General features: G+C 36.8%; 15 protein-coding genes across 15 annotated transcripts in view; 6 read left to right on the top strand and 9 right to left on the bottom strand.

Annotated features, from left to right (window-relative positions):
- LOC145781339 (hepatic lectin-like) overlaps positions 1-82 on the top strand; it is a 4088-nt gene extending 4006 nt beyond the window's left edge. The window contains exon 3 of the mRNA XM_082593117.1: positions 1-82. This exon is cut by the window's left edge and continues 1046 nt beyond it. The gene's annotated coding sequence lies outside the window, so the exon portion shown is untranslated.
- Positions 83-10338: 10256 nt separating this feature from the next.
- LOC145781029 (C-type lectin domain family 4 member E-like) lies at positions 10339-14746 on the top strand. The gene is made up of 3 exons (XM_082592737.1): positions 10339-10455; positions 10761-10914; positions 11559-14746. The coding sequence occupies exons 1-3, from the start codon at positions 10389-10391 to the stop codon at positions 11821-11823; spliced, it is 486 nt and encodes a 161-aa protein (XP_082448863.1). The 5' UTR covers positions 10339-10388; the 3' UTR covers positions 11824-14746.
- A 1259-nt stretch (positions 14747-16005) lies between these two features.
- Positions 16006-19829, top strand: LOC145781191 (C-type lectin lectoxin-Thr1-like). Its single transcript, XM_082592969.1, has 3 exons — positions 16006-16124; positions 18292-18445; positions 19319-19829. The coding sequence occupies exons 1-3, from the start codon at positions 16058-16060 to the stop codon at positions 19578-19580; spliced, it is 483 nt and encodes a 160-aa protein (XP_082449095.1). The 5' UTR covers positions 16006-16057; the 3' UTR covers positions 19581-19829.
- Positions 19830-22308: 2479 nt separating this feature from the next.
- LOC145781297 (hepatic lectin-like) lies at positions 22309-23292 on the bottom strand. The gene is made up of 3 exons (XM_082593073.1): positions 23226-23292; positions 22881-23034; positions 22309-22561 (listed from the first exon to the last, which is right to left on the bottom strand). The coding sequence occupies exons 1-3, from the start codon at positions 23290-23292 to the stop codon at positions 22309-22311; spliced, it is 474 nt and encodes a 157-aa protein (XP_082449199.1).
- Positions 23293-41744: 18452 nt separating this feature from the next.
- Positions 41745-43063, top strand: LOC145781295 (C-type lectin lectoxin-Lio3-like). The gene is made up of 3 exons (XM_082593071.1): positions 41745-41777; positions 42252-42405; positions 42808-43063. The coding sequence occupies exons 1-3, from the start codon at positions 41765-41767 to the stop codon at positions 43061-43063; spliced, it is 423 nt and encodes a 140-aa protein (XP_082449197.1). The 5' UTR covers positions 41745-41764.
- A 6390-nt stretch (positions 43064-49453) lies between these two features.
- LOC145780764 (hepatic lectin-like) lies at positions 49454-50306 on the bottom strand. The gene is made up of 2 exons (XM_082592393.1): positions 50187-50306; positions 49454-49863 (listed from the first exon to the last, which is right to left on the bottom strand). Exons 1-2 carry the CDS (start codon positions 50285-50287, stop codon positions 49611-49613), a joined length of 354 nt encoding a protein of 117 aa, XP_082448519.1. The 5' UTR covers positions 50288-50306; the 3' UTR covers positions 49454-49610.
- A 5706-nt stretch (positions 50307-56012) lies between these two features.
- On the top strand, positions 56013-56918 carry LOC145781294 (uncharacterized). The gene has a single exon (XM_082593070.1). The coding sequence runs from the start codon at positions 56013-56015 to the stop codon at positions 56916-56918; it is 906 nt and encodes a 301-aa protein (XP_082449196.1).
- Positions 56919-59439: 2521 nt separating this feature from the next.
- On the bottom strand, positions 59440-67991 carry LOC145781292 (C-type mannose receptor 2-like). The gene is made up of 5 exons (XM_082593067.1): positions 67925-67991; positions 66839-66992; positions 65406-65632; positions 60727-60880; positions 59440-60408 (listed from the first exon to the last, which is right to left on the bottom strand). The coding sequence occupies exons 1-5, from the start codon at positions 67989-67991 to the stop codon at positions 60156-60158; spliced, it is 855 nt and encodes a 284-aa protein (XP_082449193.1). The 3' UTR covers positions 59440-60155.
- A 3093-nt stretch (positions 67992-71084) lies between these two features.
- Positions 71085-73826, bottom strand: LOC145781291 (C-type lectin domain family 17, member A-like). Its single transcript, XM_082593066.1, has 3 exons — positions 73689-73826; positions 72601-72754; positions 71085-71334 (listed from the first exon to the last, which is right to left on the bottom strand). Exons 1-3 carry the CDS (start codon positions 73753-73755, stop codon positions 71085-71087), a joined length of 471 nt encoding a protein of 156 aa, XP_082449192.1. The 5' UTR covers positions 73756-73826.
- A 5287-nt stretch (positions 73827-79113) lies between these two features.
- Positions 79114-81540, bottom strand: LOC145781444 (C-type lectin domain family 4 member M-like). Its single transcript, XM_082593224.1, has 3 exons — positions 81420-81540; positions 80922-81075; positions 79114-79854 (listed from the first exon to the last, which is right to left on the bottom strand). Exons 1-3 carry the CDS (start codon positions 81484-81486, stop codon positions 79605-79607), a joined length of 471 nt encoding a protein of 156 aa, XP_082449350.1. The 5' UTR covers positions 81487-81540; the 3' UTR covers positions 79114-79604.
- Positions 81541-93546: 12006 nt separating this feature from the next.
- Positions 93547-96706, bottom strand: LOC145781113 (C-type lectin domain family 4 member M-like). Its single transcript, XM_082592867.1, has 3 exons — positions 96576-96706; positions 94603-94756; positions 93547-94193 (listed from the first exon to the last, which is right to left on the bottom strand). Exons 1-3 carry the CDS (start codon positions 96640-96642, stop codon positions 93944-93946), a joined length of 471 nt encoding a protein of 156 aa, XP_082448993.1. The 5' UTR covers positions 96643-96706; the 3' UTR covers positions 93547-93943.
- Positions 96707-103864: 7158 nt separating this feature from the next.
- On the top strand, positions 103865-108545 carry LOC145781416 (perlucin-like protein). Its single transcript, XM_082593202.1, has 3 exons — positions 103865-103983; positions 106519-106663; positions 107912-108545. Exons 1-3 carry the CDS (start codon positions 103917-103919, stop codon positions 108156-108158), a joined length of 459 nt encoding a protein of 152 aa, XP_082449328.1. The 5' UTR covers positions 103865-103916; the 3' UTR covers positions 108159-108545.
- A 2660-nt stretch (positions 108546-111205) lies between these two features.
- Positions 111206-111966, bottom strand: LOC145781290 (CD209 antigen-like protein C). The gene is made up of 2 exons (XM_082593064.1): positions 111869-111966; positions 111206-111452 (listed from the first exon to the last, which is right to left on the bottom strand). Exons 1-2 carry the CDS (start codon positions 111964-111966, stop codon positions 111206-111208), a joined length of 345 nt encoding a protein of 114 aa, XP_082449190.1.
- Positions 111967-114928: 2962 nt separating this feature from the next.
- On the bottom strand, positions 114929-117380 carry LOC145781149 (C-type lectin PAL-like). Its single transcript, XM_082592914.1, has 3 exons — positions 117283-117380; positions 116690-116846; positions 114929-116266 (listed from the first exon to the last, which is right to left on the bottom strand). The coding sequence occupies exons 1-3, from the start codon at positions 117347-117349 to the stop codon at positions 116017-116019; spliced, it is 474 nt and encodes a 157-aa protein (XP_082449040.1). The 5' UTR covers positions 117350-117380; the 3' UTR covers positions 114929-116016.
- Positions 117381-137264: 19884 nt separating this feature from the next.
- On the bottom strand, positions 137265-140321 carry LOC145781025 (hepatic lectin-like). Its single transcript, XM_082592732.1, has 3 exons — positions 140222-140321; positions 139639-139795; positions 137265-139216 (listed from the first exon to the last, which is right to left on the bottom strand). Exons 1-3 carry the CDS (start codon positions 140286-140288, stop codon positions 138970-138972), a joined length of 471 nt encoding a protein of 156 aa, XP_082448858.1. The 5' UTR covers positions 140289-140321; the 3' UTR covers positions 137265-138969.
- Positions 140322-142349: the final 2028 nt, after the last annotated feature.

The following is a 142349-nucleotide window of genomic DNA, read 5'->3' as shown; positions in this document are numbered from 1 at the left end:
GTTGCTGCAAGGAAAAGGTTGCCCATTCTCACTGTAGTGGGGGAAAGCATGGCTGGGACAAAACCACAGTTAGATGATGATAATTAAAGGTGCTGTCAATCTAAAGTGTTTATTTGTGTACTGATGAATGGATAGATCGTTAGACTACTCGGCATGTGACAGCTCAGCCAGTATTATTTCAGCTACTGCCAAGTCAGCAAATGAGATTTACTTGCTCAATTCGTACTTGCATGGTCATCGCTTCTTAAACTGCTTTTGCTGACTTGTGACATGCCAAGCTATGGCTTGCTCAGATGTAACTTGCCCAACTGCCATGTGCTCAGCTTCTTCAGAGCATGTGGATGTGCTTGTGTTTTTGAGCATGTGAGCATGTAAATGTGCCTTTGGCAAGACACTTAAAGGCACACCATCGATTGCAGGATGGCCGTGCCTTCGACTGCCTTTGATTTCTCTCAGGATAATGAACAGTACGTTGCTCTAGAGAGGAATGCCTACGGTCTTTACTTTTAGGCTTATGGCCTGCTAAACTGGACATGTCATGTGCATACAGTGTATATAGGCCACTTGCCATTTTGCTGCAACAAATTTTTATAACACTGAAGATGAAGACAGTAAAAGAAGAAAAGAAGATCATCTAAAAGCATCTAATAATCTAAAAGAAGATCATCTAAAAACAGAATCCAGTTACGGTAGTGCCATTAAAAATGCTCAACATATTTACTAGGTGAACATGTTTCATTTCAGAGTGTTAGGGGTGAAGACCAGAAGCCAAAGCTTACAGCAGGCGCGATTTTTGCTTTGTGTCGCTTACCGCAGTTTGCCACGTGCCGCAGGTTGCATACCCTTGTTTTGAATCGTACTCTTTAAGCATTGACAGTTTTTAAAGAAACGTTTACCCCTACGTTTTTTTGCAACATAACAAATAGAAAGTTTGACGCGCCATTGCAGACGCTACTTAAATGATGATTTAGATAACTTGAGGAAATTATCTATCAAGCGAATTTTGGAGAGGTGTTTCCATATCACAACACAACTTTCCTTTAGACTAGAAATGAAAACATGCTTCCGTTCTTAGTCATGAAATTCTGCATCCGCTTTTTTCAAAATCATTTTTAGAAACTAACTCCTATTGAAATCGCAGAGGTGTTTTTATATTGTACCAGGCACATGTTTTATGGTAAATATCAGCAATATTAACGTATCTATTCATGGTGTAGAAATCTTGATACTGGGTTTTTATATCTACAATCTACATTTGGAAATCACCCATGTTTATAATGTTGCGAATGGAAATAAACTCATAAATAGTTATGGCAACAAAGTCGCAGGTTGAGGTGGTGGTTGAAAAACAAGGCCCACTTCTACCCAGGGTGTAATAAATTGGGGGGCAGAATTGCTGAAAGAAACGCAGCCGACAGAAAAAAACTGGCCACCCAAATGTTCGTCTCGTTAATGTCGAAGGTTAGTATGATGAGAACCTTATCTTCTCATCTCCTTATGCTTGGAATCAAGTATGAGACTCACCTTCACATTTTACATGCCACTTTTATGCGTTAAACAGGGGTCGGGAACCTATGGCTTGCGAGCCATATATGGCTCTTTTGACGACGGTATCTGGCTCGAAAAAAAAGCAATCTTCTAAAGTGCAAACCACAATAGTTTTATCTTAATTTACATTACAATTTAGAGCTGAAAATGCGCTCAGAATGCACCAAATTAATTGTAATTTTTCATTTTTTTTATGAGGGAGACTCCCCAAACCCCACGCTATTTTTCTCCTCTTGCTAAGACACGTTCCCACTTTCAAAGCTTCACCAGTGCCACCACGTGTTAATTGCAGAGTAACCTATGGCTCTCATGGAAATGTATTTTCAAAAATGTAGCTTTAATGGCTCTCTTACTCCAAAAGGTTCCGACCACTGCATTAAAAACTACCAAAATTATTTTTGTTTTAGAAAAATCTTCCAACACAGTGAGCTGCAAAAGAAATGGCAGACTCCAGTTTTTAGACTGTCGTCAATATTTCCATGGCTTAACTTTATCCTGTTTCAGCACTCTACTGTCGTTACTTGGAATTTATTCCACCAATAACTTATAATATTGCAGAGGTGTTTCCATATCACAACACATCCATACGTTTTGAACGGAAAGGAAAATAGATTCCTAAATATTCGTGGTATGAGACTTGCTTCCATTTCCTTTCGGCAAACTTTTTAAAAATTTCGAATTTTAAGTTTCAAAGACGCTTACGTATAATGTCACGTGCTATTTTTTCAAAGAAAGAGAAGAGTGTTCTACAATTAGTGACAAACATGAATGTAGCAAAAGTGTTGTATTTTTAAGAATTAAGCAACTGAAGCAATTGCTGTATATTTCTTGCATAGATAATTTGAAAACATCTACCTCAACCTATTTTTCAAAAAGTTGATTTCTTGTTTATGCATGCCACCTCAAAGCAGCTAAAACTATCGAAATCAATCTGTTTTTAAGAAAATCCTCCAATAAAGTTCGAACGTGTAGCAGGCTATTAGCCATATAAACAACCGCGAGCATTTCTGTTTAGAGCAGCGTACTGTTCATACATGAGAGAAATCAAGAGCTGCAGTCGAAGGCGCACCACACCCCAATCGGTATCAGTCTGCCTGCAAGTGTTTTCCCAAAGACACAGCCACATGCTCTTGAACAGTGTCGAACAAATAACCTATTGAACTACTGTAATGACCTATTAGGGCTCTCACTACTTGGCTTCTATTGAAATGAGCTGCAAAAGAAATGTTGACGCTAGTCATCAAACGTTTGAGACGTCGTCAATACTTCCATGCTAATGTTTACCTGCAGGAAGTTTTTTTCACAGGAAAATGATCTAAAATACGAGTATTTGCTAACAACTTTTGCAGCAGGGACTCTTTTGAGGAGAAAGTAGAGGGGCAATTGCCCCCCACTGGAAGATGTTGTTCCCCAGCAAACGTTTTGTTCCCCTTCCACTTTTTGTAACTTTTTTTCACCTCAAGTTAAGTAATATCAATAACAATCTCTATAAATTTTACAAGAAGTTTAGTATCCTATCTTTTAAACTTTTTAGAATCGTCTTTCAGAGTTAAGTATGGCCTATTCCTTTGAGGTTAAAACATTTTTTAATATGATGGATTTGATTTTCCAAGCAATAAAAACTATCTTATAAAATCACAATCATATCAGTTAATCTTGTTCACATTTATTTGCTGCTACTTATTAAGTATTCGTTTGTTTATCAGAGACTCAAGCAGTTTATTTATCAACAAATCAAAACAAAGTCAGGACAAATAATTTTGCTTCAAAGCGAAAGGACATAAAATATTTCTAAATTATGCAACAAATCTTAAAAAATGAAACAAAAAAGTAGCAAAATCAGCAAGAAAATTTTTTTTTGCATATTCTGCAAAAAAAAGATGTGATGATTCAAAAGTTCTTTTCGAGAAGATCCATGTCGAAAAAGTACAGAATTGTCTCGTTTAGCAATGCCGCATCAAATAATTGTAGAACAAGATGAAAGTTTAGGGACATCACCAAAAAATTTAATCAAGAAACCTGGTCATGTATTGTAAGAAATAACTCTTTCAGCATCACTAGAGAAACTGATGGTGTAGACACTAGCTAGGGAGGTTGTCAAGGAGGCAATTGACTTCCCTACCGAAATATTTTAAATAAAAATTTTACTGTTTTAGAAAAGGTCTCCAGGCCCCCCTGTGAGCGTTGCACCTCGTCTACTCGTTGATGGGTTTACAGACATGTGCAAATAGTGTTTATGTGTTTGTTCTCTCCCTAAATTTTGTGCCGGCTACTCTCCTGACATCATCACAACAGAACACTGACGATGCAGGCCTATTTCATAGGCTTCAAGCAAAACTCAAATATTATTTTCATTGCGGATTTCAAATAAACATAGATGCCATCATAAATAAAAGTTGGAAAAAATAAAATAACACAGTTTTCCATATAAATTATGCACCAGATAAGTCAGTAACAACTAACAAGTTGTGGGGTCTGAAGGGCAAAGCCCCCAGTAGGTACGACAATCACTTATTATATTGCTCCTGCAGTGGAAATCTGTTAAAAAAGGCCCTGCTTTGCAATATTTCTTTACAGAACAATTTTTCAACAAAGAAGTCATCAGTAAGAAAAAATGGGTTGGTAACCCAATGCTATTGAATGTAAACCGTTTTGCGATGTTTAAATAATGTAAAGTGAATTGCTTCAGTTTCATTGTATGATTTAGATAACTTTAGAAAATTATCCTCCAAGCAAATCTTGGAGAGGTGTTTCCATATCACAACACAACTTTCCTTTTGACTAAAAATGACAGCATGCTTCTGTTCTTAGTCATAAAATTCTACATCCGCTTTTCTCAAGATACATCTTAGACATTAACTCCAATTGAAATCGCAGATGTGTTTTTATATTGTACCAGGTATATCTTGTATGATAAATATTGGTAATAACGTCAAATTATGAAGATATTCATTCATGGTATTGAAGTCTTCATTCCGTGCTCTTCTGTCTACAAGAAGAATTTACCTCATAATAACTTATAATGTTGCAAAGGTGATGCTATATCACCACACATTTATCCGTTTTGAACAGAAAGGAAAATAGACGTCTGAATAATCATGATAATAAAGTCTTGCTTTCATTTTCGTTCTGCACAACTTTTCTGAAATTTTCAATTTGAAATTCCAAAGGCGCTTCCATAAAATGTCACTTGATTTTTTATAGAAAAAAAAAAACCAAGAGCATTCTACTTAGTCATGAACATGAGCGTTTCTAAAGTGTTGTAATAATTGTGAGAGTTAGATTATTGAAAAAGTTGTTGTAGACTTCTTGTGTTGAAAATAATTTGAAAGGCGCTCAAACTTTTGTGTGAACTTACTGCCATAAAAACTGATTTCTTGTTCATACAATGAATCTCTAAGCCACAAAAATAACGAAATTATTGTGTTTTTATGAAAGTCTTCCAATTCAATAGAGCAATAGACCTTTCCCCCAGCTCTGTGCAATGAAGCGTGACGTTGAAAACAATCACGCTGGCTGCTTCATTGGCAAGCACCAAATTGCTTGTGAATACTTGATAACTTGTAGTTAGTAGAATCTTTGTAAAAACATGGAATCAACGTTAAAGAACTAGAATCTTACTGTTAAATGTTATTCAAATTACTTTTGTATGAAAAAAAAGCCAAGTGATACAATGATAAGCCACTTTTAATGGGTTCTAGTAACTGCGCATGAGCTATGTCGCTTGAAGGAACTGCTGGTAGTGTGTTAATGTCTGAGCAAAACGCTGTTGGTCTGCAATTCTGATGGACTTGAAATTTCTTTCTGCTTTAGCTACTATGTCTTATAATAATAAGTGAGAATTACTGTCTTATTTGCTACAATAAGTAGGCTAAGTGGGTTTCAGTTTGTAGCCTTTTTTTGCAAATTTACTTGTGAAAGCAACTGCCGTTCAATCAAGACCGTAGCCTAACTTCGTCAGTTGGGGCTCCGATGCAATTATGGGGCTTCCGTTTGTTTCTGTGCATATTATAGAACGTAGAAATGGCATATAATTATGTAAAGCTCACAGGAGATACAGACCACAAAACACCGGTGTCTATTGCTCTCAATTCTTGCTAATATCAGCTGCTGACAAATATTTATTGTTACTATGAGCCTATATCTTGTTTTGGCCACTTTTTGGCTCACTTGCCCAACATCAACCTATTGATGAAGACGTATGGGCACACACTTCGCATTTGCACACACTCATCATATAAAAACTGGATTTCCGCAGAAGTTTGGTGATTACTTTAAATATGAAATCGAATCTACGTTTTAATCTTCTTGTCCGATCACCGAAGGATTTCAATTATTTGTTTGTTTAGCCTACCCACTTTCATATAAGCCACCCAGTAAAGTTGACATGAAGTCCAGTAATAGGCTAGCCTAATCACGTTTTTTTGCTTCTATTGCAACAACATATAGAGTACGTAGCATTCACTGCGATCACAAATGCAACACAATAAGAAGCAACGAAGAGATAGTTGTCGAGTCAGCTGCTATCCTTATTTTAGCATGACATTAAGTGTCTTTGCCGAGACACAGCCGCAAACTCTGGCGCGGCGTCGAACCGACGTCCTTTGCGAACGTCGCGCAAGCGTTTCAACACTCAACCATGCAGTTGCTACGTTACTATAAATTGTTTGTACTTAATTAGAGTTTTATAATGTTAAAAAGTTTACTAAAATTTTAGACAACAGTTAGTAGGCTAATAATTTAATAAAATTGTACTAGCCTAACTAAAAAGTGTGATATTGGGGATACCACTTGCGCTGTAGTCCAATTTAAGATTAATGCGTGTGTGTTGTAAACTTGTGATGTGATGATTCCTATTTCGACAGAAAGTAATAATTGCCAAAAATACATAGGCCTATGCTGTCTCATTCTGTGTCAATATATTAATTCCATCAGAATAAAAAAAGCCGAACCAAACACCATGGCCACCTGGAGATGCGGCCTGATTTGTCACATTTTGCAGATTTTGATTACAGCTACTGCTAATGCTTGACTGACATTTTTTGAAATGTTTTTACTTTTTGCGGTTTCCTAATGACATAAAACTTTTTTGTTGCCTTGGGGAAGCAGTAGCAAATGAGAAAAAGTAAGTTGAAAAACACAAAATCAGACTGTTATTGAAAATTAACAGTCTGACTAAAATCTTCGAAATCAATTTTTTTTTTTTCAACATGTGATGATGTTAAAACCTACTGTGTCATCTGGGGAAAACAGTAAAGAAAGCGTAAAAACCTAATCTTTAGAAAAATTTATTTAAACGTTCGCCCAAAGTTAGAAAAACCTGGAAATTTCTGCAAATAGTGACAAATCAGGCCGTATCTTTAGGTGGCCATGCAAACACAAACATTAAGTGGCTAAAAACCTGGAGTGACCAAAAGCATAGGGTAATTAACTAGGACAAAAACATCAAATAATAAACGGAAAAGCTGCACGAAAAAAATATGAGTGTAACTTTTAAATGAAATGATAACACGTTTAGGCTACCTATTTTAGTTGTTACCTCAAATAGTTTTGAAATAAAATTTATCAATGCGAGGTACTTTCGTTCAGTGGTCCCGAGCAGTAGGCTATAGCGCTGTGCCGGCGGTAGTTAGGCCCATGGGCTAAGGCCCTGCAGTAAATTCAAATTTTTTCTGAAAGTAAATAACTTAATTGTAATACACAGTCAAAAAAGTAATTTTAGTACAAAATGTACAACTAAAATGCGCGATTGTTCCAAAACGTTCAAAAACTGTGCTTCTCTGCTACGATTTCAGTTCTTGAACTGGTTTGTTTTCAACGTCACGCTTCATTGGTTGGCTGCGGGAAAGGTGAATAAGCTACAAAGAAACGTTGGTGCCAGTACTCGCAAGTTTCATGAGTGGTCAATTCTTCCATGGCTGATTTTACCCGTAGGAAGGTTTTTCACAGGCGAAAGCTCCAAATCAATTGACTTGAGTTTGGATGCCAGTCTCTCTCGCCATAGTTGGGTCTTACTATTTGCTGCAATTTTTGCGGCATTTCTACACAGAACAATTTTGCAAAGAAAGAAGTCTTCAAGAAGCAAAAATGGATTAGAGATTCATTGCGATGAACTATAAAACATTTTTTCAACGTTGAATAATGTGAAGTAAATTGTTTTCGTTTAGGATAATTTAGATAACTTAAAGAAATTATCCAGGAAACAAATCTTAGAGAGGTGTTTCCATCTCACAACACACTTTCCTTTTGACTAGAAATGAAAACATATTCCTGTTCTTAGTCATAAAATTCTGCATCCGCTTTTTCTGGATGCATTTTAGAAATTATCTTCCAATTGAAATTGCAGAGGTGTTTTTATATCGCACCAGGTATATTTTTCACAGTAAATATCGGTATAAAATCGCATGATTAACGTACGGTACCAATTCATGGTATCGAAATCTTGATTCTGCGCTCTTCTGTCTGCGTTTGGAATTTATCTGGCAATTTATCTTTGAATGGCAAGGAAAATACATTCCTAAATTGTCATGATAATAGAATCTTGCTTCCACTTCCTTTCTGCACACTTTCCAATAATGTTCCAATACGAAATTTCAAAAATGTTATCATACAGTATAATGACATTTAATTAATGCAAAGAAATTTATTCTCACACGAGTCAGTTCAATCATATATAGCTAAATATCGATTTCGATCAGCTAATAGCTAGATCATCTTCAGTTAAGCTTATTCAAATAGAAAATTATTTCTTCAGTTAAGATCATCTTCAGTTAAGCTTATTCAAATTCTTATTCTATTTGAATAAGCTTACCTGAAGATGATCTAGCTTTTAGCTGATCGAAATCGATATTTAGCTATATATGATTGAACTGACTTGTGTGAGAGTAAATTTCTTTGCATTACAAGACATGTAACCGAGTCGTTCATATCAAGCATCGTTGTGGGTTTGACACCTGTCAGAAGATACTTCATTTTCTTGACATTTAATTATTTCGTAAGAAACTGGCCTATCGCTTCTTAGCAATAAATTATACCAAAGTTATTATGTGTTTAGAAAAATCTGTTATCTCTCAGACGTTTGAGGCGCCGGCCATGTTTCCATGACTGATCTTTATTAGGAAGAAAATTTTCCAATGGAGAAAGCTCCTAAATAGTTGATGTGATTTCGGCTACCAGTTTATGCTGCCACAGTCAGATCAGCAACTTCATTTTGATCACGTGGTTTAGTGGTGGCAAAGACTTTTTTGCTTGATTTTAATTGGGTACAAACTGGTATTAGGACGTGCAGTGGGTGTTGCCAATCCGTGCCTGGCAAGATATGTTTTACTGGTCAGTCTTTTTTTTCATTTTCAAAGAAGAAACTTCAAACAGATTGTGCAGTAAATTAAACATTAAGCGTTGCATTGAAATATCTTGTGATTAAACGGTATGTTTGACTTAGATCCACTTTACATTTTAATTTGTGATTATATTTTTTATTATTATAGCTGGTTGTTTTATAAATTTAAGTAGCCTAATCGCAGCTAAGCGTATTTAAGCAATGATAAAGTTTTTTTCTTAAAAACCTTGTATCCGCATTTAACACTACAAATCCGGCAGTCTCAACTTCGACATTGTTCAAGTTCAATTCATTTCCAAATTTAAATTTTAACCATTTCTGTTTGTTAACGATTTTTATATTTTTTGCTGTCAAACAAATTTTTGTAAAGTTTATTTTCGGTTCCTTCGTTAATAAGTTAAATGTTTGTACCAAATTTTATGCGAAGCTACCAGGAATAACCTATCAAGGCTTTGTCAGTCCGCGGATAAAGATTCAAAACGAACCAACCAAATTTTGATTTATACCGAATAGAACTCCTAAGGTGTCGATTTCAACATTAGCCATTCTATGCATGACCGATTCTCATTGGCTTGCTGTGATTCTAACACTTGTTCAGCCAAGAGTTGCTTCCAATGTGTTTTACATGCTACAAACTTTATCAATAATGACTCGTAATTTAAAACTCTGTTTTATGCATGCAAGAAGCTGGAAATTAAAGCAATGTCAAAATTGACATTGCCGTAGTTCTAGGTTTACTTTTTTCCCATGAGTTGTAGTGTTACACACCTCCAAAAAATCTTAACTTATTAGAATATCACTATCAGAGAAGCCTATAAAAGAAGGGCATTGTAGCCGCCGCCGATTCATTACGATTTTATTTTCAGGTAAGACGATAATTTGAACTTTGGGAAAAAGCTCGTCATGCTGATCTTCATGAAGTTTCAGTATAAAGGATTTGAAAAAAGGTTGATTTTCTATTTGGGATAGTACGTTTGACATGCTGCTCAAACGGTTTCAGTAGATTATGACAAGACAGTCTATGCCAAACTGACAATAAAAATTTCAACAAGTCGTTTTACGTTCGAGAATATACATTATTGTCAACTAACTGAGAATTAGTATGGCTGGTAAAAACGAAACTCGCTTCAAATGATTGAACATAGCAAGAAATTATGGCGATGTGTTGTCAGTTTCAATGAATCTTACTTCAAGATTGAATCTTTTGTACTTACAACATAAAACAGTTGACAGTTTCTAGTGTGACAACGCAGTAATTTTCAAATTATCACTTCTACGTTTATACGTTTAAGTTACATTGGTTTACCGCTATGTTACTGGACGTGACGTTAACACCTGTAGACTATGAAGAGTATTAAGCGAATAGCGAATTGAATGTTTTAATAAATGAAGACATTTTATCTATTGATTGGTTGTGATTTGAAAAACTCTTATACTGCTTTTGTAACAGCTTTCAATTTAAATATCACTAACTTAATTTTAGAACTAACATTGGTAAAACATGGCTTCTCTATCAAGTCTGCTTTGTCTCTTTGTAGTTGCCGGGACTGCTATTATGACGGCAGAAAGTAAGTATTTCGTCACAAATTCCTAAAGTTGCACATTCTTCAGAAATAGTTCATTCTTCAGAAATAATTATTATTCAAAGTAGCCATGTGGAAAAATCAAAGTAACAAAGAAATCCAGTTAGCTTCAGTGATCGAAGTTGGACGCTGCACTCGTATAGTAACTTTAAGTTTGACTGAACTAATTAAGCAACAGTTGATCTTTTTGTCGGTCGCTTTGAAAAAAGCACAGACTCTGGCATTGTTTTCCATGTTTATTACTTATGCCTGAATTTATTCGAATACTCCAAGAAAATTTAAATTTTCAGGTCATGCAGTACCAACAAAATGGTTCAGTGTTGGCAACCATCTCAAATACAAAGTGATTTTGGAAGCAACTGATTGGAACACGGCCAAGGCAAGCTGCGAAAGAATTGGTGGAACTTTGGCATATCGCGGCATGAAAGATTATGGATTTAGAGTGTAAGTAAATATTGAGCTAAGCTAATTAGAGATAAGTTGCATTAAAATACATGAACCATAACTCAACTCTGCTAGGAGACTGATTGTAACGGCAGAAAATCCATCATCTCACCGTCAAAATAAGGGCAAGAGCCGCCAGTTGTACTTTTGTAGTTCCTTTAATTGCAAACATAACTACAATGATTTGATTGGCAACACTGGCGGAAATCGTTGTCCTCTAAATGAGAAAGCCTCTTTGGGAGCTTTAATCCTTGTTGCATACTTAAAGAGTCTGGCTGGTCATTGATGAAAACTCGTCGCCGAGATTGACAGAGAGAAGTGTATCTTTGTTAAAGCGTTATTGTCGGTAAACTATTGAAACCACTAGATGCCTCTGAATGAAGAGATGTCTTAGAAGGTGTTGCTCAAGCACACACCAAAAGTTTTCTAGTTTTTCCGTTTCTTTGTTTGCAAAGTCAGACCTTAAACTGCTATCCGTCGGTCTCATTGTTCATGTCTCAATGTAATTGCAATTGCAAACTAAATAATTACTATGTAATTTTACTTTTAAATAAACGTAATTGCAACGTTATACATTAATCACTTTTTAAACACCATTCAATGTTCTTTATCTTTACAATTTCATTTGTGTAATATCCATCCAGAGCCATAGCAAACATCATGTTGCCTAGAGGTTCATTCTGGATTGGAATGAGCGATCAGCATGATGAAGGTCAATGGAAATGGGTGGACTATAATCCTGTGTTGGACACAGAGTCTCATTGGCGCAATGGGGAGCCCAACAATGTTCACGGCAACGAAGACTGCGGCGAAATTCGCTTCGATGACGATTTCAGGACCAACGACGTCGACTGTGGTGTCCCGCATCCTGCTCTATGCGAGGCCTTTGACTTTGTTCATCTTAAATAGAGGTTAAAAAATTGAATGAGGCTTTTAGTTAAATAACATTATATACGTTTTACTGGTGCAAACTAAGCTGAACTATTACAAGATGCATATTGTAACTTTCACAAGATGTACAACGTCGGAATAAAAGTAGATTATCACCTTCTATATCTTGTAATAGTTTAGCTTGGTTTGGACCAGTAGAACGTATCATGTTATTTACTTAAGTAGAGGTTATTAAAAAGTAACAGAAAAATGTTTGGTTAAGTTTCAAGCCGCTTGTATTGTATGTATTTTTGATTTTGTAAATTCGGTTATTTTCGGAGATTGATGTCATGCACGTTGTGCCTATGGAGTTTGTTCACACAAAGGCTAAACTGTTCAACAGTTCCGAAAGAATAAGAACTTCACGTCATAATGCTTACTAGTCATGTCATAGAAACCAGCGTACAATTTTGTTAAACAGCTTGGGCTCGAGAAAATTCCATGCTCCAACTTATATTACTGCACTGTAGATAAAGCCAAACTTAAAATACTTTCTGCATATGACTAATAATAACTAATAATGACTCCTTTGTTTGTGATGACAACAGTTTAAAAGTTACTTCCACCTATGTTTGATCATACCCGTCTTGATGTATGCCTGATAGTTTTAACGTGTAATAAAACATTTAAGCAGATTGAACAAGCTTCAACATGCTGTTGTCATCTATAGCAGGGCTTCCCAAACTTTTTTGCTCGCGACCCTTTTTAATCTCCTAAAAATTTTCGCGACTCCTTACAATTAAAATGATAAATAGTGCAAAATATAGCCTACATTTGTGATATTTATTGAAAAGCTTAGATCAAACGAAAGCCAAAAACAATTTACAGTTCAGTTTAGCACTCAGTTCAGTTTATTTCTGACCACCACAAACAAGCCTATGGGTAGCCTACTGGAAACAAAAGAAAATCAAACACATTGTTATCCTGTGTAATGGGTGTGACTGCTTTCTGCCGCAAAGCAAGTCCAGCCGTGGCTCAGTGTTTGTTAATGCAGGTCTCAAGGCGGTTTCAATGTTGCTTAGGCTGGAACGGTAGGCGAAGTAGGAACAATTCAGATAAATCATTTTGAAATTTTGGTTTCCAGATGTTCAAGTTTTTGATGAACGCATCAATTTTTGATTTCAATGCAAACAATGATGTTTTGTCTTAGGAGGGACAAATTAAATTTGTTCAGTTATTCAAGCAAATCTGACATTTGGCATAGCCTAATTTCAAAAGCTAGATGTCTTTGCGAAAATGGTGGACCAAGACTGAATTTTATTCTGTTGGAAAAATCACGATTTTGGTTTTCAATGTTAATTGGCTAGCCATTTAAAGCTTTGACTTTTGAAAGCCACCTCACTTCACGATACAGTAAAAGAGTTTTTAACTCCAATTCCATTACACCTCTTAAATTTTCGAAAATACGGGCAACCTATTGAGAACGCGACTCTTAATAAAGAGTGCGCGACTCTTGTCACAGCATCTCGCACAGAAGTGTTAATATGCAGTACCTTGTGCAAATTGGTATACTTTCTGCGACCTCTGAAGTTCGTTACGCGACCCCTTGGGGGATCGCGACCTCTAGTTTGGGAAGCCCTGATCTACAGTACAGTAGCATGCAATGCAAGACAAAATACATACGAATACGCAGATAGGCTGCCGGTGTGGTTAGAAGAGGTAAGACATCAATTGCGTCCATTCATAATAAATTTTTCTATGGTTGAGCTGGAAATTACACAGATATGCTTTACATAATACGTTATTTCAGTCATTTTTTACATTGGTTCAACGTCCGCAGACGTTGAATCGATGTAACAAACGACTGATTTACTATACGAAGATTAATAATCACATACTATTAGTGCTTTGGATCTTATTTTCAGTTTGGAGCCGTGTCAAGTGCTGAAATAAAAAAGATCATATTCGTTATTAAATTTAAAAAATGAATTTCTGTCCATTTCTCAAATGAATAAATAAAATTTCATGGAATGCAAATTAACGGTTAACGTTTCAGTATTATTATGCATTGAAATCGCATCCGCTTTCTTAAAGATACTTTTTAGAATATAACTTCCTTTTAACATTGCAGAGGGGTTTATATATCGTACCAGGCATATCTTGTATGCTACATATCTGTACTTTACGGTCACATTATGAACGTAATCATTAATAGTATTGAAGTCTTGATTTTGCAATCTTTTGGCTATAGGCTACAGAGAATTCATCTCCCAATAACTAATATTGTTGCAGAGGTATCATATCAGGACATATATATCTGTTTTGAATAGATTGAAAAATAGACATCTGAATAGTCATGATAATAAATTCTTGCTTTCATTTCATTTTTGCACAACTTTTTTAAATTTCCAATTTGAAATTGCAATGGCGCTTTCATATGATATCACGTGATTCTTTTTGAAAGAAAACAAAGAATATTTTACACTTCATGATGAACGAACATGAACGTTGCCAAAGTGTTGTAGGCTATTACAGCAATTTTGATAGTTAGACTAGTGACAAAATCATAGAATATTTCTTGTATTAATTAGATAGTGATTTAAAAGAACCTCAAACATTCGTGTAAACCAGGAGTCACCAAACTACTGCCCGCGGGCCGGAACCGGAGCAATCCGGCCCTCAGAGAAAAAGTTTGGTAACCTCTGATGTAAACTCATGTAATCATTATTCAGTATAGAGTTACGTTTAGTTTTCAGGGTAGCAACTTATAGGAATGTAAATGATTAAAACTGTGCTAGAAACTGCTTTACTGATAGTTGGAGTTATTAAATTGTTTTATTAGCCTACTACTCTGCGCTCGGTTATCAATTCTGAGTTTTGTTGTGATATTCGAGAATTTTTTAATTGTTTGAGTGATTGTAACTTCAAATTAAGCCTGTTAGAAATTGCTTCAGTAATCATTTCAAGAGTGGGCAAGTCATGGTGACACTGGAAAAGGAATGATATGAAGTTTTAAAAAACTATAGGCTATAATCGATTTAAGTGATTGCAATGTAACTATAATCGCAAAATAAAGTTTAACAAAAAGGTACCAATAATCTGAAAAGTAGCGGAAAGATCTTATCTACACACAGACAGTAGCTACGAGACATAAGATTATTGCTCATGAAGCTAAAAAAATAAAGCTAACTGGATTCTGGTTAGACTAAGCGGCTTTAAGCAATGATAAAGTTTTCCTTTCATAAAATCTTGTATCCGCTTTTCAACACCTCCTTAAAATCTAAATAGAATTTCATTGTATCCGAGAAGCCTATAAAAGGAAGGCATTTTTGCAGAAGCCGATTCATTACGAATTTATTTTGAGGTAAAAGATACTTCGAAATTTGGGAAAAAGTTTGTTATTTTGATAAGTATGAAGTTTCTGTGTAAAATATCAATACCATCAACAAAGCTAAATAATATATATTATTTATTTATATTATACTGTATATTACAAAGCCTTGTTAATTACTTAACAAACTTTGTTTACCAGCTTCATTTTTTAATCATAAATTGATTTCGCTATGACAGCATTTTTTTAATTTCTTCATGTCAAGAGCCTTGGATAGTTTGCTGGGTTGGTTCACTGAAACAGAAAACTTAATTGACAAAGCTAAATAATGTACAAGATATTACCTTTGACATGTTGCTCAAACTGTTTCAGTAGTTTACTCTTCACAAGACAGCCCATGTAAAACCGCTCAAACCAAAATTTCAATAAGGCGTTGTAAGTCTGAGAATGAATCTTATTTTTGGTGATCCATCAACTAAGAGTTTAGCATCGATGGGTAAAGAGGTAACTTACTAAAATTTGCTTTCAAATATGCAAAGCATATAGCAAGATATAATGACAAATGTCGCCAGTCTCAATAAACGTAAGATTTTTTGTATTTGCCGCATAAAAATGATGAAAATGTCTTTGGCAAGGTACCAGCTTTCTCCATTAAATAAAAAAAAATCACATTGAAAACGCAGTAGTTTTAAAATTTTTGCTTCTACTGTACACTTACAGTAATTTACCATTACACTTCCTGGTCGTGACGTTTACACTAGTTGGCTATGAAAAATATTTTAACTAATTGCAGCAAGCAAGGCTTTCGTACTGGGCAATGCTAATGTTTTAAGATGAAGACGTACACTTTTGATTGGTTGTTATTTGAAAAACTCTAAAACTGTTTTAACAGCTTTCAATTTCAAGATCACCAACTTGAATTTAAAACTAATATTGTAAAACATGTTTTCTTTGTCGAGATTGCTTTGCCTTTTCGTAGTTGCTGGGACTGCTATTATGACGGCAGAAGGTAAGTGTTGTTACGTTATCTTTGTTCACAACTCAATGTAGGTGAGAGGCCTATGGCACGACACTCGAAAGGGCTCCGGTTCAAGAGCGTGGAGTTATGTTTTTGAAAGGATACTTAATGGCACACGAAGTTTGTCTTCCTTGCCTTCTAGTTCACTTAATTTAATGTGCAACCACAGAACATTAGCCTGGATAGGACAAATAAAAAAAAGCAATTCAAAAGAAGAAAGTATCGAAATTACATTAATTAAATTAAAAGTGCAATGAATGAATAACTAATTACATTAAATCAATATAAGGTGATAATATTTTCTATACGTTATGATATCCCTGCTAGTGTAGGCTACAAAGCATACAGAATATCATACAGTATTACGGTGTCTAAGATGGAACAAAGACAAATGGATTTAAAGGAAGTTATTAGCTTTTTTTTAGTGCAGTTGGCTTTTATTTTTGTCCAAAATGTTTTGTATCGCATTTTTGTCTTGATGACTGTGACTTTATGTTTCTATAGAAGCTTGAACAAAAATTAAATTTGTTCACTAAAGTTAAGTACGTGAGAGTATTTTCTATACGTTATGATATCCCTGCTAGTGTAGGCTACAGAGCATACAGTAAATTACGGTGCCCAAGATGAAAGAAAGACAAATGAATTTCAAAGAAGTTATTAGCTCTTTTTTTAGTTTAGTTGGCTTTTATTTTTGTCCAAGATATTTTGTATCGCATTTTTGTCTTAATGACTGCGACTTTATTTCTCTATAGAAGCTTAAACAAAAACTAAATTTGTTGACTAAAGTTGTGGTAAACAACTGCTCTAAAGCTAATTTAATGCAATTTCATCATCTAATTATCAAACTATCATAATGTTTACAACTTTAACCTCTCCTGCGCATAAAACACGTTACCTGAAAAACAATTACCGGCTTCAACACCTAAAACATGAAGCTTTTTATTCTTGAGGTGTAGCCTATTTCAAGTTTCTTAACTTTGACTTTTTTGTTTTTAAATTCTTAGTAATTTTTTTTAAACCTGCAAGTTTTATTCAATATTAGTTTTGTACATAAATTCGTTTTCTTATTGCAACAAAACTATAAGCTACTTAAACTCAATCTTGTGTAACTTTAAACTTCGGATAAGTGTAAAACGGACAAGCTTGGGCGACAACTACTTTAGAAATGCCAAAAAAATATTTCTTCTAAAAAGTTAAAAAATATCTGGCAGTACTTTAGTCTCTACTTGTCAGATAGCCTATCGCAGCCGAGTTGGCCATCCCTGCTTGTAGTGGATGTTGTTGTTTCGTGTGACGTTACAAGTCCAAGCAGTTAATTCACGAGGACGCTGTTGCATTGGTGGGATGTGAGGTATCTTCCTGGCAACTGGATTACTAGGCATTTCAATACGTGTCTGTAGACTGATTTATGGCGTTGCATTCTGGGCAATTTGGTTGAGCTAGTGAACAGAGTGGGTGTGATTTGATAAATATCCCTTTCACAGAAAAGGGAAACTATTTAATTTGCGATATTTTTTCAGAGAGATATTTACTAGAGTAGATTTTTCCAAAGGAATTTTAACAAAATAACTTTTTTTTGCGGTAGATTTTTTCCAAGACTCATTTTTTAGGAAGTTTTGCTATTTTTAAAACTTTTTGATAGAAAACAATGCTAGGAATCAAAAAATAAACGCTTTAAACATTTCACACAGCGTTAACTTATGATAGGATTTTCACTCATTGCTATACCTTTATCACGTCATTGTTATACCTGTATCATATCAAATTCTTTCGTTAGTGCGCGGATAAACATTATAGCCGGATGTGGCTCGAGGCACAGATTGCCCGATTGGTACTCCTGTTCTAGTGGGCACTCTTTCCAAAGCATCCAACGAATTATGACGTAATAATATGTGTAACATCATAATAACTGACTCGGAAAAAAGCTGTTTTGACTGTCACACTGTGTGGTAATCTTAGGAGTAGTCTTGGCGTAGCCGAAAGAAGAACTCGAAACATTTGAATCGAAAACTGCATAGAGACAATTTTTGTAGGTCTCTGTAAACAACGTAACCTACAAATTTTGGCATTATTCTACGTGTTTGTAACCCATACCTGCATTTAGAGCCATTTTTACTTGCATTTTATTCGAATACTTTCGGGTCAATTAATTTTGCAGGTAACGTGACGCCGCAAGGATGGTTTAGTGTTGGTAACCATCTCAGATACAAGGTACTTTGGACACCAAGTGATTGGAACACGGCTAGAGAAAGCTGCAGAAGAATCGGTGGAGCTTTAGCACATCGTGGCATGAAAGATTTTGGATTTAGAGTGTAAGTAAATACTGAGCTAACAGCTAGGTTGAGTTAAGTAGCATTAAACTTCAATCAATATGACAGGGAGGTTTTTACAAGGAAACTAATTGCAACGTCAGAAAACCTGCCACTTGACAGTTAAAATTTCAAAAATTGCACAAGATCTGTTAGCGGCAGATTTTACTTTCATTGCAAATATATCTTTTACACTGATTTTGATGGGCAAAACTGATGAAAATCTTTGTTCTCAGATTGAGATTATCTTTGTGGGAGCTTAGTCCTGGCAGTTTTGCATACTTGTAGAGGCTTTGAACCACTGGCGAAGGCCCGGTCACCGATATTGACAAAGAAACGTTTCTTTTTGAGGAAATAGGGGTGTTTGTGAATTATTGCACCTTCTAGATGCTGCTGAATGAAGAGTTGTCTTAGAAGACGATGCTTAAGCGCATATTCCACAGCTTTCTCAGTTTTGCCTCTTTTTTTTTGCATGGTCAGGCACTTAACCAACTGTGCAACTTGATTGGATTTAGTGTTCGGTGGATAAACCAACGTAAGCCTACTTGTAACGATATAATTAGTCACCTTATGGAAGTTTATCATTTAAGCTGTGTGGGCAGTGGTGATAATGTCTGCATAACGTTCAAAAGGACGTTGGTTTGACACCGCTCCAAAGCACACCACTTTGTCTCGGCGAATACATTCTATATGGCATGTCAAATTAAGGAAAGCAGCTGACTCGAGGACTATTTGTCCTGCTGTGTTGCATCTGTGATTGAAGCGTACTGTGTTCTCGGTGTGTTTACGCTGTCACAATGGGTGCAAAATAAAACATGTTTTTATCAATAGATTTATGAATATTTAGTATTTATGTTTTAATTATTGTCTTTTCAGCGCCATAAGTAATATCATGCTGGCTAGAAGCTCATTTTGGATTGGAATGAACGACCAGAAACAGGAAGGTTTTTGGATGTGGGAGGACGGTTCTCTTGCGTTTAACTCAGAGGCTCATTGGCGCAATGGGGAACCCAGCAATTCTCACTCCAACGAAGACTGCGCCGAAATTCGCTACGATCAAGATTTCAAAAGCAACGACATTAATTGTGCCTCTAATCTTCCTGCTCTATGCGAGGCATATGACTCGCAACACAAATAGAGATCATTAAAGAGTGAAATAAATACATTTGGAATAAATACTACTCTACAATATATTTTGTGATTATATTTTTATGCCTTTCCATCAAATCGATACATTTTCAAACCCCAGTTTGAGAACCACTGATCTAATAATGATTCCTTTGTTTGGGATGACAAAAGTTTAAAAGTTGCTTCCATGTATGTTTTCGAGATTCGTCTTAATCTATGCCTGATATTTTTAACGTGTAATAAAACATTTAATCAGATTGAACAAGCTTCAACTTGCTGTTGTCATCTCCAGTACAGTAGCAATTTAATTGCTACTGTAGCATGCGTTGCAAGACGATATGCAGATATTCTCAGAAGGTTTATCAAAAGGATGTTAAGGATATCTTGGACTGAAAAGAAGAGTAATGACGAAGTTATGAAATTGGCAAATGCAGAAAGGAGATTAATAACAACAGTTAGAAGGCGCCAGATGCAATTTGTAGGTCATATTTACAGACATGGAGATTTGGAAAAATTAGCACTATTGGAGATGACGCAGGGAACAAGAAGCAGAGGTTGACAAAGATTAACTTATTTAAACAGCTTGAATCAATGGGCCACAAAATATACAACAATCAGAACGAACGATTTTTTCCCAAATTAGACACATTTTTTTCCCAGCGGGAGTCTGATTCCTCTCCTCTCCCTGCACCATCATCTCCTACGGCTATGCTGAGTGCAATTGATATAATAGCACGAAGATAAAAAAAAAAGTTAGCGGTTATCAAATGTTCTAAAGTAACACCATGATGAATACTTTTTGCACGTGTTTAGGATACAATACTCTGACCTTCTCATTTTCAACAGTTGCAATTTTAGTTACGGTAGGCAATATCTTTTGGTGCACAGTTACTACTCCCTAGTCACTACTTAGAGCAGAGATTCTCAACCTTGAGATTCAAGGACCACTTATAAAAATTGTGTCTGTCACGGACCACTACTCTCCTCCCTTAAAAGGTACCAGACTAAATATGGCTTGGAATGTTTAGGTCAGTCTACTTATATTTATCAATGTCTTATGCATCATGCACATTAAGCTACATTTCCCTGTTCCACTAAAACACAATTCGAGTCCACTCAGTTGATCGTGTGCGACTTAGGCCTACTGCTGTAAACAATCTCTTACTTAAACCAAATGATTACAGCTGGTGTCAACAACACATTGCCAGGTTCAACATTATGTAGTGAAACGGCGCCAGCTCAGTGGCCGAGTGGTTTCGCTTTCGGCTCTCATACTGGTAGATCTGAGATCGATTCCAGGTCGGGTTAAACCGAAGACTTATAAAACGCTACCGATCGTGTTCTTTCTTGCATAACGCAGTGAGAATAAGTTGAGTAATAATGTGACAACATCGCATGATATAAAATTAAAAATACCAACCTGATATAAAATTAAAAATAAGCCCTATCGCTAAAAGATCTTAGCTGTTGTAGAGCGGCAATAAATAAAACCATGACATTATTATTATTAGTGAAACGTCGTTCTAAAGTCGACTAGAGTTAGTTGACTTGTGTATTTAAGGTAACTGTCTAAACTGATTTCGACTAGCACTCGAAAAGATTTACTAACTGAAGATGTGTTTGTTTGTTTTGTTTCAAGTTTTTTAAAAGTTGTACGTAATCACTGTCCAGACAACCACTTTATCTGGTCCAAGTTAGGTAAAGATTATATGTCTTTAATTTACACTTTTATGCTTATACTGCTTATCTTAGAACACAGTACTGTATTTTTAATACCCTCAATTCTCATTTAGGAAACAAGCGTCTATACAAAGACAAAATTGCACGTTGCCATGCAATGATACAGGTCAAGCAAATTGTCTCAAAGAAAAGTTTCGCAGAATTGCAAATTGTTTTCAACATTTCATAAAACAAATTAGAAAACACAGCATACATTATTCCTGGAAAAACTGTTTCACCATTACGTCGTTATTGCCATTTTGTTTTTACCACCTGCTGAAGAAATAGCTAATAGGCTAGTGGTTGTTGTTGAATTAGGGAGCGCGTCCCGTTGGGGGGCGTGAAAGTGATAGGCTGTCGCACCAGCATGTTGCTATATAGTGCAAGTCGTGAACAGAAATGTTGGTAACACCTTACGTATCACGATTATTGACAGGTGATGTTCCCTGTTTGTGACTATTTCTTAGCACTTTTAGTTGCGCTTGCGCTTTTTATTATGGTTTTTTATCTTAGCGCTTACTATAACGGTTGTTGTTTACCCCATTGTTCGGTAACAATAGCTGTTTGTAACGTTTTTGTATGAAAGTAGCTTTACGGCACTTGGAAGTCAAAACACAAGCTCGGAACAAACTTGACTGTGGAGTGAGAGCCTAGCAAGGCCACAATAGGATTCGAAATTGCCTCCCACAGATGAAGTAGATGAACTCATAAAACGAAGCTAAATTCTTATGTGTATGTTTTACATGGCCAAACCCATTGCAAATGCATCAGAAATCAAGCAAAGCAACTGAACATGAAAAACAAACATTTTTATGGAAATAATTTCAGTGACCTGAGATTGTTTTCATACAAAAATAACATCATCAATCGAGCAGTATTGCCTCATAAGGTACAACTGTCACATCAAAAGTTATTGTTTGATAAAAACATGTCGACACACATGCAACGTTGATGGGAACCTAAACATTGTGAATAAGCTTCAGAATTGTTCAGTTATATTGTCTGCAGAGTCGTTTTTGTTAAATTTTGGCTTCACACAAGGCATGTTGCCAATTGCTGCACCGGCTATCGTTAGCTTTGAAGTCTGTCTGAAGCATTATTCCTGCACAATCTTCGTCTCCTCCTGTATTGTTGGGTTCACCTCGCCACCAGAAGGCGGTTCCAGGAAATGCTCGTGTCCCATCCACCCACATCCAATGGCCCTCCCGCTTGGCATCGGTCAGACCAATCCAGGTGAACTCATTTTTCAACAGCATGGTATTGGCAATAGCTCTACACGCAAATATATGACTAAGCTATAAAAATGTTTCTTATGTTTTTATAACGTCAAATAACGTAGTGAATATTCAGATTTTAAAACAAAGGTCTAGTACATGAGAATTTGACACTTCTCACCAAAAATAATTCAGAAATAATGAATGTAAGTATAAAATATCACATTGACCAAGTATTTTTATATTTTACATAATGGCAACTTAAGAAATATGTAAACTTGTTCAATGTTCAAATTATTTGCGTTAATCTTCTTTCATATGTATGTTATCTTAGTGGCAATTTATTTTAACGATAAGTTAATGGTTCGATCACTCACACTCTGTAACCGTAATCCTTCATCATATGAACTGCTAGATCTCCTCCAATAGATATGCAGTACTGTCTCGCACCGTTCCAACTCAACTTCCTCCAGTATATATGATACTTGTAGCCATTTCCAATATGAAACCATCTGTCATGGATTACACGGCCTTCAATAAATATTCAATCAAAAGTATTAGAATTCTTCTTGGCAATTAAAATAAAACTGTCATAATGGTGGTTGAGATAGCAAGTTGTGTTTTAATTATTTCAATTTCTACTTTTAGTCGAAACTACTGACAATCATCAAAACTATTGACAATCATCAAATTGTTCAAAAGTGTTCCATCACAATACTTACTTTCTGCCGTCATAATGGCAGTCCCAGCAATCACCAAGACACAAAGCAAGCTCGACAAAGAAGCCATGTTTTAAAAAATGTAGAATGTAAAAATGTAGAAAAATGTCAAATGTAGCAAGAACTCAGCGATAGATACTTGTTTTTGCCCATGAGGCTGGGCTCATCAGTACCGCACCACATATTTCTTTCTATCGTTGAGTTCTTGCTACACTCGACTAACGAGAAGCACATGCTTTTGGGAAAAGTCTTGATGGCTAGTGTGGAGGCTACACCGGTATGGTTAGCGAAACACAATGCTCGCTGTTCTATAGTGAGTACTCAGGTAGTGCTGACGCCAGGAAGATCGCTCCTTCTCAACTGTTACACTTTTAGATTGATGACGTTAACACTTTGCTCCTCAAAGGGAGGCCGGATTTGGCCCCCCCCTCATATTTCCTTTAATTATTTAAAGCACAGTAACGCCATGCACTTGGTTTTTCTTGACTTTTCCTAAAATTGCCAGGCGGATCTGATGATATTAAATTTGATGCTAAAAGTTGTGTAGTTTTCTTGTAAATTCAAGATTTTGGTGAATTTTTGCTATTTTTAGCTAACTTCCAGCAAAGCGTGAAATGGATTACATTGCGATGACAAGCCATAAGCTCATAATTGCTTCGTGCATCCATATGCGCGAGCAGAGAGAAGCATCCTCTTGCTTTCTTTTGTTTGGTTTGACCTCAATAATACAAAGCGCGTTATTTCTTATGCTACGAAGAAAAGCCAGTGATCGCAAAGCTGTTAATTAGAAACAATAATAGCAAACGTTTTTTGCGTTATCAGCTCTACAAAGAAGAATAGCAATCCACTATCAAAATAGTAGGCTATGGAGGCCACAAACTATTCAAAACAGTTGTTTCAAGCAGATAATATTCATTGACGAATAAAAAACGTTACAATAAGAAATCTTCTCTTGGATAAAGACACGAAAACCTGGTTTCGAAATAAACGTTCTATGGAAATGCTCTCATTGACAAAACTTGCAATTGAGGAAATGTATCACTGCAAATACTTTTGGGAGAAGCCGGAGAAATAGCGTTTTTGCAAACAGTAATTGTGAGATACTCAAAATTATGAGATAGGCTCCATTTACACGTAGCAGCTAACTCGATGGCGTCCCTTCACTGCTTTATGTCGCCTACTTGTTGTTATGTCCTGTATTTTTGTTTCACAGTGCACTGTGTTTTGTTCCAAAGAGCGCAAAATAAAGATGATAATGCCTCATCTACATTACAAAATATTTTGTACATTACAAAATATTTTGTAATGTAGGCCTACAAACAAAATGTACAATGTACACAATGTACATTACAAAATATTTTGTACTGTAAACGAGGCATAAAGTTAGGCGTCACATAAGACAAACAACAAATCAGCTTTCTTCATCATTGATTCAACATCTGAATACGTTGCGCCAATGTATAAGAGGCCGGCTATTGTGAAGACCCGCCATTTAGGCTATAAACGATCCGATTATACCAAAAGTGGGACAAACTAGTGGATCAAAGAATGAATAAACAATGCTGAGAAAACTAAATCTAAGTGACGAACAATACCGATGTCTTCATTTATCTTGGAAAAATGCTGCCCAAACTTATCAACAAAAAATACCGTAAATAACGGCAAGGATCCCGAAAGCAGAATTTGCTCGACTTTGGCATGAATTTAGTCAGACATCTACAGTAATAATTCCACACATACAATAACGGGCTCTCAACTGCTGTAAGATAACACGATGGTTCTGGTACTGGGCGATTTGTGTAACAGTTTAGGGGAAGACACTACTTGAAATGATGCACCACACAAAAGATTTTCAATGAAGACTGAGTCTAAAAACCGATGTGGATTGTGCTGCACAATGACTTCAAGTTCAGGACAGACAAGGCACAAAATATCACGATAAAAATAAAGACCTTGTGGGAAATTTTCGAGAATCATAACACGATGCAAATACCATAAACGCTTAGTTTGCATGCTGCTCTAAGCTGGCCGGCAACTACAAAGGTAGACAATACAGGCAGTTTATAATTCGATAACAGCGCAATAAACATTATAAATACATAAACCGACAATTTTCTTTTACAAACGTTTTACGTCTAATAGTAAATTTTCCCTCAACAATTTTTTGTGAAGCACTTGCAAACCACGGTTTTGTAAAATAATTCATCATTATTATTTTTTACTTCTCGGATATTGTAAAACGTCATCAGCAAAATCACAAAAAAAATTTCATTACTTCAATGTAGTAGGCCTAAGAATTTCTTATAGAATTGTAGCCACGTTGTTTCAACAAAGAAGCCATTTTTTAGCAATATAAAGTTATAGAAAATAATTTGCAATCATGCAAATGGTTGGAAAGAATCTAGGAAGTCTTCTCACAATCTGGCACAAAATGATTATGTTTATTGTATCTCTGTAAAATTTTTTACGACAAACTTTGAAGCTTCGTTATAATCATTTTTATCTTTGAAGTCAAAAGTTATTTTTTTTTTTGGCCAGAAACATAATCACTGCCTTGCTGATGTTGTCGATATTACGCGTATTTTTAGTGCTTCAAACAATAAGGACCCAGTCAGCAATCCAGTCCTTTTACATTGATTCAACATTTGTAAACGTTAAATTTATGTAGATTTGCTGACTGTGGGTTATTTCACATTTCCTTTGTTTACGCATGTTCCTCAATTCGCTGTTGCATTATTTCGACGCTGGCGGACTAAAAATGTATTTTCAAATTGATTGACACAATCTTCAATAAAAAGTGAGCTTCGAACTTAGCTTTGTTGATGTAAATGCTGTATTTTTTGTGGATGTAATTTATGAGTCATGTTTATAAACACCCGTAAGCGAAATGACTTATGATGTGGCCTGCATGATATTTGTGATGCAACTTGACATAAATCCACAATTTCAAAAGCACCTAATTTGAATTAGAAATTTCAAATAATTTCAACAACTTGTTCAATTGTCTTCTCTCTACTAAAAATATTCATACTACAAACTCAATTGTAGACCTAAAATACACAAACGAAGATGTAAACAGCTATTCAAGCAGGCTAAGGTGTTACTTATGAGAAATTTGGTTCCATAAAACTAGAAGCTAGCCATGAGTTTCGGAATGCATTAGTTTAGGATAAAAATGTAAGACAACAAACGCAGTTTTGTTTTTTTTTCAAATTCGTGTAACAATGTTACTCTGATTGTAACTATTTTAGAATCAATGAGTAGCTTACAATAAGATTTGCTCGCAAGTCGTAAATTCTAATCAATGCAATGATTCGGCACACCGCACACACACTTCGTGCGTTCGATCGAGCTCTTTGTTATTTAGAAGTTTGCATGAAATCGGATTAGCACGGTAATTAAATAGCGGCAAGTTAAATCAAAATTGTCGTTTTTGGGTACCTTTGCAAAAATTGAAATATCAAGTTTAACATATAAAATTTTAAAATAATGACTTTTCAAACTTATAGACAAATGATTTGCTTTCACACCAGTGCAACTTCTGTTCAAATAGCATCAGCGGATAACACGTAACAGCTCATTGAATTTGATCCAAAAACGGCCCCCCCTTGAGCAGTTAACTTCCAAAAAAACGTTGAAAAGCAAAGGGTTAAGTTTAGCTCTAAGTATTTGTGATTTATGTTTGTTGACAATTTTCTTGTTCAAGGCTATGCATCTATGATCGTTTTGACACATGAATAAAGTAAGCGAAATAGTTTGGCTTTTTGTTTTGAACTGCTAAGTTCAGCTTCGAAATATATCGTGTGGCAAGCTATATTGAGCTTGGCATTTTGACATATTTTTGACCTTTTTTTACATTTTTTAGCGCTCCAGATACTTTAAAAAACTCTGTTTTATCAATTTGCAGTAAGTTATTTACAAAACGTTAAGTACGAGAAGGCAACTTTTTTAAAATCCTGGTGATGCTTTTCATAATATTGTGTTTTGGGCTAATTGTTTTAAGAGCATGACTATTGCCATAATATAAGGTGTTGCAACCATGCCATATTTTACCTTGAAAATCCAATTAAAACGACAATTTTTTTCAAATTCAACGTTAAAACTGCCAACATGGCAATCCTTTTCAAGCCTTATCTTGAATTACAGCGTTTCGCTTCCAATCCAGATGCTATCATAGCGACATTCACGGCTACACTAGCGACCATATAAGCGTTTGCTTTTTATATGCACAAGTGAGCCACTCGCGTTAGTTTGGTTTTTAAATCTTTATCCTCGGACTGACAAAGCCTTGATGGGTTATTCCTGGTAGTTTCGCATAGGCTAGGCTGTAGAGTCTCTTGACGCAGGGCCGATCACTGAGATTGGCAGAGTGAAGTTTTCCGATTGTTGAAGTGTTGTTGCCGGGAAATGATTCCATTCACTAGGTGCCGCTGAATGGAGAGCAGTCCTGCAACGCGTTGCTCAAGCGCACACTCCGAGAGCCGAACCAGCACCGCGTGATCTTGAGTCGGGCGCGTAACCACTGAGCTAACGGGGCGGACGTTGCTGAGAGAAATCCTTTCACAAATTTTACCAACATGGTACTGCATTGGCTATCAACACAAACACAACATTAAACAATGAAATATACGCTGATGTCTCTTAACCTCTGTTCTGGTTCCTTGATGTTAGGGAGGAAGAAAAGTTGTACAATGATCCTTCCGTTTAGATGCAATCGAACGATTAAACATAACAAGCAAGTAAAATGTCTGGTTTTAAAAAATGACTAAAAAGAAAATCTAAAAAATTGCTCAATCAAAAGGAATCATGATAAAAAAATCAAAATGTAATGTTGAAAATTTTAATCAACTTGAATTCTCTGAAGGAAGTGGGAGGTGGACAAGTTTTTCTCTTTCTCAGCTTGAAGACAAATTCAAATACTTATTGTTGTAAATAAAATAAAATCAGTTACGTTCGGAAACTTGTAAAGTTATGACTTATTGATAAAGCTTTCGCCACCGTAAAGGCGGCTTCTTCAGTATCGTATTCAAATAGACTATGAATAGTATCTAAATTGGCTAAATAGAAGATAAGAAGCTGCCTTTATGGTGACAAAAGCTTTATCAATAAATTATAGAAGTTTTCGAACCAGACATTTTACTTGCTTGTTATGTTTAATCGTTCGATTGCATCCAAACGGAAGGATCATTGTACAACTTTTCCTCCTCCCTAACATCAAGGAACCAGAACAGAGGTTAAGAGACATCAGCGTATATTTCATTGTTTAATGTTGTGTTTGTGTTGATAGCCAATGCAGTACCATGTTGGTAAAATTTGTGAAAGGATTTCTCTCAGCAACGTCCGCCCCGTTAGCTCAGTGGTTACGCGCCCGACTCAAGATCACGCGGTGCTGGTTCGGCTCTCGGAGTGTGCGCTTGAGCAACGCGTTGCAGGACTGCTCTCCATTCAGCGGCACCTAGTGAATGGAATCATTTCCCGGCAACAACACTTCAACAATCGGAAAACTTCACTCTGCCAATCTCAGTAATCGGCCCTGCGTCAAGAGACTCTACACGTAGCCTATGCGAAACTACCAGGAATAACCCATCAAGGCTTTGTCAGTCCGAGGATAAAGATTTAAAAACCAAACTAACGCGAGTGCCTCACTTGTGCATATAAAAAGCAAACGCTTATATGGTCGCTAGTGTAGCCGTGGATGTCGCTATGATAGCATCTGGATTGGAAGCGAAACGCTGTAGTTCAAGATAAGGCCTGAAAAGGATTGCCATGTTGGCAGATTTAACGTTGAATTTGAAAAAAATTGTCGTTTTAATTGGATTCTCAAGGTAAAATATGGCATGGTTGCAACACCTTATATTATGGCAATAGTCATGCTCTTAAAACAATTAGCCCAAAACACAATATTATGAAAAGCATCACCAGAATTTTAAAAAAGTTGCCTTCTCGTACTTAACGTTTTGTAAATAACTTACTGCAAATTGATAAAACAGAGTTTTTTAAAGTATCTGGAGCGCTAAAAAATGTAAAAAAAGGTCAAAAATATGTCAAAATGCCAAGCTCAATATAGCTTGCCACACGATATATTTCGAAGCTGAACTTAGCAGTTCAAAACAAAAAGCCAAACTATTCCGCTTACTTTATTCATGTGTCAAAACGATCATAGATGCATAGCCTTGAACAAGAAAATTGTCAACAAACATAAATCACAAATACTTAGAGCTAAACTTAACGTCATCAATCTAAGAGTGTAACAGTTGAGAAGGAGCGATCTTCCTGGCGTCAGCACTACCTGAGTACTCACTATAGAACAGCGAGCATTGTGTTTCGCTAACCATACCGGTGTAGCCTCCACACTAGCCATCAAGACTTTTCCCAAAAGCATGTGCTTCTCGTTAGTCGAGTGTAGCAAGAACTCAACGATAGAAAGAAATATGTGGTGCGGTACTGATGAGCCCAGCCTCATGGGCAAAACACGTATCTATCGCTGAGTTCTTGCTACATTCGACTGCCGAGAAACCTAAGAGTGTAACGTCACATGATGCAATTCTTACAAGAAGTTATCTATACTGGAGCACATCTGCATGGTTGGAGGGTTTGTAAAGTAAAATCTTTTATTCAGCTGATTATAGTGATAAACTTGTTTTGAAAACCAGACTTATGTTTCATTAAAATACCAAGGTAATGATTACAATTTAATCAGAACCAATCAAGTGTGACAAGATGGAAAGTTATCCGGTTATATCTCCATTTAATGTATTTGACCGATCGTATGTGGTGGGGTCGGATAGTAAGACATAATACATTCTGAGTACTCAGTAAAGTCCACAAAAATCTGCAATTGTCCTTTAAACTTAAATTGTGTCCTCGCAGAGACCATAACGCGCGGTTGTGCACTCTGCGTCATTGGTTCTGAAGTTTCGTCCGGAATTTATCCCCCCGCAGTCCTCATTTTTCTGATTATTGGGTTCCCCACTCCACCAGTGGGCGTTTGACCGAGTGGCTGTTGTTCCATCCACCCACTTCCATCTCCTCTCGTATACCAGGTCCTTAAGTCCAATCCAGGTGAACTCGTCTCTCAGCAGCATGGTGTTGGCTATGGCTCTGGAAATCAGTATATGTTGTTGCTAACATGCAGGTAAGCGTACAAAACACTTTTAAGAAATTACAAATATTATACAGGCCTACAAAACAAAACTTAATTTTTTTAGTTCTTGGAATGTCAAACCTATTTTGTTGTGACCTATATTATGTGACGCCACCATTTCAAAAACGTAAGCATTTTTTTTCATCAGGTTTAATTTTTGAGATATAGTTATAGCCCCTGTGACGCGGGGTTATAGGCCTACCTAGTTTTACCATACCATGTACCTCTACATGAACAAAATTTATTTAAACATTTAAAGGCATGTTATTGGTAGAACATCAACATACTTGTAGCCTATTAATAATATCTCAAACAACTTAAAGCTATCAAAAATATCATCAGCGCAAAGACAAGTGTTAAAGAGATTGAACAAGCTTCAACTTGCTGTTGTCATCTACAGTACAGTAGCATGCATTGCAAAACTATATACATACGCATGCGCAGATAGGCTGCCAGTGTGGTTAGAAGATATAAGACATCAATTGCGTCCATTCATAATAAATTATTCTATGGTTTGAGCTGAAAAAGGTTTGAGCTGGAAATTACACAGATATGCTTTACATAATACGTTATTTCAGTCGTTTTTTGCATTGATTCAACGTCCACAGACGTTGAATCGATGTAACAAACAACTGATTTACTATACGAAGATTAATGATCCCAGACTATTAGTGCTTTGGATTTTATTTCAGTTTAGAGCGGTGTCAAGTGAAATGCTGGAATAAAAAAGATCATTTTCGTTATGAAATTTTGAAGATGAGTTTCTTTCCATTTCTAAAATGAACAAAAAATATTTAATGGAATGCAAATTTATCTGTTAACAAACTCAAGTAAAAAAAATCTTGTGGATATTATTTTCCAGTGATGAATTACAATGGTATTTTCATACTACACCACATCTGGCGTATTTTTTAAATAAATAAGAAAAGAATTATATTTCTAATCATAAAATCCTGTTTCAAAGTGGAAACGACCCGCATTGAGAAAGAAGGCAAGCAGGTTATTATTCACATACATTATGAAGTAATTTTACAATATGAGTAAACTGTTCAAAACGAAGCTTATATAATTCTTACCGACATGCATAAACACGCACCTAAACTTACAAATCCGTAACGATACATACTATAGGTCAAGTATTTTCAATATAATTCTTGAAAGATCATAAAATATGTTTACTTCAAAAGGTCGCTGAGGTAGAAATGGATGCTATGGTCATGCATAGTAAGGTTGACGGTGGTAATTTTAGACTAGAGCCGGAGATGATTTTATTTGCCTGCAAGGGGATCGGGAACTTAAAGAAACCACCGCGTATTCTTTGAATATATTGCGTTTTTCTTAGAAGTGCCTAGATCTAGACCTGAGGATCTCATTGGTACATGGCTCAAATTATTCTCTCAACGCTCTGGCCACCAACGTTTTTTTTTCTGCATTAAATTTAGTGATTCTTTAAGCTTGCGGTTTGAATTGCTACAAACTTTGAAGTGCTACAAAATACAAATCATAAGTTCGTGCATTTTTACTTGGACGAAGTTGAACTTGTTGGCATCCGGTCTCTGTTCACATGATATATGGTTTGCGTCTTTGATTCACACCAGTGTTGCCAACCACACTTAATGAATGGGTACTAATTTTTTTTTCTAAATGAGTACCAAATTGATAAACAGAGTACCAAATTTTTTTCACCTTTAAAAATAACAAATTTTTATCCACTTCATTAGCGCAGAACGAAATTATAACCATAATTTTTTCCATCGAGTTTTTTTTTCTTTCAGACAAAGTTTTTTTTTCTTTTTCTTTTCTTTTTTCTTCCAGGTGGACCACCAGTGGTCCACCTGGACCACGTTGAGAATCACTGCTCCAGAGTACCAATCGGCAACACTGCTTCACACAGTAACATTGTGAAAGTCTTCTTCTAGAATGCTACATCAAAAGTATACTTACACATGAAATATTGGTGAAGATTTAAGAAGTATTTTTTAAAAATACTAATTTTATATTCAATTAATAATTATCCTTTGCAAAGCTTGAGTGTTTCGCAGTTCCATGTGACATCGCTATATAACCCACAAAGAGCTTTGAAAGAACAAGACGTTTGTGAAGTTAAATCTTTGCATTAACCGTTTGTGTTCACTATATTATTAACTCCACTCTACGACATTTTGGAAATTGTGTTACTAGGCTAAGCTACTACTACTGCTACAACTATTACTACTACTGCTTCTCTGACTTACTATTTCCAGCAGCAGCCTACTTGCAAGATATAACCTTCCCAGACAACCACTTTATCTGGTCTAGAACGGGTAAAGATCTGGTCAGATCCGTACCCGATCTGCTAAAAAGCTTGACCAGATAAAGTGGCTGTCTGGGTTTCTTTCAGGCTTACCACAAAAGAATAACAGCAACTATTATGGAGAAACGCATTGTTACCATGAACCCAACTAGTTTAACTTGTAAAGCAGTTACTGTTAAGTTTAGGCTAGTTACAACAACTGGAAAGGGGTATTTAACCAAAACTTATCCAACCGAAAGCTCACGAAAGAAGTAATTTTTTTTAAACAACAAAAACTGTTTTGAAATCGCATTTGTATCAATTAACACAACATGTTTTATGTATTCATTCACAATCAAGTATTTACAAACAATCAATCAATCATTTTTTACAATGAAGCAACTTACTGAATAAGCTCTCTATTTCCACTTATTCGAGAAAGTCTATCTCCCTGTCCCAAAGCGGTGGGATGGCGCAGCGGATAAGACACTCGCTTTCCAATCATGCAATTCCTGGTTCGATCCCCGGCTTGGTTGTTGAAAAACACTGCTCACCTCAACCCAGGATGTAATAAATTGGGTGGGCGTAGTTGCTGAAGTAAAGGCAGCCGAGAGAAAGGAACTGGCCACCTTACTCTCATTAGTGCCGAAGGCTTAGTATAATGAGAACCTTATCTTCTCATCCCCCAATGCTTGGATCAAATACGGGACTCAACATTTTTTACCTGTCTGGGTTTCTGGGTTTCTGGGTCACCAGAAGTACCTGTCCACCTTGCATGTGATTAAGTGTCCTGAAAAAGACATAACCGCATTTTGACTAGTGCCAAGCCAAATTCCCAAAGCGCTCACAACTGCGTAGCCGAAAATGTAATGAGATTATTTCACATGCAAAATATTCAAAAAAACTTTCAAGACGTTTCCTCCTTTCGTTTTTTTCTTTGTGTTGTAGTTACGAGGCTAAATGCAAATCTCATCTTCGTGGTTTTTGTCAGGAAAGATCATAATAACTGACGCACAAGCTGCAAAAAGTTGTTGTTGTGCTCATATACTTCAGATAAATTCTTGGATATCGTTTTTCGGCACCTAAACACCATTTTACAGATTATGATTATAATACACGTTTTTCTGTTGTTACTTGTTGATGTTGTGATTCATCCATCATCATCCATTCTGCTTCAAAGAAGCCTGGTCTTCAATCCAAACCATCAAGGTCGACCAGTGTCTGCAGCAACTCCTCCATCTCCTTCTGTTGTTAGCATCTTTAATTTTCAGGTTTCCTTTTGTAATGTCATCTTTCCGTGTCATCTCACGTTTTCTTTTGGTCTTATTTTTCTGCAGAATGGATTGCAGCAAGTTTGTGTTGGAAGAACTGAAGGTTTCTTGCTAGTCAAACATATATGCAAATAATAGTGTTATCATTAAGGTTCCATGATTTTCGTGTTGAAAACAAGCTCAAATTCATTACAGTACCAAATATGGCAATGCAGTAACAAGGTAGGATTTGATTTTGTGATGTGTCATTACAAGTTCTTGTAATTGATTATTAAGCTTGTTAGTTTATTTAAGACAAATTTGGATGGAATTGTTCGTCAAAAAAACCTCAATTAAAATCCCGAAACAGAAACAACTTCAAGGAAACAGAAATCTGAAAACACGACTGAGTTTATGACAATGATGGATTGTACCCAACACAATGCCTATAAATACAACCGAGCTGAAGTTGGAGTGGAAGAATGAAAGTAATCGCGTGAAAGCGACTCAGAACGGTTAGAAAAAAGCTTTGAGGTGAAGTTGGCTCCAATATCAACACAAATGATTGAAAATTCGAGTAGCGGAAGCTATCTAACATTATGTTGCAGCTTATGCAAAACAAAATAAAGATTAAAAAAAAGAATACAAAAAACGCCATTTCGAATTTCACCAAAATGTTTTGATCTTAATTTAACTCAGTTATTCAAGAAGTTTTATGTATTATGTGCTCGAAGCAAAATCAAAATGCAGAAAAGTTTTTAAACACCAAAATTAGCGTCAATTTCAAAACGCGTACTTTGCACCATGGTCTGCAAATACAAGTAGGCGGGTCAATATAAGGTTTGACCCCAAAAAAATGTATACAAAAGTTTTTTTTGTTCCAAGTGTATGATTAGGTGGTATTATACTCCAGAAAAAAAGTCTACAAAAATCTGACCCCGGGAAAGTGATCAATTTACATAATTTGAAAATGGTGACCCCCAAATTTTTCAATGTACACAAATTTTTTTTTAGTTTAGTTAACACACTATAAATGTATTAAACACATATAAACATGGTATCTATGCACCAAATGAACATATCAGAAACCGTCTGTGATGTCATTATGATGTCATGGAAGACATAGGCGTCGATTTTTTAACATTTAAGAAAAAATCTGAAGGGGCAAGATGATAAAAAGTGTGAAATATGTACCCAAATTTGAACAGTTCCATAAAATTGCACTGTCAAAGATACAAAAAGAACAGAAAAGCAGGGTGGCTGCCCCCCCAAACAATTTCTACTTTGGGGCGCGCCCCCCTGCTTCCCTGGATTCGACGCCTATGACGGACGAGTATATGCACTAAACGTCAGAGAATGTCAGAGATGAAGTACCATTTTTCAAGTTATGATTGTTACATCCTAATAGTCGTCACAATTATCATCTGTACTGTCTGTGTCGTCTTGATCCAATGGAAGGACATTGTTTGGGTTTTCACAGGACACAAGTTGGCATTGTCCACAAGCAGAGGTACACGGAAATCCGTACCTCCTACATGTACATCACCGTGTTGCGCAAGCGATCGTGCAATTACAATGCACATCTTTAACAGATTGTCCGGTGCAGGGTTTTTCAGAGTCATTACTGGTGCGAATCGTTTGTGCTTAATCTTCCAACCCCAGCCAGTAGGGTCCAAATTGCTTTCTAGTCCTAACCATATTATTATTTGATAGTAAGCACGCAGAAAATGGAATATTGTAGAAGATGGAGTTGGTGGGAGTCGGGCTGGCGCAACGAAGGATGACACTGAAACTACTTTTTTTTTCAACACAGAATGTCGCAAAGATGCCAGCAAATCGCTTTGCTTTCCAGCAAAGAGTAGAACCATTGACTGTTTGCCATACTCTTCAATTGCATCCACCTTCTGGCCAGGTTTTGTAAATGCAAGTGCCAAGGATTCTAGCTCTTTGTCGCCTTTGGTGGCTTTCTGAAAGAGTGTTCTCTTTCCTATTCCGAAGATTCGTGAGGTGGTATCGCATCCTGTAAACGCATGGATGAAGATTTTTTTTTTTTCTTTTTGCGCAACGCTCAGAGTTCAAGATGGATACCACTACATCTTGCAGGTTTACAATCTTCCATATAAAATGGATTTGTTTCCTGTCTCATCATTAGTGCGTCCGCTCCGGGAGCCGTCCACACACCCAAACACTCAGCAGGCACACCATACTTACATGGGAGATACCTACCAGGGAGGCGAGGGACTCACTACGACCGAAGGGGCCCACCGCGGTAGATGGTAATCTGTGGATGTAAATGTTTGGTTAGTGGCTGCCTCAAGCTGATCTGCCTGTCTCAACTTTCCTCTTGCTGATCTTGGAGCAGTCTAAGAGATGGCGGGTCAAGCTCAAGAACTAGCGCATTTTGGTAGAGAGTTAATTTTAATTTTATTTGAAATTGTTTGTGTGTGTGTATCTTCTTGTTGCCCGCTTGAAGAAGGGCACCTGCTTGTGGGAGACGGGCCACTGCAGTCTGACACCTCATTTGGCGGAGATGCCAGAGAGGAGCGGCCAGAGGGAGGGTAGCTTTCGCTGACCCCAGAGTCGTCTTGGAATGGGCCGCTGCAATCCTGTCATCCCAGAGCGAGTGAGACAACGGAGAGGGACGGTTAAAGATCTCCCGCTGCAATCACTCTTCCGGCATCAGGCCGTGGTAGATGAGTGAGAGGGACGGGTTAAAGGTGGGTTGTTACGCCCTTGGCTGTCTAAGCTTCTTCAAAGATGATCTACGACCGTACTGTGCTAGTGAGATCCACCGCTGCAATCAGTCATCCCTACCACCAAGGACGACTGAGAGGGCGGTTGAAGAGTGGATCTCGACTGGTTCTTCTTTCTTCCGACCGTAGGAGGAGGTTTGGAAGGAGTAGAAATGTCAGATGACAAAGGAATGTTATGCTTTTGTGTTATGTTTTTCGTTTTTGTCATGATAACCCACAGGGCTTGAATGGTGGACCGTTTTGTGTCCTGTATATATGTGTCGCCTATGTCCAGAGATATCTTCTTTTGGATGATGGTGTGCTTGGCGATATTCATCATGGTCAGAAGGATCAGGTTGTTCTTTTGTCCTCCAGGGATTTGGTTGTAAAGGATAATGTCCTTTGTTATTTCTATGTCTTCCTTGGTTAGGTCAAAATATTGTTGTTTCAGGCGTTTCCATATTCCTTGTGCAAAGGAGCACTCGGTGAGGACGTGGGTCACATTGTCTTCAGTTTTTCTGCAGAATTTGCAACTGGTTTTTCTGTCAGATTGTAGACTTCTTTGAAATTCTCCCCATTTGTATCCTCCATGAGCAATCCGAAAGGACATGGAGGATAGGTGAAGTGGAAGGAGGAATTTGATTCCTTTGTTTTTCAAGAGGATCTCATTCCAAGGAATCTTCTTTCCGTTTTGATCAATCTTGTCAATCTTCTTTTCATTTTGCGTTTTCAGATTGAGGTAGATGTTTTTGTAGGAAGTATTTTCCCAGTCGTGTTTCAAGCCTTTGAGTTTGCAAAAGGACTTGAAGATGTCCGCATACATTTCGTTTGGAATCGGGGCATGCGGAATGCTGTTGGAGAACAGATGAGGATTGATGTGTCTCATTCTGTAGCTCAAATTGAACATGGCCCATTTGTGCCAGATTTCGGTGGCGTCTTCTAGTGGGAAGAGGTGCCGGATTTTGTCGATTCGACTAGTTTGGAATTTTGATTGAATGTCCACCATGTTGATGCCTCCATCTTTGACAGGAGGAAGTGTCTTGCTTCTCTGGAGTTGTTCAAATGGTGAAGGATGCCAGAGGAAGCCGAAGAGGATTTTGTTTAGTTCTTTGATGTGTTGTTTCGTTGGCATCAGCACTCTACTGAGATGCAAAGTGACGGGTACCAAGAGAGTGTTGATGATCGAGATCTTTCCATAGAGGGAGAGTCTTCGTGGTTTGTGGATGTTGGCGATCGTTTGAGTTTTCTTGATGGCGGTCTGCCAGTTCATCTTGTCGAGTTCTGTTTTGTTTGTTCCTAGCCAGATGCCAAGGATCTTGACGTTGTTCAAGATCGCAGCTTCTGGAAAGAGCTGCTGAGCTCTTTGGGCCAGGTCAGGTTTGGACGCCAGGATCTGGGTCTTTCCCTGGTTCACTTTCTGGCCGGACATCGTCTGGTAGATGGCAAGTTCTCCGTTGATTTCTTTGAGAGATGGAATGTCTCTTGTGATGAATGTGGTGTCGTCCGCATATTGCTGGATTTTGATTGTCAACTTGGAAAAGCGAAAACCGTTGATAAGATGGTTTTTCTCTATGCGACGGGTCAACACGTCGGCACAGATTATGAAATAGAGCATGCTGAGGGGACAACCTTGTCGAATGCCCCTTTTGACGTTGATTCGTTTTGTTAAAGCTCCGTTGATTTCTATTTTGCTTTTTGTTTTGTTGTAAACCAAAGACAGGTAATTCATCATTATTGGTTTTACTCCGAGTTTCTTCAGGATTCCATAGAGGAAGGAGTGACTAACTCTATCAAATGCCTTTTCAAAGTCGGTTATCATGATGTACAAGTTCCTGTGTTGTGTTTGGGATGCTTCCAGGGCAGCTTGTATGTTCATAGTGACATGCTCTATTCTGCGGTTTGGCAGTCCACATTTCTGATTCGGACAAATCAGGTTTGTGATCATGGGTGTGAGTCTGTTGGAGAGGATTTTACTCAAGATCTTGTAGTCTGTGTTGAGCAGAGAGATCGGTCTCCAGTTTTTGAGCTTTTCTTTTTCACCTTTTTTAAAGATTAACTTCACTTTTGCTTCTCTCATTGAGGGAGTCATTGTTTTTCTCAAGTAGCAATTTGTAAGCATCTCTAGAATGTCGTGTTTCAGGAAATGCCAGCATTTTTGGTAGAATAATGAGCCGAGACCATCTGATCCAGGTGCAGAATCCTTGTTAAGAGAATCGATGGCGGTTTTTACTTCTTTTAGACTGATCAGCTGTTCCGCTTGTTCAGCTGCGTCTTCCTCAATTTTGGCCTCTCCAAGAATGTTCAGGTAGTTGTCTTGTTCTTGAGGGTTGATGTCGTCTTCCACACCCCATAGGGAGTGATAGAAGCTGTGTACTTCTTTAAGAATGTCTTCTTTTTTGGTTAGAGTTGTGTTGTTTGTGCCATGTATCTCAGTGATAGAGCTACTTTTACAATTCTTTTCTTCTGCTTTGAAGAAGCTTTTGGAGGGCTCTTCATCGCTTGTTGGAGTTGTTCTGGATCTGATTTGAGATCCGATTGCTTTGTAATCGTAGGAATTTTGGACTTTCTCCAAGAATTCCGGTCGACGTTCTTCCAAGACGTGGTTTGGATGAGCGTCCAGAGTGAGGAGCATATTGTTAGCCTGATTGTAGTCTTCTCTACGCTTGAGTGCGACATCTTGCGAGAGTTCGATCAGACGATGATGATGAACTGTATTATTTCGATCAACGACGCACGAGTACAAAATAATTGACACGGCGAGAAGAACACAATAAACATAGCCAGGTCAGAGACTTTAAAGAACCGGCCTGCCACGCCCCGTGGAGGCGGGGAGCGGCGTGATTATGGGGTGGCGATGCACCCGGAAGGGAAGTCCACCAGCTTAGGTCGCGGGGGCCAGGCTGGGGAGTCTAGGTACCTGTGGAAGGAAAGTGTGGATCGAGAATTTTGTGCGACTCGTCCGCAAAAGTTAGAATGGCGGAACGGGCCAGGGAGACGGGCTTTGCTTTCTGCAAACGCAAAAAGGTCAGCTCACGACGGGCCGGGCGACAGAAGTTTTATAAAGCCAGGCAGCGCCCACGTCTCCATCACGTGACCGTAACACAGGTACGTTTAACTCCTATACCTTTTTTTTTTTTTTTTTTTTTTTTCTTCGAAGTAGCTACTGTTTCCAATGTGGTCTTTCCTTCTATCAACAAGGTGTACATGTCCTCACACGACTTCACTGAACCATTTAACTCGGGATCACTATCCATCATTTCAGAGACCAGCATCCCATTCAAGCATTTTTCTATCAAGAGGTAGCCTCGCAAAGCTCTCTGCACAGCTTTGCCACCCATCATATGCTTTACTGCATTGTCCCATAAACAGTTTCGAGAATGTCCATCAGACCTGACCCTTGTGGACAATGCCAACTTGTGTACTGTGAAAACCCAAACAATGTCTTTCCATTGGATCAAGACGACACAGACAGTACAGATGATAATTGTGACGACTACTAGGATGTAACAATCATAACTTGAAAAATGGTACTTCATCTCTGACATTCTCTGACGTCTAGTGCATATACTTTTCCATCATAGGCGTCGATTCCCGGGAGGCAGTGGGGCGCACCCCCAGTAGAAAACAAGAAAGAAAACTAACCCTGCTTTTCTGTTCTTTTTTGTAGCTTTGACAGTGTAATTTTATGGAACTGTTCAAATTTGGGTACATATTTCACACTTTTTATCATCTTGCCCCTTCAGATTTTTTCTTAAATGTTAAAAAATCGATGCCTATGTCTTCCATGACATCATAATGATATCACAAACGGTTTCTGATATGTTCATTTGGTGCATAGATACCATGTTTATAAGTGTTTAATACATTTATAGTGTGTTAATTGAACTAAAAAAAATTTTGTGTACATTGAAAAATTTGGGGGTCACCATTTTCAAATTATGTAAATTGATCACTTTCCCGGGGTCAGATTTTTGTAGACTTTTTTTGCTGGGGTATAGTACAACCTAATCATACACTTGGAACAAAAAAGCTTTTGTATAAATTTTTTTGGGGTTGCCCCCATATTTTTCATATATTGACCCGCCTAAAACATAAAACATGACACATAAAAAAAAGTTTAATTCTCGATCGATTAAAAAAAAACAAAAAACTTTGAAATGAAATAGAAAGCAAAAATTGTTTTAATACTATTTAAAAGACAAAACAAACCAAGCTTTGAGCTATTTTGACTTAAAAGTTTTATCACTTAATTTGTGGAGTTTCGAATAATCAAAATCTTGATCATAACTGGACTATATTTATTTGCTCTTAAAAAAATGTCTTAATTTTGTTAAACTTTAACTTCATTGGATTGAACGATGTTATTCTATTCCCAGACAGCAAAATTAGTTATTTTTGCATTGATTCAACGTCTTCAGACGTAAAAATAACGGATTTTGCGGTTTGGGCTATTTGAAAATTCAAAACACAAATTTGAGTTGAAAACGTTCACAACCGAAAATTTACATGTAAGTTAATGAGACGTATTACTTCACTAAGCCCGCTCCGTGGCATAGGTACAAAGTATCCATTTCTTAACTTATAGAACTGTTTAACACACAACCGCTCAGGTCATACCAAAGACCTTGTTAAGCTGTTTTCGACATGTTTTGCAGCGCTCAGGAAATAGAATCGGATAATAACTCACTCAGTTGCGCTACTATGCGGTTACGCTGACACTGTCTAGTAAAACGCAAACAGAAGTTAGAATTACAAGAATTTTCTAAAATTATTTTTCCAAATTCGTATTATACAAATTTATAACTGCTTCAATCAATAAATCATAAACTACTGCTTTGAAGATAGATTTTTGTTAGCCAAATTTTAACAGCCTTCGATTCAAATAAATTTTCACTTTTTTTACGAACAAAGCCTGATCAAAAGAGTCTTGGGAAACCAAAACGTAGCCTACATGTAGGTTATGCGAGTTTGGTAAGGCACCGAATCTCTGACACATTTTGATCGTTCTTACTTTAAGTGAGCATTAGTGGTGCAGTATTTACCCTGATCATAATCCATCATTACAGAGTTTCCATCTGATATTGTGAAACATGATTTCTATAACGAGTCTGCTATGTATCTTTGTGGTTGCTGGGAGTGTCATTATGACAACGGGAAGTAAGTATTGTTGTCTGACACTGGTTGTGCTGGTTGTCATTGTATTTATCAACAAACCTTTGTAGTCAGGCGAGTTTCTACCCATTGTTATGGAGGGATGACTCCCAATGAGTTTAATAACGCATAATTCGGTCTGTTATCTTTTGTACTGTAATAATAAGTAGCCTACGGTAAACAAACTCAGTCAGGTTCAGAAGCTTGTGTAATTTATTGATAAAGCTTTCGCCACCGTAAAGGCGAATTCTTATTCAAATAGAATTCAAATGTAATTGCTTTCATCATTTTAGTCTGATACTCTCCATATTATTTTTTTTTCTTTGTTTTTTATCGCATTGCGCATCCGGCTGGATCATTGGTGAATTTAAGCGAAGGTTTTCAATGAATAGTTTATTAACAAAGTTTTATTTTGAAATTATTATTAAAAGTGTTGCCAAATACAAATATCACCACATATGAACTAAACTTCTGTTGTAGGTCATATTGTCAACGATGGATGGATCTACGCCGGAAACGGACTCAGATACCGGATGTATCCATATAAGTCAAGTTGGCAGGCCGCCAGGCGTTGGTGCCAGCAACAAGGGGGAGACTTGGCGGCAAAAGGAATGCGAGATTATTGGACAAGAGTGTGAGCAGCTACCAAACTAGGTTAAACTGCTTATAAACAAATAGCAGGGGGTGCTAATAATTTTTTTGCTACTACTTCTATGCTCAAATTATATAAACTACTCATAAGTTTGAATACATTTTAATTTTTCATTATTGTCATTGCTGTCAAATTGACTATTGTTCTTAATGTTTTATTAATAACATATATTTTTATTATTATTATTAAAAATAATGAATAAAATCCAAATAATCAATTAATCTACTTAGATTCTAAGTTATTTTAGATTTAATAAGCGATGAATATTATATTTAAAGTCAATCATATTATAACAAATATTAAAAATGTTGTCACAAAAATTAGGCTTAATAACTAATATTCTTATTTTGTATTTGTTTTGTCTCATTTTAAATTCCTTTGTAGATATATAGCCAACGTTATGTTGCTGAGAGATGAATTCATCTGGATTGGACTTAACGACATAGACCGGGAAGGTCGATACATGTGGGTGGATGGACAACAAGCAACATACTCAAATGCCAACTGGTACGGCTCAGAACCTAATAATTACGACAACGAAGATTGTGGGGGAATAGATGTTTCTAGAAACTTCAGAACAAATGATGAAAGCTGCTGCAACCACCACTATGGTTTGTGTGAAGATGAAGTCGACGATTAAGTTTAGAAATCTACTGCACATATTTCTGGACATTTTATCAATCTGTGCGCACTTTATGTGCCCTTAATTAATTTCTATTTGGTGTTTGATAACTTCAAAAACAAGATTTCAATGGTGTTTAATTCTTTGAATTGAAATATCGTTTACTTTGCTCTTAGTAAAGTAGTTGCACTATCAGCAGTGGCGGCTCAGCCCCACATGAAAGAATGAGAAGAGGGAAAATATGTTTTCCTCTGTGAGACTGTGTTTGTCCGACCCGGTTACTTTTTTCAGTTAAAAATTGCGGATAGAAAATTAAAATATTAAAAGTTTCGTTTGGCAACACCGATATTGGGCAAACTGCTCTGCAGCCGGAGATTCTGGATTTCAAGTGCTCTGATTGGCTAAAAATTATCCTTGAAGCTCCACCTCTTTTGGTATTTTACAACAATTTTTGAATCTGTTGGGGCTGCATAGAAAACAGCCCCACCTAACCGAATAACTTTACAGACTTTTTAAAGTTAGTTTTTATTTTGCAGAGTAGCGATGAGCCATGAATGTAGAAGTGTTAGCTGTAGAGTCAGGGTATTCAACAGGTTATAGGAAGTACTAGTCCAGCCTAGGCCATCTCAAAATCACTTGAACTTTGTATGCAACGGCTAGGCTAGTCAAGACTAAGCTCAATACTAGTAAAGGTTGTCTCCAAACAAATAGCCTACTGCTAGTTTTTTTAAATGATAGCTTAGGAATACATCAACTTTTTAACAAAGTTAGAATGCATTTTTTCAAAATTTGATGTAAAAACATGCTCAGAACGCACCAAATTTAATGTAAATTTTCAAAATTTTCTGAGAGGGGGAGCCCCCAGACCCCCCGCGAAGTCGTTCACCTTTGGCGAACTCAGTGACGGGCTTCGCCCCCGGACTGTTTCTTGCAGCCCCACTGCTCACAAACACCACCAGCCGCCACTGACTATCAGTATCACCCACACGAACTGATAACAAACAAAACAAGCAATAACTTCATATTGAAATCGCATGATGTGACGTAAAACTAGGGCCGTTGAGAGGACAATTTGGGCACAGTACCAATGAGATCCTCAGGCCCAAAATCAAGAATCTTCTAAGAAAAACACTATATCCAAAGAATTCGAGGTGGTTTCTTCAAACTCCATGGCCCCTTAGCAAAGTTACGGGCCCATAAAATTATGCTAGGTTTGGGTCCAAAATCACCTCCTGGACCCCTTGTCAACGCTACTGCGTAACAATATGCGATTGATGACTTCCACGTTTCAAGCGCCACGCCTTTATCATATTCTTGGTTGATTTACTTTGCTGGTGAACTTCGTGATGTGTGACGGTTTAGTTTTCATAGGAATGTTTGTGCTTTGTGATTACTATTATGATCTGTTGTGTGTAACATGTCTCATGTTTTGAGCAATGAATCAACTAAATAGATTGATTTACTTTTTTTGATGTGGGTCTATCCACTTTCCTTTTGAGCGCAATTTTTTTGTACAGATTTAGAATTTTTGTACAGGTTAGAAAGTGTCTGGTATTAATTCTGACGATGATTTTTGCATTTTAGTTTGCGAAGTCTTGACATGTGTAATAGCATAATAAAACTGCAATACTTTTGGAAACTATCAACTGCAACTATGCAAAACAATTTTGTTGTATCTAGACTTAGTCCGGTAGTTGAAGAGTTAGCCTAGATTAAGTGGACGGAAAGGCAAGAAAGTCAATTTTTGTTCCCCCCCTTTAACTACGCATTTAAGTGTCCTGCCAAAGACACAACCGCATGTTTTTGAGCGGTGTCGAACCAGCGTCCTTTCGAATATCGATAAAAAATAAAGTCAAAAGGAACAAAGCATAGATACACCACCAAGAACTCGAGCAAAGTGTATTTTAAACTGGACAGAAATTTACTATAAAATTGCAATGAACAAACCATACAAAAAATAAAATTGGTGCTTGTTTTTTCTTTTTTTTCCACTCAAGAAAATAACCTGATTTTGATGATGATGAATCTGTACACTAAATGCGCACATCTCACCAGTACAAAAAAACGATAAAGGCTAGGACACGACCTTCGGGTTAACAAAGAAGAAAAGGAAGCATCAGCTATCAAGAAACTAGATTGTGGTTGACGAAAAGGAGTAAATAAAATAAGAAACTAACATTTTAGAAAGCGAAGATTAAGCAGAAAGAAAAAAAACACACTCCTCTTTCTCCTACAGCTTATGCTTCTTTTTCTTTTTTGTTAAATCGATGGTCATGTGCTAACCTTTATCGAACACTACCGCATTAGAACATGACATAATATTTAGCTGTCTGCTTAACATTTCACTTAGAGACCTAAACATTCCAATCCATATTTAGTCTGGTACCTTTTTCTTTCTGTACTCTTAAATTAATGCATGTTAAACCAGCTAAAGTTTTTTTTGTCTATGATTCAACAAAGCAAACTCTCTACCAAAGCTTTATTAAAACAATTTAAAAAAATATATACCAGACTAAACATGGCTTGAAATGTTTAGGTCAGTCTACTCGTCAAAATTTACGCAGACAGTTAAACATTTTTCTTATGCTTCAATGCGTTAGTATTTAAACACTTCTTGTTCCTTCAGCAGGGTAGCGTCACTGGAATAGAAAACTAATTGTTGATTTTATCAAAAAATAAAGAGTCTAAAAGTTACATACTTAACTCATGTTTAGCGTTTCGAAATCTCAAGTGTTTTCAATTTCAATGTTATTAAAATTTTGGTTGACTTTTTAAAATTAGATTGATCGGGTGTTCCAACCATTTTGATCTTAACTTGATATTATGCAAATTAAAGCAAAAGACGCGAATGTTATTTTTCCACTGTCCAGAAGATCAAAGGAAAAAGTAGAAACACCATTTAATCATTTTACTGAAGGAGTAAAGTTCACACACACGTGACACTCTTGAACTTCATCGAACCAACCACATTCAAATGGAACGCCCTTTTCGAACCTAATGTTTACAAACGTTGAATCAATGTAATAAAAGCTGATGTTGGTAATTGGCTTCTACGTGTGTTTAGTGGCAACTTAATAAGTGTCCCTATTTAAATACAACGACGTTTTATCAATGTCTTATGTATCAAACACATTAAGCTACATTTCCGTGTTCCACTAAAATACTAAAACACAATTCGAGTACACTCAGTTACTCGTGTGCGACTGACTGCTGTGAACCATCTGCTGTAAACAATCTTCTGTAAACAATCTACTGTAAACGGTAGGCACTTTAACGTAGTACACTCTTCGAAAAACGTACACGCAAATCAGCTGACTTCAGTCATGTGACTCAACACGTGATTATCTGGTCGTCTTTATCGAAAGATTTTGATACAAAGAAATTTAACTGAATGCATCCCCACAACCTGCGTGGCCGAATGGGTTATGGCAAAGGAGTAGTAATTTCGATTGCGTGGGTTCGATTTCCACCTTTTGCTAATACTATTTTTTTTTCTGCAACGGAACTGAGTCCAAGAAGAATCTTAATGACTGCAATCAATGAAGTTAATAAGGAAAATTGTGACTGAAATACCAGTGATGTCATATACGTCACGCATGATTGCGTTATGAAATTCGGACAGTGTGGAATGTAAAAGTGCCTACCGCTGTAAACAATCTCTTACTTAAACCAAATGACCACAGCTGATGTCAATAACACATTGCCAGGTTCAACATTTTGTAGTGAAACAGTACCAGCTCAGTGGCCGAGTGGTTTCGCTTTCGGCTCTCATACTGGTAGATCTGAGATCGATTCCAGGTCGGGTTAAACCAAAGACTAAAAACGGTACCGATTGCGTTCTTTTTTTCGGGTAATAATGTGATGACATCGCATGTAAACTAACCTGATATAAAATTAAAAATGAGCCCTGTCGCTAAAAGATCTTAGCTGTTGTAGAGCGACAATAAATAAAGGCAGTGGCTATTTGACCGGCTCCGGTCTTTGAATCTGAAACACTATTTGACCGGCCATGACGTCACTACATAAGCACTTTTTTCTTTCAAAGCAAAAGACGATAAGCGCCTTAAGTTTTAAATTCAACACGTTTTCTTCAACTGAGTCCGTGGCGCATACGTAACGTCTCTGGCTGCCATTCTAGAGGGAATGAGTTCGCTACTATCCAGAAGCGCTTTTTTTTTTTTTTTTTTTTTTAACTACAAAAGGATAAAAACTGATATGAATGAATCAACAGGTGAATAAAAAAGTTTCAAAACGAATCAAAAAAGTTTTTTCTAGTCTTTATTTTTAACAAATTCCTTTCATTTCTTAGCACAAATTCTCTGAAAAAATCACTCCTTCTAATAGGCTGTACGTTTCGCTGAAGTCCGAAGTTAAAAATTAAATCCAGTCTCATTGTCGCACAACAATCAGTCAAGTTTCAAATCATCATCTCAACCAACCCTTCAAGACAACTTTCCACTTTACTACGCTACGCTGAAGAGGTCGGGAGATCGAAACACTGGCCTTTGTCCATAGTTGCTTTTCATAATGTCTTTTTAGACATTCTTTTTGGGTCAATAATGTATTTTTAGATATTACTTTTAAAGAAATAAAAAGGAGTCAAAAGGCATTTCACTCTGTGTGGAGCTACATGTACTTGAGAGGTTAACTGTTATTCTTTTATTCACAAATTAAAAAAACTTAACTTTATTACTCACATTTGGAAAGATTTAAAAAAATAGGCTGTAGGCTACTCAAATTAAAAATTGACGACAAAAATGCACTTGGGGTCAAAATTTAGTTAATTAAAAAAAAAAAAAGAACACTTCAGGATAGTATCGAACTCTTTCCCTCTAGAATGGCAGCCCGAGACGTTGCGTATGCGCCACGGACTCAGTTGAAGAAAACGTGTTGAATTTAAAACTTAAGGCGCTTATCGTCTTTTGCTTTGAAAGAAAAAAGTGCTTATGTAGTGACGTCATGACCGGTTAAATAGTGTTTCAGATTCAAAGACCGGAGCCGGTCAAATAGCCACTGCCATAAATAAAACCATGACATTATTATTATAATTATCAGTGAAACGTCGTTCTAAAGCCGACTAAAGTTAGTTGACTTGTGTATTTAAGGTAACTGTCTTAACTGATTTAGATTTGCACTCGTTGATTTTAACTAAAAGATTTACTAACTGAAGGTTTGTTTATTTTGTTTTAAGTTTTTTAAAAGTTGTACGTAATCACTGTCCAGACAACCACTTTATCTGGTCCAAATTAGGTAAAGATTATATGTCTTTAATTTACACTTTTATGCTTATAGGCTACTGCTTATCTTAGAAAACAGTAGGCCTACTATATTTTGAATGTCCTCAACACTCATTTAGGAAATACGCGTCTATACAAAGACAAAATTGTACGTTGCCATGCCATGGATACAGGTCAATCAAATTGTCTCAAGGAAAGGTTTCGCAGTATTGCAAATTGTTTTCAATGTTTCATAATACAAATTAGAAAATACAGCATACATTAACCCTAGAGAAATTGTTTCACCATTACGTCGTTAATATTGCCATTTTGATTTACCATAATCTGCTGAAGAAATAGCCGATAGACCAGTGGTTGTTGAACTGGGAAGCGTGCCCCGTTGGGAAGCGTGAAAGTGATAGGTTGTCGCACTAGCATGTTACTGTATTGTGCAAGTCGTGGACAGAAATGTTGGTAACACCTTACGCGTCACCATTGTTAACAGGTAGTGCTGTGTGACTATTTCTTAGCGCGTTTAGCTACGGTTGCGCTTTTTATTAAGGTTTTTTTTTTTTTTTATCTTAGCGCTTATTATAAGGGTTGTTGTTTAGCTCATTGATCGGTGACAATAGCTGTCTGTGACGTCTTTGTATGAACGTAGGTTTACGGCACTTGAAAGTGTCAAAACACAACCTCGGAACAAACTTGACTGTGGAGTGAAAGCCTAACATGCGATGTGCATTGTCTTCAACTAAGCCACGAATAAAACTGCTGACCTTAAAAGGCCGCTAAATCCTTCGAAGAAAGGTACATTGTGAACCACTTAATCTTTTCATTTAGCCTACAGTACGGTACAATGGAAAATTAACTTTGTTTTTTTTAAGATCTAAAACATGTAAACTTTATGTAAACTTTATGTACTTGATTTTAATTTATAGCAGAAACGAGAAAAGGGGGCATAAAGTTTTACAAGTGACGCCAAGAGGGGCGTAAGTGCGTAACCCAAACAATTAAACAAACCTGCTATAAGCAATAGGAGTTTTATTTAGGTATTTCTCTCTTGAGTACAAAGTAAGATGATTGGTTAGAAAATTAAGGCCACAATAAGATTCGAAACTGCCTCCCACAGATGAAGTAGATGAACTTATACAACGAAGCAAAATTCTTATGTGTAATTTCTACATCTGCCAAACCCATTGCAAATTCATCAGGAATCAAGCAAAGCAACAGAACATGAAAACAAACATTGTCTGATAAAAATATGTCGACACAGACAACGTTGATGGATACCTATACATTGTGAATAAGCTTCAGATTGTTCAGTTATATTGTCTGCAGAGTTCTTTTTGTTAAATTTTGGCTTCACACAAGGCATGTTGCCAATTGCTGCACCGGCTATCGTTAGCTTTGAAATCTGTCTGAAGCATTATTCCTGCACAATCTTCGTTTCCTCCTGTGTTGTTGGGTTCACCTCGCCACCAGAAGGCGGTTCCAGGAAAGGCTCGTGTCCCATCAACCCACATCCAATGGCCCTCCCGCTTGGCATCAGTCAGTCCAATCCAGGTGAACTCATTTTTCAACAGCATGATATTGGCAATAGCTCTACACGCAAATATATGACTAAGCCATAAAATTGTTTCTTATGTTTTTATAACGTCAAATGGCGTAGTGAATATTCAGATTTTAAAACACAGGTCTAGTACATGAGAATTTGACACTTCTCACCAAAAGTAATTCAGAAATAATGAATGTAAATATAAAATATCACATTGACCAAGTATTTTTATATTTTACATAATGACAACTTAAGAAATATGTAAACTTGTTCAATGTTCAAATTATTTGCGTTAGTCTTCTTTCATAATTATGTATGTTATCTTAGTGGCAATTTATTTTAACGATAAGTTAATGGTTCGATCACTCACACTCTGTAACCGTAATCCTTCATCATATGAACTGCTAGATCTCCTCCAATGGATATGCAGTACTGTCTCGCACTGTGCCAACTCAACTTCCTCCAGTACATATGATACTTGTAGCCATTTCCAATATGAAACCATCTGTCATGGATTACACGGCCTTCAATAAATATTCAAACAAAAGTATTAGAATTCTTCTTGGCAATTAAAATAAAAAGGTCATAATGGTGGTTGAGATAACAAGTTGTGTTTTAGTTATTTCAATTTCTACTTTTAGTCGAAACTACTGACAATCATCAAAACTATACTGACAATCATTAAATTGTTCAAAAGTGTTCCATCACAATACTTACTTTCTGCCGTCATAATGGCAGTCCCAGCAATCACCAAGACACAAACCAAGCTCGACAAAGAAGCCATGTTTTGTAAAACCAGAAAAAAATTCAATGAAGTTAATTACAACAATGAAGTTACGTCTAGTGCGGAAAGCTGATTGAAACAAAAACAATTCGAAATTTACTTTTCACGTGATGTTGTGGCTTGATGGGTTTCGTATATTTTCAAAGGAAATTTAATATTGATAAATTTTTTAAAAGAATACATAGGCTACTATTAATGCTACAAAAAGTGCTCAATGCCAAGCAAAAAGTCAAGCAGGGCGAATTAAATCAAATATATTAGTTAGGCTACTCTTTAAAACCTTGACAGCCTGTTTCACCCTAAAAAGAGGATCATCAGAGGGTCCTTGTTATAAAGGTTTAACCAAGTCAAGGGTTTGAAGAGTAATAACTATATTTGACAATGTTTTTATATTATTTTTTGTTTTGTTTCGAAATCCAAGCAATTTTATTGAGAGCTCTAAATCTCAACTAAACGAGCCAGATCCTCAAAACTTAGACAGCTGAATAAAACTTGTCAGTGCTCAGCTCAAACCGTTGTGAAAGTTTCCAGTAGTGCCACCGAAGTACCATGTCGACCTATGCATTCCACCAGTTAGGAATATATACTGTACTTACTAAGTTGGAGATAAATCGAAGTTGTATTTATAGGCATTTTTCTTTATACAATTCATTAAAATAAGTATATTTTTCAACAACAATGCTTCATTTCTGCAAACGCACGTTTTCCATGCTGCCAACAGTTTCAATCTTGAAATGAAACAAACCAACACAGGCCATCGTCACTAAGCAAAATGTTATGACGACCACTATTACTTTCTGTTGTTACGTGACAATATGAGCCACCACTATCAATCAGAACTTGTTTTTTCGGACATAGGCCTACTGCACATTGCATGTTACGTGATTATGATGGCGTACAACTGTTCCAGACCGACCATTCCCATCTGTTTTATCCAATCAAATTAGTTAAAAATAATGCTGCAATCAGGCTGCACAAATTTATTGATGACTCAGAACTCGTGACATTCTGTATAATAATATGCAGATGTTACAGAAATTCTCTTCAAAAAGAAGACCTAAAACATAGCATTCCGAATTCGTCATAGAGAGCAATGTATTCCTGACCGGCGCGAGGCTATTTTGCACCCTTGGCAAGCTTTAATTTTTGCGCCCCATAGCTCAACATTTTACTGTAATAAATAAACAACAAAAGTTCTAATTTTTTTTCGATTTCTTTAACTCAAGTTGTTATTGGTTTAACCCTTTTACAGTAGTTAGTGGCAGTTCAAAACTATAAGGTTTTATCTCACTTTTAATGCTTACTATTTTATTTGTAAAATTTGTTACCAAATCCGGCATATTGAGTGCATAGTCAGTCTCAATGTATAGGCCTATCGTAGCCACTCGCATTGCATGGGCGCCGATCCCTATAGGACAGCGGGGACATGTCCCCACCATATTTTTACGTGTCCCCGGCATCTTTTTACATTATTTTTATAATGTAAAAGGGAAAATATTTAACGAATGTCACAAAATTATTATTCAGACTTTTAAAATCTATTGAAAGCAGGGGACAACATTTTTGTTTTATGCGAGGAAACCCCGTCCGTAGTAGAAATGTTTTATTATGCGGGGAAACCTTGGCGCAACTCGCAAATAGTTTTTGTTTTGGTTACGCCAGGGCCATTAGCATACGCTGGGTTATTAGCGTCATTGTCTGTCATTCAGTGTCTGGAACGTTGTTACAAGGCTGGGCAAGGTTGCACGGTGACTGTGGCTGGCAAGCTTGAAAGTGCTGAACTCCGCCATCTACGCAGTGAAGAAGAACTTTATCGTGTCTTCGTAAATGCTGAGAAGCTAATGGAGGATTGCAACCAGTGTTCCCTCTAAGGTGCGCAACTGAGCAAATGCGCAGTACCACCAGACTATTTGTGCAGTAATATCTCATTCTTGCGCACTTGCAATTTCAAAATTTAAAAGTAAAATGATCTTCAACATTATTTTTGGACAGAACGCTTCTGCGCTTATCGCATTTATACCGGGTGCTGATGCACATCAGCATACAGTACCCTTTTGTTACATCACAATCCTTTGTCTTTGCTTCACAAACACTCCACACTTGTGGATGCAACTAATTTTATTACTTAGCCTAGCTTGCAAAAGACAGCCTATTTTCCAGTTTCGACTCTGAAGACTGGTTTTACTATTTACAGTAATTACATTTTCTGTTGGTAATTCATTTTAACTCAGCATTAAAATGCTCATGCTCACTAAATCAAATATTTGCTCAGCATGAAATTTTCTTAGAGGGAACACTGATTGCAACCTTGAGTCATTGAAACTATCATGTCCCAAAAACATCACAAATCGTTTTCAGCATGGACTTGGCCATGGTCAACCTCCTCAACTTCAAACACCAGAAACAAATTATCGGTCAGAGTATTTTGCAGCCATTGAGAGCGCGCAGCAAAATCTTACTGACTATTTCTGGTCGATCGATCTTGAGCACTACAAAATTCTACAAGAATCACGCTTGAGTGGAAAGCTACAATCACATGTGGTGAACGATTATTCTGAGTTCTCTGACACAGAGTCCCTTGCCTAAGAACTATGCTTCTTTTGAAAGCAGTAGGCTACAATGGAAAGTCGTTGGAAGACTTTCGAATGATATTCAAGAAGATGCCATCCGCTGTTAGGCAAATGTTTCCGCAAGTGGAACTTTTGCTCATTTCACCAGCCAGCTCGTGTTCATTATCAGCTGAACGGTCATTTTTTACCTTGCAACGTGTCAAAACTTGGTTACGATCTACCATGACACAGAGACGGCTAAATAATACAATTTTCTGCCCTGTGCACGACAAAGTTTTGAATTGGATCAACATCCATGACCTCTCCAAGGACTTCGTTTTTAATTCGCCGGAGACTCGTTGCCGAGTGTTTGGACGTTTGCTGTCCAATGCTGACATTGACAATCCTAAATCGCATTAGGCTTGTACCTATTGTTTTTGTTTGTTTGTCAGAACAGACCCCCGACCTTTCTAGCTCGCTTCGTTTCTACCTTTCCTAGTAAATGTCCCAACCAACTTTAGAGAGCGATCGGCGCCCATGTCGCATTGGCATGAGTAATCCAGAAGACAGCTCTGCGCCCCTTTGAAGGCTGCACCTTAGGCGACCGCCTAGTTTGTCTAATGGACTCGCTGGCCCTGAATGTACGGTACCGAAGATATTTTTGTAAAATTGAACAGTGCAACACCATCAGTATCATCATCATAAGCAGGCTACCAGCATCAATATCAGCGCTTGCTTTGCGATTAAGTCATGGCTAGCAGCGTTGACAGAAGGTGTTTTTAGACCCGAAAGGAAATAATTGTATGAGCCTGAAGTCGATCTAAGGTGCTTGGGAGTTAAGAGAAAACATGGCGTATCTTCTTTGTAGCCATGTTGTGATTTTTGCTCATACACATCTAAAAGTGAAACTGCTGCTACATCTTGAGATAATAAACAAACGTGTCTCAGATTCTTTTATACGATTACGTTTTGTAGAATAACAAAAATCTGCCTTTATGAACGTTATCATGGTTTAACATGCACAGTAATCATATTTGTAAAGCCTAAAAGCCTGAAAAAAATCAAAAAAACTTTATTTCGATACTTCTCTTGTGTGAGTGGGTCGTTATAATTAGACCATTAGTGCGTCAATGCGCTTTTCATCTTTGTGTAGGCTATATGATTTATCGAGCTTATTTTTATGAATAGAGCTTGTTTTCAACATCGTCGTCGTCGTGTGAGCCTCTGGGCCCGAGGGTCTATCCTTTTACCACCCCAGATTCACGATGTTCCGGACTACACTGGAAGGCTACTAGAGAGCAGCCAGTCTTTGGTTTCATCATCCATGACACACAGACATGACAACATAATTATCAGGGAATACACAGCCACAACACTACGTGATAGAAACGGCGTAGTCTTCAATTAAATGAAGATAAATCCTCTGTTTGTCAAAAAACTATTGCTGTAATTAATCCTCCGATCAGCATTCAGCTTATTTTATTTTTTAATTTCTGCTCATCAAAGCGAAAAAGAATAATTCCATGACGTAACTATCAGTAAAATAAAATGTCTTCTGACAGGTGTTATAAAATAAGTAAAAATAAATTCCTTTTAAATTCCTTTTCCCTTTTGTATTGCATGACGTAACAATGGTCTAACTACCGGTATAGAAAACAGTATAAACGACGAAATGTATAATACAGTAGTTTCCGCTTACTAAGCCCACCTCGTGACCGGACGATTTTGGGCTTGTTAAGCGTGTGGCCTATTAAGGAGGGGACGATTCTCTGCTACTTCTAGATTCCGTGCAAGACCAAATTGGTGCAATAAGAGAGTGAGTTTATTAACAATGGCCTTAATAAGTGGAGATTATTGTACTGCACTTCACATAACTAATACTTTGTATAAATTATGGAGCTGATTCGACTCAAAAGTAAAAAGTGTTTCTATTCTTTTGAACTTAAAAATAAAAAATCTGCAGTTTTAAAAACAAACAATCGAGTTCCTCATTCAGTAATTTTTGAAACTAAATAAAACCCCTTTTAATTAATTGCATTACAAATACTTTCAGTCATAACAAGAGTGAGAAGACTTAAATGTAAAATTAATGAAGTCTGGGTTAGTTTTGCACTTTAATTTATGTTTTCACCGAATTTTCCTGAACACAAAATTGAGGTCTATGGAAAAAATGACTAAATTAAAAAAAAAATGAAAAATTGGTCAATCAAAATTAATCATGATAAAGAAAATGCAAAAAGTGCTGTTGAACATTTTAATCAACTTGAATTCTCTGAAGGAAGTGGCAAGTTGGTCAGGTTTTTCTTATTTTTTTTTTGCTTGAAGACAAGTTCGGATGTTTATTGTTGTAAATAAAATCAGGTACGTTCGGAAACTTGCAAGTTATGACTTATTGATAAAGCTTTCGCCACCGTAAAGGCGGATTTTTCAGTATCGCATTCAAATACAATATTTTGCATCAAAGAGATTGAGAATATAGGCTGCCTCATTAAATTGATCCAAGGGTATTGTACAGCTTTTGCTACACAACTATGCCTTCTGTACACCTATCATTCTTACAAAAGCAAAACTATAAACTTTTACCGATGCGAAAGATATGTGTCGTGTGTTTCTGAGCACGGCGCTCTGTCCCTCAAGCTTATTACTCAGTTAATTATTGCCTTGTTTTCTACACGCCTTGGTTCTACGTTTTCTTCATTCGTTCATTCATTCAGTTCTGTTGTTGCAGCATTATGTACGTTCGGAAGCAGTTATTTATATATCCTTTTATTTGCAGATGTAGTTGCTTTCTATTTTATTAAAGCCTTTGCAAGGTTGTTGTACAAGTGAATAAAGTTTACTTCAATTTAATAAAATAGTAGCTATGCATAAGTTCATGCAACCCCAAGTGTTTGGGGTCGACACAAACTCCCCGGAAGCCTCAAGAAAGTGGCTTCTTGAAGACAATGTCTTGGAACTACAAAGAGTTTTTGAAAAAGCTCGGTCGGTTTATGATGCCCAACGTAATGCCGAAGCGTACGTTATGCCCCCTGGCGGCGAAGCTTTGAATGATCCTCTAGCTGTGTGCGAGTCACGTTCTTGGGATTCCCAATCCAGCAACAAAACGCCACCTCGCAAAAGCGACTGCCTTGCAATAGAGCAGAAAAAATGCTTCTTTTGTGGCAGAAGACTTCATCCCAGAGACAAATGTCCTGCCAAAGAACAGATTTGCTACAAATGTAACAAAAAAGGCCACTTCGCTAATGTGTGCCGTTCGACGAGCAGTAACGCAACCGCTGCATGTCAATCAACAAGCTTGGCAGCTCTCACATCGATGTCTAAATCAGATCAAAACGTAAACATATCCATTGAGATCAATGGAAAACTAGTTAAATGCCTTATTGACACGGGCGCCCAAAACAACCACATAAGCCATGAATTCAGTAATCGCGCTAACTTGAAAGTAAGCTATAGTGACGAGCAGCATGTGGATTTAGCTGTAAAAGGCTCATCAGTGAAAACTCGAGGCTCCTGCTTTGCAACTCTACAACTCCTGGATCGCGATTATGCTGATGTGAAATTCAATGTCATGGACGGACTACTCTGGGACGTAATTCTTGGACGTGAGTTTTTACAACAGCATAAATGCGTAAATTTTAACTTTGGAGGATCTGAACAACCTTTGAACCTTGGGGCCTTAAAACCTTTGAGGAGCCCAATGCCAGTACGTTTATTTGAGCATATGACAGGAGACTGTTGCCCAATTGCTTCCAAATCACGTCGATATTAGCTGATCAAAGTTTTATTAAGAATCAAGTCGCTCAACTCTTGCGTGATGATGTTATTGAACCAAGCACGTCACCATGGCGTGCTCAATTGGTAATTGTAAAAAATGAAAACCATAAAAAACGCATGTGCGTGGACTACAGTCAAACAGTAAACAAATTTACTTTGCTCGATGCCTACCCGATTCCGAACATGCAAAGCATTATAGATAATGTTTCTCAGTACAAGTGGTTTTCTACTCTGGATCTACGCAGCGCTTATCACCAAGTTCCCTTGCTGCCTGAAGAACAAGAGTACACCGCCTTTGAAGCCAACGGACAGCTGTATCATTTTAAAAGGATTCCGTTTGGCCTTAAGAATGCAGTGCCTTGTTTTCAACGAGTTATCAATGGAATCATTTCGAAATATGCTTGCAAAGGAACATTTGCCTATCTTGATGACGTTACGGTGTGTGGTGAGACGCGCGAGGAGCACGATAAAAATCTTCAAGTTTTCCTGGGTGCTGCAAAAGACTGTAATCTAACGTTTAATGAAGACAAATGTAGTTTTTGCGTAGAAACAATAACATTGTTAGGATATCGCATCTCAAAAGGTGTGGTTGAACCAGATCCTGAAAGAGTAAAACCAGTTATTGAAATGCCTGTTCCTAACACTGTTAAAGAACTTCAACGCGTGGTAGGCATGTTTGCTTACTATGCGCAGTGGATCCCTCAGTACTCGGAAAAATTAAACCTCTGGTTTTGTCAAAAAATTTTCCACTTGACAAGCAAGCAATACAAGCTCTCTCCACGTTGAAAAAAGATTTGAGCATTGCTACTCTTGGGACAGTAAATGAACAACTCCCGTTTGTGCTTGAAACCGACGCATCCGACAACGCAGTATCAGCAACGCTGAATCAGCAAGGACGCCCTGTAGCTTTGTTTTCGAGGATGCTAAACAAGAGTGAAATTCGATATTCCAGCGTAGAAAAGGAAGCTTTAGCGATCGTCGAAGCAGTACGAAAATGGAAGCATTTCCTAAGTGGTCGTCATTTCACGGTTGTGACGGATCAAAGGTCAGTTTCATTTATGTACTCAAGCACAAATCATAACAAATTGACTTTGGCTTACAAAGCCAACATAGTGTGGTTAAAGTCAACATTTAGCTTATATGAGGCTGTATCATACAAAAACGTAACATTAAATAAGCCAATAACGCGGTTAAAGTCAACATCGAGAGTATATATTAGGTTTTATCATACAAACCTAATACTTTTTTTATAACTAGTTATCTGGCAAAACCAAATATACGCCATATTTTAATAAACAAACAAAAACTTGGCTCAAATTTCATTCTTAAAAATTTTGTTTGGTTGTCCCCTCCAGCCTTCCAAAAGTCAACTTCGAGTGTTTTACCTTGTTAGTTTTACAGCTATGAACACAAAAAGTCGTTTATCTCGAAAACTTGAAAATGGCGGATATTAGGTTATGACAAATCACGGGAGAGCTGATGTCAACAACACATTGTGGGTTCAACATTTTGTAGTGAAACGGTACCAGCTCAGTGGCCGAGTGGTTTCGCTTTCGGCTCTCATACTGGTAGATCTGAGATCGATTCCAGGTCGGGTTAAACCAAAGACTAAAAACGATACCGATTGTGTCCTTTTTTTGCATAACGCAGTGAGAATAAGTCGGGTAATAAAGTGGTAACATCGCATGTAAACCAACCTGATATAAAATTAAAAATGAGCCCTATCGCTAAAAGATCTTAGCTGTTGTAGAGCGACAATAAATAAAACCATGACATTATTATTATAATTATCAGTGAAACGTCGTTCTAAAGCCGACTAGAGTTAGTTGACGTGTGTATTTAAGGTAACTATCTAAACTGATTTAGATTTGTACTCGTTAACTTTAACTAAAAGATTTACTAACTGAAGGGATGTCTGTTTATTTTGTTTTAAGTTTTTTAAAAGTTGTACGTAATCACTGTCCAGACAACCACTTTATCTTGTCCAGATCAGGTAAAGATTATATGTCTTTAATTTACATTTTTATGCTTATACTGCTTATCTTAAAACAGTACTGTATTTTGAATGTCTTCAACACCCATTTAGGAAATAAGCGTCTACTCTATACAAAGACTTAACCTGCTGAAGAAATACCTAATAGGCCAACAGTGCTTGTTCAACTGGGAGGCGCGCCCCGTTGGGGAGCGTGAAAGTGATAGGCTGTCGCACTGGCATGTTACTGTATTGTGCAAGTCGTGAACAGAAATGTTGGTAACACCTTACGCGTCACGATTATTGACAGGTAGTGTTCCCTAGTTGTGACTATTTCTTAGCGCTTTTAGTTGCGGTTCCGCTTTTTATTAAGGTTTTTTATCCTAGCGCTTAATATAACGGTTGTTGTTTAGCCCATTGTTCGGTAACAATAGCTGTTTGTGACGTCTTTGTATGAAAGTAGCTTTATGGCACTTGGAAGCGTCAAAACACAAGCTCGGAACAAACTGAACTGTGGAGTGTGAGCCTAACATGCAATGTGCATTGTTTATTTGTCTTCAACTAAGCCACGAATAAAACTAGTCACTTTAAAAGGCCGCTAAATCCTTCGAAGAAAAGTAAATATAGTGATCCAATTAATCTTTTGATTTAGCCTACAGTAGGCTACGTACGATGGAAAATTAACTTGTTTTAAGATCTAAAACATGTAAACTTTATGTACTTGATTTTAATTTACAGCATAAACGACATAAGAGGGCACACAGTTTTTCAAGTGACGCCAAGAAGGGCGCAACTCAATTTAAGAACTCCTACTATAAACAATAAGAGTTTTATTCAGGTATTTCTCTCTTGACTGCAAAGTAAGATAATTGGTTAAAAAAAAACAAGGCCCCAATAGGATTCGAAATTGCCTCCCACAGATGAAGTAGATGAGCTCATAAAACGAAGCTAAATTCTTATGTGTATGTTCTACAATCTACATGGCCAAACCCATTGCAAATGCATCAGAAATCAAGCAAAGCAACTGAACATGAAAAACAAACACTTTTATGGAAATCATTTCAGTGACCTGAGATTGTTTTCATCAAAAGATAACGTCATCAATCGAGCAGTATTGCCTCATAAGATACAACTGTCACATCAAAAGTTATTGCTTGATAAAAATATGTCGACACACACACATGCAACGTTGATGGAAACCTAAACATTGTGAATAAGCTTCAGAATTGTTCAGTTATATTGTCTGCAGAGTCGTTTTTGTTAAATTTTGGCTTCACACAAGGCATATTGCCAATTGCTGCACCGGCTATCGTTAGCTTTGAAGTTTGTCTGAAGCATGATTCCTCCACAATCCTCATTCCCTCCTGTGTTGTTGGGTTCGCCACCCCACCAGAGCGCGGTTCCAGGAAAGGCTCGTGTCCCATCCACCCACATCCAATGGCCTTCCCGCTTAGCATCGGTCAGTCCAATCCAGGTGAACTCATTTTTCAACAGCATGATATTGGCAATAGCTCTACACGCAAATATATGACTAAATTATAAAAATGTTTCTTATGTTTTTATAACGTCAAATGGCGCAGTGAATATTCAGATTTTAAAACACAAGTCTAGTACATGAGAATTTGACACTTCTCACCACAAATAATTCAGGAATAAAGAATGCAAATACAAAGTATTACATAGACCAAGTATTTTTATATTTTACATGCAATAACTTAAGAAATGAGTAAACTTGTTCAATGATCAAATTATCTGCGTTAGTCTTCTTTCATATATATGTTATCTTAGTGGCAATTTATTTTAACGATAAGTTAATGCTTCAATTACTCACACTCTGTAACCATAATCCTTCATCATATGAACTGCTAGATCTCCTCCAATGGATTGGCAATACTCTCTCGCACCTTGCCAACTCATCCGCCTCCAGTACACATGATACTTGTATCCATGTGCAGTATGAAACCATCGGTCATGAATTACACGGCCTTCAATAAATATTCAATCAAAAGTATTAGAATTCTTCTTGGCAGTTAAAATAAAACTGTCATAATGGTGGTTGAGATAGCAAGTTGTGTTTTAGTTGTCTCACTTTCTCTTTTTAGTCGAAACTAGTGACAATCATCAAATTGTTAAGAAATGTTCCATCACAATACTTACTTTCTGCCGTCATAATGGCAGTCCCAGCAACTACCAAGACACAAACCAAGCTCGACAAAGAAGCCATGTTTTGCAAAACCAGAAATAAATTCTATGAAGTTAGTTACAACAATAAAGTTATGTCTTGTGCGGAAAGCTAATTCAAACAAAAACATTTCGGAATTTATTTCTTGCGTAATGTTGTGGCTTTGGTTCCATAAATTTTCAAATGAAATTTTATACTGATAAATTGTTTATATTATTATAATTATTTCGAAATCCAAGCAATTTCATCGAGAACTCTAAATCTCAACTGAACGAGCCAGATCCTCGAAACATAGAAAACTGAACAAAACTTGTCAGTGCTCAGCTCAGACAGTTGTGGAAGTTTCCAATAGAGCCACCTTGTTAGATATACCATGTCGACCTATGCATTCCACCAGTTAGGAATACATACTGTACTTACTAAGTTGGGAATAAATCGAAGTTGTATTTATAGGCGTTTTCCTTTATACAATTCATTAAAATAAGTATATTTTTCACCAACAACACTTCATTTCTGCAAACGCACGATTTTCATGCGGTTAACAGTTTCAATCTTGAAATAAAACAAACCAACACAGGCCATCGTAACAAAGCAAAATGTTATGACAACTATTACTAGTTTCTATTGTTACGTGACATTATGAGACACGACCGTCAATCAAAACTTGTTTTCGTCACGTGTCAGATGCACTGCACATTGCTTGTTACGTGATTATGATGGCGTATAACTGTTCCAGACCGACCATTCCCCTCTGTTTTATCCAATCAAACTAGTTACAAATAACGCTGCAATCAGGCTGCACAAATTTTGTGATGACTCAGAACTCGTGACATTCTGTATAATAATATGCAGATGTTACAAAAATGCTCTTCCAAAGAGAAGACCTAAAACATTGCATTCCGAATGGTCATAGAGAGCAACGTATTCCTGGCCAGCGCAAGGCTATTTTGCACCCTAGGCAAGCTTTAATTTCTTTCGCCCCATAGCTCAACACTTTTCTGTAATAATTAAACAACAAAAGTTCTAATTTTTTTTCGATTTCTTTAACTCAAGTTGTTATTGGTTAAACCCTTCTACAGTAGTTAGTGGCAGTTCAGAAATAGATGTTTTTTTTCTCACTTTTATTACTTGATTTTCTATTTGTAAGTTTTGTAACCAATTTTGTCATATTGAGCGCATAGTCAGACTCAATGTATAAGCCTATCGTAGCCACTAGCAATGACATGGGTGGTCCAGAAGACAGCTCTGCGCCCCTTTGAAGCCTGCGCCCTAGGCGACCGCCTAGTTCACCTAATGGGTTAGAATGTACTGAATTTTTAGGCGTTTTTTTTTCTTTCAAATAAAATTGCTTGCACAGCAGTTACCTTTCAGCTAGTCTATAGGGCCTGGTATCAGCCGAAAAGAAAATATATCATTAAAAATTAGACTCCGTTTGTTACGTAATAACTGAATACAATTATCTTGGGGGCCATTGTGGAAAAGTAGGAAGGGATAATTTTAATTTTAACTTTATTCCTGGATTTGGGATACAGCAATACATTCTAAGACCTCTAAAAAAATCAAGTTTGAAACTTTGTCCAAAAATCCTCCTCCGACCCTGAAAATTACTTTTTGCGTAAAATTACCTTGTATTGCATTGACGTCATTTTTCTATTGTATTTAACTCTTTCGCGCCCAGCATCATTTTAAAATGATTTGCGGTTTAATGCGAAACGCCCAGCATCATTTTAAAATGATTTGAGGTTTAATGCGAAACGCCCAGCATCATTTTAAAATGATGCTGTTTGATGCGTGATATAAGACTTTGTCTTTGTAGCAGAATATTTATAAATTTACTGGTCCCTTGTAAAATGCTTATTTTATTGATATTCTCGTGTTTTTCAAAAAAAAAAAATTGCTCAAATTTGACAAAGTGTGGTTACTTTAGCCAACAACAGTTAAAAGAAAAGTATGTACTAAAGGAACAAGGCATGTTTGATTTTTCCTTGACACTTCATATCATTAGGAAGTCCACTGAAAAAAAAAATCTTTTTAGCTTCTACAGAAAAGGTGGGAGTATTTTTTTTGTAAGATGCTTCATTTTCACAAAATTTTTACCAAAAAAAAAAGTTAAAAAAATACACATTTTGAAAATACTGGATCTTCAAATATGTTGTATTAGGAAAATAGGTTCTAACATTTATAGTCAGAACTTGAAATTATCTTTCCAATGAGATATTCCACGTCGAAATACACAATCGGTGTCACGCGTGTCAACTCGTTAAAGTTAGAGAAAAAACAGCAAAAATGCCTGGGTTTTGCGGTCAAACCGTGCAAAATCGCTGGGCGCGAAAGAGTTAAAGTGCAAATATTAGTTGCTGCTGTACCAAAACATAATGTTGCAAGACAACCGCAAACAGTTTTTCCAGTCTTGGTTCATCGTAAAACACCGGAAAGTGGTCATTTCGATTTGTGAGTATGACTAGGCACATGGGCAAAGGCGTTCCGAAAATACAGATATTTTGTATAGAAAAAATATAGAATAGGTTACCACATTAAATTGATCCAAGGGTATTTCACAGCTTTTTCCACACAAGTATGTCTTCTTAAGTGAACGTATCATTCCTATATATGTAGAACTATCAACCTTTACCGATGCGAAAGATATGTAGTCACTGACGATGCCACACTTTTGTGGGCAAAGCTTCACAATGCACTTGAAATTATCACTTTAATGGAATAACGTACTCACTACTTCTTCGACTAGTATTGATCGCACTACGCATCCATTGGGATCATTGGTAAATTTAAAAGAAGATTGAAAGGTTTATTCGCAAATTTTTATTTTCGAATTTTGTATTTCTTTCAGGAACTGAGAGAACTGAGAAACCAAATCGAGCTGATAAAGCAGTCAGTTTTAAAATAAGTTGCTCAATGTACCTCTGTTGCATATTGCATCAATTAATTATTTTCTCAATACACACAAATATATTTCTAGGCGAATCACTTTGATCTTATACACTAGGTCCGAAGACAACGATCGATTTCGATCTGCTAGATCATTTTCATGTAAATTTATTCAAATAGAATATATATTTGCTTATATCAAAGATTGTTATCAGTTTGACACTTGTCAGAAGATATTTCTTTCCTTTTTTGATCATTACCTTAATTATTACCAATTATAACACCCCAATAACTACCGCGTAAAATATCTCAACATCCGCTTGTAAAATATAAAAAGAAGTTTGCCATCGAAGCTGAACTTAGTAGTCAACAACAAAAAGCCAGATCGTTCCGCTCACTTTATTCATGGGTGAAAGAATACATGGCCTTGATTAGGAAAATTTTTAACAAACATAAATTACAAATAATTAGAGAGCTTCGGTAGAGAGTTTGTCTTGTTGAACCATAGGCATACGAAGCCGAGCAACGTGATCAAGTTTAACATTTCAAGTTTATTACATTTACATAAACATAAAACTACGCAACAAATTAAGTATCGAACGTTTTCGACATCAAACTACGCAACAAATTAAGTATTAAGAGGACATCTTGTGATGTCGAAAACGTTCGATACTTAATTTGTTGCGTAGTTTTATGTTTATGTAAATGTAATAAACTTGAAGACGTTAAGTTAAACTTGATCACGTTGCTCGGCTTCATATGCCTATGGTTCAAATACTTAAGAGATAGACATAACGTCATCAATCTAAGAGTGTTACAGTTAAGAAGGCGCGATCTTCCTGGCGTCAGCACTACCTGACTTCACTGTAGAACAGGGAGCATTGTGTTTTGCTAACCATACCGGTGTAGCCTCTACACTAGCCATCAAGACTCTTCTCAAAAACATGTGTTTCACGGCAATCGAGTGTAGCAAGAATTCAGCGATAGAAAGAACTAATGGTGCGGTACTGATGAGCCCAGCCTCATGGGCGAAACACGTGTCTATCGCTGAGCTCTTGCTACACTCGACTGTCGAGAAACTTAAGAGTGTAACGCCACATGATGCAATTCTTACAAGAAGTTATCTATTGGAGCACATCTGTATTGTTGGAGGGTTTGTAAAGTAAAATCTTTTATTCAGCTGAATATAGTGATAAGCTTGTTTTGAAAACCAGACTTATGTTTTATTAAAATATCAAGGTAATGATTACAATTTAATCAGAACCAATCAAGTGTGACAAGAAGGAAAGTTATCCGGTTATATCTCCATTTAATCTATTTGACCGGTCGTACGTGGTGGGGTTGGAATTAGATAGTAAGATAGTATACATTCTGAGTACTCAGTAAAGTCCACAAAATTTCTGCAATTGTCCTTTAAACTTAAATTGTGTCCTCGCAAAGACCATAATGAGCGGTTGTGCACTCTCCGTCATTGGTTCTGAAGTTTCGTCCGGAATTTATTCCTCCGCAGTCCTCATTGTTCTTATTATTGGGCTCCCCACTCCACCAGTGGGTGTTTGACCGAGTGGCTGTTGTTCCATCCACCCACTTCCATTGCCTCTCGTATACCAGGTCGTTAAGTCCAATCCAGGTAAACTCGTCTCTCAGCAGCATGGTGTTGGCTATGGCTCTGGAAACCAATATATGTTGTTGCTAACTTGTAGGTAAGGCTACAAAACATTTTTAAGGAATTAGAAATATTACATAGGCCAATAAAAAAAACTTAATTTTTTTAGTTTTTGGAATGTTAAACCTAATTTGATGTGGCCTATATTATGTGATGCGACGATTTCAAAAATGTAATCATTTTTTTTCATCTGGTTTAGTTTTTGAGATATAGTTATAGCCCCTGTGACGAGGGATTATACCTGGTTTCACCATACCATGTACCTCTACAAGAACAAAATGTATTTAAAATTTTGAAGGCATGTTATTGGTAGAGCATCAACATACTTGTAACCTATAAATGATATCTCAAACAACTTAAAGCTATCAAAAATATCATCAGCGCAAAAACAAGTGTAAAAATATCAGTCATATTAGGATATACATGATCAGTTTTTTTTGGGGGGGGAGCTTTTTTAAGTGCATAAGTTCGGAGACGTTTTTTAGCAGGCCTCAACAATAAACGGCCATAATTTTGGTTTAAACTTCATTAAGGCGACTGTTAGTTATGCATGATTAATGCAAAAGTTAATCGCTATATTGCAGAAACAACGGCGTACTCTGACGTAGAATTGGCAAAAGATCCCTTTCTCATCCAGCTGAAGTTTCTGTTTTTTTATTCAACAACTTTTTGGGACTTTGGATTTTTGGACTAAAAAAGTTTTCTCACATTGATTCAACCATTTCTAAATGAGCCATTGAAGGGATAGACAAATTTACTGGCTGGTATAGACAGTAGGCTAATGTGTTTGCGTTGTCAGTCAAATTGGGTGGCAGAGGTGCATTTTTTAAACTTTGTATCTTGCAAATATCTTCATTTCGTCGATATGTTTCTGTGTTGTGTCATATTGCTGCTGAACAGGTACTTTTTACCTGTTCAGCAATGTTGATAAAGTCAGTCGTGCTGACTGACCATACGTAAGAATTACTCAACATCTTCCAATAGCCGAATTTGCAGTGACCAGAAAAATGTAACATGTAATTTTGTAATTCAATGCCTGGTAAACAGTTTTATTCTGTATTTACAGTAAGAATCTTTCTGTTAACTTTTTTCCCATTACAGTAGTACACCAAGTTGAACGTGTTGGTTGTCATACATGATCACTGGCTCTGTAGCAGAAACATTTGTTTCTTTAAATTTATTTTGTGAAACTTCGGTTTGTTTACTCACACTCTCGTCCAATAATTTTTCATTCCACTTGTTGCCAAGTCTCCCCCAGCTCTTTGGCACCAATGCCTGGCTGCATGCCAGTTGTATTTCCCAGGGGTCATCCGGTATCTGAGTCCGTTCCCGAAATGAATCCAACCGTCATTGATCCTGCGACCTGAAATAACAATTCAGTTCAAGTTATTTGACTTCTTATGGAAATTTTCCTTTTGGGGCTGCGGGAGAGAACTCATCTTGGAAGCCTAATCCGGAACGCTTTACACAATTGTAGAGGCGTATAACAGCTCGCTCCAGCGAGGCCGTCAAGTGCCTGTAAGCTATTCCATCCACTAGGTGCCCGCTAAATGGACAACTATCTTTGACATGAGTGCCACAAGCCTCCACCAACTGTAAGGTTTGAACCAACGTTGCTAGCAAAGTGTTGCCGTTACGTCAGGGTCGTTGAGATGATATTTTGGCCCCGGTATCTACAAGAACATAACCCCTTAAACTTAAACCAAAGAATTTTTGAAGAAAACAATAACGCACTAAATAACATGCCTGTATATTTGCTTCCCAGCTTATTGAAAGACGTCGTACTTTTAAAATGATATTGTCCAGATCATGAAACACCCTTTGGGTATCTCTGTCAGCGCTGCTGCGTGTTGTGGCTTGCAGCTATTACATGGGATGACATTTTATTATCAGGGACTACCACAATCATCTAGTTATATTTGTAACTGCCAGCTTTTTAAAGATGTTATACCCCTGTTGTCATAAATCTATGCTTTCACTAAAAATTTGGGAAAAAAATAATATCCTCATCTATACTCCCGGACAAAAAAAAAATTACCAAATATCGGAAAACATAACAAAATTTATTCAAAAACCACAGTTTTCATTTCAAGCTTACCATAACTTTTACTCAAACAAGTAATTACATTAATTTGTTATCTCTGCCCCTTTAAGCTAGAAATCTACCTGAATAGATTACATGATAGTTTCAGTTGGGGCACATCTTTCCTTGCCGTGACGTCATTGCACTGACAAACTGCTTTGGACCAACTCATCCACAAACATCAAATTGTCAACAAACAAAACAACACTTACTTTCTGTCGTCATAATGACGCTCCCAGCAACCACGAGGAGGCAAAGTAAGCTTGGTAGGGAAGCCATGTTGTATGATAACAGAAACAAATTCAAAAGTGGCTAGTTACAGCAATAAAGTTATATCTAGCGAAATGGGCTGTTTGAAAACAAAAACCCTTGATTGGTCCGGACTTCACTTCCTTGCAAAATATTAAATAATTTGAAAAAACTTTAACTTTGTTTCGAAATAGTTTTTCTTTTTCTAGGATTTGTTATTTGATTTGATTGTAATCATTTAAAACTAACTGTAATTATCAAGTTTAACTTGGCTTTTAAAACAAAATGGTTTCAAATTTCTTTTAACCATTTTGTTCTTGTTTCTGCACAGTCTTTTTTATTTCATATCCTTTCTGTTGAAATTACTTTTTTAAATGAAGAATTTTATTCTATGTTGCCAACATATAGTTTGTTCTGATTGCTCGTAAGCATACCTGAAATAAGATATTTAAAAATTGTATTTTAATAATTATAAAACTTTTTTTGGGGTTGTCTTCTGGTTCACTTTTACTTGGGTAGAAATTGCACGGCCATGGGTTCAATCGGGTGCCATCCCATGGCATTCAATCTTGTTTAATAAATCAAGTTGCTCTGTCCATTCTCTTGGTCACTTGAAGTTAGCTTTCAGAGCCATGAAGTTTTGTCTGGGATATTGTCGTTGGGCGTCAACATCCAACCACCAGTGAGCTGTATGATGCAACAAAGATTGGTTCTTGCAACGCTTCACTGATGTCCGTTGTGGAAACTTCCAGCAGCCCTATCTTGTGGAAGCATCGATTGGGAAAACAGACTTACTAAGTTGCCAACTTATCGAACCTGTATTTATACGCGCTTTTGTTTTGTACTATTCATTTTGAGCATATTTTTTCAAACGCATTGTTTTAAAAATTCTTTTTTGTGCAAACGCACGAATTGCATAAAATCGGCTTCGTTACATTTTAAGCATGACAATGTTATTAAACAGTGTCATGGATAAACTAATGCAAGTTTAAACATAAACTAATGCAAGTTCTTTTGAAAAACACAAAATTTTTCCCAAAAATGTCACGAAGACCGATCGCTCGTTAATGTTTACGTGTTCTGACTTGGTGTCGGAAAATCCAGTAAATTGTTTTCATCACGAATCAAAAGTAGACATTGTGTGCTACGTGATGCCGTTGGCGTACCCCAAACCATGGCCTTCGTAGTACATTACTAGTTGCATGGCCGGTAGTTGCAACTAATTCTGCAATCAAACTAAAATCTAAATTTATTAAAGCGTTCAATCGTCGCTAGTTGACATGTTCCTACGCCGGACGTGTATGTTTATTTCATGAAGATTTACATTCTAGACTAGAGGATTGCAGCTAACCATATGACAACGAAAGAGGAAAGCCTTCCGACTGCGCTTATGTTAAGATTGGGCAGTGAATAGGATCCTTGACAGATGAAGTCGAAGGTTTAAGTTGCTATTTTCAAATCATTTTAAAGCAATTAATGCATTAAACCTGTAAGGACTTGTACTAAGCAAAATTATTTTTGTGGTAAGTCTCGAAATAACGTAATTTTGAACTACAAATTGTCATTACAAAGAACTGCCATTTGCTTTTGCTTTTTTGTGTTAATAACGAACAAACTACTGTACTTCACATCTATGCGACTCCTAATTACGACAATAACAGGTACAGCTTAGAGTGGCTATGCATCATATTATAGAAACATAAGAGTAAAATCTAATTTTTTATCTACACGGGATTCAAATCCACAACCTGAGAAAGCCAAATTTCAGTTGCTATCATTGCTTTCCATATCTTCTATTTAGAACGCTGTATTTCCTGGCACTGAGAAACGACTTTTATTTTCGTTTGGATATCAGACAAATCTACTTTATAAAATGTGTGCAGTCAAGTTGTTTATTGCATTTATTCATACGTCACAACTCATAATACATGCATTGCTAATTGTATTATTTAAATTAATCTCTCGATACTGTTAAAAAAAAAATTAGATCTACACAAATTGATGTAGTCTTATACATTACGGGACAGTTAAACATTGAAATCGATCTGCTAGATCATGATCAGTTAAGCTTATTCAAATAGAATCTACATTTGTTTATATCAAAGATTGTTATGAGTTTGACACCTGTCCGAAAAATTTTTTTGCTTATTTGATTATTACGATACCCCAATTATTACCAATTAAACTACTCCAACAACTAACTCGTAAAATATCTCAACACACTTCTACAGTATAAAGAATATATACAAAAAGGTGCGTTTAAATGTGGACTTGGTAGACGCAAAAATAAAAAGCTACAGTGATCTGTATCAATTTGCCTTACTCTATTTATACGTCAAAGCGGTTATATATATGTATCATATATTATCATGTATTATAGCCTATTATCATTTGCTACAATTCATTCTTGGAATATATAGCCTACATATGCATACACATATCAAATACAATTACTACTTTCTAAAACCTCCACAGCCTGTTTCACCCTAAAAGGGGGAACATCAGAAGGTCCTTATTCAAATAGAATAAATTAAATAGATTCCATTGGAGTAAGGACCTTGTGATAATCTCCTTTTTTTGAGGTGAAACAGTCTGTAAGTTAGAGGTTTTAGGAAGTAGTAAATATATTTGATGTTATTTGCTCTGATTGTTTTTTTGCTTGGCATTGAACACTTTTTGTAGTATTAATAGCATTTATTGTTTATGCATACATGTATGAGAAAAACAATCAAAGAAAACAAAGCACAAATACTTGGAGATATACAAAGCGTCATCAATCGAACTGTGTTGCGTCATTCAGCATGATTATTATATACAGATCTTTATAGATACAAGTTGGTGTAAGTTGTTGCTTTACAAAGAAAATATTTTCCTTCAGTGAAGTATAGCCATAGTTTCAGTTTGAAAACAAACTTACATTCTAAAACATCAACGTAGCAACTACAAATTCAGTAAGAACAATCATGCTTGGAGAGATTAAAAATTATTCGGTGATATCTTCCGTTGATCAAGTTTCCTGGTCGTATGTGGTGAGGTCTAACAGTAAGCCATACAAATTTTGAATAAGTTAGTAATTATCCAGAAATTCTGCACTTGTCCTCTGAAATTCTACATTCAATCGACTTAAATTCTGGCCTCACAAAGACCATAAAACATTTCATCGCAATCTGCGTCATTGGTTCTAAAGTCTCTTGCAAGATTTATTCCCCCACAGTCTTCGTCATGCTGATTATTTGGCTCCCCGCTCCACCAGTGGGTGTTTGACCGAGTGGCTGTTGTTCCATCCACCCACATCCATCTCCTCTCGTGTCTCAGATCGTTAAACCCAATCCAAGTGAACTCGTCTTTCAGCAGCATGGTATTGGCTATCGCTCTGGAAATTAATGCATTTTGTTCCTAACATGTACGTATATTTCAATAAAATTATAAAGATTTATTATTAGCGGAATGTATTTTGCAATACAACTTATTTTCCGCATGGGTCAGATCAGAAAAACTTCAACAAAACATCGATTTATAAACTCATCATTACTAAAGCTAAGTCAAATAGATTAAAGCTAAGTCTAAATCAATTTCTAGAAGATTATGTTAAAATAAATTGATCAAAATAACGTTATTTGTATGACAAATGATGTAATCTGAGTTACTCGAGCTTTGTCGTGACAGGCTGTGTAATCCGCCCTGTACCCCACTCATTTTAGTTTGTTTAATGGTTTTTAACTGTTTAAAAAAAAAGGAAACGCTGCTACAGAAGCTCGATATTTAGGCTAAAAGCTTAAATCATGTATGGTCGTATTTACTGCTTACCGAACCTGTTTGTTTATTTCGTTCAGATATTTTTCCGTTTGCAATTTTACATGAAAGATTTAAGCTGTAATTTTTTTTTTCATTTTTGCAAAATTTCCTCACTTGCTTTGCTCGCTCACCACATTTTCTTCAACAAACCAGTGATATTGGCAGGTATAGTTTCAAAACTGGATTAAGGGAGTAAAACTTTTTTGTGTTTCACAAACACTAAATAAATAATGTAATATTCTAAAGTGAACACTGCTCACTCCAATAACCTAGTTAAATAACAAATAAATTAATAAATTTCAGTGTTTATGGAGATAGGCTATAAAGTGAAATGTGCCGTCAAAATACTAATACAGTATTTTACTACTGTAGATGATGGTTGGAATAGTGTGGATAGATTTTTGAAGTTGTGGCCTGCTCAAAGGTTGTAGCACACTAAACTATACAAATTTTATGCATACATTGTATGCATAAAATACTCGTATGCCATACAATGCTCTACAAAGCGGGCGCAATCACTTAACATAGGACCTAATACTGCAGTGAATTTCAAAGCAAGATAATCTTCGCAAGACCGTGGTTCTAAAATTAAATCTGTCAGAAAACTTTTCTTATATTAAGCTATTATTGAGTTAAATGGTGACTGCTCAGTGGACTAACCATCTAAAAACAACAAGCATTTCTCCAAACTTGTATTAATCGCATTTTAAGAGAATCTTTCGGGTAATTTGTTTCCGATTAGCAGACCATGTGAATCGACTGGGTCGTGGTACATATCACTGGCTCTCTAACGAAACCATTCGTTTTCTTGATTTTTTTTGTAAAACTTAGATTTAGACCTCACACTCTTGTCCAATAATTCCACATTCCACTTGTTGCCAAGTCTCCTCCAACTCTCTGGCAATAATGTCTGGCTTTAAACCAGCTGTTTTTTGTATGGGTCAAACGATATTTGAGTCCGTTCCCGAAGTGGATCCAACCATCGTTGATTCTGCGACCTAGAAAATTAATTAGGTATAAATTCTTTGCTAAAGTCTCTTTGGAAGCCTTGCAAACATGCAGAGGCTGATAACAGTTCACTCCAGTGAGGCCACCAAGTGTTGTTACCTGTGAGCTATTTTATCCACCAAGTACCCGTTGAGTGGACAGATATCTTTGAAATGAGTTGCACAAGCCTCCACTCACTGTGAGAGTTGAACCAACGATGCTAGTAAAGTGTTGCCGTTACGCTAGGGTCGATGAGATGATATTTCGGCCCCGGTACCTACAAGGCATGGCGATCTGTATACACGTCGCCATGCTACAAGGTCAGAACCCCTTCAACTTAAACCAAAGCATTTTTGAAGAAGCTAGTAGGGCACTAAACAATAATTTTAAAATGATCTTCAGTCCAAATCATAGAAAATCCTTTTTATATCTCAGTCTATGCTGCTGCGTGCTGTGGCTTGCAATTATACCTGGGTTGACATTTTGCTATCAGGGACTACCACATCTAGTTATATTTGCACTAGCCAGCTTTTTTAAGATTCTATATCCGTGTTGTCACATAAGGGGCATCATTAGAAAAATGATCTAAACATTTGTTGAAATGAAATACGAAAGTCTATGCTTTTACTAAATAAAAATGAGAAAAATTAACATCCTCATTTACACCGGGAAAAAAAAACAATCACCAAATATGGAAAAACGTAACACAGTTGATCCAAAAACCACAGTTTTCATTTCAAGTTTTTTCCATAAATTTTACTCAAACAAGTTACATTAATTTGTTATCTCTGCCCCTTTTAAGTAGAAATCTACCTGAACAGATTACATCATGATAGTTTCAGTTGGGGCACATCTTTCCTTGCCGTGACGTCATTGAACTGACAAACTGCTTTTGACCAACTCATCCACAATCATCAAATTGTCAACAAACAAAACAACACTTACTTTCTGTCGTCATAATGACGCTCCCAGCAACCACGAGGAGACAAAGTAAGCTTGGTAGGAAAGCCATGTTTTGTGATAACAGAGACAAATTCAAAAGTGGCTAGTTACAGCAATAAAGTTATATCTAGCGAAATGGGCTGTTTGGAAACAAAAACATTTGATTGGTCCGGACTTCATTTCCTTGCAAAATATAAAATAATTTGAAAAAACTTCAAGTTTGTTTCGAAATATTTTTTCTTTTCCAAGGATTTGTTATTTAATTCGATTGTAATCTTTTAAACTTGCCATAATTATCAAGGCTAAGTAGGCTTTTAAAACAAATAATATTTCAAATTTCTTTTAACCATTTTTTTGTTGTTTCTGCACAAAGTCTTTTTTATTTCATTTCCTTTCTGTTTCAAATTACGTTTCTAAAAGAAGAATTTTATTCCATTTCACCTACATATACTTTGTTCTAATTGCTCGAAAGCATACCAGTTGTAAGATACTTAAAGTTGTATTTTAATAATTATAGATCTTTTTTCGGGGTTGCCCTCTAGTTCCCTTTTACTTGGGTAGAAATTTCATGGCCATTGGTTTGATCGGGTGTATTCCCATGTCATTCAATCATGTTTAATGAATCGCGTTGCTCTGTCCATTCTCTTGGTCACTTGAAGTTCGCTTTCAGAGCCATGAAGTTTTGTCGATTATCTTTGCAAGTCAACGTCCATCCACCAGTGAGCTGTATGATGCAACAAAGATTAGATCCTTGCAACGCCTCATAAATGTCTGTTGTCGAATCTTCCAGCAGCCCAATCTTGTGGAAGCATCCATTGGGAAAACAGACTTATCAAAAACTTAAGCTGCCAACTAATCGGAGCTGTATTTATACGCGTTTTTGTTTTGTACTATTCATTTTGAGCATATTTTTTCAAATGTATTGTTTTAAAAATTCTATTTGTGCAAAAAGCACGAATTGCAAAACATCGGCTTCGTTACATGCATGAAAACATTATTAAACAGTGTCATGGTTGAACTAATGCAAGTTTAAACATAAACTAATGCAAGTTCCTATAAAAAACACAATTTTTTTTCAAAAATATCACGAGGACCGATCGCTCGCTAATGTTTACGTGTTCTGACTTGGTGTGGGAAAATCCAGTTGACTTGTTTTCATCACGAATCAAAAGTAGATATTGTATGCTACGTGATGCCGTTCGGGTAACCCCAAACCATGGCCTCTGTAATACATTAGTAGTTGCATGGCCGGTAGTTGCAAATAATTCTGCAATCAAACTAAAATCTAAATTTATTAAAGCGTTCAATCGTCGCTAGTAGAAGATCTACTACATTCTAGACTAGAGTATTGCAGCCAACCGTATGACAACGAGAAAGGAAAGCTTTTCGACTGCGCTTTTTGTCGAGATTGAGCAAGGAATAGTATCTTTGACAAAGGGGGCCCAAGGGTTAATTTTGGACCAGTACCCGATATAAATTTATCGGCCCCTTAGCTTTTCACAAAGCCAGGAACTTAAAGGAATCAACGCTTGTTCTTTGCATACCGTGCATTTTCATAGAAGTGTCTTGACTATAGGGAGCCCGAGGATTAGATGATGCAGGACCTAAATTATCTTCTCAACTAATAACTCGATATCTTCAATTGATGATACTTTCAAACACTGGCTGAAGTGTCAGAAGCACCACAAATAAAATGTGCACACTATACGATTCTACAACTATCTTATAATACCTTGAAAAGCGAAGCCAAGTGTGATATTTTTTGTGTCATATTTAGCTCAGGTATGGTTTTCCAGTTAGACAGTATACACGCGACGTTGCTGGGTTTTAACAGTCGTTTAGAGCAGTGATGAGCAAACTTTTTATGACTGTGGACCATAAAAGTTTTTTAGAAATCTCTGTGGACCATAGCCTTTTTTGGATATCAGATTTATAATTGTGGCTTAAGTTTTGAAAAACAACATATTTATAAGTAATAAATTTAACCAAATATTTATAAGTAACAATTGACCAAATATCCTAAAATTTTACGTCAGTGCCTGCCTTGTTCTGGATGTTTGTCACACATTAAGTCATAATTACAAGTAAACGTTTGGTTCAATCTTAATCTTACTGTAGCCAATGGTATGTCACAAGCACAGTGAATACGGAGTTAAATTGCTAATAACTTAGCATTGGTACAAAGCCATAATAATATGGAAATAACTTTACCGAAAGTGTGTGTGTCTTGAATTATTTTATCCGTGGACCACCGAAAATTCTCTGTGGACCACTTGTGGTCCACCTGGACCACGTTGCTCTTCACTGGTTTAGAGCTACAATGTGTTGCAAAACTGGAGCAACACTAATTCAAAGAGAACTTGTCCATGTCAGGTTTTGTGAAAATGTTAAAGTTCTGCTTGTTACATTTGCTACATTGAGCACTTTATTTGCAACTGCTGCATGTTATCGTTGAAATAACATGCAATACATTATTTTAATAGGCCAAAGATTGAGCAAAGCTTGCTTTTGATACGTGCCTGTACATAGCGGGTCGTCTATAAATAAATCATGGGGATCTGTATACACAGGCCTTGACATGGCTTGTGTATAAAGGTCGCCATGAAATAGACCATCTGTTCGCAATAGGCACCCGCTGTTTCATTTCTATGAAGTCAAACTTATTATTACACACAGAGCTTGTTGTGAGCACAACAATCGTGAAATGCGCACTGCAGGCAACGTGAGTGCATAAGCATAGGCTGCAACTGACCAACGATCAATTTCGCATCAACAAAAAAACAAATTCTACATTTGGATAAATTAATTATTATCATATGATAGATAATTTACATCAAGTTTTCATTAAACTAATGTTTCAAATAACAAAGACAGTTGAGAAATAAAAAGTCTCAATTAAGAAAAAGATTGATCGAAGTCTTTAGTTTGGAGAACTTTAAAACAAAATGTTGGCAGGCATTTGTTGGCAGGCAAGTTGGCAGGCATTTGGAAGAGCAAGCTCAATATTTAAAAGTAAATTACCTATCTCAATGAAAAGAAAAGTATATAATCGATGCATTTTCCCAACAATGACATACGGAGCAGAAACATGGAACTTAACGAAAGCACTAACACTCAAACTACGCACTGCGCAAAGATCACATGAAAAAGTACTCTTAGGCATTACATGGAAAGACAGGAAACCAGCCAAATGGATACGACAACAAACACAAATCAAAGATATCATTCAAACAATAAAAAGTTTAAAGTGGAATTGGCAGGACATGTCATGCGAACAACTGACAACAGATGGACAAGAAGAGCTACTGACTGGATTGGATACCGCTTGACAATAAACGCAAAAGAGGGAAACAGAAAACAAGATGGCGAGACGAACTCTACCAATTCGACAAACACTGGACACAAACGTGCAAAGACAGACAAAATTATAAAAATATGGGGAAGGCCTTCATCCTGCAGTGGAACAACAATGGCTGACAATGATGATGAATGATGATGAAAACAAAATAGGAATGTTTTGTATTTTCGTGTATCTATAGAATTACTATGACTATTCACTTAGCAAATCAGATTCTTTTTGTATTGTCAAATCCACTGATTTTCTAGCTAGGCAAATTTTGCGAAGGTGAGAACATAAAAATACTTTAATTTTCATGTTGTTTTGTCACACTACATATTACGTTTCCAATGGAATTAAAATTGCTAGAATATTAATGAATTCCAACTCAATAAAATTGATTCAAAATTTCAACGACTGCAGACGTTGAATCAACGCAAGAAAGACACATTTTTCTGCTTAGAATCGGACGACTGCGTGGTTGTGTCTATAGACACAGATAAACATATAGTTTATTTATTTTTGTGATTTTTCAAGTCCGCCTTAAACAGGAATTCCACACTCCTTGATGACATCATTTATAATACGACAGTTCAACGAAAACGATTTGATTTGAAATTTACCAAAACGAGATCTTTTTAAATTGACTGTTTTTAAGAGAGATGCACTTTACATTTATTACGTTGTTCAGCTTCGTACGCCTACGGTTCAACAAGACAAACTCTCAACTAAAGCTCTAACACTTTTGTATTTAGAATTTCAAAACAATGTTGCTTATTTTCAAATCATGTCAAAGCAATTTATGCATGAAACTTGTAAGGACTTGTACTAAGCAAAACTATTTTTGTGGTTAAGTCTCCAAGTGATGTAATTTTGAACTACAAGTTATCGTCACAAAGGAGTGCCATTTGCCTTTTCTGTTGTGTTAATAAAGAACAAACTGCTGTACTTCACATCTATGCGACTCCTAATTAAGACAATAGCAAATACAGTTTAGAGTGGCTGTACATCATATTATAGAAGCATAAGAGTAAAGTCTAAATTTTTATCTACGCTGGATTCAAACCCACAACCTGAGAAAGCCAAATTTAGGTTACTTTCATTGCTTTCCATATCTTCTATTTTGAACGCTACATTTTCTGGCACTGAAAAATGATTTTTATTTTCGTTTGGATTTTAGACAGATTTTTTTTGTAAAATGTGCGCAGTCAAGTTGTTTATTGCGTTTATTCAAACGTCATAACTCATAATACATACATTGCAAATTGCATTATTTAAATTGTTTTCTCAATACAGTTAAAAAAATTTAGGTCTTCACGAACTAGTGCAGTCTTATATAGTAGGACACAGTTAAAAATCGATTTGGATCGGCTAGATCATGGTCAGTTAATCTTATTCAAATAGAATATATATTTATTTCTATCAAAGATTGTTATTAGTTGAGTATTTATTTTCCTTATTTGGTCATTACCCCAATTATTACCAATTAAACTACTCCAACAACTAACTCGTAAAATATCTCAACACTTCTACAGTATAGAGAATATAAACAAAACTTTGCGTTTAAATGTGAACTAGGCAGACGCAAAAATAAAAAGCTACATCAATTTGCGTCAATCTGCTTACTCTAATTTTACGTCAAAGTGATTGTATGTATATATTATGTATTACTCTCAAATATATATCATATATTAAATCAAATATAGTTATTACTATCTAAACCCTTGAGCCTGTTTCATCTAAAATATATCTAAAATATACCTAGTTTATATCATATATTATATGATATTATCATTTGCTATAATTTCTTCAACAGGCAGTAGAGGTTTCGAAAAGTAATAACTATATTTGATATACATATGCACACATATATCAAATATAGTTACTACTTTCTAAAACCTCTACAGACTGTTTCATCCTAGAAAGGGATCATCAGAAGGTTTTTCGCCTCCTTATTCAAATGGAACATATTAAATAGACTCTATTTGAATAGTGGCTTTCTGATGATCACCCTTTCTTTAGGGTGAAACAGGCTGTAAAGTTTTCAGAAAGTTTTTAAATATATTTGATGTTATTGGCTCTGATTAGTTTTTTGCTTGGCATTGAACACATTTTTAGTATTAATAGAATTTATTGCTTATGCATGCATTATACATATCTGGTATATACAAGAAAACAATCAATGAAAACAAAACACAAATACTTATAAAACAGATATACATAGCGTCATCAATCGAACTTTGTTGCGTCATACGACATGATTATTATAAACAGACCTATATATAGGTACAAGTTAGTGTAGTTTGTTGCTTTATAAAGAAAAGATTTTCAATCAGTTTTATATAGTCATAATTTCAGTTTAAAAAGCAAACTTATATTCCAAAACATCAACGTAGCAACTACAAATTTAGTAAGAACAATCATGTTTGGAGAGATTAAACATTATTCGGTGATATCTTCCGTTGATCAATTTTCCTGGTCGTATATTTTCAGGTCTAACAGTAAGGCATACACATTTTGAATAGGGCAGTAATTTTTCAGAAATTCTTCAATTGTCCTCTGAAATTCCACATTCAACCGACTTAAATTCTGGCCTCGCAAAGTCCATAAAACTTTTCATCACAATCTGCATCATTGGTTCTAAAGTCTCTTCCAAGGTTTATTCCCCCGCAGTCTTCGTTATGCCGATTATTTGGCTCCCCACTCCACCAGTGGGTGTTTGACCGAGTGGCTGTGGTTCCATCTACCCAATTCCATCTCCTCTCCGTTACCAGGTCGCTAAGTCCAATCCAAACAAATTCGTTTTTCAGCAGCATGGTGTTGGCTATCGCTCTGGAAAGTAATGCATTTTGTTGCTAACAAGTATACGTATATTTCAATAAAATTATAAAGTTAAGTTAAGATAAATTGTGTTAAGATAAATTCATCAAATAATGTTATTTGTTTGACAAACAATGTAATATTATTTGTTTTAATCGAGCTTTGTTATGATAGGGCTATGTTAACCCACTCCGTACCCCACTCATTTTAGTTTGTTTAATGTTTTAAACTTTTAAAAAAATAGAAACGCTGCTACTGAAGCTCGATATTTAGGCTAAAAGCTTAAATCGTATAAGGCCGTATTTACTGCTTACCGAACCCGTATATTTATTTCGTGCAGAGATTTTTCCGCTTGCAATTTTACATGAAAGATTTAATATGTATTTTTTTTACCATTTTTGCAAAACTTTATCGCTTGCTTTGCTCGCTCAACCACATTTTCTTCACCAAACCAGTGATATTGGTATAAATACTTTCAGAAGTGAATTGAGGGATTAAATTGTTTTTGTGTTCCTCAAACACTGACTAAGTAATGTAATATTCTGAAGTGAACACTGCTCACAAAAATAGCCTAGATAATTAACAAATAAATTAATAAATTTCAATGTTAATGGATGATAAATGTGGAGATAGGCTATAAAGTGAAATGTGCCGTCGAAATACTACTCAAGCCAAGATTTTTGAAATTCTAACCAGCTCAAAGGTTATACCACACTAAGCTATACAAATTCTGTGTATACAAAGCGCTCAATCATTAAACGTAGGAGCTAATAGTGGATATAAAGCAAGATAGTGTTCACACGGCTATGGTTCTAAAATTAAACCTATCAGACAACTTTTCATTAAGCTATTATTGCGTTAAATGGTGTCTCGACTGCTCAGTTGACTAACCATCTAAAGTCAACAAATATTTCACCATACTTGTATTAATAGCAATGAGAATCTTTATGTTAATTTGTTGCCGATTAGCAGACCATGTGAATCAATTATGTCGTGATACATTATTATCAATGGCTGACTAACGAAACCATTCGTTTTCTTGCTTTTGTTTTTGTGAAACTTAGTTTTATATAACTCACACTCTTGTCCAATAATGTCTCATTCCGCTTGTTGCCAAGTCTCCTCTAACTCTCTGGCACCACTGTCTGACTCCACGCCAGGTGTTTTTTGATGTGGTCAAAGCATATTTTAGTCCGTTCCCAAAGTGGATCCATCCGTCGTTGATTCTACGACCTGGAAAATTAATTCAGTATAAATTGTTTGCGGAAGTCTCTCTGGAAGCTAATGTTGGAAGCCTCGCATACTTGTAAAGGCTGAGAATCGTTTACTCTAGCGAGGCGGTTAAGTGCCTGTGAATCACAAACCACAGTTTTCATTTCAAATTTGCCATAACTTTCACTCAAACAAGTTACATTTATTAATGGCCTTTGCTGCCTTTTTGTGTAGAACCGGCCTGAACCAATACCTATAGTTTTGGTGTGGGTACATCGTTATGTGTGAAGTCAATGAACGGACAAACTATTTTTGACCAACTCATCCACAAACGTCAAATTGTCAACAAACAAGACAACACTTACTTTCTGTCGTCATAATGACACTACCAGTAACCACGAGGAGACAAAGTAAGCTCGTCAGAGAAGCCATGTTTTACAACAGAAAAAAGTGCTACTATCAGCAATAAAATTATATCTAGCGAAATGGGCTGTTTGAAAACAAAAACATTTAACTTGGTCTTGGTTGCATTCCCTTGCAAATTATACTTCATGCTGGTAAAATTGTTTTTGAAACAGTGGTGAAACTTGAAGTTGTTTTAAAACGTTTTTTTTGTTAAGAGCTCGATGCAAAAACGTATCGAGCAAATGCTTCAAAATTTATTAAATGCCAAAAGATTTGAAAAACGCAAAGTTTTAAGTTTTTCGAAAATCGATTTAATTAATGATATATATGATAATTTAAAAATTTATTATAAAGAATTACATCTAAGGCTTTCAAAGTATTTTTTAAAGTTTTTTTAAACCATTTTTTTTTGCAAAGTTGTTGTTATCTCTTTCGTTTCGAATTACGTTTCTAAGCATTTCTAAGTGAAGGACTTTGTTTGAAACGACCTTCACACCAATGGCTGGTGTAGCCTACACAGCAGGCAGTCCTTGATTAGGCTATATGCTCTGCCGTTTGCGTTTCACCGCACTCACAAGCAGAACTTTCTGCCATGATTCGAAGCAACATTTCTGCACCATATAGCGTCTAACACCAGAAACATGTATGATGCAACAAAGATTGAAAGGTTGGCTCCTTGCATGCTTCATTGATGTCTGTGCTTAGACCGTTGTGGAGTTTTCTTCAGCGTCTTGCGAGAGCATTCATGTCACAGATTGGGAACACAGGCTTATTAAGTTGTAACCGTATCAGAGCTGCATTTATAAGCGATTTTGCCTTATTTATTCATTTTGAGAAATCTTTTCACGCGTATTGTTTTGGAAATTCCTTTCTTGCAAAAGCACTTTCATTCTATTTTAAGTTTGACACTGTTAATAAACTGATAAAGGTTCTTACGAAAAACACAAAACGTTTCCAAAAAATGTCACGAGGATTTATTGTCCATTAAAAATTAAGTGTTTTGGCTTGATGCGACGAAACCGAAGGACTTGTTTTCATCACGAATCAAAAGTACAAATTGTATGCTACGTGATAATGTTAGCGTACTCCAAGTCATAGCCTCTGTTTCACAGTAACATTAGTACAGTAGTTGCAAATAATTCTGCCTTTAGACTAGAATCAAGTTTAGAAAAATTTTCAAATTTTGCTAGTTTTATTGTTTCTTAATTGATGACATAAACTATCTCCACAAGAAAGGTCTAGAAGTTGGAGGTCCATCAACTGATGGCGGCGTGGACCCAAGCTTCCTACTGCACTTTTGTCGAAGTTTGGCAGTGAATAGTAGAGTCGGTAAGGAGGCCAGAGAAAACTTTTGGAAAATTTGGGCCGGGATAATTTTAGGGCTCCGTTAACTTTCCGGGGTCTGGAAACTTAAAAATATAATGTGAATAACTCAATACCTACATGTGGCGATACTTTCAGACACTGGCTAAAGCAAGTATCCAAACCACCAAAAATGAGATGTGTACTCTATACGACTATACTAATATCTCATAATATCATGAAAGGCGAAGCCAAATGTTGATGGTCTGTAAGTGGCTTACGTAAGGTTTTGGTTTTGCATTCAACTAACATTAGCTTTATTGTGTCATATTTAGCTCACGCGTGGATTCCCGGTTACGTACAAGAAAGGATTGTCTTGTTGCTTGGTTTCACTTGTCGTTTGTGGCTAAAATGTGGTTTAAAAATGGCGCAAAAAAACGTATTCAAGTAGAGCTTGTCCATGTCACTTTTTGCTGAAAATGTTTTAGCTGTACTTGCTGCATTGAGCACTTTGTTTGCAAATGTTGCATTTTATCCTTGAAATAACATGCATTTCACATCAATGCGTTCTTTTAATACGACACAGAGTCAGCAAAGCTTGATTTTCATACGTGCCTGTACATAGCGGGTCGTCTATAAATAGACGACCTGTTCGCAGCAGGCACCCGCTGTTTCATTTGTATGAACTCAACTCAAGCTTATTATTGCGCACAGAGCTTATCGCAGGCTACGTGATTGCATAAGCATAGGCTGCAACTGATCAGCCATTAGAAAAAAAAACAGGAAATTTATCAAAAATGTTTTTGAGAAACCACAAAAAGAACTGGAACTCGAGATTATCTTTCTATTTACTCACTTCTGTCATTCTTAACACAAGACATTCAATTACTACAGTAACAGTGCTCACATCCACATATCTTCGCTACATTTTCTACTGCGGTAGCTGTAAAGACCAAGTAGGCTGCAGGCTGTGAGTTGAAGACTTAAGTTATGTTGCACAATTTCTTGAGTTAAACCTCGCATTAAAAAGTCTAGTTGCTAAGAGCAGTTTCAAATATCTCACTAACATGTACGCCTACGTGATCAATAAATACATGAAAACAAAATTGCTTTTGTTGTTGCACTTGTTCAAAATTGAGAGGGCACAAAGCATGTAATCATTGCTAAAAGGAGGCGTGCCAAAAAAACGTTAAAATCCACTGCTATAGCTTGATATCACCGTAAATACATTCACATCAATAGAAAGTAAACCCCTTTGATACGTAATAACTGCTTGCAGTTATCTTGGTGCCCACTGACTCATTCTGAATAACTGCATGTAAATTTTAAAATTGCATGCTAAAGCTATCTGTAAAAACATTGTGTTGGTGGAAAAATCAAAAATTACTTTCAAGACAAATTTTATGAAACAAGAAAGATTTTAATTAAAACATCTTGATTAAAGTTACCCAGTCTTGGTTTTTGGTAGAGAACAATGTTCATGGTCGAGAACAATGGCGCATTGTATCCAACCCTCAATACGAGGAAAGAACATAATGATGATAATGACTTAGTTTTAATTAGCGCATTTCTGTCAAAATCTACAGGCAAGGCATGCAGAACGAATTTTTGCATGTCGTGTTTTTAAGTTAATTTAATTCGGTAAAATTCTTCAAAGCAATTTTCATACACATAGGCTACATAATATAGTTGAAAAGAGGCAATCTTCCTAGCGTCAGCACTGCCTGACTGATCAGACGGTTGAGAACTATGTGACATGAATTAGTGGTGCGATACTGATGAGCTCAGCCTCATGGGCGAAACACTTGTCTATTGCTGTCAATTCTTGCTACACTCGACTGCCCAGAAACACATACAAAATATGTTACTACAAATTTATTTTTGTAATTCTACAAGAAATTTTGCTTAACCAAAAATGTTTAATTTATTTAATTTACTCTTTCTACTATTCGGCAAGGATAACATTCTTTGTAATATTTACTGCGAAAACGTCATTTATTTTTATTAAATTTGCTCAAGTCATGCAGTCTATACCTTGCATTCACAGAGAATACGTTATTGAGACAGCAATGGATTTGGGTTTTTCCTACTGTTTGCCGAGTTATTGTTCAACAAAGTAGTTCCAGAGTGCAAAATCGGTCACTTTTACATTGATTCAACGTCTCCCGACATGTAGCAAGTAAAAATGACAGATTTTGTTGTCTGGGGAGGTTTCTGTTTAAAATTATGAAAGTAGTTTCCTGCGGTCATTAGAGGATTTAGGAGTTTGGTCATGCGCCCTTCAAAAAAGGAGAAAAATGTAATTTTTCTTGTGCTTAAAAGATTTTCTTCTTTGTAAAAATTTCTTTTGTTCACTAAACCACATTTTATTTACCAGACAACCACTGGTACTATACCTTTACTTTAGCTCGTAATTTTAAGGAAGGTTTTTAAAATTGGTTTGTATTGGTGCACTGTGTTGTAACCACTAGGTAGTGCAGATAATGAACAGTCTGGGATCAAATGATCAACATTTTCTTGCTATTTCTGTAATTTTGGCAAATTGCTTTTGGTTTATTGCGGCAGCACTTGGGGCAGCATGACATAAAATAATTAAGTCAAACTTTATTATAAGCAGTTTCTCAAATTTTTAGTTTAGACCTTTATTTTGTTGTTGTTGGTCTACTGTATGTTTCTCTAGTATTTCATAATTATACAATATTTTTTTAAAGACGTGATAAGGGCTATATGCATAGCCGAAAACGTTTGCTATTTTGTTTCTATAATATGAGATATTTATTCCATTTTTGATCATTATCAATCCAATTACACCAGTGATAATAACTACCTCGTAAAATATCTCACCACTTCTACTGTTGGTTATAGTAAAACATGAACATAATTTGGCGTTTAAAGCTGATCTAGGTACACTCAAAAATGACAAGCTAAATCTATCCGATTACTTTATTTATATGTCAAAGCGATCATACATACATTGTATTTGTTTGGAAAATAACCTACGATAATGAGTCACAAATACTTAATGACGTACAATCGTCATCAATCAAAGTATGTTATGTTACACGATACAATTCTTATAAGCAATTAGCTATTGATACAACTTTGTGTCGTTTGATGGTTTATAAAGAAAATATTTTCATTTTGTTAAATTTAGTCATAGTCTTGTTTGGAAAACCAAACTTATGTCTTAAGATATCAATGTAGCAATCACAAGTTAAATCAGAACCAATCCAGTGTGAAGATGCCAAAAGTTATCCAGTAATATCTTCAGTCGATCTATTTGACCTTTGACCTTAAATTCTGTCCTCGCAGAGACCGTAACGCGCGGTTGTGCACTCTGCGTCATTGGTTCTGAAGTTTCGTCCAAGATTTATTCCTCCGCAGTCCTCGTTTTTCTTATTATTGGGCTCCCCACTCCACCAGTGGGTGTTTGACCGAGTGGCTGTTGTTCCATCTACCCACTTCCATCTTCTTTCCGTTACCAGGTCGTTAAGTCCAATCCAGGTGAACTCGTCTCTCAGCAGCATGGTGTTGGCTATGGCTCTAGAAACCAATATATGTTGTTGTTAACATGTACGTACAATACATCTTTAAGAAATCAGAAAGAATACACAGGCCAAAAAAAAGCTTAAGTTGTTTGATTCTTGCAATGTCAACCCTATTTTGGTATGGCCTACAGCAGGGGTGTGCAACGTGCGGCCGGCGGGCCAAATGTGGCCCGCGAAGATGTGCCAATTTTGAATTGTGTGCGGCCCGCGAAACGTGTTTATAATTTAGTTTAGTCTGGTACGTGTGAACAATTCATTGTGGAGTGGATTATTGTAGATTTCGCACCTTCTGTTAACCATTTTAGAAGTCTCCCACCGGCCACCGCTAATCCATTGTATTTAATTATTTGTGAAAAGTAAAAATGTATGGTCACATAAAAGACATTATGAACAAAGTACGACTTTGGAAAGCTCACGTACAGACAGGAAATCTTTTCCACTTTCCAACTTTAAGAGACTATGGAATGCATCCTGAGAAGAAAACCGAATTTGCTGACCAACTTGAAAAATTGTTGTATGAATTTTTGGCTCGTTTCAAGGACTTCAAATCTCATGAACATTTGTTTGGTATATTCGCTTCGCTATTCAACATAGACATTAACAAAGCACCAGAAGATATAACTCGAACTGATTGATCTTCAAGAGAAAACGGGTTTGAAAGCAAAGTATTTAGAAATGAATCTTGGCGATTTTTACCGAAAGCATTTCAACTAAGATGACTTTCCACATTTGAAAAATCCATGGCTTCAAAAATGGCACTTTTTGGCTCAACGTATTTGTGCGAACATTTTTTTCTAAAACGGGCGTCATGAAATCTCCCTATTGATCGGTTCTGACAGACCAACACTTGAAAAATGGACTTCGAATTGCGATCATTAAAGTAAAGTATAATATCCATTAAAGTAAATTTGGAAAAAGCCGTCGGGAAAAGAAGCCAGCTGCAAACTTCTCACTGAGCTCGTTTAAAGACGGTGTGACAATAAATTTGAACAGCAGTTTTCTTCAGAAATGTATGCGTCCTAACTTATTATTGCTGGAAGGAGATAACCCCTAATACAAGAATAATATGAATAACAAAAAAATACTCTTTTGTGCCTGCAACTACTAAAAATCAAATGTTAAATAAACGTGCGGCCCGCGGTTTCACCCAGTTATTCATATCTGGCCCTCCTGAATAAAGGTTGTACACCCCTGGCCTACAGTATTTGAGGTGACTATACCAAAAATGTGATCAGTTTTTCTCTATCAGGTTTGGTTTTGTATAGCCCCTGTGACGCGGGATTTTACTTAGTTTTCGCGTACTTCCACAAAATCAGAATGCATCTAAACTTTGGTATTTTATTAGTAGAACATCAGCATAGTTGTATATCAATTTTTCCCCGTTATACGTTAGTAAATCTTTGGCCAACGCTGTATTCTCGCACACAATCACAGATTCGTCATTGGCTTAATCTTGGTTGCTGGTTTGAATGTTTTTCTTCGGTTTTCTAAATCTGGGAATGAAGATTCAAACCAACAGCCGTTGTTTCTTTTTTTTTAAATAGTGTGCTTGCCTCTGCACACATGTGTGCATGAATGTGTAGTTAGATTTACTGCTATGGGGTGGTAGCTGACTAGATGACCGCTTATGGTCTTTTGCTACCATCCTGATTGCACCATAATCTAACCAACAGCTGTAACTTACAATGCATTGTTTTTACTTTTTATTTACTCTTCTTGTTTGTTTATACGTGGTGCTATTAAAACAAGATAAATTGACTTGACATAAAGAGGCCAAAAATAACATCAACGCAAGACAAGTGTAAAGATATCAGTCATATAAGGATACACGTCATAGTACTTTTCTTCTTGAGGATCTTTTTTTAGTGTGTAAGTTCAGAAAAGTTTCTTAACGGGCCTAAACGATAACGGCCATAATTTGGTCTAAACTCAATTATGGCGAGTATTAGTTATGCATGATTAATGCAAAAGTCAATCGCAATGACAGAAACAGTGGGCGTACCCTGACATAGATTCGGCAAAATGTCTCCTTTCTCATCCAGCTGAAGTTTCTGTTTTTATATTAATTTAACAACTTGTCGGAACTAAAAAGATATCTGATAATCCAATCATTTTTTGGGTTTTGGATTTTTGGACTAAAAATGTCTTCTCACATTGATTCAACTTTTTTTGACTTTGAGCCATTACAACGATAGACAAATTGACTGGCTGTTGGACAGTATTATGTTTTTCGGCATTATTTGCGTTGTCAGTCAAATTCAACGGAAGTTTTCTGCATTTTTTAACTTTGTGTCTTGCAAATCTCTTCATTTCGTCAATATGTTTTTATGTTGTGTCATATTGCTGCTGAACAGGTACTTTTTATCAGTTCTGCCATGTTGACAAAGTCAGTCGTGCTGACTGACAAAACGTTAGAATTATTGCTGGTTATTATTCTCAACATCTTGTAATAGCCTAGTGTGCAGTGACCAGAAAAATGTAACATATTATTTTATAATTGAATGCCTGGTAAACAGTTTTATTCTGCATTTAGGAATCTTTTTGTTAACTTGTAACCAACTAACATATCATGTTAAACGTGTTGGGCGTCATTGCTCTGTAGCAGAAACATTCGTTTCTTTAAATTCATTTTGTGTAACTTCGGTTTGTTTACTCACACTCTCGTCCAATAATCTTTCATTCCACTTGTTGCCAAGTCTCCCCCAACTCTTCGGCACCAATGCCTGGCTCCATGCCAGTTGTATTTCGAAGGGGTCATCCGGTACCTGAGTCCGTTCCCGAAATGAATCCAACCGTCATTGATCCTGCGACCTGAAATAACAAATCAGTTCAAATTATTTGACTCTTTATGAAAATCCTCATCTTGGAAGCCTAGTTTTGGAAGCTTCGAATCCTTGTAAAGGCTTAAAACAACTGACTCCAGCAAAGCCACCAAGTGTTGTTATCTGTAAGATGGGCCATCCACTAGATGACGCTAAATAAATTCCTATCTTTAAATGCGTTGCGCAAGCGAACATTCACTATGAGATTCGAACCAGCGTTGCTGAGTATTGCTTGATGTCAAGGCGTTGAGATGATATTTTAGGCCCTGTACCAACGAGATCAGAATTCTTTTAAACAAGGTATTTTTGAAGAAAACGAAGGGGCACAAATATTTTTTGTTTCTAGGCTTCGCGGAAAGACGTCGTGCTCCAAAACTGATTTTCGGTTCATACCCAAAAAGGCCCCATTGGTCTCTCTGTCAACGCTTCTGCGTGTTGTGGTTGCAGCTAAGATACCTAGGTTGACACTTTGCTATCAGAGAGTACTTATTCTTGTTTGCTAGCTTTTTTGTGAGATTACTGTATATTGTTGCAATTACATTATAGTAAGACATCGCGAGCAAAAATGGTCGAAAATGTTTTGATATAGAATATAAAAGTCTGTGCTTTTACTCAAAGAAAATAGGCAAAAATTTATCGTCACTATGCTGCGGAAAACAAACAAATGTAAACGAAAACAAACAAATTTTGAAAAACGTAACAAAATTTATTCAAAAACAACGGTTTTCATTTCAAGTTTTCCACAACTTTTACTCAAACAAGTTACATTCATCAATTGGCTCTGCCCCTATTAGAAGACACCAGACTGAACAAAATACATAATAGTTTCAGTTGGGGCCAATCTTTGCTTTCGTGACGTCATTGAACTGACAAATTACTTTTGACCAATGCAGCAACAAACATTAAATTATCAAAACATGCAACAACACTTACTTTCTGTCGTCATAATGATAGTCCCAGCAACCACAAAGAGACAAAGTAAGCTTGAGAGAAAAACCATGTTTTACAACAACAGAAATAAATTCAAAGAAAGCCAGTTACACCAACAAAGTTATACCTAGCGGTAAGGGTTCCTTGAAAACAAAAACATTTCAATTTGGTCTTGGTTTCGTTTTCTTGCAAATCATGTTTTATTGTAGCCTAATGACTTTGTTTTTAAAATAGTAACAAACTTCAACTTTGTTTCGAAACTAAGTTTCTTTTGTTTGTTTGAAAACTTGTTTTATAATCCAAGAAATTTCGATTAGTTGAGAGCTCGATGCGAAATAAAACGATCAAAATTCTCAATTCTTGGGAAATGCCGAAAGATTTGGAACACGCCAAGTTTAGGATTTTCAAAAATTTGTTATTTAATTTTATTGATATTTGTTTAAAAAATTAATTATCAAGAGTAACTTCTATCGTTTTCAAAACAAACAAAAAATTATTTTAAGTTTCTTTAACTATTGATTTTTTGTTTTGTTATTTTTTGCGCTAAGCTATTGCTATTTCAATTATTTCCATTTCAAACTACATTTTTAAATGAAGAGTTTTGTTTCATGTTGCCTACATATAATTTGTTCCGATTGCCCGTAAGCATACTTGTAGCATAATATTTTAAGTTTTTTTTTTTTTCGGTACATATAGAACTTTCTTCGGGGTTGGCTTATCCTCCACTTTTACTTAGGAAGCAATTCCACGGCCATGTGGTCGGTCTGGTGCATTCCGATTCCTTTCATTTTAGAGCTTCGGTAGAGAGTTTGTCTTGTTGAACTATAGGCATACGAAGCCGAGCAACGTGATCAAGTTTAACATCTTCAAGTTTATTACATTTACATGAACACAAAACTACGCAAAAAATTAAGTATCGAACGTTTTCGACATCACAAAATGTCCTCTTCAGGAATAATATAGCCTACATACAATACAACTTAACTACATCTGAAAAAAATACAATGGTTAACTAAATCTATAAACAGAAAAAGACAAAAACTGCACAGTACTTCTGACTAGCTCAAACTCAACGATATAGGCTCCACGAGAATCAAAAGTAACTGCATCAAAAGGTGTTAAACAACCTTTTTATGCAGTTACCTTTTGATGACTTTTGATTGCAGTTACCTTTGATTCTCGTGGAGCCTATATCGTTGAGTTTGAGCTAGTCAGAAGTACTGTGCAGTTTTTGTCTTTTTCTGTTTATAGATTTAGTTAACCATTGTATTTTTTTCAGATGTAGTTAAGTTGTGTATATTATTCCTGAAGAGGACATCTTGTGATGTCGAAAACGTTCGATACTTAATTTGTTGCGTAGTTTTATGTTCATGTAAATGTAATAAACTTGAAGATGTTAAACTTGATCACGTTGCTCGGCTTCGTATGGCTATGGTCCTTTCATTTTGTTTGATAAACTACGTTGCTCTATCCATACTTTTGGTCAAGCAACGGCCACTTTAACCCTATCTGTAGCGACACGGGGTTTTATGAGGACGCCCCACTCTAGTAGTGAAATATTTCACAGAAGGAAATATGTTAGTAATGTAAAATTTCTTGACTTTTAGTTCTTATTCTTTGCGAATTTTTTAAACCTGCCTGGTCATTTTTCTACCTTCCTGCCCTTCACAATAAGCATTTCATCTCAGGTGGCTTGACATTTTCGTGTAATGCTAGTTACAGTAGACTATAGGCTACATTATGTTTATGTTAGTGCAATTACTTTGAAATGTAAAAACGCCCAAAAATGTTGTATATCTATAAGCAAAAGTAATTTTTGTTTAGTTTAACATTACTCTATGTTATAACCATGGCCACGTTATAACTCAAAAATTTCAATTTTGATGCTATTTTTGGTAAATTAAATAAAATCCGATTTTTTGAAGTTTTTTTCATCTCAAAGACTTTATTTCAATAAATTTGTTTGGTAAAAGTTTAAGTTCTATACGCACAATACACATGGCTGTCATCTTAAAAATACTTTAGCTCTGTGATTTTCATAGCTCCGGTTATTAGCAATTAATTAGCACGGGGCTAAGATAGCCCATAACGTGCTTTTCGCGTGCAAAAACAGCTCGTATTTAAGATAGGATTAAGTCAAGAGCCATAACGTTTGTCTAAGATATTATTGCTGGACGTTTACATCTAAGGTAGTTGCACTTTACGCATCTTTAGCAAAATTATTTTTTAATTTGTAAAGCTTTCATACTATCTGCTTTTGTATTGTTGCTAAATAATAGAGCACTCCTTTGGAAGCGACTGTCTGATGTCTTAGTCAATGGAGATTAGGCTTCCAATCCACACCATAAGGTGGCCCGTACAGCGGGCGGTCCTTGATGTAATGGGCTGCGGTCTGCATCTCACCACACTCACAAGCAGCACTTTCTGCCATGATTCGAGGCAACATGTCTGCACCATAGCGTCCAACACCAGTGCAAGATACAACAAAGGTTAGCGATTGACTCCTTGCAATTCTTCATCGATATCTGTGCTTAGACAGTTGTGGAGTTTTCAGCAGCTTCGCCTTGTGAAAACATTCATATCACTGACTAAGAACACAGACTTACTAAGCTGTAGACTTATCAGGGCCGCATTTATAGGCGTGTTTGTCTCTATTATTTATTTTAAGGATATTTTTTCAAATGTATTGTTTTGGAAATTCCTCTGGAAATTCCTTTCCAATTTCCAAAACAAATTCCAGTATTGTTTTGGAAATTCCTTGTAACATTAACTTTATTTTATTTCAAGCTTGCCAGTGTTGATAAACTAATATAAGTTACAACACGACGTAACACTCATCGAAAACGACTTTGGTTTAAAATTTACCAAAACAGATTTCGTTTTTTAAAAATGACTGTTTTTGAGAGGAAATTTCCTCTACACTTCTTTATTTGGAAGCTTTAAACAATGTTGTTCCGGTTGTTGTTTCAACTGAATTAATTGTTTCAGCCAAGTTTTCTTGATAAACTGCAGTGACATTCTAATTTTCAGTTTCGGTTAAAGGCTACGTCGTTCCAAACGTTTCGAAACAATTTATGAACAACACTTGTAATTACTAAGCAAAAATATTTTAGTAGTTTAGCCTGCACATGACGTCGTTTTAAACTACAAAGTTTCGTTATGAAGTGCTGCCATGTGCATGTATGTTTAATCGATAATTTTCTCGCTTTTGATTACTAACCAACAAGCTACGTCTCATTCATGTGATACCAAATTACGAGAATAACAAATAGCCTATACAGCTTATAGTGGCTGTACATCATATTATAGAAGTATCAAAGTAAATTGTAGACTATCTATGTAGGATTCGAACCCACATCCTGCGCAACCCAAATTTGGGTTGCTGTCATTGCTTTCCATATCTTCAATTTAGAACGCTGCATTGCCTGGCACTGAGAAATGACTTTTATTTTCGTTTTGATTTCAGAAAGATCTACTTTCATGTGCACAGTCAAGTTGTTTATTGCATTTATTCATATGTCACAAGCATCAGGTAGGCTATACATGAAGTTTAGGCTATGTAGCAAGTAACTTGATACAGAGCAAGATCACATTTCTCATAAAAGTAGGCTACAGTAATTTAAGTTACTTAAAAACACAAAGACACAAATTGAACAATTTAGTCTCGGATGTTACGATACCCTTCACAAGTTATTGCTTGGTGGGGGTTGATGCATTAAGTGATTTATGAAAAGATTACGTTTTGTTCAAGTTGAATTTATTTAAACATGCAGTGGTTTTGAAAACCAAAGTTACCCTTTAAACTTAGATTGTTAAAAATAAATTTAATCAAAACGAAGACATTGCGAACGGCTCGAAAATGATTATCCAGAGATATCTGCATTAATGTATTCTAGCCTCACAAAGACCATAATTCTTGTCGCCGCATGTTGCGTCGTTGCTTCTGAAGTCTCGTCCAAGATTGATTCCTGCGCAGTCTTCGTTTCCTCTGTTGTTCGGTTCCCCTCTCGCCCAGTGGGCATTTTTTGAAGCACTTTTCTTGTCCACCCATTCCCATTTTTTCTCAACCTTCAAGTCGCTAAGCCCAATCCATGTGAACTCGTCTCTCAACAACAAGACATTGGCTGTGTATCTATAAAGAAACAGAGCGATGTCACAAGAACACGTACACGCTAAACATGTCAACAAGAAGACGCCAAGAAGATACCAAAGAAGACTTATCAGAATTTTTATTATACCTTATCGGGAATTAGAAAAAATAGTCCACTTCTGAATAAAGAGCAAATTATTTTTTGAGCTATTAATCGTTTAAACGACGTAAAACTGCTCTAAACTTATTTAAACATACTTTATTCAAAGGTTATAAGTAACTGAAGCATTCCCACTGTTTAAAAACCACTACTTCTTAAAATGTGCGATTTTTTTGTGTAGGATGATACGTGAAGTAAATTAGTGGTACAACGTTTAAGATAAACTTTATTAAAGACGCTTTATTTTCACTTCATTCATTTAACGCAACTTAATTTACTTTGTTCACTCACACTCTTGTCCAGTAGTCCCTCATTGCTACAGCTGCCAAGTCACCGCCTTGCTGCTGGCACCAATGCCGCGACAAATGCCAACTGGCCTTGAATGGGACAATCCGGTACCTGTATCCATTCCTGGCATGAATCCAACCATCGGTGCCTAACCGACCTGCAAAATGATAACCGCATGACGTCAAAAAAGTTGGTCTTCTCGTTGACTTGATTTAAATCCTCCATGGCCACCTAAAGATACGGCCTGATTTGTCACATTTTGCAGAAATTTCCAGGTTTTTCTAACTTTGGGCGAACGTTTAAATAAATTTTTCTAAAAATTAGATTTTTACGCTTTCTTTATTCTTTTCCCCAGATGACACAATAGGTTTAAACATTCTCACATGTTGAAAAACAAAAAAAAATTGATTTCGAAGATTTTAGTCAGACTGTTAATTTTCAATAACAGTCTGATTTTGGGTTTTTCAACTCACTTTTTCTCATTTGCTACTGCTTCCCCAAGGCAACAAAAAAGTTTTATGTTATTAGGAAACCACAAAAAGTATAAACATCTCAAAAAATGTCAGTCAAGCACTAGCAGTAGCTGTAATCAAAATCTGCAAAATGTGACAAATCAGGCCGCATCTCCAGGTGGCCACGGATCCTCTACCACTGAGCGCAATCTTGAGTGCGATAAAAAGGTATTGGCAAGAAATTAGTTAAAATAAAGCATGGACGTCTACTTAGCTGTAGCCTCATCCTCTACAGTTCGAAATTAATGATTAAAAAGATAATAAAAACCGCAAGCAAGTAACGCTGGTTCGACTTTTAGGGTGTGCGTTTGAACAACGCACTTTTAAAGTCAGTTTTCACTCAGCGACACCAAACGGATAGAAAAATTCACAGACAGAAAGTTTTTCAACCTTGTGACCGGGCCGGCCGCAGTGCTTTAAATCCTTTGCAAGTACCGTACGCAGAACTACCAGAATTAAACTTCCACAGCTTTCCCAGCGCGAGAATAAAAATTAAAAAAAAAAAAACAATTAACTTAGGTGAGTCAGAAAATTTCTTTCCAAAAGTCTTATTTGTAATCATGAACCGATGATTTAAAATCGTTTGACCACTTTTTGCAGAGATGTACAGGAACCGGACTTGATACAGCCCCGGATTTTATTGTTTTTTTGCCGGATCCAGATCGGATTTGGATTTTGCTTTTAGAAACAGAATTCGGATCAGATCCGGATCCTAAATTTTTAGAAAATTTTTTTCTAATTGTGTACGCAAACATGCAAAATTTTAATGAGCTCCTGGTATCATTTTGAAACCCGCAGAAAATTTTGAACCATTGAGTTTGTGGCAACACTGAAACTTTGGTCAGGTCAAAGTTGATGTTATAAAATCAAATCACAGTTTTTCCAAAATCATTATTTTTCTTGTTGCATGTTTATACATGTATGTATGTGTTAGTTGTGTTTGCGTATGTATTCGGTATGTGTTGAAAATGTGCAAATGTCAGCATTTGATGAATGTAAAATAGCAGTGTTGAAAATGTTTAATATCAGTGACATAAACATGCATGGGTTCCCCTTTAGTTAATTTAAAACCTAGGGGGTGTTACGTCATTATAAAGTAGCAAATCCTATAATAGCATCTGGCTTCCAGTTTCAGATGCTATTATAGCGACGACCCCAGACCAACTATTTATCACGATTCACAAAAACCAGCTCAGCTGCCGAGTGGTTTCGCCTTCGACTCTGCTGCTAGTAGATCTGAAGTCGATTCCTGGTCGGGTGAAACCGAAGACTTTAAAAACGCTATGAATTGTGTTTTTTCTTGCATAACGCAGTGAGAATAAGTCGGGTAATAATGTGACGACATGGTCAACATGATATAAAATTAACAATGAGCCCTGTCGCTAACATATTTTAGCAGATGTAGAGCGACAATAAATAAAACCATATAATTATTACTTTATTATCACCATCCACAAAACTTACTTCCTGACGTCATAATGGCAGTCCCAGCAACCACGAGGAGACAAAGTAAGCTTGGTAGAGAAGCCATGCTTTATGATAACAGAAAAAAATCTATAAATTTTGGATGCAAGTAAGGGGTTGTAACAAACTTATTTCATTTTGATGAAACAAAGTTATTACAAAACACAAAAAAAATAAAATAAAACAAAGAGATTTTGGGTTAAAACATGATAAAACGCCCTTGCAAAGTTTTCAAATTATTGTTGTTTTGGGCACACCTACGTCAGATAATTGTTTTTCAGATGAAATGAAATGAAAATTTTCTTGGTTCCGAAAACCAATCGGAATTAGCAAATAGTGATGCTTGAATAATTTGAAACTGAAAAGACGAATCTTTTCATAACAACGAAATGAAATTTTTAATTGTTTATATTTTCTAAAAGTTTGGAATCTCTTTCCTTCTTTCGTTTCGAACAATCGCTTTCGTACATTTCGCGTAGTCGAACTTAAGTTTTGCGATTGAATGTTTATTTCAAAGTATTTTAAAACATCTTATATTTAACACAAGTAAGGTTTACTGCTCAGCATACTTTCCCATATGTTTCACTTTGTGTTTTTGCGTGCTTAGCCTATGTTTTGCGCATGTAATCTATGCTTTGCGTTTTTCGTCTGAAATTTCTGTTTTACTTTCAAATTCTTGATAAAACAAACTTGGCTAGATTCCGAAACTAAACTATCCTTCACAAAGCAAGTTTTGAGTTAAAAAGAAATTTTATATGATTTTTTATACAAAAAAACAATTTTTTTACAAACCCAGAAGATTCAAACATTTGCGTTCGCAACAAGAGAGTTTAATTTCAAGACTCTCTTTGGTACAAGCTACTCACGACAGATTGCACTCCTTGTGCTACTCTAAGTTACAACTCCACCACAGCTATATTTATACAAATTTTTTCTGATTAATTTATTATGAGTAAAATGTTGTTATTTCCACAAAGGCAACTTCCGTAAATTGGCATCTTGAGAGAACACGATTTCATCGGAACGATTCAAGTTATCAACATTACTAACACGGTCAGCTTTTGAACGAAACAAAACCAAAACATGTTATGATAAACAAAGAAATATTCCATTAAAACATCGCGATGTTCGCAATCCTATTATGCCATACCAACCGCATGCAAGCTATTAAGCATGAAGTCTCAAGTGCCACTTCCTCACGACGTAGCATTGTACTGCGATGCATCGAAGCCTCATTGTAAGATTCGTGATGGCTTCGTCGCTCGACTAATGAACAATAAGCAAAACAATCTCTGTTTACATTAATGTCCACATGTTCTACTTTATCTGCCATCAAAATGTAGTGGCCTATCCTTAGTTTACCCAACCAGAGTAATTCTTCAAAGTGCATAAGATGTTTTAGCGTACCAGGAATGTTGTATAACTCACTAACTTTGTTCAAAAGTATGCTGCAGTTTAGACAAAATAACATTATCCAAGATTTCTTGCCCGAGTGAAAAGCGTAATGCCAGTGCGAAGATGTAAGTATAAGTTAAAAATACTATGATTTAGATGTAATATTTTAGATAACCCAATATTTTAAATAACCCATCTCTACTAATTGTATTTAAATTTTGTAAAAACAAAAACTAATGCGCTTTAAAAGGGACAGCTTTCCATTAAGCGACATCTAGTGGTTAAACAATTTACAGGCAATAACACTTCAACAGTAAGCGAAACTTTATTGTGTCAATCTTGGTGACCGGTTTGGTGGCTTTAACAACGCCTCTGTAAATATTCAAAACTGGAAAGAGTAATCTTATGATTAATCACTCACACGATTTCATAAAAACCATCAATCAATTGCTGTGAAACTTGATAGTGACTTGATAGTCACTTGATAGTGACTGATTTCGATGCCTTTTATCGTCATATATCGTCATGTATCATGTTTAACATAAAGTTTAGCGTAAATGTATGACAAAGTCTTAGTAACAAATTACTGTGCTACATATCGCGGGTCAGTCACATTCTTTTGGCGATAAACTACAGTGGGACAGAGAATACATAAAGAATCAAACTTCACCCACCTTCAGAACCTCTATCGAATCTTTATCAGAACGATTGAAGTTACAGATCATGATGTTACTGGTTGCTTTTAACAAAAGATCACTTCACTTTGATTGCAAAATTAATCACGATATTTGGTTTGATAAACAAAAAGCTGATTGTTAATTGTATTCGCGCAACGAAGCGATCGTGCATCCTATAATGAAGCTCCGATGCATCGCGGTACATAACTACATCGCGCGGAAGCGATGTCAACGAACATCGCGTTGCTTTAATGGAATTTTTCTATGTTTATAGTAAGAGTATGAGTTGACATGTGTTTGTGATAGCTAAATTATGTGCCTAGAAGTTGAAGGCTTGCATTAAATGGGAGAAAAGTTAAGAAGCATCTTTTGCACTTACTTTCAAGTATACAGTCAAGTGACAAGTGACCCAGACAGCAAAATCCGTCGTTTCTACATTGATTCAACGTCAGTTGCAGTTAAATCAATGTAGAAATGACGGATATTGCTGTGTGGGAAAGGCATTCAATGGGGGTCGGACCAAAAAACTTCACAACGTTTAGATGTTACTACCGGCTGGGGCTTAATTAACAGAGCTTTAGCGGATTGGAGATTATCAGCTTTTTTATAAGTGAAGGAATTAAAAAAAATTAAGCTGTCTAGGGAAGATGTTTTGTCAATTTGAGACACCAATTTTTCACTTGAAAAAAAATATATATAAATTTTGTTATTGTAAAAATACCTGCGTTTACATAATACATGTAATCAAACCATTAAGCAAGAAAGCCTTTTTTGGTAGTGCCCCTTTCTTAATCGTCCGCCCCGATAGCTCAGTGGTTACGCGCCCGGCTCAAGATCACGCGGCGCTGGTTCGACTCTCGGGGTGTGCGCTTGAGCAACGCATTTCAGGACTGCTCTCCATTCAGCAGCGGCACCAAATGGATGGAATAATTCCCCGGCAACAACACTTCAACAATCGGAAAACTTCACTCTGCCAATCTCGGTAACCGGCCCTGAGTCAAGAGCCTCTACAAGTATGCAAAACTACCATGAATAACCTATCAAGGCTTTGTCAGTCCGAGGATAAAGATTCAAAACCCACCAACTAACGCACTAGAGCTTATGCAGATGTAACAATCGCCATTTGAATAAGCATGTAGCATTTTTGACATACTGTAATAAGGTTAACTGTATACTTGAAGATTCTCTTAATGTTGTTATTAGATAAAATTGTTCCAACATCATAGCTCCATAGCTAACTCACACACCATTTTACCGAAACCCGATCGTGGTGAGGGTGATGTGCAACTGGCATAGGAACGTCTTGGCAACAGAATCAACTCAGGGAGTCAGCAAATCTGCATAGAAAGTGAAGTCAACGGAAAAAGAGAACGAGGCAGACCATCAAGGTAAGGGAAAGATAACACCCAGACATGAATCGAACTCAATTTGGCGACACTGGGCAAGCTAGTCCAAAACCGTGACTAATGGAAGCAGATAACCCATGTTGATGCCAAATCTGCTTAGAAGAGATAGTGGCGCGGTTGAATGTGGCCTCACTTTCATGAAATCAGATTCTTAAATCAAAACAAAGGTTTCGTTGATCTCAATAAGCGATGGAAAATCGTATCTTTTGGTTGAAAGTACTTGTTTTTCTGAATCAAAAAAGAGGTCATCACCAGAGTTGGAGCAATTATACAGTTGTCAGTTTAATTATATTACAATGCACTTCAAAATTTTTAATTACATTACAATTACATTGTTCTGAAATTTTCAAGTTACAATTACGATTACTTCAAAGTGTATTAAATTAGATGTTTCAGTATTTATTTATGTTCATCGACAATTTTTTACAGTTTGATTTTATGTTCAAAATAGGCTAGTAACATTGCATTTAATAAAGATGAGGTTGCAGTGTAGAAGTCCCTTTTGAACCTCAACTAGCGGCTCAACAAAAGTACTGATATCATGCGTCATCATCAGTCGTCATCTCCGCCTGCAGCAGATTGCGCATCAACATGGGTTAGGCCTATTTGCTTCCAAGAGTGGCGATTTTGAGCCAACTCGCCCAGTGTCGCCAAGTTGAGTCCGGTCCATGATTGGATGTTGTCTTGCCATCGTTTTGGTTGTCTGCCACGTTTTCTTTTTCCTTCTACTTTGCCTTCTGTGCAAACTTTGCTGATTCCGAATTGTGATCTTTTAGTGAGGCCGAACAGTTTTAAAACTTTTGATTTTACAGTATTATTGCTGCAATTGGTTGTAGTTTTGTCAAAGTTAAAAGATCTTCTGTTTTCGTGTGGTCATGTAGTCTTTTGTTGGTCATGCTTCTCATGATGTGATTTTGGAAGGTTGTGAGTTTTTCATTGTTAATGATGTCCAATTTACGCATTCTAGACTGTACAGCACGACTGGTACAACGTAGGTGTTAAAGATTTTTGATTTCAGTTTAATTGGAAGTCTATTGGATGTTAGAATCTTTTTGCTCTTTTGAAATGCTGCCCAGCCTAAGCCAATTCGGTGTTGCACTGCAGTCATTCCATCGTTGGTCGCGGATAGTCGGTGGCCAAGGTTTATGAATTCCGGTACTTGTTCTATTTGTTTTCCGTAGAGAGTGAGATTGAGTGTGTTGTTAGTTTTGTCGGTTGTCATACAGTACATTTGGTTTTGGACACATTTATTTGTAGGCCAAATTTAGCAGCATTTTTTGACAGGGCATCTAGGTATTCCTGCATTTTCAGTTTAGAATTATTCAAAATGGCCATATCGTCTGCGTAGCTTAACTTAATTGCAATTACACTACAACAAGTCACAATTGCAATTTTAATTACAAAGACGGCTTTGATACAGAGTTTGCTTCGTTGAACCATAAGCAAATCACACAAAGTAACTTCAACGAGTTTAGGAACATGAGAATGTGTAATTGATTACATTCAATAACAATTACCATTGTAATTGATCCAATTCTGATTAGTACAGTGATTGTCTGCAGCACTGGCCGATCGCTTATTCTAACGGAACAGCAGGAACATTATCCAATTTACCATCGACTAATTTGCCTTCAAAATTGCATCACATACTACCATCTAAACTGCTAACAATTGACCACAGGGCTCGTTGGACGAGTCCATATGCCTGCAAATTCGAACGTACAAACCATTCGAAGAGCAGTTGTGATGTCATATAAGAAGTAACACGTGAGGTGGCAAGTTAGGCTCACGAATGACTCAACCAATATATTTGACTAAATTAACTGCACTCCCAGCAAACCAGACGCTAATTGGTGAACATACACAGATCCACATACACAGATCGCACACAAATAAATAAACTGTTGATTGTAAATCAGTTAAGTGACGAAGCCATCTTGCGTTAAAGCTCCGATACATCGCGGTACATGACTAGGTCACGTGGAAGTGGCGTTAACGAACATAGCGATGCTTTAATGGGATATTTGTTTGTTTACAATAAATAAAATGTTTTGGTTTGTTTCGTTCAAAAGCTGACCGTGTTAGTAATGTTGATAACTTGAATCGTTCCGATAAAATCGTGTTCTCGCAAGATGCCAATTTACGGAAGTTGTCTTTGTGGAAATAACAACATTTTACTCATAATAAATTGAATTAGGAAGAATTTGTATAAATATCGCTGTGGTCAAGTTGTAACTTAGAGTAGCACAAGGAGTGCAATCTGTCGTGAGTAGCCCAGTGGGGTCATAGAAAGTCTTGAAATTAAACTCACTTAGTTTATGCAACAACAACTTTTGATGCATGAAAGTTATTCAAGTATTTTCTTTAACCTTATGGAATAAAATTAAATAAAAACAAAATAAGAGAACAAAGTTCATTTCAACTCATAAATCGTTTGTCTGCGCTTTCAAACTAAAATGGTGCAATGTTCAAAGTGTGTAGAACTAAAATCCTACATAGTGTGTGGACCCTCACTGTGACCAGAACTGGCATACAGATTATCATGGCTAAATTTTAGATTATCATGCAGTTTAAAATTCTTGTTGGAATAAAATAAAATTTGGTTTTGTTTTAATATATTCTTAAAAAAGATGATTGCTTTATAAAATCGCTCTGTGGGAAACAAAACCATTTCTAAACAATTTTTAAAAAATAACTTTTTGGGGTCAATGTAAATATTTGTTTTTTTAATATGAATACAAAATAACTGAAAAATTGCAAGAAACGTCAAAAAGATTTCCTACAGGGAGATCTGTATCTTGTCCATCAGCTAGTTGCTGATGCCGTAGAAATACATAAAAACAATTTCTTTGCAAGTGTTTTAATAAAAATTGTGATGCAGATTATTTCATTTTGATTCAATATTACTTGTATTGAATTTTGGTTTTACTTCAAAATGACGTTCGAAATAAAGAATTCCATTTTTTTTTCAAAGTAAAATAAATTTCGTTTCAATGTAAACCAGAATATTTCCAAACTTACAAAGCATACAACGATTTCAAGTTTTCTGATTTTTTTAATTCAATATTATTTGCTTGAACTAAATAATCCCACTCAAATTATTACAAGAGTTACACATCAAATAAATTTAAAGTACAAACAAACACAAGAAAACAGTAAATGCATAAATCAAAAATCAAGCAAGTAATAATGCTGTAACAATAAATAAAAATACAACTTACAAAATAATATTACATCATATACAGTTACTGTTCTCTACACCTCTGCAGCCTGTTTCACTCTAAAAGAGAGATCATGAAGAATCATCATCAGATTCTATTTGAATAAGGACCTTCTGATGATGCCTCTTTTATGGTGAAACAGGCTGTAAAGGTGTAGAGAATAGTAACTGTATTTGATGAAATTCGCTCTGCTTGGCCTTTTGCTTGGAATTGAGCACTTTTTGTAGTATTAATAGCATTTATTGTACAAAATAATACTAATAAATATAGTCAACAACTTGCAATGTTAAAAGAAAAGTTTTTTGGAAAGTTTTTTTTTAAACAAAGAAAATTTTATTTGCTTTGATGTAAAATCTTCTGGTTGTTTTTGAAATACCATTTTCGAAAAGAAACCAGTTTGTATCATCTCCATGGAAAAAACATTTCGAACAGGCACAACGTGTAGGGATTTAAAACAAAAATATCTCGAAAACTTTGGAAACAAATTTTTATTTCGTTTCTCCCCATCATTTGTTCGCTTTTTATATAATCTGTTTGGACTGTAGTTTCTAAGTAAATTATTTCGTTCTTTCAATATAAATGCAACGTAAGAATTATCTATTTTTTTTTGAAATTTACAAAGATTCAATTCTGTTATAAAACATGGCTTCTCTGCCAAGCTTCCTTTGTCTGCTTGTGATTGCTGGGACTGGCATTATGACGGCAGAAAGTGAGTATTCTTATGTAGCAGATGTATACTGAAAAGTTTGGGTGTTCATCAGGACAATTATCGTTTCTTGCACTAGTTGCTGCGTTCATCTGATGAAATTGAAAGTAAAATTAACAACAAACAAGATGGTTTATTGCTTCACTGACGTTTCGCGCACCATGACAATGCGCATCCTCAGAGCGAATAACATACAAAATAAAATTTCACTAGGTTATATACTGCAGTGCGATTGAAGGCAAGAAAAAAATAAAACACGCAATATTTTAAAAATTGGCCAATGATGTGTGAGCGGTTACTTTCCACGTTAAATTACGTAAAAACTTCCAACAATAGACATAAAAATTCGAAGCGGTGACGACCAACAGAAAAAGTGCGATTGAAGACAAGAGAAATAGAACACAATGTTTTAAAGATTGGCTAATGATGTGCGGTTACTTTCCACGTTAAATTACGTAAAAACTTCCAACAATAAACATAAATTCGAAGCACTGAAGACCACTAGAATTTCGAGACAAAATTAGGTTGCAATAACGTTTCCAACTGTGTTTAAGTAGGCTTGAAGCCTGCACGTCGAGACAATAATGATTTATAAGGTTTTGGTAAAAGGTTTCCGTCGTTCCGGTTGAGTACATTGCAATGTTTGGATGTAATGTTGAATGTGACGTAATAATGTTGATTGCAATGTTTGGATGTTTTTAATCAAAATAGTTGTTGTTGAGTGATTCTATAAAGGCAAGATTTTGAAGTAAACGTTTTAGCTCAGTCTACAATATGTATCTCTTACTTTGATCTTGGGGGGGCTTTGCCCCCCCAAGCCCCCCCGGCAATTACGGGCCTGGCATAAATTGATAATTTGGCTACGTATTTGAGTAATGATAATTACAATAATACTCAATTTTAGCTTTTCCCATTGAGACAACACAGGCCTAGTACATTGTGAAACATGTATGCAACACAATAACTTACTGAAAGCTTCCAATCCATGCTATTAAGTGTCTTTGCCGAAACACAGCCGCATGCTTTGGAGCGGTGTCGAACCGACGTCCTTTCGAACGTCACGCATACGTTTACATGGGCACAGGTTCCACACTGCTTAAGAGCATGAGGTTGTTTTTTATAAGACACATACCTGATAGTGGACATGAAGACTGACTTCCCTTTTTATCATACACTTGAACTCAATTTTCAATCACTAGGTCAGAAGTTTAATGAGAAAGAAAATGACAAATGCTTTGTGGTACGATACAGCTTTGGTAGAGAGTTCGCATTGTTGTGTTTGCCTACCATGAAAGAAAGTTTATCTGCCATGTCTTTCTGGTATGGTAGGCAAACTTTTTTTTAAATTTATTCATTAAAGCTAAACAACGAAAATGACGTTTGAAATATTTATTTTTACTGAAGTAAATCTTTCCGGTTGAGAGTTACTACAGTTCAAAAGTTATCAAAGTTTGCAATGTGTTGCTTCGTTTCTATCGTATGCCTTTATATGCCTGTTATCTATGATGCAACTACCTTTTATCCAGCAACAATCGCTTACCTGTTGGGTACAATAATTGTTTCAGAATGTTGTTTCATCTGCAGAGGTGATGAAATCTTTCTTTTGTTGATAACAATATCAGAACTTTTCAAGTCCTCCTTCGTAAAAATTAATTTCAATTTGTAACATGTTGTCACTTATCTTCCAACCGATGGATTTATGAACTAATGTGAACTGACTGTTATTATCAATCCTTGTATATGATACATTATGACTTAGCTTTTCGGAGTTGAGTATTTGCTTTTTTTATTCTTTATATTTGGTTGTAATATGGACCATTTTGAGTCTGATGCAAATAGATTAATGTTCCCATCAATTCCCTTAAAAACACTACAGTATTTTTGCACTATTCAATTCAATTTTATTTTTCATTTCTGGCGAGAACATGTAGAAAGCGATAAAGTAAACATACCAATTTGCAAACAAAAGGAAAAGATAACAAAACCAAAAAGTTTAAAATAAGCATCAATAAAACAATGTTTGAAAAACATAATCTTAAAAATGCACACCCATCAAACCTAGTAAAGAAAGAGAAAATAAAACTTTTATTTCGTCGGCTGTAAAAATAAACTTACAATTAACACTTGCAAGTACAACAAGGGCGATTTAAACTATACAGCACACAAAAGAAATTTAAAAAGCGACAGGAATTCTGAATTTTTTTACGTTGAGCGTCTCGCATAACGTACAATGACTACAATACTACTCTCGCATAACTACAACAAAGGATCAGGTCAACAATTATTATGGTCACTTAATAATCATCAAGCAATCAAAGAAGAAAAACTAACCAAACCACAGCTGTCCCCTTTCTATTTCCACTTCTTCCACTTCTGGTTTTTATGTTTGACTCTTCAATGGATTATGACCAGCCATCATTGTGACCACCATGTGTTGTGGTTGTTGCGTCGTTAGGAATGCATTGTGACTGTTGTGGCCATTGTTATTATTATGACGTTCCAATTATTGTGACTCTTTCAGATAAATTTTTGTTGCAGGCAGGACCGTTTGGGTCGATGTAGGCAACGGACTTTTGTATATAGTGGTCCCTCACAAGGCTAGCTGGCATGCTGCAAGAGATTGGTGCAAAAGAAATGGTGGAGACTTGGCAACAGTTGGGATGAGGAATTATTGGACAAGAATGTGAGCGAACAAAGCTATGCTATTTCATCGTTACGTAATAATATCAAATATTGTGATTGGCCACCTTTATGATTGGCTAAGAATCTTTACAACCTGTATTACCCTTATTGGGATAAGCTTATTGGGATAAGCTTTATTGGGATAAGCATAGATCATAAAAAATAAATATTTAAAAACGAACCTTTTGATGATCTCAATTGAGGTGAAACAAGCTGTCAAGCTTTTCAGGTAACCAGTAATATAATTTGTTCTGCTTGGGTTTTTTGTTTGGCATGGAGCACTTGTTGTGATGTTGATAGTATATATTGTATAATAATATTAATGTGAGTAGGCTATAGTAAACAACATTAGATTAACGCATAAATGTTGCCATTATAATATTGACTTGCTTTGCAAAGCCTTTTCGGTTACCTAGTGTACTCTCGTCCGACCGCGTCTTACTGATAAGACCAAAAAAAGTTGAAACAAGCTGCCTTATTGTTTCGGTTTTGTGTACTATATCTTAAAAGTACATTGTACACTTTATTCTTAGCGACGCAATATTTGTTGTAGATACAGCATAATTCACTTTGAATATTTCCTTGGATTTCCTTCTAACGTGGCAGCACAGACGGTTTAGTTTTTTTTTGGATAGTTCCAATTTACTTGCCTAAACTTGCACTGCTTGGCTTTTTTCCAGACATTGATGACTACTTTTGTAGCATTAGTAATGCTTGTAATATAATGTTTTATTGGTTGGTTGGTTGGTTGGTTGGTTGGTTGGTTGGTTGGTTGGTTGGTTGGTTGGTTGGTTGGTTGGTTGGTTGGTTGGTTGGTTGGTTGGTTGGTTGGTTGGTTGGTTGGTTGGTTTTGAATGTTTATCCTCGGACTGACAAAGCCTTAATAGGTTATTCCTGGTAGTTTCGCATACTTGTAGACTTGTAGAGGCTTTTGACGCAGGGCCGGTTACAAAGATTGGCAGAGTGAAGTTTCCAATTGTTGAAGTCTTGTTGCCGGGGGAATTATTCCATACATTACGTGCCGCTGAATGGAGAACAGTCCTGAAATGCGTTGCTCAAGCGCACAACCCGAAAGTCGAACCAGCGCCGCTTGAAGCTTCTTCGTTCACGACGTTACGCATTAACCAATTGAGTTATCGGGGCGGGCTATTATAATTTTGCTTATGACTTAGTAAATAGAATGTCCGCAAAGGAAGATATGGATTTGACATTCCGTCCTCAAAAATTATGGCATGATATTTCTTTATAGAGCCATAGCCAACGTCATGTTGCTAAGAGACGAGTTCACCTGGATCGGCCTTGACGACTTGAAGGTTGAGAAAAAATGGCGATGGGTGGACAAAAAAGCAGGTTCAGGTGGCATCTTCTGGGCGAGTGGGGAACCAAACAACAGAGGAAACGAAGATTGCGGAGGAATCAATCTTGGACGAGACTTCAGAACCAATGACGCACCGTGCGGCAGCAACCATTATGGACTATGTGAAGCTAAAATTTAACTTTGTAGAATGGACAACAATAAAATTACAGACCTTTCTAAATGGTCATTTTCGAGCTGTGTCTATGCTTCACGATCTTCTCGCTTCTGTTAAAGATGAATTGACTTCCTTGCTCTTTAAACATAACTTGGTTTTCAATACAACAATTTGTTACTACTGATCTGCAACGAAGTAGCGTATTTTTCTCATAAATCATCAACAGCAGCTTTTATCCAGCAAAAACTGCTGATGAGCATCGTATCATGTGATTTATAGTTTGAAATTGGTGAGTGATAATAAACTTTTATAGTTCACGATTTGAAAATCTCGCCCACAACATTCCAATTTTAATCGTCATTTTGGTAGCTGAGCAATCGAATGGCTGTAATTATGACGGCTTAATTTGAACATTAGATCCTGGTTCGATTCCCGTCTGAGCTTTGTTATTCCGGCGATCGATGACAGGGTTTTGGGCGATTCTTGTTTTTTTTTTTTTTGACAAATAGTAAATAGGATAAAAAAGTAGTCGTATCAAAAAAGATAAATTTTGTTTACTTGTAGTCGTAAGTGAATCTGCTGACGTCATCAACTTATGAAAAAAGTGTATAATGAAAAAAAAAAGTATCAAAATTAATTATTATCATACGTTGTTGCTCAAGAAAAGATTTACTTCTGACCCATATTCCCTTGCAGTTTGCAATTTGAGAGCACCATACACTGTCAACAACAATTGTTAAAAAAATAAATTGTTTGAAGTGAATCAATTGACGAGCCTTCATTTTCCAAGCTTGTTTATTTTAAATATTCTCAATTGCTTTCGGAAGTCCTACACCAAACTATTGAAAGAAAAAAACTGACCGGCGGTATTGTTTGTAGTTGTTACAGCAGAGTTACTATTATAACCTAATGTCGCTTATTGCGTAGACCCCTTAGAGCAGCGGTTTTCAAACTTTTAGTCTATGGACCAGTATTTTTGATACAAAATAATTACGGGACCCCCAAGTATTTCGTTTTCACAAACAATTTTTTTTCCAAATTATTGCAGTTACTCAAATCACTGATTTATTACAAGGTAATTACAAAGCAATTACTTTATCAGTGGAAAGGAAGCGGCTATTTTGCCTTGCACCGATCATATGTACCTAGTTTAATTTTGGAAAGCACATGCGTAAGGTAGCGGTGGAATGGCGCAGCGGATAAGGCGCTCGCTTTCTACTACTGCAATCCTGGTTCGACTCCCGGCTTCAGCTAGTTGTAAAAAAAAACACAGCTCACTACCCAGGGTGTAATAAATAGGATAGGCGTAGTTTCTGAAGGAAAAGTGGCCAAGAGAAAGGAACTAGCCACCCTACTCTTGTTAGTGTCAAAGGCTTAGTGTTATGACAATCGTATGTTCCCACCCCCCCGACGCTTGGATTGAGTACGAGACTCACCTTTACCTTGCTGTAGGCCTTCATATCTAAGTTGTAGACAGGTGCCAGTCTAGATATGTAGGCTAGGTTACTTTGTCTTCATACAAGTAAGACTGAAATGCAGTTTTGCATATGCAGCTTATGGTAAAAGTCAACAAAATATATGCTGCCTTGCGGGACTGCAATGAATAAGTTATTTTAAAAATATACTCAACCAAAAAAGGATTTTACTGTAAATAAAGCGTGAAACTTTGGTCACTACGCAGTTTTGCTAGTTCTTCCTGATCACGTAATAAAAGATCTGCATTTTCAACTACAAAAGTGTTTCGAATCCAAACCAATTTTCCAAATTCTGCTTTAAAAAAATAATTCTCAAAGTTCAACGAGTAATTCTAAATGCTTCAAAACAGTAAAAAGTATTGGATCGGTATCAAGTTGTAGTTGTAGATACTGACTGTACCTGACTGGCATCAATTTGTACCTGTTGATACTGTATTGTAATTAGAAAAAATTAACAGTATTCATTGAAAATGCCCAAAAACCAAACCCTGTTAAAAAAACGGGAGATATTGGCTAATATGGACATTCTTGTCTGATACAAATAAATAATAATTAATAAAGAGAGCTTGAAATTTTTTTATTGAAGGTTTCTGAACTATACTTTTAATGGCGTATGGCAACACAGACACAATGCAAAACTGTATCAGTTCCATTGATTCGTTATTTGTTGGAAGTAGAATATGACGATTGAGCAACTGTAGATTGCAAGTTTTGTGGATGATTTTAATGTTATACAATAATTTTTTAATGTGAGATCTGAAAGCGTCTTAATTTACAAACAAAATTACTTTACAATTTTGTTTTCTATTTGTGTTAAATTTCATCTAGTTAGAGTATGTCTCAACATGGAGGTATTTTCCTTTTCGACAAGCTTTTTACATCAACAAAAGCTTGTTTTTTTATAAAAGGTTGAGGTTTATTGAGGTTTATTAATAACTTCAAGCTTGTATGAGCATGTTTCTTTGTATGAGTTTTTTAGTTTGAAGATGCAATCTCCAAGCAAAGCCCAGAAATAGGTGTAAGCATTAAGTAACCAAAGTGTTTATTTAAACAAAATGTTTATTAATGTTCATACTTGGATGATACTATATCAACACATAAAACCGTAAACATATGCTACTGCAAGACAAAGCATAAACACGCAACAGCAACGTTATTCTGAGCGTATGACGTCATCATCAACAAGGTTGCTCGTTCTTTGTACAGCATGATTGTTTTACACACTTGAAAAACTGTGCTTTAGCTTTGCACATAATTTTATTGCGGAATTGCATTCAATTGTTATAACCATAATACCAAAGTTGCACATGCACAGGCTTTGTGAAGATACGCCATTTGCATCGCAATTGTAATTTGTAGACCTATTTCAGTTATTATTGCCTGTCCTGCAAATGTAATAAGCTATACTCACACCAGTGTTGCCAGATGTCTTCAAACTTTTTGACTTAGGAACATAGTTTCCCATCTGGCAACACTGACTTCAAAGACTGGTTGGAAATTGGAAGATTATTAAAAACAAATTAAATCAATTATGCATTTGTTTTATCACAAACATTTGAAAATTATCTACAAATATTTGCTTCCACTTTTCGAAAGTCAAATTTTCTTTTCACACAGCGCAGCACGTTTAAGACTACAAGGAGCGTCGTTGGTTCGAAATTCTATCCCGGCGTGGATTTCAGCACAGTCTTCGTCGCCAGCATTGTTTGGTTCTCCACTGTTCCAATGTATGTCATGTGATGTTCCGTACGATCCGTCCACCCATTGCCATCGACCTTCTCGATACAAATCGTGAATTCCAATCCAGAAAGCTTGTCCATTTAACATGATATTGCTGATGGCACTGTAACAAAATGGAAGTTTTATTGATACTGAACTTGAAAACATTAAGAAGTCAAACAAACAATACTATAGAAAAATAAAGTCAAGTAGAATGTTTGGTTTGATAAAATCTTAACCTCGGACAGAAAAAATCATTTTTGAAAGCTTAATCCTGACAGTTTTACATACTTGCAGGGGCTTTGAACCACTGACGCATGCTCGTTCACCAAGATCAACATGCTGAAGTTTGCGCTTGGTAAAGTATTGTTGGCAGTAAATTATTTCATTCGCTTAATGCCGTTGATTCTGGTAGAGATGTTTGGTGGGACTGCCAACTGCCATGACTTTGCAGATCGGGTCCCAAATACAGGGTTACTCTATATGTTTTTTAATTTACATGAAAGTGTTCGTATCGGTGCTGCAATTAATTTTTCTCACTATCTTGTTCCATAATGCTTCATTCCGTGTGCAACGAAGTCCCCACCAAGTCTTTGGCAGTGATATCTCGCTGAGTGCCAGTTCGTTGCCGACCACATTACTTGATACTTGTAGCCAAGGCCAGTGATGGGAAACCATCCGCTGGTTACTACGCCACCCGCAAAATAAAGTCACTAAAATGAACCAGATTCATTTCCATGGGAGTTCATTTGCCAGGAAAGGTGGGTGTAGTTACCTCAAACTTTAACGTGAACTCTGAACAAATGTCAAACCTTAAAAGTAACTTGTCCACCAGACAATAACACGACCGACAACACTTATCAGTTACCACCCCTCTCGAAAGAAAACATTTTTGTGGCTGGAAAATAGTTGAAATATTGAACAGAAATTCAATTTCCTGTGAGTATTAAACGGCTTTGTTTTGAGATGAAAATTTTTTATTGTTCTTTCTATCAGGCTTTTAAGATTGTCTCATTTATAAAATTTTTATGTTTGTAGAGTGTAGTGCAGACCATTGAAGTTTTGATCGATTTGCCGGAATTGTTGACACTACACCAACAAAGCATTCAAGAAATATTACATCACAATACGTACTTTCTGCTGTCATAACGCAAGTCCCAGCAACAACAAGGAAACAAAAGAAAGTTGCTAGAGAAGCCATATTGATAAAACTGGCACTAAATTCAACAAAGTCTTTTGCGAACAAATAAAAGTCGATTCGGTGACAGAAATGTTAGGCAATTATCTATCTTAAGTTAAAGCCATCCCGGCTGTTTTCATTGGCCGTATTGTTATCGAGAGTTGATGCGCATATTAGCGCAGTTTAGTTAGTAGGCTACTGTTTCATCGATGTATATATTAAACTTTTGGGTTCTGCCATCTTTCCCTTTTGTTGGTGTCAAATTCGTATGTTTACTTCGTCGTTATGTACATACTTGCGCCAGCAGCAAAAAATAAAATTGAATTGAATATCCTCTGTCAAAATATCGGTTTCAGTTCGAAAAATAGAAAGGAATTGACGTTAACAATACAAAATAATTCGAATTTGGATTTTTTCTGTAAAGCAAAAGGAAGAAAGAATAATAAAATAGCCTGCCGTTTTCAAGTAGATAAGTAGGCTAACTCCCAATTGCACTGAATTTACCCAACACTGCGTAAGTTACAAGCATTTGCGGATTTACTTATTCGCCCAATCATACTTTCTGTAGATAACACCTTCTTCAAAAAGACATTGTTCAATTTTATATTCTCGTAAAAGTCAGAGCAGGAAGAATCAGTATTGATTTTACATGTGATAACGGCTTTCACGTTCTGCTCCAGCATCCTGCTTCTGCTCTCAGACCACATGCTCTTCATGATGGAAAAAATTCTTTCAACGGGTGCGGTGCGGATCTTCTGGGTAAACAAAATATGAACTCTACCAGCTTTTGAAAGTTTGAAACGCGTATGCATTTTTTTCAAATTCTTTGAACATCTCGACCCACTTTTGTTCCAAAGACGCATTTTGCCAGCTCTCTTCCTTACAACGTTCAGACATGTGCCGTTTCACTAGTAGGCCTACTTGTTCGTCGAAAAGAGAGTCGCTGTTGATCACCTGCTTTCCAAACAAAATCACGCATTCACCTTCCTTCAGCAAGTAGGCTACCGGTACGCTACACAGCAACAACAGTAATGAGAACATGCTAATTGGTAATGTTCGTGTATTATGCTGGGTGGCTGAACGCCCAAGCGGACGTTTGGCTGACCGGTCGGGACGCCTGGACAAGACGTTAAAAAGCCGGACTGTCCCGCCAAAAACGGGACGTGTGGTAAGCCTACCTCTTTGCAAAGTTGTTCAGTCAAGAAATGCTGCAAAAACTCCCAGCTCCGTTTGATATTTTTCCATGTTCAACTTAATTAGCAAAATTTTGTGCGTTAATTCAACGATATTGCAGTTCACTACGAGCCATGTTCAAATGGTTGTTATGTTATTTGTTTAACTCAACAAAAATAAAACGTTATTAAAACATTTAAAGAAATTAGACCTCAAGCTGTAGTTGTATTAAATTTTGTCATAACACTATGACCTTCCAGTTGTCCACCTTCTATTGAGTGAGCAACCCTCTATTTCTACCATCCCTAGATTATTCAAACAGAATACACCTTATTCAAATTCAAGTCGTTCATATCAAGCATTATTATGGGTTTGACACCTGTCAGAACATATTTCATTTTCTTGCACATAATTTTATCGCTGAATTGCATTCAATTATTACTGTATAACCATAACACCAAAGTTGCACATGCATAACGCTTCGTGAAGATACGCTATTGTATCGGAATTGTTATTGTAGACATATTTCATTTATTTTTCCTGTCCTATAAACAGGGTTGCCAGACTAAAATTTGCAAAAAAGCCTAAACTCAACAAGAAAAAAGGCCAACTTGAAGCCAAATAGGTAGAAAAAAGGCCAAAAATAAGCCAAACTCAAACAAGATAAAACAAGCATTGTAATCAGGGTTGTCAGACTGTGAAAAGGTCTTAATGCCAAAATATTACAAGAAAGATCCGGTGGAAATTTTTCTTAGGAGCCAATACCTTAGCAAGGTCTAAAAGGAATGGTCCAACAGGAAAGAGTCTTAGTGTCGAACAGAGCTGAACACTTTTCATAAGAACGTCAAATATGAAAGCAATCATTATTAAAATGTCGTCAGTGCATAAAGCTAAATTAATGTCGTCATAATTAAATAATTCATGTTCATGTCGTCAAATTCATGTCGTCTAATTCCTCAATCGTCATAAGCTACTGTGTGATGTGCAGTCTGACCATAGAAAGAGCTCAACACTTTGCTCTCCTGGGCCACATCGAAACGAGCTTTTGCCTGAAGATGGGTTTCTTTTACGTCCGGTTTTCTTTCTCCATCCTATTATTATGATGATGACTGCTCAGTGCTCAGTGCTCATTCACATCAATACTTATTGGAACTGGCAAATGCAAACCACAACACTTTTCACTAGGCTGTCATTTATTGCTACATGTGTGCTTCTGTTTGTTTTTGCTTTATTTTTTTGCTCTTTGTTTTTTGGGTTTGGGGCCGTGCTAACTACAGCAGGCTACTACTACTACATGGTTTACTCTTCAGGTTCAGGCACGTTTTAAACCTTTTCCCGTTGATTATTGTGCTGGTAGGACTATACCGACAATTGTAGTTAGTAGTATCTTTTTCATCCAGGACGCGTTAATGACGAAAAATAAATGAATGAATGAATGAATGAATGAATGAATGAATGAATGAATGAATGAATGAATGAATGAATGAATGAATGAATGAATGAATGAATGAATGATGTATGCATTTAAGTGAACATTACTACAGATGTATTTAAGTGAACATTGGGCTACTACAGTAATTATTAAAAAGAGATTATTTGTAACAAGTCTATGATCAATACTTTTATTTACTCATCACAAATTAATTTATAACATCACAAAGCATCATAATAACGGTAATTTGAAAAGCACTCAATAGCACAACTACCAATCACGTGGACGTATTGCTCAACAACTGAATTTCTGAAAGCATGCTCTGGCCAGTGGTTGTGTTGGACGACCGATCGATCGAAAAGTGAACACGTTACGTTTCTGTGTAGGCTAGGCTACCTACTTTTGAGCGTTGATATTATAATTCCAAAATAATGTCTATAATTTTCATATTTATCGATATTTTATGTATAGAACATGTATTGAACAATAGTGAATGTGGTTTTCATCTGGTAGGGTTACGATATATGAGAAACATTGCTTATTATGCATTTTCAAGATTAAATTTTAAAAAAGGCCAAATTTAAGGCCAAATCTAGAAAAAGGCCAAACGCATAATTTCTAAGGCCAAAAGACTCTAAAAAAAGCCAAATTCAAGGAATTTGGCCTTAAAAAGGCCAATCTGGTAACCCTGCCTGTAAATGTCACAAGCTACTTTCACACCAGTGTTTCTAGATCTTTTCAAACTTTTTTATTTAGGAGCATAGTTTCTTATCTGGCAACACTAACTTCAAAGACTGGTTGGAAATTAGCGGATTATAAAAAACAAATTAAATCAATTACGCATTTGTTTTGTCACAAACATTTGAAAATTATTTACAAATATTTGATGCCACGTTTCAAAAGTCAAATTTTCTTTTCACAAAGCGCGGGTAAGTGATCACCACAAGGGCGGTCGTTGCTTCGAAATTGTTTCCCAGCGCTGATTTCAGCACAGTCTTCATTGCCTTTATAATTGTCTGGTTGTCCACTGCTCCAATGTATCTCATTTGATGCAGCGTACGACCCGTCCACCCATTGCCATCGGCCTTCTCGATACAAATCGTGAATGCCAATCCAGAAAGTTTGTCCATTTAACATGTTGTTACTGACGGCACTGTAACAAAATGCAAGTTTTATTTATACTGAACTTGAAAACATTAACAAGTCAAACAAGCAATATTGTAGAAAAATAAAGTCAAGTAAAATGTTTGGTTTAAAAACATCTTAAATTCGGACTGAAAGCTTTTTTGAGAGCTTAATCCTGACAGTTTTACACACTTGCAGGGGCTTTGAACCACTGACTCATGCTCGCTCACCAAGATCAACATACTGAAGTTTCCGCTTATTAAAGTATTGTTGGCAGTAAATTATTTCAAACGTTTAATGCCGTTGATTCTGGAAGAGGTGTTTGGTGGGACTACCAGCTGCAACTGCCATGACCTTGCACATCGAGCACAAATACAGTGTTACTCCACATGTTTTACAAGTTACATAAAAGTTCCTGTATCAGTAGGCTACTGCAAATAACTTTTCTCACTATCTTATTCCATAATTCTTCATTCCGTGCACAGCCAAGTCCCCTCCAAGTCTTCTGCAGTAATTTCTTGCTGAGTGCCAGTTCGTTGCCGACCACATTACTTGATACTTGTAGCCAAGGCCAGTGATGGGAAACCATCCGCCAGTCGCTATGCCGCCTGCGAAATAAAGTCGATAAAATGAACCGGATTTATATCCTTGGGAGTTCATTTGCCAGGAAAGGGGGATGTATTTACCTCAAATTTTAACGTGACCTCTAAACAAACGCCAAACCTTGAAAGCTACTTGTCCACCAGACAATAAAACGACCGACAACACTTAGCCTATCACCCTCTCGAAGGAAAACATTTTCTGTGGCTAAAAAATAGTTGAAATATTGAACTGAAATTCAATTTCTTGTGAGTATTAAACGGCTTTGTTTTGAGATGAAAATTTTTGATTGTTCTTTCTATCAGGCTTTTAAGATTGTCAAATTCATGAAAACATTTTATTTGTAGAGTGTAGTGCAGACCATTAAATTTTTGAGCGGTTTGCCAAAATTGTTGACAACCCAACAACAAAGCATTTATGAAAAAATTTAATCACAATACGTACTTTCTGCTGTCATAATGCAAGTCCCAGCAACAGCAAGAAAACAAAGGAAAGTTGCTAGAGAAGCCATATTGATAATACTGGCACTAAATTCAACGAAGTCTTCTATAAATAAAAATCAGTTTATTGAAACAGATACAGCAAAATTACCTACAAGAATACGCTACGTTTGTTCAAAACCTAATTTTTAATTATTTTCACTTTAGTTTATCTCTGATTCATTGTCCAACGATAAGGTTGTTATCATCAAGTGATTTTCTATCAAAATTATGAACATTCCAGTGTAGTTGACGTTTCCTGTCGTGGAAGCTCACCCCCGATAAACAAAAGGTTTTAGAGAAGACTGACTTCAGTAGAAATAAGGTCGGAATTTCATAAGAAACGTCCCTTCAATATTTTCACAAACGCTCAACGACGATTGTCTAATGCGCATTTGTCACAACATTCAATGAGTTTACTTCTATAAAGTTGTCTAAAAGTGAAGATTTCTTAGCCTATTAAATGCACTTGAGTATTGTAGCGTAAACTACCGCACGCACTACGTCTTGAGCAAGAAATGCATTCATATACTGTATTTTCACAATCAAACCCAACCTTAGCCCAGACTTAACTCAATTGCAAATGCCAACTTTTAAGTTCATCTCATTACGGTATTTATACTTTTCGTTTTTACTGTTTATGTTCTTTTATAGTTAGAGCATTGAAAAAAAAATTCCTGTAAAATCGTTCTGTCTTTATGAAGTTTTTATGTTGTTTATCTGGAAACGATCTTGTAAAACTTTATACCAAAATGTTTTCTTGTAAACTTTCAATAGCAGCAATAAATTGCGAAAGCCTTTTATTATCTTTTTCAACTGTAATTTTGGGCTTGAAAAATCGTTAAAGGTTGTTGAGGAAAGCTTGCTAGCTACCAAACCAGTCTATTTCACTTTGATTCAACGTTTGCAGACTTTGGATCAATCTAAAAAATTGCGTCAGCTCACCTTCCGCTGTTGATGTCTAACATTCGTCTCACGGCTGCCTTTGATCATTCATTTAAACTTCCAAGATATCATCAAAGGAACTTGGTAAATAAAGCAGCAGTACTGTTGTACTGAGCAGTAAAGGAAGTAGGCCTACTAAGAACTCTAAATGCAATGCCTTCAATTGTGTAAATATATTCTGGTTACCTCTGCGGTGTTCTCTGCGTTTTTTCAAGTTTGCAAGAGGGTTTTCCAAAACAAATTAGTCTTTTTGGATTGATTCAACGTTTGCAGACGTTGAATCAATGCAAAAAAAGGCCTTGTATGCTACCTGGGCATTGAATCAATCTTTTTTGAATGGCCTATTGTTTCGTCGAGGAGTAATTCTGCGTTTCTGCGGATTCTTTGTAGAATACTTTTTGAGATGTTGAAGGCACTGCTAGTGTCTTATCATTTGATGAATCATAAAAAGCATGTTTTCATGTACGGTCGTGGGTCACTAAATTTGATAAAGAGTTTTTGTCTCTTCCAAAAGACAAACTTACCGAAACAGCCCACCTTGTTGTCCAGGTTTGAGGTCTAGACTTTATATGGTTCAAAAAAACATGTTATAAGAGTTTATGCAAAGAAACATGATTTCGGATAATAATGATACACCAGCATTGTGGCCTATGCTGTAAAGCTAGTAACAAATGACAGATTAACACACCCCCGACTAGTTAGACTCTATTAACTTTCGTGCAACCAAGACATTTTACCATACACGGCTTACCAAAAGGGTTACAGTTGTACCCCACCCCCTTTTGTCCCAATTTCGCAAGCTAATGCTAAAAAAAAAAAAATTTGTTGTTGTAGGCCTATTTATGTAAGAAAGAGTCACATAAAAGGAAAAAGTAATGAAATTTTGTTGTTAACTGTTTAAAAATTGTCCAATTCAATCTTTATCAATGTTATTGCATGTCACACAAATAACTGTTTTTGGTGTAGAATGTGCACTGCACACGAACCTATAGCTCACCGTCTACAGTGATTTTTGCTCTTCTTGTCGTCTTCTGTAGGACAGATATAACACCTCTTAAAAGCAGCAAATACAACAGGTAGTTGTTTAGTGACATCAGCATCAATGAAGCCATACTTGCATGCAGGGGCTCCGAGAGGGGGGGTAAGTTGGGCTACTTTCCCCCTAGCATAACGTTGTAAAGGAAAAACGAATAGTTTTTCGTTTTGTCACTTTTGAGGAGGCCCAGTTTTACTACTAAAATATAAATTTATCAACCTAAAAGTAAACAAATTTTTGAATGAAATGTGTAATTACAACTTTACAAGTGTTTTTCGATCATTGTTATATTGTTCTAACTTGAAAACCAGCCCTGCTTTGGCTAAGCGTGTATTATGTTTGCTTGACCAACTGTACCTTGACATGAAAAACTGCGTTTGCCAGGCATATCATAATGGATCCAACATATCTGGAAAAGTGTCCAAGCAAGATTGAAGAAAGTAAACCCTTCTTGCCTATTTTCTGCTTATGGATGTCATTGCTTAAATGCACTAGAGTTGAGTTCATGGTGCGCAGTGTTGTCCAAATATTATATCATTTTTGAGTAGTGTAATTGATCGACTAAGCTTATGCCATTTTCAATTGCAGCTAAGCCAGATAGGAAATTCTAAAGAAAGCTATACCATTTCCAAGCAGCCTACATGAGCAGTTTCAAACCTGTACTTCTCTGCATTATGCAGATTAGGCTACAGTCCTAAGCGAGATTCACTCTACTAACCTATTTATGCAGCGAAAAAGAACTATTTAATGTTTTTCGGCCCCAGAGGAGGCTCACACGGCGACGACGAATGGACAATAAGCTGATGAATTTAATGAAGTTAAAGGAAGATGTAGCCCTAATCAAAGTTATAGAAAGCTGGAAAGAGTAGGCTGGACTTGGCTACTAGCAAGCTTAAGTTGTTATAGGAACTATAAATTAAAAAAAAGTTTTTCTGGGAACGGAACGCTCCAACAACCCCGCTTCACCAGCTTATCTGTTGGTAGTTTATTCACAAATGTATCAAGAAACTCAAAGATATCGATAAGTTTGAGGCCGTATGGAAATATCATTGTATGTCTCACTCTCATGTGTAGTTGTAGGCATGTGGAACAAATTTAAACACCTTATACAACAATGACATTTTAGATAAGTTGGCAGGCTACTTTTGAAAGAAAGCTACCCAGCAAACTTGGGCTGCAAACCGGAACGCATCACCCCATGATATCTACTCAAGGAAATCATTGATTGCAACTTTCGAAACACTTATCCAAATATGTTTGTTGCTTTAAAAATTTGTTACCTAACCAGTACCTCCAACGGTTGCGAGTTGAAAACGTGGATTTAGCACACAGAAATTTGTAAGATTTGTTTAGCCTACGCACCACCACGACTCAAAACCAAGTGAACAGTTTAAGCATGTTGTGCATCAAATTAGACCTTGCAAAATCTTTATTATTTGATGCTGTGATCCGTAACTTTGCATGGGAAAAGGTTCGGAATGGATTGAATGCTTGTTGAGCTATTTTCATTTCTCGCATTGTGTGTTTACAATTTTTCCTTTATTTGCTGTAGCCTTTATCTGCTGTAGGCTAGGTTATGTTAAAATTACCACCTATAGCAATTTCGATTCACATGACTGGAACCAACGCAGACGCAGTGACGCAGACTTGTCAAGGGAGAAGACGTTATCACCGACCCAAAAGCGGTTCTTGCAGGATTCCACACAACGAACAGACAAGAATTCATCAGCAAACACGCAAGGCGCCCGCACTGCCTTAACACTAGAGAGTTTGAACAAACTATAGCCTACTGCATTCTTTGGATAGGAAGCAAGAAGTTGCGCTGCAATTCAGCGTTTAACAAAAACGGAAATAATTGTAACGAACACTTCATAAGTGTCATGAAAACAGAGTGGGCAAAACACATTTTGCCCACCCTCGTTTTACGGCAGGGTGGGCGCCGCCCACCGGTCCACCATATTTCGACGCCTATAAAGCAGACAATTTTGTATATTGTTGTGCAAAGTATTACTTCCATTAGCGTTGATCGCAGGATTTAGGGAATACTTTTGGACCCATACCAGAGATAATTTTAGGGGCCCTAAACTTTTCCAAAGGACCCATTTTAAGCGGCTTTATTTCTTTGGGCGCCTGAGATTGGTATCAGGCCTGAATCAGCCTCTCAATGGCCCTGGGTAATTTGTCTCTTAAAGTGACACTGAAGAGGGTGGAAAACTCGAATTCGTGACAAGTAACTGGATAGTATGTTAGTTGGAATTCATCATACATTTACCTTGAACATAAAAAAAATGGTTGAATAAAAGTTTTTCTGGATATTTGTAAAACAAAATGACAGAAATTAGGTAAAAAAAGATAAAAATTGAAAAGCTACAAAAGCATACGAAAGTATTTGAAGTGCACAATAATGAAAAAGTGAGAAGTTAACAGTAATAAATTTCGTGGCTTTTCAAAAATGCTGCATTGCACGAAGACGGTTTTACGTTTGAAATAGTAAAGTGCCAAGAATAAGTTTATGATTTGCAAACAATAAGCAAGTCATTTTGTGGCTGCGTCGCTTGCTAGTGTAGGCCTAACAATCTATTTATTCAATGAGAGTAGAAAACAATTATTAGAGTTTTCAATAGTAAATTGGGGTGTAGTTACCAATCTACGCATCAGATGGTCTTTAAATTTTATTTAAGACATTTTGAGTAAGTCTTTAAACTTTTAACATTCAGAACTATAATTCATATGATTAATATAATCAATGGCATTTAACTGTGGTTCTTTTTATGATGTAGAGAAAGTTTAAAAGGATAAAAAAGTTAAACATTACCGTAACACAAGAGAAATAAAACTTCATTAAAAGCTTTAAAGAAATTGGAAAGTTGTTTGTACGCTACAACAATGTTTGTTCTTACGTGGAGTTATGATGGCAATCTTGAATTTTCCAACGAAGTTAACGAGATAATTAACCTTTCACTGTTTTTCACGTTTTGAAATGACCATGAACAAACACTTTTTAGCGATATGCATGGACAAGTTTTTGCAAAAAGATTTTCTTAGAAGTTTGAGTAGTCTACTGTAGCCTTTGTTATCACAATCAACAACAAATCTCCACTCTTCTAATGAAAATTCATTCTATCATGTCTACCCAGAGATGTTGCAAATTGTTGCATTCTGTAAACATTTCCAGATTTCACCACAATAACTGCGTGAATGAAATTCTCAAAAAATAGTTTTTTTCGTTTTTTTACTTTTTTTCTTATGTGACAAGTCTGGTTTTACCATTATCAAGCTTAGAAAAGCAAAGACATTAAGGTTCAGAATATTCCAATCAGACTGTTAGTCGCTTGCTGATAGTCTGATTGAATGTTCTTCAACTTGTTTTCTGTATCATTTTTTACTGCTTCTCCAAAGCAACAGAAAGCTTTTATATCATGACGTCAACAATACAGCAAAAAGTAAAAAAGCTGAGAAAGTTTTCGTTGGGTACCAGCAGGGCCTATGAGAGGAGAGTACGGAGGGTACGGCGTACCCTTGAAGGCCCAGGCCTGTGTTTGTTGAGGGGCCCGAAATTGTGGTTTTATAGTTTACGAGCAAAAATGTTTGGTGAAAACCATCTTAAACGACTGATTTCAAGCATAAAAGTTGTTATTCTTTAGTCCTGGGGGCCCGTAATCTAGCAAAAGGGCCCAGAAAGGTAATCGAGTGCCTTTCGAGCAAATTAGAGGCCCAAAGTGGTAATTTGATGCTTTACGCGCAAAAATGTTCTGTTAAAAGCACCCTAAATTAAATCATAAAAGTTAGTTATTCTCCTATCCTGGGGGGGAGGGGCATAGTGTAGCAAAAGCAGGTTTGAGAAAAACCCAGCCAAAAAGACCGGGTGTTTTTTATTGTGTTTTTAAAAACTATTTGGCAGGGTAGTTTCACGCTTATTTCACTTCAAAATGAATTTCGGAGTTAGAGCAGGAGCCGGAGAATACTTTCGGAGCAGGACCGGAGTCAAAAAAAGTGACTTCTCTCGTTCACCTCTGCTAGTGCTGGGCATGTGGTGAATGCAAAAGTTAATGAAGAAAGGTTAGGATCGGTCAGATGATTAACTTAATTATCTTTTAACAGGATGTTATGTTTGAGCCTTGGTAGAGAGCTTGGCTTGTACCAGATACATATAACTCAGTAACGTTAATGGATTTAACATTAAACACACAAAAAACTAGCCTACTAAATCCAACGTTTTCGACATGACATACCGGTAGTGACCTCTTCAGAAATAATTATAAGCTACATCTAAGAGAAATATAAAATGAATTTAAAAATTTTACATTAAAGATGTACAATAAGCGACCCTCTCTCAACAGCACCATAAACAACTGACACACGAATTCAATGCAGGATACATAAATTGGCGAGGGACAAAATTTGCGATACACAAATTGGCGATACACAAATTGGCGATACACAAATTGGAGTAGGGACAGATCACATGATATGCACAACACAAAATAATAGTTTTATTGCAGCCTGATACTATTATTGCGCACAGATGTCCAATTCTGCAGTAAAATGTTGTGTGGTGTGCAATACGCCTAAGCAAACATTACACTTTTTGCCCAAGACAAAGGGGGCCCGGAATGACTCTTTGTACCCCTTGTGAAAATTTCTCTCAGAGGCCCTGGGTACCAGTAGTCGTACGGTATTCAAAATCTGCAAAATGTGACAAATCAGGTCCCACTTGCAGGTGTGCATTAATCGCCACGTTTGTCCATGAGAGCTTAAACTGGACGCTTGCGAACTCCTCCGCCAATGAGGAAATAGAATGGGCTTGTGTGAGCATTGAAAATTACAACATCATCAATGTATACAAGCCACCATCCTCACACCTGAACCCATCATCTATACCCGCATTCCCCTCACCCAGTATCTATGCTGGTGACTTTAACTGCCAGCACACCGACTGGGGTTACAAGTACATCAACAGCGACGGAGAATGCCTGGCTGCTTGGGCTGCAAACAACAACCTCGCCCTCCTTTACAATCCAAAAGATCCAGCCAGCTTCTGGTCCGGACGCTGGGGAACGGGCACAAACCCTGACCTGGCCTTTGCAAGCATGGACACAGACAGCTCTCTTCCTGACAGACGTGTGCTAGAGAAGTTCCCACGTTCCCAACACCGACCTTCGCTTATCACTGCTCCTAAGCTTGTCTCTCCCATCCCAAGTGCCCCAGTGAAGCGATGGAACTTCAGAAAGGCCAATTGGAATTGCTACAGCCTCATAACCAATCAAACCGCGGCGCAACTACCCTCACCTTCTACCGCCAACGTGGATGAGGCTTACCAAGACTTCTGCCGTGCTATCAAATCCGCAGCTAAACAAGCTATCCCTCGCGGCCGCCGAAAGAACTACACGCCGTGCTGGGATTCAGAGTGCGAAACTTTATACCGCTCTTATGTTCGTGCCTCACCAGGTGCTGCCTCTATCTCAGCCGCAACAAGACTGCTTGATCGGCTGGACTCACGGAGGCTAGAGCGATGGAAAAACACCGTCAACACTATCGACTTTACACACTCTAACCGGATAGCATGGAGTACTGTCAACAACCTTACGGGCCGTTCAGCACGCCCTTCCCGCCAATGCCCCGTTACTTCCAATAACATCGCATCAGAACTTGTGAAAAACGGGACGTACAAAATAGGCGACCGCAAGTTCTCCAAACTTGTAAAGAGGGAAACGTCTGATCTCTGGAAAATCCCAACACCAGACGAGGAAAGCATTTCTGGTGAATTGACGTCCGATGAGTTTACCGCTGCCCTAAAATCAACTAAGACCCGTAAGGCCCCTGGTCCCGATAACATCTGCCCCGAACTTGTACTCCATGCTGGCACCGCCATTAAGTCTTGGCTGCGCAAATTCCTGTCTTCCTGCTTATGCCAACTCAAAATCCCCAAAATTTGGAGACGAGCCAAAGTAGTCGCGATCCCTAAGCCTCATAAGCCACAAGAGGATCCGAAGAGCTATCGACCTATATCTCTTCTCTGTATCCCTTTTAAAATCTTCGAACGTCTTATCTACACTAGAGTCGAACCAATTATAGACCCACTCTTGCCCCGGGAACAAGCTGGTTTTCGACGTGGAAGATCTACTGTAGACCAAGTCACTCTCATGACTCAAGACATCGAAGACTGCTTTGAGGCAAAGAAGAAGGCTGGTGCTGTGTTCCTTGACCTCACAGCCGCATACGACACCGTATGGCACCAAGGCCTCACCTGCAAACTCCTCCGCCTGCTCCCGGACAGGCACATGGTCCGCATGATCATGGAGCTCATTTACAATAGAAGCTTTACCCTCACCACCGGAAGTGGTAAACCAAGCAGGTTACGACGCCTTAAGAATGGCGTCCCTCAGGGATCTGTCCTGGCCCCCCTTCTGTTTAACATCTACATCCACGACTTGCCAATCACGGTATCCGCAAAGTACGCCTACGCCGATGATTTGGCCATTTTACACTTGTCGAATCAATGGGATACATTAGAAGAGACTCTAAACCAGGACATGTCGACACTTTCGGCATACCTCCAGAGATGGAGACTGAAGCTCAGCGAAACCAAAACAGTGACGACAGCCTTCCACTTAAACAACCGGGAAGCGAAGCGTGAGCTCAAGATCAACACCGATGGAAAAACCCTGCCCTTCTGCCCAAACCCTAAATACCTAGGGGTAGTCCTGGACAGGTCGCTCACTTACCGTCAACATTTGGAGTCACTACGCAAAAAGATCTCAACACGCACAGCTTTGCTAAGGCGTCTGGCCGGCTCAGGCTGGGGAGCCGGAGTCGATACCCTGCGCATTGCCACCATCGCGCTAGTTCACGCTCCAGCAGAATACTGTGCACTTGTCTGGAGCCGCAGTGCCCACTGCCATCAAATCGACACTGCCATAAATGACGCCTTGCGTATCGTGACAGGATGCCTGCGACCTACACCATCGGAAAATCTCCCTGTCCTTGCAGGCATCCAACCAGCTGAGCTTCGTCGCGAAGAAGCTATCCTGTCTCTTTCTCGTCGCGCTACGAACCCCAACCACTTGCTCTACTCAAGTCTCTATGAGTCTGTGAACGAGAAACCTCAGCGACTGAAATCGAGACACCCATTTGTACGTGCCGCACAACTCCTGATGAAAACTGCTGAAGACCAATCCATCAGTGCGGCTACCTGGGCGGACCACCAATGGAGCTCGGAGTGGAAGAAGAACTCCTCAAGACTCCAAAGTTTCATCTCCGACACCAGCAACCACCCAACCGGAATGCATTTGCCAAGGAAGGCCTGGGTGCGGCTCAACCGCCTGCGTACTGGCGTCGGACTATTCCGCTCGAACATGCACAAATGGGGGATGGCTCCATCCGCGATTTGTGAGTGTGGCAAGGAGGAACAAACCGTAGACCACACCATTTGTAATTGCGCCATCTACCATGCGCCAAATGGTGTGCGTGGTCTGCGTGAACTGGATGACAAATCAATTGAATGGCTGCTCGACACCTGCCCAAACATCTAGACCGCGTCGCGCCACTGCCCAAGGGTGGTAAAAGGCAGAGCCCCTCGACCCTTGGAGTGGCGAAGAAGGTTCAAACGAAGAAGAAGAATTAATCGTCTGTATTATACGTTCAGTTTGTTTGGTTTTATTGGTGAAATAGCCTACTGTAGGCCTGCTATACAATCATTGCAAATACTAATGATGTATGGTTTTCACCAGTAGCAGATCCAAGTGGGGGCACTTGCTCGTTATGTGCCCCCTCAAATCAAGAAATACGTCATAAAACATAAAATTGTTCTAGTTTTGCAAAAGTGTGCTTGCGTCATCTTTATTTATTAACCAAATTGGGGATGACATTCTTTAGCAGTGAATTAAAGGAGACACATTTTTACGTGCCTTTAAAAAACTAAGAAATTAATGCGCTATAGGGCTAGACCATGGGTGTGCAAACCGTGACCCACGAGCTTAAATTTTTTACCAGTGTGAATGTAAGGGATTTCACACACACCAGAACAAACACCAGAATGAATACCAGGACAAACACCAGAACGAACACAAGAACGAACATCAGAACGAACACCAGAATGAACACCAGAACGAACACAAGAACGAACACCAGAACGAACACAAGAACGAACACCAGAACGAACACCAGAACGAACACAAGAACGAACAAAAGAACGAACACCAGAACGAACACCAGAACGAACACAAGAGCGAACACAAGAACGAACACCGGAACGAACACAAGAGCGAACACAAGAACGCACACAAAAACGAACACCAAAATGAACTTAAATCAACATTTTCCAACCTGGTTTTATGGATCGATTGGGGTCTTCGAATGCACTAATTTCAGAAACATATGTTAAAAAACTTAGGTTCATCTTTTAGTGCACATTTCGCAATCTGCATGGATACTTCTCCTCTGAACTTAATTTTCTACTTAGTCCGTTGTGTAATTATTTTGTAAGCAGGATAGGCAGTCTTTCAATGTTTAGATTAAACAATATTTTTGATGTTATATTGTGTTTCTCTAGTACTTTCTTATACAATTTATAATTATTATTTTTTAACATGCTTGAAAAGGACTATACATATAGTCGAAAATGTTCGCTTTGTTTCATTTTTGTGTTACAATGTTAAATGTCGTATTGTTGCTGAGCTACGGTATGCGTGTTTATTGTGGGAAAAATAACCTTTTTTTCCGAGTTAAATTGTTGAATAAACATTGAAACATCTCCACCTTTTTATTGCAAAAAGTTTGGAAAGCTACTTTTTCCTGTTTGTCATCAAAAGTGGCAGTAAACTTGAACGTGTTTCTTGCGGATGGTCAGTTACTTAGTTTTAGATGATGAAAACCAAAAATTGTTATTTCAGCCTCAGTTTGCATGACGTACTAAATGTCAGTTTTGACCTGTTGGAAAAAATTGCAACAAATGGTAGCGTATCTAACGATTCGAGATTTGATTCCGAACATTTTTTCGCAAAAACGTAGCAATTCTAGGCTGCACCAGACATTTTCATATTCTTGGGATGGAAACACAGTTTGAATTAATAATAATATGCAGGTTTACACACTTTGCAATACCAACGACTAAAAGAAACGGGAAGTTAGCCTGTTCCAATCATAACCATGTTCTCGATTGCTTTACCACAATGGACTGCATACAAAATAGAGAATTGGTAAGTAGCTTGCATCAGGTCGAAGCAAAATAATGAAGTACTGTAATATAAGCAGAAGCTCAAATTAGTTTTTTTTTTTTTTTGTTGCTTCAACGTAGGGTGGTGGCCTACCGCTCTAGAATTGCTGGAAGTCGTTTAACGACCTAAAGAAATTTCAAAAATAAGTTTTGTTGTCCGAGAAGTACAAATAACAAAAAAAATGTTAATAAAAATGTTATAGTTGAAATCATAAAGTAGCTATGGTGCTTTTACTTGTCTTTAACAATCTCTAACCAACTCATTTAGTGACTGTTGTAAAAAAGTATTAAAGTTTACAGCATACGCACCCGGTTTACTGTGACGCTCTTTAACGTTTATTCATGGATTTAACATGCCAACCATTTACAAGGTTCCTCTGATATTCAACAGTAATCAATGTAGGCTAAATGTGGATCTTTATGATTTAGAAAAAGTTTTTAACTTCAGGAATAAAAACTTAAGTCAAGATTCCTTTGAATAAATGTGAAGCTTTATTGTGCAGCAGTGTTTGTTTAAATGTGCGGTCATGACACTACATTGGAATTCTCAACAAAGTTTACGAGCTAGTTAACTTTTACTGTTTTACGTTTTTCAAGATGATGCTGATAAATCCTTTTAGTGGTTCCCACGGGCGAGGTGTCGAATTAAAACAGAAGCGAATTTAGAATTTTTAACAAGCAACAACTTTCTCATTGAAATTGGTTAACATAGCTTAACTGTCTTATTGTTACCAAGAATATGGAAAGCTGTTGGTTCCATAATTTCATGAAACTTTTGATCCTCATTTGGAGTTTGACGGAACAAACGAATTCTTGACACAAGAGATGTCGCAATGATGAACATAATAGCCTTTTAATTTAGAATGCTTTCTTAACCGTACCTGTTACTGGCGTAGACCCTATGGTCTCGCCCTCTGCTAATTCAGCAATTTCACATAGAAGCAGTGACGCTAGAAACGTAAGATTTCTTGACTTTTACTTTTTTTTTTGCCCCAACTTTTAATCCCGATTATGGTGGTATCGGATAATTGTGAAGTTCACAAAAGTTGACAATAAACCTTTTGTCACAGCCAGTTATGAAATGCAAAAAATTTGCTGATATTCAATAGCTTGATTGACAGTTTACTATTAGCGTGCAGTTTCAATTTTTGTTCGTCCGGGGCGCAAAAATTTCATTCTTTTCCCAATCCGTCATTTTTACATTGATTCAATGTCGATTTTGCTGTCTGGATAGGGAGTCGCAATCTGACGCGTTATGAGTCATTTTTTGCTGGCAGACAATAATTAGGAAGGTAATTTATTATTTGCACAAGTTGCTTTGTAGTGCAAAAAGTGCATGGAATACTGTTTGCACAGAAACGAAAAAACAAAATTGATGAAATTCTCTATCCAACGCAAGAAGACTTTCAAAATAAAATGTGAACTGAAAATTTTGACCTAGAAATGGCGAAAATAGGTCAAAAACCGAGTCTTTATCACCTTTTCTACCTAAAATACACAATCACTAATATATTTTGCAAAATAAATTGATTGAAGTGATAGATAAGGCTTTTGACCAACGGCATACTTTTTCCCGGTGTTATTTGATATAAGCCGACGGAGTAATAAGCAATAAGCGAGACGTAGACCTGATGGTCTCGGCCAGTAACTCTTGCCGCCAAAAGGAAGCAGTAACAATTACGGTTAATTCAGTTTTCAAAATAAGCTCGCAATCGAAAACCTACACACAAAAACTACATGTATTTTATGCAAAGTAAGGAATAAGGTATAACTATGGCTGCCTGAGGAGAACTTTAAGTATCATTGGGACTAACCAACAATCAAATCAAAATATCGTCTTATTAAAGGATAAATTTAACTACAGTAGCCCACTTCGGAATCAACTTCTTTCAAAATAAAAACTATTTTTTATCAGTGTTCTTATAATATTTGCCTACTTGTATGCCACTAAAGTTGATAGTTTAAACTTTTTATCTGTTTTTCTTGCAAATTATTTTATCCAATAGGTCTTCCAAAGATCCTTAGCCAAGAATGCTTGTACTGTAGAAGGTGACCTGTTCTTAGAGCAAGGGTTTTTAACCTTTTTTGTCTTGTTTACTCCTTTTCGAATGAAAAAAGTAAAATTTACCCCCACCGTTTTGGTGACCCCTTGTGATGTCATCGTGTCCAGTCAACCATGCAAAAAAATGCAAAACATCCTTTTTTGTCTGGATTTACCTTGGCAAATATCAAAAACAAGCTGTTTATTTGCCGAAGACACGATTGTTTTTGAAGGGGTCCTGTGAAAAATAATGTCTACTCAAATGACCTAAATAACTATGATAAAAGCACTCAAAAATGTTTACGTTTTTTTTCTTGTATTAATAACTGACACGCAATTTCAACAGTCAATCAGTGAGACTTTTCTGCTTGCTTTCCACGAACAATATAGAGATTGTTGGAAAGTCTTTGAAAGAGCTACTCGAATGTCGTCTTTGAGAACTAAGCGAGACCGTTGTTTTGTTTTAATAGTCAACAATGAAGATAACCCTGCTTTACACAGATAAGTAGTAGGAAAAGGTATAGCCTAATAACTTTAAATACACGCTTAGTCAGCGTAGGAAACTTTTCGACTAATCCACACCAAAACTTGGAAAAGTCACCATTGCACAATAAGAACTTGGAACAAAGCGTTGTTGACAATTGAAGATCAATCAATTCATGTTTGCAAAGATCATCGTCAGCAATACCTTCTAACTTGGCTTCGAAGGGATGAGTGATCCGAAGAGCAGTAGCCTACTGTTAAAACTTTCACCTTTGAAGGAACCGTCAAAGTTGTTTTTTAAGCCAACAAAGTGCTGGCATATTTCGATTCGACTTCGTGGTCAGAAATGTCGTTGCGATTTCTATTGACTTTCCAATCATCAAATGTTAGAAAATTTGCGTAAATTCCTTTTTGAACTCTTCTATTCCACAGGTCTAATTTTGTTTGAAAGCCCTGAATTTTATCATGTACATCTATAGGCTAATGGTAACACTTTTTCCTTGCATTTGCATATTGAGCTGGTTCAAACTTGAAAAATGCCTGTCAAGTGAGCCAATGCACCAATAAATTTGTTGTCGCCAAAGTGTGTAGCCTACTCAACGGGGATTTGCGTTCTCAAGAAAAATCTCGATTTCACCAATTCACTTTGTGGTCGAAGTCCTAATCAGGTTGTGTACAGTAAAAATGTAGCACACATACAGTACGCTGCTAAAATAAAACTTGTAGTCTACTTGCGTGGAGATACAAGAAAAAGACGAAAACTTAAGTTTGAATCAAAATCGAGTGCAACACTACCAGTTTCTTAATAACTGAAACAATGAAGTTTGCTTTAATTTATGATTCAGTATATTTACCCCCTCGGTAAGTGAAATTTACCCCCTCGGTAGGTGAAATTTACCCCCAGGGGAAATTTACCCCCTGTTAAGAACCCCTGTCCTAGAGAGTCTGTGAAAGCTGAATCATTTGTTACGAAATAGCGCGAGAATCTGTGTCTTCATTTCCCGAGATTTTAACCCATATCCTGGATGGGTATTTCAGCCATTTTGAAAGAGGAAGTTAAAACTTTGGAGAAAATAATTGGAACGTCTGACCAATCTGAGCAACAAATAAAAAACCGAAAATGTAAATACTACTTTTCTGTTCAGCAAACGTTTTGAAAACTAAACAGATCTTTTCATCTTGACCTACTGCAGTGCTATTGAATGACATCTATCCTTGATCAATGGTGCGGCTAAGTTTTTAACTAAATTTCGGCTGACGTCACAAGTTGATTTGTCTTTGTGATGTTACCCAGAGTATCAAGTAGCACGTTGGTAGCGATAGCAAACGATTGTCCATTCAAGCAGCGCCGGATTAACTATAGTAGCAGATGTAGCAGCTGCTACGGGCCCCGCGCTTCACAAGGCCCCGCGCTTGGTGAGCAAACATCTTTGTTGCAAAAAACTGTCGAACTTAGTTGGTAAGTAATTTTATTAAATCACTTAGTCCCAACGTCTTATCCCTTCCTAATTACTGTAAACTGTAAAAACCGGTAATTGCCGCTGGAGGCAACTGCCTGATCGAGTGCCACGAGCCCACGATCAGGGCCGGATTTACCAATAGGCTAGGCAGGCTGAAGCCTAGGGCCTCAACATCCAGGGGCCTCGAAATTCGGTTTCGAAGTTTGTAATTGTTTTCAAAACTTGACAAGTTTAAACTAAACCCTACCTAAAGTATATATCAAGCTTTTCAAAGTAGAAAATTCTATACACAATTGGTTTCAGCCACGTTGTAAACAGTCATTACTGTATTACGTCATTATCGTAATAAAGGCAATTGTTATGCGCATTCTGCTGGAAGTTTCTATGTTAAAGTACCCTAGAGTGGCGTAGCCAAGGGGGTTTTGGGAGTTGCAACCGCCCCCTTTGGCACGCGTGTGACGTCACGATATTATCACGATATTGAGAATGATGCTTCCAGTCTCTAAAACAAAGTTTGCCTAACTTTAAACGAAACTGCAAAGAGCGAGTTTTGCCATTACCAAACATTAAAATATGTCAGCCAGGAATTAGCAACAAGAAAACATAGAGACTTGTAGCTTTATTTCCGAAAAATGCCGAAGAAAACATTATCTTTTCCTTTTGTTATGCCACCGGACAGAACCATTTTACAGGAATAATCATACCCACCATTTTGTTGAAAATACTCTCAGAATGCACCAAATTCAAAGTAATTATTCAAAATTTTCTGAGGGAGGTCCCCCACCCCCCCCGCCGCTGGGTCTCGCCATAAGCGAAGCACGATCGTGAACCCCCCACCCCCCCCTTTTCAAAATTTCTGCCTGCGCCACTGACCGTAGTCTTTTCTGCAAAAAAAACAATATCGGTACTTGACATCAGGGTCAGGGCTGCCACTCCTATAGTGGTTTTCCACTAGATCTAGTGGTTTTTGAAATAACCTGGTGGTCTAGTGGTTTTCTTGGAGAATCTAGTGTTTTTTTTTAATTTTGAGAGTGGCAGCATCAACTTTCCTTCTGTTGTTAACAAAGAAGATTTAGATGAATGCTCTCCATGAAAGTGATAACCTTAGCCCATCAGAGTTTTGGCTAAAAGCGAAAATGGACAACCAAGGTTTAAAACTTTGGCAGAAATGATGTGCTGCCTGTTAGCACTACCACATTCTAAAATTTAAACTTTACAATTATTGTAACGGTTGTTTGATCAAAGCAATTACAAGCAAAACTTAATTAACTAAATTTTTATTCTTTTAATTAAAAATTTGCACCCATGAATGTGGAAAATGAAAAGAACGAAGAGTTCAATGCACTCATATTGTTAACATTAAGGAATGACATGTGATATTGTTTAGAGAAAAACTCTGAGCTCAAAAATAGGAAAGGGCCTCACAAATGGAATAGTCTAGGGCCTCTCATGGTCTAAATCCGGCCCTGCCCACGATACTAGTTGTTTGAAAGATTATTCGACAGCACTGTACATCAGTGAGAAGAGTATCAATCTTGCCGATTGCCTTGGACAGAGTTATTACAACGCGTCCAACATTAGCAGGAAATATAACGGATAGGCCGACAGGTAGCCTACTTGTCAAAAAAAAAATTTTGCTGTTACAGAATAAGTTCCATGCTATGCTCATTGCTCATTAATTGAATTTAGTTGGTGTATGCGCTGCACAATCGTGTCCAAAAACAGTTAAGTTTTTTGGCTTCGTTGAAAATATCTATGTTGGCTATTCTTTGCTGCTTCAACACACCGGTGGTCCATTCTGGAGTGTTCAGGTGGTAGAGTGCTAAAGAAGCCCTCTGATACACGATGCTCCGGAAGAGCTGATGTCATTAAGGCAATTAAAGAGCGTTTTCTTTTCAAAAAGAAGCACTGGAGAAACCTGCAAATGACCAATTGCAAAAGGCAGAATGTCGACAGCAAGCAAATAGACTCCTCGAGAAAATGGAGTTGCTCGAAATAGGAATCCCGGGAGGAATCTTAGTGGTTTTTTGAAATAGCTTACCCGATCGCTTCCAGGCAAGTCAAGCCTCTCTTCAAACAAAGCGGCAAAATCTCAACATTGCTTCAGCGTTGTTTGCCTCAATGGGCAGGATTCCTATAGACTTTTAGAGAACAATTCGCTAAGTTTGAGTCAGAGGCGCAGAAGCTGACTCAAGTGCCGGATTACCGACCAACAAGCACAAGAAGAATTGTCCAAAATCGAATGCGGGATAATAATGTTAGCAGTGGCCGCTCAGTTTCAGATGCAATGGATATCAACTAAAGATAGATTTCCGGTGGAAGTTTTCCTTGCAGTATTGGACAGCCTACAATCTGCGTTGGAGCAACGTCGCAAGGCATACACCAATTCGTAAAGTACATTGCTATTGATTGCTCCTCTCCAGAACTCAACTATTTCACTTCGATTAAAGAAAACAATATTGACACCACGTTTCCTAGCATTAACAATTTGTTACGCATTTGTCTATGTATGATGGTAACTAATTGTACTGGAGAGAGATCATTTTCAAAATTGAAGTTGATTAAAAACTAGCCTATCTGCGAAACACGACAGGGCAAGAGCGGCTACACTATAATAAAATATATCGAATCTATAAAATATTCAATTACTTCCAAATCATTTTCTGTACATCAAATCAATCTGCTTTAGGCCCCGCACTTGGTTAATCCGGTACTGCATTCAAGCTGTTTTTCTCTTCATTGAGAGTGCCAGGCATTTACAGAGGCAGGTTTGTTTGGTTGGTTAAATCTTTATCTTTGGATTGACAAAGCTTTGATAGGTTATTCATGGTAGTTTCGCATACTTGTAGTAGAGGCTTTTGACGCAGAGCCTGTTACCGAGATTGACAGAGTGAAGTTACTTATTGTTGAAAGGTTGTTGCCGGGGAATTATTCCATTCACTAGGTTCGTTGAATGGAGAGCAGTTCTGAAATGCGTTGCTCAAGTGTACACCCCGAGAGTCGAACCATCGCCGCTTGATCTTGAATCTTCTTGGTTCGCGAAGTCACGCGCTAACCAATTGTGTTATCTGGGAAAAAGATTATAAAAGTAACTCAGACCGTCAATTTACTGGATAAAAGTCGCACTATTGTCTGCCCCACCCCACTATTTCCGCTCCAGTATCGCAGTCGATTGAGCGCCCGACTTTGTGTACGGCTGATATGGAAAGATGAAGAAACATGGAACATCTTTTTTGGGATGTTTGCTTGAGCAACGTATTTCGCCATTCAACGAGGTCTTGTAGATAACGACCCAAACTATTATTAAATTAAGTATATCTAATAATTACTCTTCACTGTGAATGCCACCTCTCACTGAGACAGCAGAGGATGACGACTACAGCTGGCAGGTTGCTATTTTAGAAGTCGGCTGAAAATTAGTGATATTCTTTGAAAACCAAACTCTGGCACTAGGAAAATGGATCTGCAGGCAAAAACCTTTCTTCATCAGTTAGAACTATAGACACAGGAGTACAGAAACATGAACTGTCAAATTAGATGATGGACAGGGATGTTTGGAAAAATCGTGTTAATGGTGTCCGGGCAAGCTCAAGTGGGTGATGAAGAATAATTAATAATAATAATAATGCTTTTATTTGCGCCCATTGCGATAACATACAGTAGATTGCGATCACAGATGCGATACAACAGACGACAGGAAGCAGCGAAGTGACATATAGTCTTCGAGTCAGCTGCTCCCCTTATTTTGGCTTGCCATTAAGTGTCTTTGCCGAGACACAGCCGCGTGCTCTAGAGTGGTGTCGAACCCACGTCCCTTCGAACGTCGCGCAAACGTTCTCACCACTCGGCTACGCAGCCGACTGATTTTACTCGATTCGAATTGAATTGTTTCGTCTGGGAAAACTCGACAACTCTCAATTTGGGAAGATGTTATAGTGACGACAGTACCGCATATTGTATTGCTTCCTAACCCTGCCTAAACTAACAACATAGGCCTACTGATCCCAAAATTTCTGTAAACTAACTAGATGTCATGTGAAGAATTGAAAGCACTTGACCACGCATCTTTTGACAGCGAAATGATTTTGCAGTCAAAAAGAAAAAAAATTGTAAGAAATAAATTGGAAACATAGTCATTCAAGCATGGTGTAATCCGTTATACTGTGCCCAGATAGTTCTATTGTGGTCATTTTTTACGGCTTGTATATTTTCATCTTTGTTGTCTCGCTATATCATATATATCTGCTGGCAACACTGTACTCAAGTTAGTGTTGCCTAGTAATTTATGAAGAAAAAGAATTGCAATTAGAAAGAAATTAACAGTAGTCATTGAACAATTGAACATGCCCAAAAACAAACCCTGTCTATAAAACGGGAGTTATTGGCTTATGTGGACATTCTTGTCTGATACAAATAAATAGTAATTAATAAAGAGAGCTTGAATATTTTATTGAAGGTATTGAACTCTATACTTTAGTAGAGTTTGGCAACACAGGCGCAATGCAAAGTTGCCAGTACCATTGTTTCAGTATTTGTGGGAAGTAGAATATGAAGATTGAGCCACTGTAGATTGCAAGTTTTGGGGCTGATTTTAATATTATACAATAATTTTCGACTGTGAGATCTGAAAGCGTCTTAATTTACAAACAAAATCACTTCACAATTTTGTTTTGTCGTGTTAAGTTTTATCTAGATAGAGTATGTCTCAATATTAAAGAATGAAGCTACTTTCCTTTTCGACAAGCTTTTCACATCAACAAAAGTTTGTTTTATTTGTAATACATTCAAGCTTGTATGAGCTTGTTTCTTTGTATGAGTTTTTTAGTCTGAAGATAGATATTTCTAAGCAATGCCGAGAAATAGTTGCAAGTAACCAAAGTGTTTATTAATGTTCATAATTAGATGATACTGTGTAGCCTAAACGAATAAAAAAACAGAAACATATTCTACTGTAAGACAAGGCATCAGTGCCGGTCTTAGGGTATTTCGGGCCCTGTGCGGAATATGCTTTGCGGGCCCCAATGACAATGATCCAATTCAGTAACGTAGCTAGGTATTTTAAAAGGGGAGAAGAGGTGGTTTGACGGTCGGCGGGCGAAGCCTGACGGCGTCATCGCCGAAGACGACATCCAGCAGCGGGGGGTCTGAAAATTTTGAAAAATTACTTTGAATTTGGGGCATTCTGAGAGCATGTTCAACAAAAATTTGGGTATAAATATTACGGTAAAATGGTGCTGTCCAGTGGCATAGCAAACGGATAAGATCATGCTTTCTTTGGCATTTCGGAAATAAAGCTATGTCTCTATGTTGATTCTGTATGCAACCTCTTTCGTACCCCGAAATCGGAGTAACAAAATCAAATTGCCCTGAACATTTCGTCCCCTGAAAAGATCGAGAGAAATTTTGAAATGTTTGCGGCAACTCCGATCAGCCACTTCGGCTCTGTTGTTTTTTTTCTCGATCTTTTCAGGGTACGAAATGTTCAGGGGACGAAATAGGTTGCACCCGTTGAGTCCCCATGTTTTCTTGTTGCTGATTCCTTTGTTGAATTTTTCCATTGGAAATGACTAAATTACTGCATATTCTGAGTAAATTGCGGGCCCCCTAATTTGCGGGCCCTGTGCGATCGCACGTGCACACCCCAAAGACCGGCACTGCAAAGCATATATACACGTATCAACAACAATAATTATTTCATTCGAACGCTGTTATTCTGAGCGTATGACGTCACCATCAACAAGATTGCTCGTTCCTAATAGGCTACATTTTGATGGTTTTGCTCTCTTGAAAGACTGTGCTTTAGCTTTGCACATAGCCTACTTTAATTTAATACAAGCGAATTTCTTTTCACAAAAGTCAGTTCAATCATAAACAGCTAAAAATTGATTTCGATCAGCTAGCAGCTAGATCATCTTCAGTTAAGCTTATTCCAATATAATATTGAATAAGCTATATTCTATTGGAATAAGCTTATCTGAAGATGATCTAGCTGCTAGCTGATCGAAATCGGTTTTTACCTGTTTATGATTGAATTGACTGGTGTGAAAATAAATTCGGTTGTATTACAAGACGTGTAACCGAGTCGTTTATATCAAGCAATTGTTGTTGGTTTGACACCAGTCAGAACATATTTCATTTTTTGCACATAATTTTATCGCTGCAGCCGCAACACCAAAGTTGTGCATGCATAACGCTTCGGGAAGATACACCATTTGCATTGCAATTATAATTTGTAGATTTGTTTCAATTATTTTGCCTGTCCTGTTATGTAGGCTAATGAGCTGCTCTCACACTAGTGTTGCCAGATATCTTCAAACTTTTTGATTTAGGAACATAGTTTCTCATCTGGCAACACTGACTTCAAAGACTGGTTGGAAATTGGCGGATTAATAAAAATGAATTAAATCAAATATGCATTTGTTTCGTCACAAACATTTGAAAATTATCTACAAATGTTTGCTTCCACTCGAAAGTCAAATTTTCTTTTCACAAAGCGCAGGTAATTTAATACTACAAGGAGCATCGTTGGTTCGAAATTGTCTCCCAGCGTCGATAGCAGCACAGTCTTCTTCGCCTGCATTGTTTGGTTCTCCAGTATACCAATGTATGTCATGTGATGTACCGTACGATCCGTCCACCCATTGCCATTGGCCTTCTCGATACAAATCGTGAATTCCAATCCAGAAAGCTTGTCCATTTAACATGATATTACTGATGGCACTGTAACAAAATGCATGTTTCATTTATACTGTTCTTGAAAACATTAGGAAGTCAAACAAACAATACTGTAGAAAAATAAAGTCTAGTTACTCTAAGTCTAGTAAAATGTTTGGTTTGATAAAATCTTAACCTCAGACAGGAAAAAGCTTTTTTTGAGAGCCTAATCCTGACAGTTTTACACACTTGTAGGAGCTTTGAACCACTGACGCATGCTCGCTCACCAAGATCAACATACTGAAGTTTCCGCTGATTAAAGTATTGTTGGCAGTAAATTATTCCATCCACTTTATGCGGGAAGAGATGTTTGGTGGGACTACCAACTGCCATGACCTTGCAGATCGGATCCCAAATACAGTGTTACTCCACATGTTTTAAAAGTCACATGAAAGTTCCTGTATCAATACTACATTAATTTTTCTCACTATCTTGTTCCATAATGCTTCATTCCGTGCACAGCCAAGTCCCCACCAAGTCTTTGGCAGTAATATCTCGCTGAGTGCCAGTTCGTTGCCGACCACATTACTTGATACTTGTAGCCAAGGCCAGTGATAGGAAACCATCCGCCAGTCGCTATGCCACCTGCAAAATGAAGTCACTAAAATGAAGCAGATTCATTTCCATGACTGTTCATTTGCCAGAAAAGGGGGATGTAGTTACCTCACACTTTAACGTGACCTATGAACGAATGTAAAACCCTGAAAGCTATTTGTCCATCAGACAAAAACACGACCGACAACACTTATCACCCCTCTCGAAAGAAAACATTTTTTGTGACTGGAAAATAGTTGTAATATTGGACTGGTATTCAATTTCCTGTGAGTATTAAACAACTTTGTTTTGAGATGAAAGTTTTGATTGTTCTTTCTATCAGGCTTGATTGTCAAATTCATAAAATTCTATATTTGTAGTGCAGACTGCAGACCATTAAATTTTTACGTGGTTTGCGGAAATTGTTGACACTACAACAACAAAATCATTCAATAAATATTACATCACAATACGTACTTTCTGCTGTCATAATGCAAGTCCCAGCAACAACAAGGAAACAAAAGAAATTTGCTAGAGAAGCCATATTTTTTATGATACTGGCACTAACTGAACGAGGTCTTCTATAAATAAAAAAAATGAGTTTAAGTGAATCAGATGCAGGAAAGTTACCTACTCTTAACAAGAATATGCTATGTCTGTTTAAAACAGAAAGTTTCATTATTTCTACTTTTGTTTATCCCTGATCCGTTGTCCAACGATAAAATTTTTATCATTAAGTGATTTTCTATCAAAATTATGGACATTCCAGTGCAGTTGACGTTTCCTACTGTGGAAACTCATCCCCGACAAAAAAAAAATGGTTTTAGAGAAGACTGACTTCGATGGAAGTAGGGTCGGAGTTTCATAAGAAACGTCCCTTCAACACTATGGCAAATACTCAATGACCATTGTCTAATGTGCATTTGTCTCAACATTCAATGAAGTGACTTCTATAAAGTTGTCTAGAAGTTTGTTATCTAGCCTATTATTAGCCTAAATGTACAGCAGTATTGTAGCGTAAACTACCGCTAGCAATACGTCTTGAGCAAGAAATGCACTCCTAGCACTACGTCTTGAGCAAGAAATGCACTCCTATACTGTATTTTCAATATCAAACGCAACCTTAAGCCAGATTTAGCTCAATTGCAAATGCCAACTTTTGAGTTGAACTCATTATTTATAGTTTTCGTTTTTATGTTCTTTTAGAGTTGAAAAAAATATTTTTTCCGGTAAATTCGTTCTATCTTTATGAAGTTTTTATGTTGTTTATCTTGAAACGATCTCGCAAAACTTTATACCAAAACGTTCTCTTGTAAACTTTCAATAGCAGCAATAAATTGTGAAAGCCCTGTATTAATGTCATCCGTATTTTTCAACTGTAATTTTGAGCTTGAAGAATCGTTAAAGTTTGTTGAGGAAAACTTTCTAGCTACCCAAACCAGTCTATTTTACTTTGATTCAACGTTTGCAAACGTTGAATCAATCTACAGTAAAAAGTTGAGTTAGTTCACCTTCCGCTGTTGATGTCACATTTTCGTTTCACGGCTGCCTTTGATCATTTATTTAAACTTCCAAGATATCATCAATGGAACTTGGCAAATAAAGCAGCAGTACTGTTGTACTGAGCAGTAAATGGAGTACTTGGAAATTAGAATTCTAAATGCAATGCAATGCCTTCAAATGCGTAAATACAATGTGGCTAGCTCTGCGGTGTTTTTTTTACGTTTTTTCAAGTTTGCAAACGGGTTTTCCAAAACAAATCAGTCTGTTTTGGATTGATTTAACGTTTGCAGACGTTGAATCAATGCAAAAAAGGCCTGATATGCTACCTAGCCATTGAATCAATATTTTTTAAATGGCCGATTGTTGTAACGAGAAGTCATTCTGCGATTCTGCGGATGTTTTGTAGAATACTTTTTGAGATGTTGAGGACACTGCTAGTGTCTTATCATTTGAAAAATCATAAAAAGCATTTTTTCATGCACGGTCTTGGTACACGAAATTAGATAGAGAGTTTCTGTCTCTTCCGAAAGATGGACTTACCGAAACAGCACACCTTGTTGTCCAGGTTTGAGGTTCACGCTTTAACATGGTGTCAAGTAGTTTCTTGCTTTACATCACACAATCAATGGCCAGGCAGTATAAAAATATAAAAAAGAAACTTCAGAAGAAAAGTTAAATGTGAATAGCTGCTATTCTCGGATTATGTAACAGAACGTTTGAAATGAAAGCATGCCGGTGATCAGAGTGCAGTATAAACTTTTCAGATGTAAATGGTTCAAAAAAAGATGTCATAAGAGTTTATGCAAAGAAACATGATTTCAGATAATACTGATACACCAGCATCATGGCCTATGCTCTAAAGCTAGTAAGAAATGACAGAGTAACACACCCCAGACTAGTTAGACTCTATTAACCTTCGTGCAACCAAGACATTTCACCATACACGGCTTACCAAAAGGGGTACAGCTGAAATCATCCCCTTTTGTCCCAATTTCGCAAGCTAATGCTAAAAAAAAAATCGTTTTATTTTTGTAAGAAAGAGTCACACAAATGGAAAAATTAATGAAAATTTGCTATTAACTGTTTAAAAATTGCCGATTCA

This window comes from Aplidium turbinatum, chromosome 12 (assembly GCF_918807975.1).
Source record: "Aplidium turbinatum chromosome 12, kaAplTurb1.1, whole genome shotgun sequence".
Classification (NCBI taxonomy): Eukaryota; Metazoa; Chordata; class Ascidiacea; order Aplousobranchia; family Polyclinidae; genus Aplidium; species Aplidium turbinatum.
This window is presented reverse-complemented; position numbering and strand designations above follow the sequence as displayed.

Excerpts from the sequence above, each read along its gene's own strand:
- LOC145781291 (XM_082593066.1), bottom strand. The coding sequence starts at position 73,755 with ATGGCTTTCCTACCAAGCTTACTTTGTCTCCTCGTGGTTGCTGGGAGC. Across the intron at positions 72,755-73,688 it reads CGTCATTATGACGACAGAAA|GTCGCAGAATCAACGATGGT; the intron begins GTAAGTGTTGTT and ends TTAATTTTCTAG. Across the intron at positions 71,335-72,600 it reads TGGAATTATTGGACAAGAGT|AGCGATAGCCAATACCATGC; the intron begins GTGAGGTCTAAA and ends ATTAATTTCCAG.
- LOC145781191 (XM_082592969.1), top strand. The coding sequence starts at position 16,058 with ATGTTTTCTTTGTCGAGATTGCTTTGCCTTTTCGTAGTTGCTGGGACT. Across the intron at positions 16,125-18,291 it reads TGCTATTATGACGGCAGAAG|GTAACGTGACGCCGCAAGGA; the intron begins GTAAGTGTTGTT and ends TTAATTTTGCAG. Across the intron at positions 18,446-19,318 it reads AAAGATTTTGGATTTAGAGT|CGCCATAAGTAATATCATGC; the intron begins GTAAGTAAATAC and ends TTGTCTTTTCAG.
- LOC145781416 (XM_082593202.1), top strand. The coding sequence starts at position 103,917 with ATGGCTTCTCTGCCAAGCTTCCTTTGTCTGCTTGTGATTGCTGGGACT. Across the intron at positions 103,984-106,518 it reads TGGCATTATGACGGCAGAAA|GCAGGACCGTTTGGGTCGAT; the intron begins GTGAGTATTCTT and ends TTTTTGTTGCAG. Across the intron at positions 106,664-107,911 it reads AGGAATTATTGGACAAGAAT|AGCCATAGCCAACGTCATGT; the intron begins GTGAGCGAACAA and ends ATTTCTTTATAG.
- LOC145781294 (XM_082593070.1), top strand. The coding sequence starts at position 56,013 with ATGCATAAGTTCATGCAACCCCAAGTGTTTGGGGTCGACACAAACTCC.
- LOC145781290 (XM_082593064.1), bottom strand. The coding sequence starts at position 111,966 with ATGTGGTCGGCAACGAACTGGCACTCAGCGAGATATCACTGCCAAAGA. Across the intron at positions 111,453-111,868 it reads AAGCATTATGGAACAAGATA|TGCCATCAGCAATATCATGT; the intron begins GTGAGAAAAATT and ends ATTTTGTTACAG.
- LOC145781113 (XM_082592867.1), bottom strand. The coding sequence starts at position 96,642 with ATGGCTTCTCTACCAAGCTTACTTTGTCTCCTCGTGGTTGCTGGGACT. Across the intron at positions 94,757-96,575 it reads TGCCATTATGACGTCAGGAA|GTCGGTTAGGCACCGATGGT; the intron begins GTAAGTTTTGTG and ends ATCATTTTGCAG. Across the intron at positions 94,194-94,602 it reads AGGGACTACTGGACAAGAGT|ATACACAGCCAATGTCTTGT; the intron begins GTGAGTGAACAA and ends GTTTCTTTATAG.
- LOC145781297 (XM_082593073.1), bottom strand. The coding sequence starts at position 23,292 with ATGGCTTCTTTGTCGAGCTTGCTTTGTGTCTTGGTGATTGCTGGGACT. Across the intron at positions 23,035-23,225 it reads TGCCATTATGACGGCAGAAA|GCCGTGTAATCCATGACAGA; the intron begins GTAAGTATTGTG and ends TATTTATTGAAG. Across the intron at positions 22,562-22,880 it reads AAGGATTACGGTTACAGAGT|AGCTATTGCCAATACCATGC; the intron begins GTGAGTGATCGA and ends ATTTGCGTGTAG.
- LOC145781292 (XM_082593067.1), bottom strand. The coding sequence starts at position 67,991 with ATGGCTTCCCTACCAAGCTTACTTTGCCTCCTCGTGGTTGCTGGGAGC. Across the intron at positions 66,993-67,924 it reads CGTCATTATGACGACAGAAA|GTCGCAGGATCAATGACGGT; the intron begins GTAAGTGTTGTT and ends TTGTTATTTCAG. Across the intron at positions 65,633-66,838 it reads AAAAATTATTGGACGAGAGT|AGCCATAGCCAACACCATGC; the intron begins GTGAGTAAACAA and ends ATTGGTTTCCAG.
- LOC145781029 (XM_082592737.1), top strand. The coding sequence starts at position 10,389 with ATGGCTTCTCTATCAAGTCTGCTTTGTCTCTTTGTAGTTGCCGGGACT. Across the intron at positions 10,456-10,760 it reads TGCTATTATGACGGCAGAAA|GTCATGCAGTACCAACAAAA; the intron begins GTAAGTATTTCG and ends TTAAATTTTCAG. Across the intron at positions 10,915-11,558 it reads AAAGATTATGGATTTAGAGT|AGCCATAGCAAACATCATGT; the intron begins GTAAGTAAATAT and ends ATATCCATCCAG.
- LOC145781444 (XM_082593224.1), bottom strand. The coding sequence starts at position 81,486 with ATGGCTTCTCTGACGAGCTTACTTTGTCTCCTCGTGGTTACTGGTAGT. Across the intron at positions 81,076-81,419 it reads TGTCATTATGACGACAGAAA|GTCGTAGAATCAACGACGGA; the intron begins GTAAGTGTTGTC and ends TTAATTTTCCAG. Across the intron at positions 79,855-80,921 it reads AGACATTATTGGACAAGAGT|AGCGATAGCCAACACCATGC; the intron begins GTGAGTTATATA and ends ATTACTTTCCAG.
- LOC145781149 (XM_082592914.1), bottom strand. The coding sequence starts at position 117,349 with ATGGCTTCTCTAGCAACTTTCCTTTGTTTTCTTGCTGTTGCTGGGACT. Across the intron at positions 116,847-117,282 it reads TTGCATTATGACAGCAGAAA|GCGGCATAGCGACTGGCGGA; the intron begins GTACGTATTGTG and ends TTTATTTCGCAG. Across the intron at positions 116,267-116,689 it reads AAGAATTATGGAATAAGATA|TGCCGTCAGTAACAACATGT; the intron begins GTGAGAAAAGTT and ends ATTTTGTTACAG.
- LOC145780764 (XM_082592393.1), bottom strand. The coding sequence starts at position 50,287 with ATGTACTGGAGGAAGTTGAGTTGGCACAGTGCGAGACAGTACTGCATA. Across the intron at positions 49,864-50,186 it reads AAGGATTACGGTTACAGAGT|AGCTATTGCCAATATCATGC; the intron begins GTGAGTGATCGA and ends ATTTGCGTGTAG.
- LOC145781295 (XM_082593071.1), top strand. Across the intron at positions 42,406-42,807 it reads CGAGATTATTGGACAAGAGT|ATATATAGCCAACGTTATGT; the intron begins GTGAGCAGCTAC and ends ATTCCTTTGTAG.
- LOC145781025 (XM_082592732.1), bottom strand. The coding sequence starts at position 140,288 with ATGGCTTCTCTAGCAAATTTCTTTTGTTTCCTTGTTGTTGCTGGGACT. Across the intron at positions 139,796-140,221 it reads TTGCATTATGACAGCAGAAA|GTGGCATAGCGACTGGCGGA; the intron begins GTACGTATTGTG and ends TTCATTTTGCAG. Across the intron at positions 139,217-139,638 it reads AAGCATTATGGAACAAGATA|TGCCATCAGTAATATCATGT; the intron begins GTGAGAAAAATT and ends ATTTTGTTACAG.